Raw genomic sequence first — 121,896 nt, forward strand, 5'->3', positions numbered from 1 at the left:
TGGGGATGGGGATGGGGATGGGGATGGGGATGGGGATGGTGATGGGGATGGTGATGGGGATGGGGATGGTGATGGGGATGGGGATGGTGATGGGGATGGGGATGGTGATGGGGATGGGGATGGTGATGGGGATGGGGATGGGGATGGGGATGGTGATGGGGATGGGGATGGGGATGGGGATGGGGATGGTGATGGGGATGGTGATGGGGATGGGGATGGGGATGGGGATGGGGATGGGGATGGGGATGGTGATGGGGATGGTGATGGGGATGGTGATGGGGATGGGGATGGGGATGGGGATGGGGATGGGGATGGGGATGGGGATGGTGATGGGGATGGGGATGGGGATGGGGATGGTGATGGGGATGGGGATGGGGATGGGGATGGTGATGGGGATGGGGATGGGGATGGGGATGGTGATGGGGATGGGGATGGGGATGGGGATGGTGATGGGGATGGTGATGGGGATGGGGATGGGGATGGGGATGGGAATGGTGATGGGGATGGTGATGGGGATGGGGATGGGGATGGTGATGGGGATGGGGATGGGGATGGGGATGGTGATGGGGATGGGGATGGGGATGGGGATGGTGATGGGGATGGGGATGGGGATGGGGATGGGGATGGGGATGGGGATGGGGATGGTGATGGGGATGGGGATGGTGATGGGGATGGGGATGGGGATGGGGATGGTGATGGGGATGGGGATGGGGATGGGGATGGGGATGGGGATGGTGATGGGGATGGTGATGGGGATGGGGATGGGGATGGGGATGGGGATGGGGATGGTGATGGGGATGGTGATGGGGATGGTGATGGGGATGGGGATGGGGATGGGGATGGGGATGGGGATGGGGATCGGGATGGGGATGGGTATTGGGATGATGTCACCATTTTGCTTTCATGACATGGCAGACAACCTTGAAAATCATTTGTCTCTTTCTTAAAATTGGCGGGAGAACTCATTAGACAGACATTCGATGGAGAACAATTGCGCCCATCTCTTTAACACAATATGGTAATCCTATCCCGGCATGCATCATTGTGTAGCCTACGGACGCTTAGCGTTTCGCAAAATGACTGCCTAACTGCATGTCTATATTAATATCTAATATTTGATAAAGTGGTGTCTAGTCCTACGTATGGTACAATGTGCATAAACATAGGCGTAGGAGGCGGGAGGGGGGGCTGGGGGTTGCAGCCCCCGCCCCCAACCAAATATTTTTGTGAACATTCGGGCAAATATGCTGAGAATTTTTCGGGCACCTACTGAAAGGAAAAATAAATTGCAATGATGGAGCTAAAGGAAGTCAATAGTTTAAAAAAAAATCTCCTTGGTAATAAAATAAAGTTCTAAGCCCTGCCCGACTAATTCGCCATTACTAATGCTATTACTAAATGTAAAACGACTCCCCACAAAAATTATAACCAATATGGAACGGTAATAACACGGCAAATGATTGTATGTAATTGGCATGCGATGTAATAACCGATGCATGCCTATATGATATGTACATTAAAATGTTGAACGCGAAAAATTTTGCTGGTATTTTTGGGGCAAGTCGTTACAGCCCCCCCCCCCCCCCATATCAAATTGGGCTCCTACTCCAATGTGCATATATGTAGATAAACAATACCTATATATATATATATATATATAGGCCTATATATATATATATATATATTGTATACAGCAAACTTTAAGTTCATCAAAATAAAAACTATTAAACTAAAATATTACGTTTTTCAAACAACTCTTAGGCCTATATATCGTGGTCTGAAAATGACCTTTAACTAATGAACGGTAACACTGGAAAAAATATGAAAATTGATTTGAAATTTCAAACGACAAAGCAAAAAGCCCAAGAAAGAAACCAAATGGCAATAATTTGCTACCGTGAATTCATAAAACAGCAATGACTGGTTTGACATACTTCCAACTTCATAATATTCCAAAGTTAAAGCCCCTGAGAGAGATTGATCGTAAATTTCGAATTTCTTCAAGAGGTCATGCTGACTCGTCCTATTAACTAATCCAGAGTAAAAGAAGACCGTCCTTAATTCCACGCTGCTTGCACACACACAAAAAAACCAGGGTCCGAAAGAAATGTGGGTTTCGAGAGTATAAATTTACCAAAAATTACATATTTTTAAAGTTTTCTTGGCATATTGATGTGTCAGTATTGGTTTGTGAAAATACTCACGTTTGAACTCCTGGCAGTGAATTTAAAGTGATTTGAATGTCCCTAGTGGTTTCGACAACTTGGAAGAATAAACAAAGAGAAGGGGTTCAGTTTCTGTCGGGTAACGAAAATACATTTTAACTTCGAGTGCTTGTCAGATGGAATTGTCGAGGAGAAGTCAAAACCGATGGACATTTTGACTGTAATGAAGACATAAATTGATTATTGTAACAAATGAGGACAGTATGCATATCGTCTTACAGTCTATTATAGCAAAAATATGTCTTACCCAGCTGGTCACTTTAATTTGACAACATGAATCTTCAGCGAACCTGCAATTTTACCAGGTCTTTTAGTAATATATGTCTTCTCCTTCATATATTATTATAGATTATAGCTATATTTGCTGCGCAGGCTTTTATTTTACATTTCATTGTCAAAAGATTTAACTGTAAGAAGGGGAGGAGGGGCATGGAGAGGGAGCACGGGTATACGTTCCCCCTCCCCCACCCCCTCCCCCAACAGTTTTGCGAAATAGCTCAAAAGTGCCAATTTTCATAATAAGTATCGCCCCCCCTTTAATTATTTTTTTTTCGTAAAAACTAACTTGTTTTCATTTTTATAATTAACGAAATGCCATTTTGTGAAAAAGTATCCTTAATGTCGAATAATAAGCAATTAGAAGGAAAAAATAATAAACAGTGCCCATTTTTTTTTAAAACATCAAATATTAGAATTTGTGGTACTGCATTATGCACAGAGGATGCATTTTGTCTGAAACTTTTAAGGTAACTTTGTGACTTTTCTCCTCGAATCAGTAATTCCCATATCTCACAGCTCCTGGAGGTTTGGGCCACGAAATTCTTCCGCTTATAGGGCTGCCGTATTTATTCAGGGTGTTGTTCCACAAAACCTACTTTAATTCATTTATTAACTTTCGATTTATTATTTGTACAGATAGCCTAGAACATGCTATTTCAAGCTTTATAACTCTCAAATGTTTTTCATATCCTATTTATAAATATGTACTTTCAAGCATTTATACTGGATTTTAATAAACTTGAATAAACTTGATTGAATACTCCCCCCCCCCCCCCACCCCGGACCTTCGCATTATACTACAGTGTGCGTAAGTCACTGGAATTGAGGGTCACTTTTATTAGCCTATCTGAAAATTCAAATAATGGTAATTTTTGTTCAAACGTCAAGTTCCAATCGAAAACTAAACAACTTATCTCTTATTTAAAGGCATTCTCTCAGCTAGGAAATTTTTAGAGGGCGGGCCAATATCATAGGTTTCGCTGGTACACCGTTACTCACGTGACACTTAACTTTAAAAGTGAACCTCGACGAATGTTTGGGTTGGGAGCGGAAACGGTTGGGGTGGGAGACTATTAATCAAACATGTTCCGTGGTGTTGAAAACGTTTAAATGAACATTTTATGGGTGTCGGGCATCTCTACCCGTGCCCACCCACCCCCTCCCCACTTTCATGCCCCACCCAATCCCCTCGCGCGTTTCGGGTACTGTTTAACACTCTTTAATATATGAGAATAACTTGGAAGATTGGAGGTACAATCCTTTTCAAAAGTTTTGAAAATGTTTTTGCATGCCTTTAATTTGGAAATGAAATGAAGTAATTGATCCGTGATTTGGCACATGATACGTCACGGCACGTGCCAATTTCTGCCCCACTAACGCCTTCCTGTTTCTGGCCGTTGTTAATTCATGACGAATAGTTTCATTTTCGGATTGATAGTGAAAGAAAGAACTCTTTAGTTCATGATTTACTCTATATATAGACAGGATAGAGCATTTCCTTTTTGAAAATATAGTTGTCATTTACCGTAGACAGCTCTTTCAATTCTGACGAAGTTGACACAAATGTTGGTTATTTTTCCTAAGGATTTTAGGCTTGGAATTGCCCTGCACTTTCCCATGAACAATATCGTAAACGTTGTAAGAGTTACGTGACTGTAACAGCAAACAAGTTAACGTCTCGTTCAAGTTAGTTTCCCTCCATTTTCTGTGTTTTGATCTGACGGAGTTGTTAAGTTAATAATGTTAATGACACAATATCATGTGCTTCTAGGTATCCCCGAAGTATCCCTAACATAGCCTATACTACAGCGGTACTACAGTAGCCTAGGAAGATATCAAAAATTGACGGTAGATTCTTTGGTTTCCATCCAAAGAATTGCAGTTTCGTAGAAGCTACGATGGCCCAAATTGGACATAGAAAAATTTCGAATAATTTTTGTGCAAATTCTTACTTTTCTAAACCGTACGAATACCAGTGTAATCATCCGAAGTTTGAATATTAAGGAAAGAATTTCTTTCTCTATTTTGTCGAAATTTCGAGAACAAAATCGAAAATAAGATATTTAATGAGGTATAATGAAAGTAAAACTTGCTCATTTGATTGCCTGGTACTCCTTTAACTATCAATACAAAGTGACCAAGAAGTATGATTTAGCATTATAACTTTGAGGGCATCTCTGTAGTCGAAAAGGTGTGGACCGCCCCCCCCCCAATAGAAAGTGGGGAGCGGGAATCTTCCCCCTGTATCTGCGCCAATGCACTAGACATTGCGGTCGGACGGTTATGTCGAGGGCGCAGTACATCACGAAGATGGGGAACAAATATGGGCAATTAGCCACCTCTACTCAATGTGAGAAAAGCTTAGTTGGCCTCAGGTATGAATTGCTTACCCGGAAGGGATATATTTACCCCTACCCCTCCCATCGGACTAATGCCGTAATTTTTCAAGTTCACCCGTTCCATATTCGTAAGAGTATCTCATCTAGGCCTACGGTAGAACTATACCCCTCGTTTCTAACTAACTGATCAGCATGAATTTATTGAAAACTCGGAATGTTCTAAAACAGGAGTCCAGTCGTAATCTAGAATTGATCTATATGGGTGACGAGTACAGTCACATTTGGATGCTTCGTCGTGATCAGTCTTCCAACCACCACCCTCCCCCAACCCCCCCCCCCCCCTCGGCCCTCTCTCTCTCTCTCTTTACGAAAAGCAAAGTCTTGCTGTTAAAATAACCCCAACCGCCAGCAGAATAACGGAAAACAATTTTTACGCTGTGACCTTGCAGTTCCTTGTTTTCTACAATGTAAGTTAGGCACAGTAATGGTACTTAAATATTTTGAGTTACCACTTGTTCCGTTCAGATGCAAGTTCCTTGTTTTCTACAATGTAATTTAGGCACAGACTGCACAGTAATGGTACTTAAATATTATGAATTACTCCTTGTTCCGTGAAGATGCAGTTCCCTGTTTTCTACAATGTAGTTTCGACACAGTTATGGTAATTCAATATTATGAGTTATCCCTTGTTCCGTGTATAGAACAAAAGTTTATTGAGTCATCATTGTTTTCCACATTTGTTAGCAAGATCAAAACAAAATTGTCAACACCCTTTTAATTGAACATTATAACTTTTCATAAATAATTAAAATATTCACTTTTGTTGAGAAACATTTAAACACACGGGAAGATGTGTTACAAAGAAACATTCATTTGATCTGGAAATGTTGAGGTGGTTTCCCTTCAAATCAGAGTCACATGTCCCACTGCCTCGTGATGAGTGGGATCCCCAATCATTTTCCGCCTTCGCAGTACTACAATGAGAAGAATCAGTCAAAGTCACATGTTCAACTGCCCCTTGATGTGTGGGATCCCCAATCATTTTCCGCCTTCACAGTACTACAATGAGAAGAATAACTCAAAGTCACATGTTCCACTGCCTCGTGATGAGTGGGATCCCCAATCATTTTCCGCCTTCGCAGTACTACAATGAGAAGAATCAGTCAAAGTCACATGTTCAACTGCCCCTTGATGTGTGGGATCCCCAATCATTTTCCGCCTTCACAGTACTACAATGAGAAGAATCAGTCAAAGTCACATGTTCAACTGCCCCTTGATGTGTGGGATCCCCAATCATTTTCCGCCTTCACAGTACTACAATGAGAAGAATCAGTCAAAGTCACATGTTCAACTGCCCCTTGATGTGTGGGATCCCCAATCATTTTCCGCCCTCACAGTACTACAATGAGAAGAATCAGTCAAAGTCACATGTTCAACTGCCCCTTGATGTGTGGGATCCCCAATCATTTTCCGCCCTCACAGTACTACAATGAGAAGAATCAGTCAAAGTCACATGTTCAACTGCCCCTTGATGTGTGGGATCCCCAATCATTTTCCGCCCTCACAGTACTACAATGAAAAGAATCAGTCAAAGTCACATGTTCAACTGCCCCTTGATGTGTGGGATCCCCAATCATTTTCCGCCTTCGCAGTACTACAATGAGAAGAATCAGTCAAAGTCACATGTTCAACTGCCATAGGCGTACGGGTGGGGGGGCAGGGGGCAGACTGCCCCCCAATTTCCAGAGGACAAGAAATTCGGGCAAAAGTGCTGAAAAATTCGGGCAGCCTAAGAGGAGAAAAAAAAAGAAATATATATATATATTTTTTTCTCCTCTTAGGCTGCCCGAATTTTTCAGGACTTTTGCCCGAATTTCTTGTCCTCTGGATATATATATATATATATAAATATGCAGTAGCTTGCCCGAATCTTTTTCAAATTTTTGCCCGGCAATTCCATGATTTTCTTTATTTAGCATCATGATGCCCGAATATTTCCGTGTAACACCACCGTAAGCGCAGTTCATCTGGGCTACCACGCTTTTTGCACGATCAATTTTTTTTCTAACTAGTCAATTGTATATCTGGACCAAGGGCGGCGGAACCGGGGGGCACAGGGGGCACGTTCCCCCCACGTTTCCTCAGGTTAAAAAATGTGCCTTTTTTCTACATAAAAATTGAGGTGCCTCAAGTTAGCAAGAGGCCAGGGAACCAGAATGAACACTCGGGAAGGGCCGTTTCCGGCCATCTGAGGGGTTTGTAAAACCAAAAATTTTCTAGTACGCTCCGCGCCAACCGATGGTGGCGCTCCGCTCAGATAGTCGTGCATACAACTTTGCAAATCCTGGCTACGCCCGTGACTTTTAATGAATTTCGGTGGGTCAAACTCAAAGCTATTTCGAATGGAAAAAAAATGTGAAGATATTAACAAGAAAAAAACTCTAATTCGAGAGATTCCTACATTAGCAACTAACATGATTTCACCTCATTTTGTCTCAAAAGAAAACTTGTTGCTTGTTTCCCAATTTGCACATTGGATATTGCAGTGCTAGTATGCATATTTTCCTTTGGGGGGGGGGGGGGGTGATGAAGTGATGTGTATTACACAAATAAGATAATACAATAAGAGTTATAAAGGGTGCTAAATGTAAGGCTGCATCAGTCCAATCGAATTTCTGCAAAGTGCCCTTTGATGTCGGTGCCCCCCCCCCTCCCCAGATTAAAAGTGCTCCCGCCGCCCTTGACCTGGACATCCCCAACATGAGTGTATATTTTCTTTTTCATGGATGGTGGGGGGGGGGGGAGTGCCTACAAGCCTAGAAGTACAGGTTTGTCATATTCTTTGTTATATTCTAAACTTTTTTTGTGAGACAAATTGCAGTCTCACCCGACACAGCGACATTATCCCGCCTACGTGTCGTTGAACAATGTATGTTTTTTTCTGGAGGTAGCTGAATACTGTGTTAAAATAATAAATTAGGTAACTAAATAGGAGCTTAAAAAATATACTGTCCCATTTTTTCCCCCTCCAAAGTGATGTTACCATTTTTTCTTCTTCTAATTTACCAAATTTTTGGGGAAGTGAAAATTTCTAAAACGTGAGATTATAAAATACTGAATGTTTAGATGCAACTTGCAAGGCCTCAGAAGTGCCGTTTCCGGCAATCTGAGAGGCATTGTGTGCCCAAAAATTTTCTTGTACGCTACGCGCCAACTGATGGTGGCGCTCCGCTTAGATAGTGTCACGGGAACTTTCGGGCACAAAAAGGTTCTGCCGCCCCCAAACTGAAATGGTCCCATACGCCTATGTCAACTGCCCCTTAATGTGTGGGATCCCCAATCATTTTCCGCCTTCGCAGTACTACAATGAGAAGAATCAGTCAAAGTCACATGTTCAACTGCCCCTTGGTGTGTGGGATCCCCAATCATTTTCCGCCTTCACAGTACTACAATGAGAAGAATCAGTCAAAGTCACATGTTCAACTGCCCCTTGATGTGTGGGATCCCCAATCATTTTCCGCCTTCGCAGTACTACAATGAGAAGAATAAGTCAAAGTCACATGTTTCACTGCCTCGTGATGTGTGGGATCCCCAATCATTTCCCGCCTTCGCAGTACTACAATGAGAAGAATAAGTCAAAGTCACATGTTTCACTGCCCCTTGATGTGTGGGATCCCCAATCATTTTCCGCCTTCACAGTATTACAATGAGAAGGATCAGTCAAAGTCACATGTCCAACTGCCCCTTGATGTGTGGGATCCCCAATCATACGACAATGAAAAGAATAAGTAAGAAGCCAAATAGTGCAATTATTTCGAAATATATTTATTAATGTACACATTTACAATCAAACCAAATAAACAGTGAAAAATTCCAGTGCCTCCATATTTATTCCTCAACTTAAAAACTGGTATTTTCTTATTTTCTTTCCTTGTTTGAGAGGTGCAACTAGTTTGGGGGTGGGGTGGGAAGGGGGGGAGAGGGGGAAAGCATAAAACACTATTGTGTGTGTTCTATTTTTATAAAAACTAAAACCATTTAGCAATGTAAACTGCAATTATTATCTTCCTTAATAGCTATAAATATGCTAAAAGTCAAATTCTGGTCAGAGGGCTCTCATTTTCGAAATTCAATACTTCTTTTAGTGCAGTAGCATTTTCCCTCTCCAAAACATCTTGCTGTCTGATAAAACACTTTTCAATCTTTGGAAGCAGGGACAGTGATTTGGCCCCCTGGCAATAAACGGTCACTGCAACACCAGCCCCCACCCCCCCCCATCCTTCACAAGTGGTGTAGACAACAATAAAAACCTGAATGAATCCTTGACCCATCTTTGAACTTTAGCCTAATTATGAAGACAACCTATCTTGCTTCAATATTTATTTTTGTATCTTTCAAGTTACTCTCATAGGTTAACATCAAAATTCAAAAACAGAATTTAAAAAAAATGCTTATTACACATTAGTTCTACATTTGAGCAAATTATGTTTGCATGTTAGCATATGATCTACCAAGGTTTGGTTGTCACTGCATTATCCCATTAATATTATATTAATTTGCATAAAACACCTAGGATAACTAATGTCGATATATTACTTTAAATTCACACCCACTGATTCCACAGCAATTCCTGTGAATGGAAAATTTAAATTAATCCCAAGGCAGAACACAACCTCAATAATATGATAACTCACACATGATGTGGATGTTTACTTTCTCGTCAGATTTCAGGGCAAGAGTTAGGATGAAACATTTTGTCATTTACCTGTACCATCTAACTGTCACCAAGAGCTTATCATCATATAATTAATATATTAAAAGTAAAATTAAAATAGGTTACTATTTTGGGTAACTTAAGCTAGCTTCATCCACTACATTGTAAAGTGTGACAACCTGGACGGAATAGAAAAAAGAACAAAAAACGTTTTGATGTGTCACACAAGATGCTGGTGAAGCAATTTAATTGTATCTGGTGAGAAGAGGATTGAAGGTTTCTAAGGAAATCGGCCACTTTAGCCGATCAGGGGAGGACTAAAGTGTAAATTGTGACCGGCTCAGTAAACCAACCGGAGGTTTTGGCCCCTTCAAACAAGCCAGGCATTTTTCACATTGAAACACAGTAGAACCATTTGCAACCGCCTGAAAATCAATGCCTACGGCACCTCAACCTCCGTCTTTGGGGCCTTGGGTTTTGAGCAGGTACAACAGCTGGCTGGCCAATCTGTCTCTGAGATGTTGATCCAAGACAAACTTAAAGGTCCTCTTTATAGGCCGAATTATGCTAGGGAGTCAATATAATGGTCACTTATATTTATCCTCTAAGAAGGTTTTTCTGGTTATATAAATTAATACTCATCAAAGGTAATAATAAAGGGTGCATGAGAAACTCAAGGGAATTTATTTTGATGAAACTTTCGGATATATATTTTTTTGACCATGCTGAAAATTGGAGACGCTATAATTGACGGGTACATACAGATAAATGTGTATTGGAGCCATGTTGGATTCATCGGCCTTAAGAACGACATATTCTTAACGACTTTACATTACTTTAGTTACATCTCAGAAAGAGCTTTATTCTCGGCTAAGAGCAGACAATTTAATTTTAGGGCTACCTATCACACCACACAGTTCAACCTGTAGACCCATTCCCATTCTATTCTTCCTTCTTCACAGTACAGTTTAACCGGAATTTTTTTACGAGAGGTCCCCTTGTTCTTTGGTGATGACTAGAGCATGTAGAAGGATGTCATATCTTTCCAGCACATCACCTTTCACGTTGAGCATAACATTCGTCTCCATCGGCATATTTGGCTGCAAAATAAGAAACGATCATTTTCTTGGTTTAACAAAAAAAAAATTAAAAAATAGCCAAAATGGCAACCAGAGTAATTAGTGTAGGCTAGTCATGCGTGAAAATTGTGGAATGATGGCTACTTCCAAGAGTTATGTGTGACAATTATACATGATGTTTATATATGTACATAATCGTTTCTAAACTGAGAAGGTAAAATATTGTTTCGGGATTTTCCAGAAAGAATAAAAGAAAGAAAGAAAACTCGATTCTAGCTAAGACATCAGCAAGTTTTCTATAGGCAAAGGTTTGTGGTTTTGATCATGTCCGATCTACTTTACAAATTTGCTGTGAATATAAAGCGTTGAGGAACCAAAATGCAAATACAGTCTATATTATATAAGTGCAGAGAATAGGATAGGTTGCTTTATAGAATGGCAACATGGAATAGTATGTAGATGACACGGCAAAGTCTTGTAAAGAAAATCCATTGTCAAGATTTGAAGGAACTAAATTTCCTGTTAGGGTTTCACCTATTATTAAATATTTGTACAGTTTTGTAGGTCACCAACAAGCAGTCAACAATATAATAGAAACCAATTCAAACCACAGTAAACAGAGACCTTGCATGAGTGCACTTGATTGATTCATTGGTCTATATCGGTTTTATAGATGCAAGGTCTAGTTATATGAAAACAAAAACAACAAAGGCAAAGTGAAAGAGATTGTAAATATATATCGAACCACTGACAAGCCAAATTAAGTAGGGTTCAAAAATTTTGTTTTCACGCTTTCGAAAGCTCCGAATGTCAGCTCTTATAAAATACTTCTAAACGTTACTGTGTACAAAAACTTTGATACAGCTTTGCAGTTGTATCTAGCAATTTCATCATTTTGACTAGCATTTTTGCGGTGCGATATCCGATAAAGTATTCCCAGACTCATCGATGAGTTTGGGTTACTAGTTTCCTGGGGTTGGTCGGGGGGGGAGGGGGAGCAGAGGTGGTTGACCACCATTAAGAGAATGGAGAGGATGTGGGGGAGAACTGAATTTACAAAAATGTAAAATCATGCTGGGGGGGGGGGGTGGGAGGTTGTAGGTCCACATGGAGAGAATGGAGTGGGTGTGGGAGAACTGAAATTTACAATAATATATAATCATGCAAGTCCATTTCCATGAAACATTTACATTCGAAATTTGTATCAATCTTTTATGCAAGTTTAAGCTAATCACATAACCCTATGTTAAATGCACATAATCTATGTGTTCCTGTTATTTTTTTTATTTTTTTTTTATTTTGAGTGAAAGTGAATAGGAAGTCTTTACAAGTGAGATTAGGTTAATATCCAACCTATATATCCACAGAAAACATATGTTCGATCTCGACTTAAAATTCCCAAAACCAAATAGGACTTTCCTTCCGATTCAATCGAGTTCATGTCCCTTTACAAAAATAGTAATATTTTAGAGTTCTTCAGGTGCTTTCCCTCTTGTCCAGAAATTGTAGCCTTATCAAAGTGATTATCTGTAAGTCAAATCTAAAGGAAATTATAAACTGATATTCATCAGGGCTTTATCTGATTTCTGCTTCCAATTTTTTTTTCTTCCCTTATAGCTTGGTTACTTAACTTGTCCTGTCTAATGTAAATGCATACCAATAAAAACTTATGAACACACAATAAAGAGTGGGAGGGGGGGGGAGGAGATGCTAATAAAAAAATGAAAAAAGCAAATCAAAGAATAGCTGGGATTTTTTGGCATCTCGAAATAAGTATACATCCAATTGTTTATGAAAATAGCGTCTTACATTATGTCCCTTTGGGGGTGACCATGTGATGTTTATTTTCTTTGTATTTCCCGCATCGACCATTCCCTTCACCGGCTCGACTTGAAAACCTAACACAGCGGCTGTGTTTAGGTTATCAAAGAAAAATTCACCGTTCTGAAAAGAAATTGAAAGGAAAAGAACGACGAAAGAGTTTCATATAAATTTTCTGTCACGGTTTTATTTTTTAATGAAGTTATCAAATCATCCGTAATGAATGGCAAATATTTTTGGGAACTAACTTCCTGGAAGTTATGACAAGAGGTAGATTATAAAAGTAAACTACAGCCTGTTTTGGTTTCACCACTGCAAACAAGCGAGATACCGAGCGAGCTTAATTTACCTTTTTCTGACTAACGGCCATGGTTCTCACGCATCCAACGTTAAGCTGTCTGCTCGCTGGCTGGGTCTTCTCGTCAGTACTGAGAGCTCTGAAAGTCAGTAATACAGGAGTCGCAGCAGACTGGGGTACTTCCGCTAATATACAAAAAATTGAAAAATAAAGGTATTATTCCGTTGCAAACGATCAAAGAAGAAAAAACAAATACCCTCAGAAGATCTAACTACTTGAAGATTAAACTTCAACTCTGCGATGCTTCATCGTAAATTAGGCAAAAAAGTCGAGTGTAGCGGAAAAAATACCGACAGAAAAAATGTCCGTCGGAGATAACAGGAGTATTAAAAGGAGGTTTACCATAATCCGGATCTTGTATTAACCATAGACTATATTCAAGAAACAGATACTACAGATAGGTATTATCAGCCCTATCATGCACCTCGTGAACCTCTGGTCTCGGAATAACATCTCTACTTACAGGTCCTGGAGAAACCAATGTTTTGCTGCTCCCCCACATCTTTGGAACAAATTACCTGAATTCATCAAACTCCATCCTTCTCCTGTGTCCTTCAGATCTACTCTGAAAACTCATCTATTTCTAGAACTCAAACCACTTCTAATTGACCTTTGAACTTTTCTTATTTCTTATTCTCTATCTGTTACTTGCTTGGCCCTTTTTCCCTGTTGTTTCACTTTGCCATTGGCATCTCTCTGACGGATACCGACGCATTACAGATGTTCATTATTATTGTTATTATTATTATTATTTATATTCAAAGACCAAATGCAGGTGACAATAAAACAAATTAAAAGTGAAATAAAAAAAAATTAAAACAATTGTTGCGCATGGAAATATATCACTTGCATATACCAGATGAGATGTTGACAAAGATTGAAGATGATTTACCTAATTCCTCGATAATCGGTGTCACGGTTAAGGACTCAACTCTCGGTGATATCTCATCACCCCCTGTGACATACATGATCTTGGTTTTCGCAGCACCCTTCAGTTGAAGGACGTAACCCTCTTGTTTTCCAAACAGCTCGATACGTGCGACATCTGCGAAGAGCTCGCTGGGATGGTCTGGTCGGAATGTGACAGATACGTCAGCTTTCTTGCCTGGGAATAGAAAAGACAAATGCATCCGTACATATGTAGTAATGTAATAAATAATATTATTCCAATACATGGGTGAAATATTTTTTAAGAAATTTGATAAGGGGCTACCAAATACAAACTTGATGTTCCCTTGCTTCACTGTTGTCAGCAATTTTAGCTGTTTATATTAAAGAATGTATATGTTTTCAAGCTCGGACTCAAGAAGGTGGTTACAAATTTGATACTTAAGTTCTTAAGATATTTAGGTCAGTGTCTATTGGTGGAATTACATGCAAAATAACCATACAGTACTAACAGACTAGTGGTGAGTCTGTTCTTGTACTCACATGCTGGAATAGTTTCCTGTACTCATATACCCCGATGGATTTGTACTTGTACTTGAGGTAATTTGAGGAATCTAGTATGTACACTGTAGTGCAAATTTAGGTACCCGTAATACAGGTCCCAATGGAGTTGTACTCTTACTTGAGGTATTTTGAGGAATCTAGTTTGTACACTCCAGTGCAAACTTCATTACTCGTACTACAAGTGCTGATGGATTTGTACTCCTACTTGAGAGGTATTTGGAGGAATCTAGTTTGTACACTCAAGTACAAACTGAAGTACTCATACAACAAGTCCCAACGACTTTGTACTCTTACTTTGAGGTATTTTGAGGTATCTAGTATTGTACACTTTGTTATTTACCTGGTTCAAGAGTCCCCTGACATGGAATACAGTCAAACACGCTTCTACCATTGTAGTTAGCTGGACCGATGTCATAGTGTCGTTGGGTCTGGTCCCTGGTGATGAATACTGGCAGTTCGGAATGATTTGATGTCTTGTGGCTGGTCAGGCTATCCAGGTTGATCTTGTAATCGATGGCAAATGTGGAAGAATTCTCAAGCTGTGAGGAAAGAGGAGAAAGAAAAACATCATATGGCATGGTGGTGTTGGGGGTGGGGGAGAAAGGAGGGGGTGGGGGAGGAAGGAGGGGGTGGGGGAGGAAGGAGGGGGTGGGGGAGGAAGGAGGGGGTGGGGGAGGAAGGAGGGGGTGGGGGAGGGAGGAGGGGAGGGGGATTGATTGACAATACATTCTTACGTTCAGTTGCTGGTACATCACAAGGAGGCCATTACAAATAGTTTGAGTTGAGAAAAGTGGAACAACAATTACAAACAACAAATGATACGTAAAATAAGACTATTCAGTGTCTGCTAAAACTAATGTAGTCTCATTTTTAAAAAAAGTGGTGAAGGGGGAGGGTTAGAGGTGGGCATGGGGTGAGAGATGGGAAGTTAGGAGCAGGAAAGGTGAGAGGTTTGGTCTGTAATGAGAAGACAAGACCAAAGGAAACATGTTGTCTTTTAAACTTAGTTTATAGTTATTTCAGTAAATGATGACTGCATATGCAGGTTGCTGTTGGCAACTTAAAATATGCAAGGCCCTTGATCATGTGATCAGTCCCTAGTCTCCCAGAAAGCCAGAGTATTCAGGCCAGCCAAATATCCACATCCATGCGAGGAGACAGCCATTGAAATGTGCTTCATTGTGAGTGCTATTTCCATAGGAAGTGTATTCTTTTATTCATATAGGATATATTGCCTTACAATGAAGCCTAACTGTGCTAATGAGGTGTTCATGCTGGAATATACAAGAGGAATCAATGAATATGAAATAACTCATGAATATGCAAGAAATCTAACCTTGAATGTTTCAGTGTGTTCCTCTCCAGCGAGAACATAGCCCAGATCCAAAACTCCATCATTAACTGAGACCTTCACTGCAGGCTGTAAACCTTGACCTTTCAGGACAAGACCGAGGGTGGAGGTTGCACACTTGATGTCCAAGACTTCGTAGAACTAATGGCGAGAACATAAAAGAAACAAGTTTTTCATGACATGTGGAAAGAAGTGGCTTCAGTATTAATTTTCAAAGTATTGTAACATATATGTGTAGTTTCTTTTAAGATACTAATAATGCATGTTTGACTGAAAACAACTTAATACATGGATCAAACTCCTCCCATTCAAAACTGTAAACTTATGAATGATTTATTGAGTTCCATGTGTACCCAGCCAGACACTCCCTGATGGAACCAGACTGAACAAGATACAGAGAAACTTGACTAACATGGGTGAGGTTTTCTATAGTCGTAAAGATCCATACACCGTTTTCACTAAAAGGTCAAAATAAAGTTTAAATAAATAAAAAATAAAAATAAAACAAAACAAAAACAAAAACAAAAATAAAAATAAAAGTAAAAATAAAAATAAAAACAAAAATAAAAATAAAAATATTTAGCAGACTGCTTATCCATTAAAGAGCCTGTGTAAGAGAATGTGTAAAAGTATGTGGGCCTGACGATTCGATCCTAGCAGGAGGCTGAATGATCTTTATTCAGCCTTTGAAGAAGATCCTGCTAGGATCGAAATGTATAATTATTACAACAATATTTGAAGAGGGTTAAAAGACTAGGTTGGCAAAGTGCTAATCTCCCTCGAGGCCCCTCTGAAGAGAAAATTACCGATACAAGGATAATAAAAGATATTAAATAAAGACAATTAAGAGAAATAGGAATAACAAACAAATTTAACAATAAGATAAACATTTAAATTAAATTAAGAAAGATAAGTTTACACTGCTTGGCCAACAGTCAACCTCAAGGACAGCTTTTGTTCTTAGGGACAGCTTTGGTTGTTGGAGCAACATTTACCACAGTAGGTACCCACTGGTACTCATGTGTACCCCACTGGTACCCTGTGTACGTACACTTGGAACACATCTATCTATCTGACCACTGATAACTCTGACTGAGTCATCAACACTCACATTTAACAAAGAATTAATTTACTTCCTCTTTCGGGGGAATTGTGAAACAGTATGGAAATCAGTTTGACTTACAGGTGTTAAGAAAAGACTTCATTTATATCAATGTGAATAAGATGACACCAGGAACTGGAAGAAATTGTCAGGGTTAACAATGTGACCACAGATACTGGCAAAGGGAAACGGACATAAACTGTGTTGAATGAAGGCTTTATAAATCTGTCTGAAAGGCTTGCATTGTGGCAGGGCCTTCCCTCTTTGTACAGTCTAATTAGCAGACATATAGCGAGATGGTGCATGTCATCTATCATAGTTGCCTGTACTAATATTGTGTACTTGTGTTCTCATGTACTTGTGTACTCATAATTTCATAGTTGCCTGTACTCGTGTACTCATACACTTGTGTACTCCTATACTTCTGTACTCATCTACTCGTACTATCATTGTAGCCTATACTCGTTTCCGTATACTTGTGTACTTCATATTGCCTGTACCAGTGTACTCATACTACCATAGTTGCCTGAACTCATGTACTTTTATACTTGTGTACTCCTATACTTGTGCACTCATGTACTTGTGCACTCATACTATCATAGTTGCCTGTACTCTTCTACTTTTATACTTGTATACTCATAAACATACTCCTATATTTCTGTACACATCTACTTCTACTATCATAGTTGCCTGTACTCTTGTACTCATGTACTTGTAGTATCATAATTGCCTGTACCAGTGTACTCATACCAACATAGTTGCCTGAACTCATGTACTTTAATACTCGTGTACTCATGTACTTGTACTATTATTGTTGCCTGTACTTGTATACTTCTGTACTTGCATACTTGTGTACCCATGTACTTGTGTACTCGTACTATCATAGTGGCCTGTACTATTGTACTTGTGTACTCATGTACTTGTTATATCGTATTGCCTGTACCAGTGTACTCCTACCATCATAGTTGCCTGTTCTCGTGTAATCCTATACTTGTGTACTCCTATACTTGTGTACTCATACTATCATCATTGCTTGTACTTTCCCTGATGGATTTGTAACAGTACTTAGAACCCTAGTACAAAACTAAGCACTCATGCATGGAGCCTTGTACCCATCCTCCTACCAAGGGAAATTCTAGCTTGTATGGGGACGTATGACACACTAAACACCTATGTGGCTAAGAAGCTTTGGACACCAACTCTTGGACTTTGGACACCAAAACTTGGACATCACCTCTTGTTGTCTGTATTCAAGTATGACTGTTTTTACATGTTTTTATGTAACTCAGCGACTTGTAGCAATAGAAACTATTAAACTGGTGATATATACTTCTTAAAGAGAAACAACCGCATGGCTAGATTCAAACCTTTTAGGTTTTCTATTGATGAGAAGTAGCGAAAAAAGTAACTCCAGCCATGACACAAAACATGAAATTCCGAGTTACAAGATTTGTTTTTTCGTTTTCTTTTTAATAGTCAAATGCTTCAATGCAATTTCTAGAGGGCTTTTATATTGTATGGTTCCATCACGATACTCTCCACAGGTAAACTCTGTTTGCCTTCGAGCTTTCTGCTAAGATGGAAATGTTCGGCTCCTCAAAATTTTTATTCATTTTAGCTGCGCAGGACTTTTTTGCAGTAGACATGCAGTTCCCTTACATTATTCTATTTTTTTTATTTTTTGAGGGGTCTCCCTTTAAGAAAATGCAAATATAGAATTACTTAACAAGGAAAAGACAGGGAGAATAATTCAAGGAAATGAAACCGCTATTAACCAAACAATAGGTTGTAATAAATATATAACGGTGACTAAAACGAATAAAAATATCACATGAACCCAAATAAACCACATGCACTTTGGTAAATACACAGTCACACTTCCTTGTGGTCTGTTCTGTCAAAGTAATATAAACTTTGAGCAAAAGTTAAAGTAAGCATCCATAAACTCACAGACTTTGCTTGGGTGGGTTCAAATGCTACCACGATTGTGTGTGTTGCATCAGGAAGTAGATTGCGAATGGCGTTGAGAACTTGGAACGGACCGTGACAGTCCAACACAGACTGTTTAAGCTGGTTATTGTCTTGGTCAAGTAAACTCGTCGTAAGTTGGTAGAAAAGTTATAGTAATTCAAAACACCTTCACAATCAAATTATTTACATAAATGAATAATGGAAATTTGACTGGGATATTTAGACAATGGAAAGGAACAAAGAACTTTATGGCTAGAACGACGCTAGTTGGTGGCGATCCCTTTATAGCCATTCTTTGCTAGGGGCGCGGGTCAGATGCCACAGTGCCTAGCATACCGTGTAACTGTGGATCATGCCGCATTTCGTAGAGAGCTGGGCTTGTAACCGCAAAGGTCAATGGTGTGATTTCCCTTTTAGACATAAATTACTCTGCTCTTTTCCACAATCAAATTCCAAAGAAACTTGTATGTATTTCCTCCTTGAATTTCATTTTTCTACACCAATGGGGTTAAGCTGGGGCACAAACTTTAATCCTTAGTTTGTTGTAATGATATCACAGTATAGCAGCCTTTAACCTTCAAAGGATATTGCTTCTAAGATACTTTGTCTAAAAGTAAAAACCAACAAAATCGTTTAAATAACATCTAATTGGTAAAGTTCTAAGCAATTCCTACAGCAACAGCTACACCAATAGGGAGCCAGCTAATTTACATACAAGATTCTAGAACAGTGGACACCACAGAGTGAGTAGTATTATGTGATAAGTATGTACCAACCACAAGATTCACAGGACAAGGCCATTTTATCATACGTATCTAGTTTTGCTTTATATATTGTACAATATCTTAGACAATCAACTGCTTTGTATAAATTTTTCCAACAAATTTCTCCAACAAAAAACAGGAATATGAATATTTAATATATGACCTAAATCAAGATTTGCATAAAAGGATACGTCCAATGGTGTGTCGGCTATGTTCTGTATGGTAATGGTCTTGATTAATCTCTGGCCTATGGAGACCTCGTCAAAGTTGGTGAGTGGCCTTCCGTGGTTAGATATAGCGACCAGAGATGGCTTGACTTCTGGACAGTGTACGTGGAGGTACAATGTGTTGTTGATACTGAAATTAAATAGAAAAATAAAAAAATGCTAAAAGATTTTAAAAGTTTATATGTATATCAAAAAATGTTTGAATACTGAAACTGGTAAATAAAGCTTGCGGCTAAAACAAAGATCAAATTAGCCTAGACTGTCAAATTATACCGAAACGCTCAGTGAGAGGTATCAATGAGCTACTTAAATAACTCAGTACGAGATAAGCTTTTTCTTCTCTTTTTCATATTTCTTTGGAGGGGGGATGGGGAGGGGTGAGGGGAGGGGGATGGGGGAGAGAGATGGGGTGAGAAAGTAAAACAAGATGGAGAACTTGACTATTTCTTCTTCTCTTTTCAAAATAAGGTATTGTTTTCTTTAAAAAATTATAATGTGTTAGAATAGAAATGACACCATTTTAATATATTCTACTTTGAATCAAGGCATTTACTACTATAACCTGTTTTGATAGCTAACCATTCGTTTTTGTTTGTTGTTGTTGGGTTTTTTTTTTTTCCAAAAAATTTCAAATGGATGAAGTATTTTTCTATAATAAAGGATTCAAATTCCTTAGCTTAAAAACAGTTTTAGAGATAAAATTTCAAACATATTTATGGATCACTTACTCATAAGGTAAAGTGCCTGGATCCCCAGGGATACCTGAAGCAATGAAACATGGAATGGAGTAACTACGGAAACAACCTGAAAACTGACGAAGGAGAGATGACCTTCCTGCTGCATAATCATCAGATCTAAAATGAAAAGCAAAACTTAAAAGTTAAGACACTAACCAATCATCAAAGAGAAGGGCTGTTCAAGCTCTGAGATGAATATTGTAATATTACCGCATGTCTGGTATACAGGCCTTACTCCTATATTAGTTATCTTATGCAGTACTTACTCGGGGAGGATATCCTCTGGTTTGGGTGGATTCACTGGCTTAGGGCCTGATGCCGATGCTGGACTGTGTTTCCCTTTCAAGCCAGGCGATTTAGGTTTCTTGACTCCTTTCTTGTTTTTCTGACAAAAATAGAACAGAAATAAAAGTTTGAAACAAATTGTTAGAATGCAAGCCTTCAGAAGTGACATTTATCTGTCATGTATGATACCAAATAACCCTTGCCCCTCCCACACCCCCCTCCCCACCTCCCTCCCCCACACCCTTCCCCATATCACCACCCCAGAAAATATAAACAAATGAGATAAATTTTATGAAACACACCAAAAAAACAATCAATTGAATTCTTACTTTTAGATGATTATTTGTGAATATGAAAGTCATAAAAGTACCTTTTCTGCTATAAAATGTAACAATTGATCAAGGGGGCTCTCTGCAATATATATAACTGTGTTATGATAAGGTGTTTGAAAATTCAATGATATGAGCAACTTGAATAAAACAAGGAAACCAAATTAACTTTGAAATTCAAATTTACTTTGAAATTCTAATTTACTTTGAAATTCAAATTTACTTTAAAATTCAAATTTACTTTGAAATTCAGGTTTGAATGTGCAGTAGCAGAGACTATAATAAATATACATTATCAAGCTCAATTTCCAAACATTGTCCTCAAATTGATAAATTATTAAATCAAATATCGAGTTATAAATATTTTCATCATCAAAGACATTCTCAATTCAAAATTGGCTGCTTTAAATGGGTATACAAACTTCCCAACTCATGCCAAAAGCAAAATTTTAAAACAAAACAAAACAACACATTTTGATAACATCGTAACTAATCTTTGTTAGAAATGTGAAAAGATGGCTTTAGATGTAAACTATATAAATGCTTATATTCTGTAGGCTCTTAAAACACACATTCCTCAGTCTATGTTTTATTTCTGTACCATCTTTAACTTTTGAGAGATTACCATTTAACCATCTGAGGTTCATCAATTAAAGTGGCTGGTCTACTTAGTCTAACACACAGACCATTAGGTCAATTCCTGAGATGCAACATAAAACTCGCTTGGAAAACATATGATATTTGTGGCCTCAAATAACATGCTCACAATGCGAGCATCACAAATGTGTCACGTTCAAAAAAGACCATGAAATTCAAATGTTATCCGAGGTTGCTAAGTATAAATATGAAAGTTAAATGAAATGTTGTTGAGATATTAGAACCAGATGACTTGCCTCTGTGAATTATGTTAAACAAAGATGCCACATAATTTAACTAAGATGCATCATTACCTGCTTCACATGCATAATTTTGAAAACAACTAATGATGACCTTTGACCTCAATGATGAAAGATAAACTTCTTACAAAGAGAGTCTATAGTCATCATTATTGCAACTAAATATGCTAGATAAGTTAACCAACTTATGGTCACTTATGCTCACATTTTCTATGACTTGGGTCCTTCTACAGACACCCTCGAACAATTCTTCCTCAATGAGTTTAACATCCTATTATTCTATCATTTTAATATTTCTAAATATGGTTGGGGGAAGATTTTGAAGGTTCAAATCCTCCAGGGAAGCTAACTTTGCAAACTTTTAGCAATATCAGCATGTAGGCTAAAACTGATGACCTTTTAAGGCAATAGGCAGTTCCAATATTATATTACTAGTTAAAGAAACGTCACTGCCAACGCCCTTATATTATGTAATGTAGTATTATTAACAACATTGGGAATTAAGTTAAAACTTCAGTACTGCAAAGTTGATATTATGTTAACATTCTAAAAGCAACACAGCCTTGTGCTAATTTTAGCTGCTATTTGCAAACAGTCATAACTCTACGACACAGACAGAGGCCTTTTGGGTGAAACTAGACTAACGTTAAAGGTGTAATAACATGCATGGCTGCTGCCCTAATTCACAATACCATTTACCTTGCCCTTTGTGTCAATTTCGTCACACCCAGGCGTGAGAAGGGCACAAGACCTTAACAGTGCTATGAAGAATTTCTTTTGTCCTCATACAACCGTCAAAAGTAAAACACTATTCTCAAATTTGCTATACATTTTAATTGGTTCCGTGATGTGTGACCAAAATATTAAACACGGGGTAGTTACGTATACTATTAACCTAATAACCATAGCAGTACCTATTAACATCTCTTTCACAGAATATTTTCTTTATTCAGTAATGAAAAAAAAGCTTGAAATGGTAGATATAAATGAAATGAAGATATATATATAAATGAAATGGAGTGGGGAGGAGGGGGGGGGGTAAAACATAGCTTCTATGTTTATTTCCTTATTAATCGACTAACTTTTCAAGAAAAATTCATGGCATTGCCAATCAATGATGAAAATGCTCGAACAAGGAAAGATCTTCATTTGTAATAAACCAAGAATGATAACAATAAATATTTTAATGTGAACAATGAATTATGTAGCTACACCAATTTTTGTTAGTATCTGAATTTTGAAGATATAAAAATTAAAAAACAAAACAAAACAAACAAGCAAGCGAATGAGATTCCTGTCAAATGGAGACATACCTTGTCGTCTGGTTCCTAAAAGATACAAAATTGTTCATATAGTGTCACAGGAAATTACTAAATATGTATTTGCGATAAAGTCGATGATACCAAAATTACAGACGCTTACACATGGCCTATACATATATACTTTCCAGATTGATACATCCAGAAGCTAATGACTTGCCAACAGAATTAAATTACTACTTTTTAAGAAAAAGTTGCCCAGGAAAGAACTTGGGCAAGAAAACCGAATGACTGATCCGCTCTCAACCCCAGTCCCCTTGCATCGGGACTGTGACTGTGTGATCATCGTCGGGTGTGCAACACCATTCCCCTCGAAAGGGAACAGAATTAAATTACTGAATGGTTATCTATAAACATGGATAAATGTTCTTTATTTCTTCATTGACGAACGCAAAGTGACTATTATCTAATCTTTGTCACATAAGTTAATTCTCATTGAAACTATTGCAGTTGGACTTAAAGCGTGTACATCTGTTATAAACTTGTAGAGACCCTCAGTGATGGTGCAGTGACTTGTATGCATACTTTCCACATGTCACATGCTATAAATATACGGTGTAAAAACACAAGGAGACAACCATGTGTTGAATGCCACAAAGTGGATTTAGGTGTGGGTGTGGCCCAAGTAATTCAAGCAAACAATGTGTTGAATGTCACAAAGTAGATTTAGGTGTGGGTGTGGCCTAAGTATTCAAGAAGACAATGTGTTGAATGTCACAAAGTGGATTTAGGTGTGGGTGTGGCCCAAGTAATTCAAGCAAACAATGTGTTGAATGTCACAAAGTAGATTTAGGTGTGGGTGTGGCCTAAGTATTCAAGAAGACAATGTGTTGAATGCCATAAAGTGGATTTAGGTGTGGGTGTGGCCCAAGTAATTCAAGAAGACAATCTGTTGAATGCCATAAAATGGATTTAGGTGTGGGTGTGGCCCAAGTAATTCAAGAGGACAATGTGTTGAATGCCGCAAAGTGATAAGAAATGAAATGATAACTTTCCATACCTCATTTGGATCGGGAGCGTTCTTCCGAGCAGCCTGTTCGTCCTCGTATTCCCGTCTGGCTTTGGCTTCCAAGTTCCGAGTGGCTAGCCTAACAGCTTCTTCTCTGATATCTTTATCGCTAAGACTTGGACTGAATTTCACAGAGATGCAGGTTTTCTGGAATTAAAAAAAAAAATGGAGGTCGACATGCCACAAAATAGGAACAACATTTTGTCCCCTCCCCCCCCTTTTCTTACCAAAAAATAGTGTAAAGTATATATTCTCTCTTAGAATTAATGTATCATGTGAACTTCAATGATAAATGCAAACCTCAAACCACACAAATTTAATGCAGACCTCAAAGATAATGGGATACCTCACAAACCAATGGGAACCTCAAGAATATATGGCAACCTCAAGCATAGATGGATACCTCAGGAATACATGGCAAACTAGAAACATAAATCATAAACTCCTCTGTATTCAAATGATATGTATAAAATTAATAACACACTAATTTGAAAATAATTATACTTGATGGCAAAACATTTCTTGGCAAATGACCTTTACCTACATCCGATCAAACTCTATTTAAATAATTTCAAAATCATCCAAAAGCCTTTCTTTCTCTCTGTGTTATTTTTTTTTTTTTAATGATCACATCTCAAGATGTATTCGTATTATTAGACGAAAAACAAGAGAAAATTACCCATTATTTTACAACAAATGAGGAAATTTACCTTTCCAGGTTTGACAGTACCCACCGCTGGGTAGAGAGATAATGGTGACTCAGCTGGCACCATGAATTCAAAAGATGTCGGCCCGACAGGGGCAACCGGCCCCTGTCCTACCCTGGGTACGGGATGGGTGAATTCATTCCCGTCTGTGTGACTGTTGGTGATGTAGAAGGACACGACAGAAGAATCTTCCAAAGCTGTGGCGGCAAAATGGACCACGGAATGGGATAGCTCCAGAGGAGTGTGGACTCCTACTGCTTTACAGGACAGCTTGAAATCCCTGCAAGAGATATAATTAAAATGCAGTCATGACTTATAAATATGGATTGGTGGAAAGGAATCACTAAGTGGAAAGCAGATTGTTACATTGCTACATTATTCAGTCAGCAATTGATTTCAACATGGATTTAAATTTTGCAATTAGTTACAGATTTAGCGTAATTTGTGATTGTTTTCAAAGAGTCGAGAGATTTTCAGATAGTTTCTCATTTAACCGTCAGATTTTACAAGTAGATGAAAATACCTGTCAATTCCTGATTTGCAAGTCAATTGGAATGAATATTCTTTGGCTTTCTGTGGGCTGAATATGATATCCACTGCGACAGTCTCACTCGGTAGAAGGGTGCCGAACCCATCGTCAGGCTGGACGGCCACGTACTGGAGAGGAAATGACAATCAATTCTAGCCTGGATTATCATAAAGACCTGTAAGCCAGTACTGTCAGAGACGGAGAGTCCATACAGTAAGGGAGGGGGGGGGGGGGCGGATGCCCCCCTGACGGACTCATATGGACTGCTGGCGCCCTTTTCAGCTTTTTACCACTTTTTACTTATTCGCGATTATTGACTTTTTATTGCCCTCTGAAATACCTATTGACATTTGTCACATTTTGTTGGTGTCATTTTCTGACAAAATGGCGATGACACCTATTTATTCTTCGTGTATCTGCAAATTAGCAAGGCCCGGAAAGGTCATTTCCGGTGATCTAGGGAGTATCTTTTCACAAAAAATTTCTGTACGCTCCGCGCCAACCTGTGGTGGCGCTCCGCCTAGAAAGTGTTGAAAGAGCCCCTACAGACCATTTTCGCCCCCCTGACCAATACCCCTAGCTCCGCCACTGAGTACTGTCACTGGTTCCAGACACTTTCACTTGATGCAATATTAGGAGTGTTAGCTCAGTGGTTAACGCTGGTGCCTTTCAATCATAAGGTCCCGAGTTCGAGTCACTCCAAGATTAATGTATGTCGTCCAGTTACAGAGTTGTTGACAATTGACAATTCATAATCACGGACATTATATATGAATCTAAGAGACTGACTTTGGTCAGCTTGTGGTTTTGATAAGCCTATGAGGCTTCTTCACAAATTCTTGCTTGCAGGAGGATCTAAAATACATAAATAACTGTCCAGTTACTCTAGTGTTTCATTATTCTCAATTTTCTTTTACATTTTATAGAATCATAAAGTTTTTCAGGAAAAGATGAGAATCCCATTCACAAACCAACATAACATCCGAAATATCATTTGAAATTTAAAATTGTTATCAAAGATTCGACGAAGCAACTTTAATCAATCAAATCAATCAATGAAATCAAACCCAACGACTAATCACTTGCTTCAACTTGATTTTATTTTTGTAGGCTCGACAGGAGTAAATTGAAGACAAAAAAAAAAATCGAAACATACAGTACCTCCGGTAAATTCACAAAGCCATATTTCTGTGACAGGATGGATCTGTTGGTCAGATGGACGGTATAAATGACCGATTCGTGAATGGTACAGAATCCAAAATCGAGATTGGTCTGATCAAACTCCAGGTCAGAGGAAGTTACTACGGCATGGACTGTAAACGGAACTGGAGCAGTCTAAGGGCCAAAATGATGGATGAAAAATATGGATGATGTTAGACTGCATTGATTGTAAAGTTTTTCGTTGTTGGTGCTAGATATTTACCATCACGGGGATAGAGGGAGGGAGCAGGAGATTAATGATTGGTTTCAGGGATTGAGAAAAGAAAATAAGCTGATAAATTTAGTCGCAAAAATTATAACTTTATGTTATGAGAGAAAGTATAGAGACCATAGAAATAAAAAACGGTACTCTGGCAAACTTCTTCTTCGACCATATCCAAGAGGCATGTGTGAAACCTCATTTTGGATTATGCTAACAGAACACAATGGACATTATGAAACCAAGCTGTTTCTTTGTAACCCTTGAAAGCTGTTTAAGCTCCAGCAGGCACACAAAATGAGGACGCAAAGAACGTTGTTGAAATCACCAAGCATTTTACCAAATTAAAACATGAGTTTTTACCTGATCTGCAACCCTTATAGTCATGGGAGCTTCAAGGACGCCAGTATCTTTGTCGAAGCATTCACCACCTTCTTCTACTAAGTTTTGTCTGTGAAAAAGAAGAATTGAGTCAAAATAATGCAATGATAAAGACAAAGTAATTTGATGTAGTTCATATTTATTAATTTATCACCGGTAAAAATATAAATGCTTATAAAAAGCAGTATCAAAGATTAAGATGTAAACATTTGTTGACTTTTGTTGACAATATTGGTCAACCTTCCATCTAGTTCCACTTTTAACATAGCTCAACTACTCCACACATGAATACTTTGCTTGTATATAATAGCTAGTACTGTGATTATCATTTACTTCACCCAAGTAGATATCATAAAATGTTGATCGGAACAAAACAATTTCAGAGATCTGGAGCAAATTAGCCACAAATCAAAGAATGTTCTATTATAATTCCTCATGATAGATGAATATTCCAGCAGACAACCGTGACCGCTCTTAATGAATTGTCCAGTTTTTCCATCTTTAATTTGTATACAGAAATAATAATGCATCACTCTCACTTTGACAGAAGTTCATAATTCTTGCATTTAATAGAAGCAGTTTATCAACATCAAGGTTACACGATACAAGATTACTTTAAGATTTAACAGAATTATTTTGTGATCTCTGCACCAGGAACAACTTAGAAACCAAAATTCTACAATGCTTAGAGACCTATAAAGATAACAAATTTACCAATTTAAAAATGGCTTACACTTTTTGACTTAAAACATTACACCATCAGTTATTATACTAGTCATTTGGAACTTTGTTAACTCACCCAGCATCCCTTTTCCCCACCCCCCCTCACCCCCCCTTTCTCCCCAACCACCAAACCTATGATATAAAACTCTAGAATCACACATAGATTTTTAATGTTTTCAATAGAGGACATGAAACTGACCTTGGGAGGAACTTCATTTGTACAGAGAATTGTGACTGGGCCTGAATATAAGCTGTCTTTGGTAAAAGTTCCAAGTGGTTCCTCAGTTCCTTGCAGACCTCCATGGTTAATCGCAGAGCTGTCGTTGCTCGATTATTGATGACGATCGCGTCCTGATAGAGCCGATCGAACATGCAGATCTTTAGGTCTACATTCTGACGTTCCACCCAGACTGGGACGTCGATGGCCCTAGCGTATGACTTGACCGGAATCTGGGAATGGGGTTAGAGAGAGTCAATGAAATAATAATATAAGAAAGCTTTTCTTTGCAAAATATCTATATAAATAACTTGAAATTGCATAAAGATAACTTAACTACTTCAAATATGTGTAGGTATGTTATACTGTTGTCAAGTTTGCATAGTAAGGAAACCCACCTGGAGACCCACATCGGGTGGGTAGTTCACCTGATGTAAACATAGCAAGGTAACCCACCCCAAATATCTAAAGCTTGATATCCCAAATGAACAATATTTATCTATGTAATCAACTATACAGCTGATGTAGCCCACCTCAAATATCTATAGCTAGGTCACCCACCTCAAATATATTTACCTAGTTAATCAACTATATAGCTGATGTAACCCACCTCGAATATCTAAAGCTGGGTAACGCACCTCAAATATATTTACCTAGTTAATCAACTATATAGCTGATATAACCCACCTCAAATATGTTTATTAAGGTAATCAACTATACAGGTAAGGAAACCCACCTCAAATATCTATAGCTAGGTAACCCACCTCAAATATATTTATCTAGTTAATCAACTATACAGCTGATGTAACCCACATCAAATATCTATAGCTATCTATAACAGTATCTCCCACTAGGTAATCCACTTCAGCTATAGATGTACTTAGTCATACCACGTGTAAATCATCACACATCACACTATATTATTCTACTTACACTACTGGAATCTTCATCCGAGAATCTCAGTTCAAAATCCACGTCAACTTTCCCTGGTACCGTCGGTTGGTAAATAATCTCTAGTTTAACAGATCCAAATGGACCAATCTCTCCTCCAGAGACCTCTCCGATTCTCATACCGTCTAGACCGAAAGTATCTTCTTCATCCATCCATTCTACATCTTCATCTGCATTGAGAGGATAAAAGCAAATTAGTTAAGTAAAATAGTAATTAAATAAATACAATTGTCTTTAACAGACATAGGGTTATATTTACATAGTATATTATTATAAAAGATAAGTAAATAAAAAGTTAAAAAATTGTGAAAAAATAAAGTAGGTATAAAATAGTTTCTGGGCAATAAATTTTGGAGAAAAAGAATCTAGCATTTGAATGAACTCACCAAGTAGCTGCCTACGAGTTTGAACAGCTAGTATATGGTTTGATTTAAATAAAATAAAATTACAAACAACCCGAATACCTTGATTTGAATGATATCAAATTACAAACAACCCAAGTACCTTGATTTGAATGGAATCAAATTACAAACAACCGGAGTACCTTAATTTGAATGAAAAGCAAACTATGGGACATCCCGAGTACCTTAATTAGAATGAAATTAAATTACAAAACAACCCCGGGTACCTTGATTTGAATAAAATTAAATTACAAACAACCCCGAGTACCTTGATTTGAATGGAATCAAATACCAAACAACCCCGAGTACCTTGATTTGAATAAAAGCAAATTACAAACAACCCCGATTGACCTATCTTGATTTGAATGAAATCAAATAACAAACCCTGAGTACCTTGATTTGAATGATATCAACTTACAAACAACCCCGAGTACCTTGATTTGATTGAAATCAAACTACAAACAACACAGAGTACCTTGATTTGATTGAAATCAAACTACAAACAACCCGGAGTACCTTTATTTGAATGAAATCAAATTACAAAAACCTGAGTCCCTTGATTTGAATGAAATCAAATTACCAACAACCTTGAGTACCTTGATTTGAATGAAATCAATTACAAACCCAAGTACCTTGATTTGATTGGAATCAAATTACAAACAATCCCGAGTACATTGATTTGAATGAAATCAAATTACAAAAAACCCCGAGTACATTGATTTGAATGGAATCATATTACAAACAACCCCGAGTACATTGATTTTAATGAAATCAAATTACAAACCCCGAGTACCGTGATTTGAATGAAATCAAATTACAAACAACCCCGAGTACATTGTTAACATTGCTGGAAAGCAGTCATCAAATCCAAACTCACTGCCTGAGATATTAGCTGGTACATACCTTCCTTCTCGGCAGGCACTTGCTCTTCTGAGTCCTGATTCTGCTCTGCGGATTCTGTTTCAATGGCTGCTTGCTGCTCAGGCTCTGCTCCAGGTGTTTGGACTAGCTCTATTTCTTCTGACGGTTTGACCGCAGCTATATCAATGAAAAGGAGGATCATTTATGACAATTGTCAGTAGTATGAAATCATTTAATATGAAAGTATGAAATTATGAAAGTATTAAATAATATGAAAATGACAGTATGAAATTAGTATGAAAGTATATTAATATGAAAGTATGAAAGTATGAAATCATTTAATATATTTACACCACTGTGACAGAAACCGACTTTTACTCATGCAATGAAAAGCAGGATGTGTCCTTTAACAAAAGAAAGCATTGAACTTTAAAGTAAAAGAAATAAATAAATCAAGCAAAGTAATACAAGCATCTGACTTGAAATTAAAAGGGTGGAAAAATAAAAAAATAGCAAATCGTAAACAGCAAAACTTGAAATAACAGCACCTAAAAGGGATGACAAATAAAAAGAAATTAGCATGTGACATTAAGCAAACAGATACCCAGACAAGTTTCAGGACAAAACTGGATTGTAAACAGTAGAACTTATGAATTTTCTTGCATTGTTCAGCAATAACATAGATTAGAAAGAAAACAACCACATTATTTTCAATGCATTGCCATGATGATGTCATCCACTGTACCGTTGCCAGATGCAAAATTTCATTAAGCTTCTCTAATCCTATATTTTCATAGAGCCTGCATTTAAATAAGCTATTGGGATATGAATTTCACCTTTAACTACATGCAGATCTTAGGTTTCATTATTTTTCTTTAAATTGTCAATTTTCATCACTGGAATACTCCTTTAAATATTTCTAACATTGTATAACTGGTTTAATTCAAAGTATTTAGTATTGTGGGAGAACTACCAATGTTAATGGTCTGACAAAAGGCGATGGCGTTTAATAGAAGGAAACCCACCATGTGGGTGGAAGTGGATTTGAGCCCTGTGCAAATAAAGTAAGATGGCCTTTTTATCCAGGATTTATTCTATCGTTTTCCCATCTGAAATAGTCTTCCAAAACTGTTCAAATAATTCCAAAATGATGTAATACTGTCATGCGGATAGCAACCTGACGTGAAGTGCAAGTAATATCACCACTCATGAAGTATGGTTTCATTTTGCATTTCTCCTTCCCACCAACATGATACTAGATCACTTTCCTCCTCAAACCACTATGAATTTTAATTCATTCCTCCTCCCATCCAAACTGGTGCAGTCAGCAACATAATTAGTTCATACTGTAGCAATAACAAACTCAGCCCTGATTCTAATATGCAAAGTAGTATCATCATCATTATCACCATCACCATCATCACAATCACCATCACCACCATCATCATCACCATCATCACCACCATCATCACCATCACCACCACCATCACCATCATCACCACAATCATTATCATCATCACCATCACCACCACAACCACCATCATCATCATCACCACCACCATCACCACCATCACCATCACAACCATCATCATTATCATTATCATCATCACCATCACCACCATCACCATACTCATCACCATCATTACCCTCATCATCATCATCATCATCATCATAAACAACATCATCATCATCATCATCATCATCATCATCATCATAAACATCATCATCATCATAATCATCATCATCATCATCATCATCATAAACAACATCATCATCATCACCATCACCACCACCACCACCACCATCACCACCATCATCATCATCATCATCATCATCATCATCATCATCATCATCATCATAAACATCATCATCATCATAATCATCATCATCATCATCATAAACAACATCATCATCATCACCATCACCACCACCACCACCACCATCACCACCATCATCATCATCATCATTGATTCTTACCAGATTTTTCCTTTGATTTCCCTCTCTTCTTCTTCCCCTTAGCTTTCACATCCTCTTCTGGTGCGGTCTCTGGTTTGAGACTTTCATCTGCAGTGGTCTGCCAGAATATTGCAACAGATTATAATGAGAAGCTATAAAACATATTAGTACTTAAAATTGCTTAATTATCTAAAACTGCTGTGTCCATAGATTGCAAGACTTCACTTTAAGAGGTTATGCCAATAGAAACTATGTTTCTGGTTAAAGATCTTGTTTACCAGCAAAATGTTATTAAACTTGAGAGAAAGAGGTCACAACTCTTAAAAAAATTAATCCCCTAAATAAACTAATTACTCACTCAATACTCAGTGAATACTTCCAGGCAAGTCATACAAACTTCCTATCTTTGGGTTGCATCTTCATTACTTTAGAAGAAGGGGATGGGGTGAGGATGGGGGTAAGCACATGGTGCCTTAGGCCCACAAAGGGTGTTAACCTGGCTCAGAGTCCTGGTTTTCCGTTTTCATCGGAATAAATACATGCCATTTAATAGCTCATAACTAAGTTTTATGCAGTTTTAAGTAAACAAAATTTCCATCTGAAAACCGATTGATTTCAAATTCTTTTCACCTGATAAATTTAACCTAAAATTTTATCAACTTTTCTTTTGTGATTATAGTTAATTCTACTACCTGAATATTTCCATAAAGCTGCTTGTCGCAGTTCTCATATTGTTCTCTCATCCCCATAGATGTAATATACATGGCAAACTGTTTGGGAATCTATGAGTGCTCTTTCAGTCACCATAGCAACGATTGCCATGGATATGTTGGTGCAGAAAACGTACATGTCTTTAAGCTCATTGAAGTGATATAGGAATAAGCTATGGTGAGGGGTCCATTCTTTGGGTCAGGTGATCAAACATGTCTGTTTGCACATATGTTTGTACAAGAGTGCTTAAAAGAGTGTGTCCTGAACTCCTCCTGAACTATTAGGCCGATGGACTTCAAAATTGGTGGGTATGTACCTGGGTATGGGTTGTAGTCCCTCTGTGACTTATGGAGTCATGGGGCCAAATGTCAGAGGTCAAATAACCCCACAAATTTTGTTTAGCCCTTATGCACACTCCAAAGCGATAAAATGGCTGGAACATTCAAATCCATGTGGAATATCAGACTGCAAGTTAACAGTGCATTACTTAATGTAAAATGACAGAGGTCATGTGATCAAATGTGGTCAAAGGTCCAAGCTGGCAAAATTTGTGCAAAAAAAGTGTGTGGCAAATTCCCTCTTAAACCATAAGGCTGATGAAATTCAAACTTGGTGAGTATGTGCCCCGACACGGGATGTAGTACCTCTAAGAGTTATGACATCATAGGGTCAAAGTTCAGAGTAAAAAGGTTTCTTACTACTTCCTCTAGTTCTTACACTTGTCTAATCTCCATGTCCTTACGGCCCACAGTACATCTTTACACTTTGAACAGTTAGTTCTCAGCCTCGACAATGTCTCACACCCTGTAGCTCAAAGCATGCCTACTGGTGGCAGCATTTCACAATACCTTTTATAAAGTCATGAAAACACTGTTAGCATTGGCAACAGCTCTTACGGGTTCTCCCAGGCCTTATATAATCATCTCATGGCCAAAGGGTTGACTGGTCATCAGGAGCGAGTCCTTACAGGCTTATAAATCAAGAAAACTTACATAATATCTTACCATTCTACCCAAGGAGGTTCCAACTGACAAGATTGTGGGCTGCTTCATGCCTTTGGGTAAAAAGATGTAAAAGGAAGCAAGTTGAATAATATTTTTTAATCAATAATATTGATCGATAATGATAGCGTTAGCTGATTTAAAACCTGGAAACTTGGTGGTTGGAATTATTACACCGTTTTGCATACTCAATAATGTATGTGTACATTGCTCAATAAATCAAAAGCCAAATAAGAACAAAATGGTTAAATCTGAACCAGATCACAAGGAACATAAGAAATACAGAACATCAAGGCACCATTATGTTTAGGGTTCCAAACACTCAACTTCATAACTACCAAAATGACTGCTTTTGCAGAGTATGTTTTGTTTTGTTTAAATTGTCAATTTTCAGGGATGATAAACTAAACTTCTTGCGATCTACTCTGTTTTAAATCTGTTTTGGTCTTTCTAACTGAATTATCTCCAAATCTCAGAAGAACATACTTAGACAGTTACACTGTCAAGTGCAGTGGAGAATGCAGAATGTAGCCAGGCTCTCAACGGGAGATAGCTGAGATACCAAAAATACACCTTTTACTCAAGATGAAACTAGAGTAGGGTGGCCAGACATCCATATTATATTATGCCAGTCAGTCGGGCATATTCTATGCACAGTCCTCCATCCAACATAGCTCCAACCCGAAAACTAGTATGTCTGGCATTTTTATGAAAGCAGTTTAAGCAACAACAACCAAAAAAGCCAAGTTCAATACTTATGGAATCCTACAGCTACATGTTCTAAAACTTCTGAATTTTATCTGTTCTGTATTGGCTTCAATGCATGTAGGCTTTACATGTATGAATATGCGTCTCCTACTGTGCAAACCAAGTACAGTTTCATTACAGTTAATGTGACCATACGTTTAACTGGGTTCAAACTGTTCTCATAAACATGTTGACATATATTTATGTAACATGCAGCAGTTACCCACAAGCTTTGAAAACATGATTCATAACTGTGTAACAGTTAGTTGGCCTGACGTTTCGAGCCTAGCAGGATCTTCTTCAGAGGCTCTGAAGAAGAAGCTCTGAAGAAGATCCTGCTAGGATCGAAACGTCAGGCCCACTTACTTTTACACATTCTCTTACACAGGCACTTTAGTGGATAAGCAGTTTGTTAACAGTTTTATTTTATTTTTATTATGATTCATAACTAGCAGACCACATCATCAACTTGTCTCTTCGATTCCTTGATGTGTCCTCCATTTTTTATATGAATGTCATATCATAATTTCATATCTTCATTTCATATCATAACACCTAACCTTGAGGGAAATAACAATTCATCACTGCAGACTCAAGATTAGAACTCACCTGTTATTTTGATGAATTCAAAGTTTGTTCTTTTGGCCCCTTTGTTTCTCAAAGTGATGTTCTTTTTTAGAGTTTCACCGATGACCTGCACTCCAAAGTCCACAATGTCAGTATCCACAGAAACCTGTTGTCAAATTATTAGAGAATGTTATAGATATACCAAGAAAAGTTACATAAACTAGTTACATAAAAGTTACATCATAAAAAAAATAATAGCAGGGAAAAAATCACTTTTGCCACCTTCTCGAACCAACCCCTTATCTGTACATTTGCAAATTCTTTAACGGTAGTCCCACCATCCCAGATGAAAAATTTCTGATTGGGAAACCAAAATGGTGGTCATCAGATGGACAACTAGTTCTAAACATCAAATTCAGAATGCATTGTAACAAAATACCTCCAAATAGGTAACAAGATAAATTGCTGTTACCCTCCCTCCTTACCCCCCCCCCCCCCACACCATCACTTAGTAGATACGGAAAATAAACCAAATGGGTCCATGATCCTCATGGCATTTTCTTAATGGCCCAAAGCTGGTGTTCTCTTCACCAAACCTACACATCTCTCCTACAGTGTACATATTGGTGTTCTATTCACTTAACCAACATCTCTCCTACAGTGTACATATTGGTGTTTTATTCAACCGAAACCTACACATCTCTCCTACAGTGTACATATTTTGTCATTCTTTGTTATTCTTTTCTACATTTCTTCAGACAACCAAATTTGCAGTTTGGACATAGAAAAAGTAAGACCCGGTTGTCTGAGAAACAACCAAAAGCAAAAGCTGTGTCCAGCTGTATGATTTGTTCTTTTAAGTATTGTCTCTCTATGGTGCTCTGCTTTACAGCAGTTCCACTCATGGACTCATGGGCAAAAATTATAGCATCATCATTAATATTATGACTCTTTATAAGAAATTTCTCCATAGCAGTACACTATCATGACTAAAAGATCCTTTTTGGGTGGCTCAGTATCTGAAAACTTACAAATGAGTTCAGAACAAAGAATTAAGAAATATATGCAAGGTTACTGTAATAAAATTTTATTCAGGCTTGTAGGATATATGTCTCACGTCATAACATCCAGTCTTAGTCGCAACAAAAAGACAAGGATTAGGGAAACCCTAGCAGGGATCTAGTCTGTGGCATTAACATCACAACAGATGTGTAAACACCTTGAGAAACCAACATGAACACCTTACCCAGGACTAGTTAACTTTACAACGGATGTACCTAAAGTTATTTACAAAATTACTGACTGAATCTAGCAAATGGTTGTATATGTTATAAGTTATAAAAGAAGCACTACCCAATATTTTATTCGAAAAAGTAAGTTTATCTGAGTATGGGAGCTTCTCTCTTTCAATTTGAGGCTACCCATGCTACTGCTCTTTGCCACTATATGATTCCTCTTGGTCGATCAGAGGAGACACCCAGGAGTATGAACTTCACGCAAGACCATCACTTAATGTTTACTTACGTCACACTTCTTGGTCGTGCAGTGAACAGGTACACTGAAAGGACCTGTCTGGGCCAAAAACTGGATCTCGCCAAACAGATCTTCGTTAATCTGGAAAGGAACGAAAGTTCAAGTCAAATCCATGTAATAAAACATTTCATGACAAACTGAAAGTAGCTTCTTTTTGAAATATTAAAGTTTTAGTTTTCAATAGAACGTTTTGAAAAAATATAGAAAATATTAGCTGTTTGTCTTATAAGCATGAGAAATTCAAATTAAATTTAATTTAACAAGTTAAGAATCTATCCAACCTGTCTTGTTGTCCCTTTTTTAACAAGTTAAGTTTGTTTTGCTAAATTGCAAAAATGGAATAGGCTTCCGCTTCCTTAAATCTTTACATCTATATTTCCTTTTAATCAACTGGACTTGCAGTGCTAGCAGAATCGAAAAAGATACTATACCATACAGAAACTACCAATTGACAATTTAATTATAAAAATTCTTGTTTTTCCTGAAAATAAAATGTAAAAGTTTAAAACAATATAATCATTGTGGTGTTGAGTTGACTTTCAAGTATCGATGATTGGAGTGAGAATCAACAGAAAGCTTACCAATGGCTTAAAACTGACAAGCATATCACAACTCATGCCTGCAGACATTTGACCTGGAGGATCAAATCTGTAGAAATAAATAAAACTATAACTTGCAAAAGTTGAAAAAGAGTATTTGAAAATAAAAAATACAGAATTTGACATGGACCATTCAAAAGGTACATATTCCAGATGAGTTTATTTCTCCTGTCAGTCTCAAAATATCTTGATGCAGAAATCATAAACCTATGGCAATTAAAGTTAGAAGATATATTCAGAACAGATTGAGAATTTCAAAACTGTCGATAGTGATTATAGGGTAATGTTATAGGTGGTACGGCTCTCACAGTTCACTCCCAGAACAAAGATCAAATTAAAGATCAACAGAATTAAAAAGAAATTCAAGATCAAATTTTAACAACTAACACACACCAGTAGCAGAGGGTTTTATGCGTACAAAACCTTCCAATTTATCAACGATGAACATAATTTCCATCAGAGAACAGATGTGCCCCTAAACTGATCATTTCGAGGGTAGGATAAAAATTTGCAATGAAATAATTCAGAATATTTGGTTTCCGATCTTAACAAGAAAAACTAAGAGGAAAAGAAATTTCGGGCAAAACTATCAACCAGAATGAAAAGAGATTAGATTAACTTACTGCAGATCAACAAAGTCTTTTAAGTGCTCTGAGAGATCAAGTAACTTGAGAAAGTTGACGCTGTAGGATACATTTGTGAGGATTATCTTCTTCCTGTATGGCTTTCCCACATCAAAATCCTAAATAAACAATATTAATATCGACAATTTATGATAGGATATGTTGAGAGATGACATTAGCTGTTGACACAAAGACGACCCTATCAGAAAAGGCTTGAATCATCAGATCAATGACACAAATTCTTCTAGAAATATTTTTAGCAATTTATGATTGTAAAATGCAGACATTGAAATCTAACAAACACTGGTGTACAAAATTTACAAGCAACTTTCTCACCAAATAGATGAAAGGAGATTCATATTTTCCTCTCGGTTATACCTCTGTGTACAACAAAATCAAGAGTTGTTGAAAACACAACAAACTCTTAAGCTTGTTAAAATCTCAAACAGATCAAGAACCAAAAATTCCAATAATTTTTGTTCTGGAAAACTTTATGCAGGCATGCACATTTTGCTCACACAATAATATCACTTTCTTCCAGATAAAACAGTCAAATTTTCAGTGAGAAGGGACATAATTTCTACAAGTTAACAAGCGTATCGTTTAGACTCACCTTAAAATGCACGACATTAGGTTTGCTAACGAACGCGCAGCCCTTGAATTCTCTGCCAGCAGCTATCTGCTTTCTGACGATCCCGGCTCTGTGCTTGTCTAAAGCATGGGCCATGATTTCCTTCTCCATCTTGCTCGGATAATTTAAGGTATAAGTAGACTCTTCATCTTTAGGTACCTTTCCAAAAAATAAATAAATAAATAGATAAAGACATTAGAGATGGAAGGGCTGAAAGAACGAAGGAAACATTGCTAGGTACAAAAGTTGTTGACTTTCATATATATATTACAATTATTCTACTACATAAAGTACTTACTGCGTATGGTTTGTGCGTTTTATTCCACAGCCCTTCAAATTCCGGCTGTGCTAACTCTTCGGGAAGTTTCCCTTCGTTTCCCAACCCATCTATACCGTCCCTGTTGGCGGTCCCGTAAGGGTCCAAGCCATCCTCTTCATCAGAGGATTCCTCATCTGCGAGTCCCACAAATACCACCTGGAAAGACAACAGCACCATGGTATTGAACAACTACAGTGCAAGTAGATAAATAAATGTACAACAGCATGACAAAAGGTAGTGTACCACAGTCCACTGCATTCCTTCCAAACAGCAAAAAATGGACAAGTTTCAACCACAGGCCTGACAAGTGAGAAGAGAGCCATGGGGATCAAGGGGCTACAGTCTTAGGGTCAGGGGTCAAATTATACAGAACCTGGGAAACAATTGTGATGAAGGCTAATATCGTCTCATTTTCTTATCAAGTAAAATGACAACATCATAAACAGGACTTGGCGAAACAAATGTCCGCTGGGACCTAGCTCCAGACCCCTGGTCATCAACATACTGCTTGAGAATATGCACACTACAAGCCAATATGCATAGGCTCACCACACAGATTGGCATTGGCCCTTGCATTGGCCCTTGGGCATTGGCCCTTGCAAGGCCCTTGTATTCCTTGTTTCCTACAGCTAACTAGAACTACCATAGTTGTTATGACTGGTATAACTAGGTACTATCAGAAGGGGGGGGCAGACAAGGGGTGGCAGATCTGCAGAGATAAACTCCACTGTTTGATACTGACTCAGCCCTGTTGCAGGGGATTTTGCATCTGCTAAGATTTTTCCTTTTCGGCCAAGTGCCAAACTTCCTCATACCCACCAAATGGAAATAGATTGATGTTTAGCCTCCCGCACCCCACCCCCTTATGTAGACAATAACTACCTCCTTGCCAGAGGTAGGTGGCCTCTCATCCACAGCCTCCTCCTCCTGTTCACTTGCCCCCTCCGCATCATGTTCATTGTTTGCATAGGCAGTGTCATCGTCATAAACAACATCCTTTAACATCTTCAATGGCTTCTTCTTTAGAGGAGCCACGATGAGAGATTTCTCTCTCTTGGGATCTGAGAATAACTGCGGGTACATCTTCTGCCGTTTCTTCATTTGCTTTTCTTCCTCCAGGATGCTCGATAGGAGAGCAGCTTGTTTCTGTCTCTGTTCCTGATGAAACTTCCTAGATCAAAGGACGAAAAAACAGGAGAGATATATAAGCAGAGCAATATCAAAAAGGCAAAACAGCAGTTTACCTAAACGGTCTGCTCGAGTATGCAACTTACGGTACAAACTACATAGAGGTCATACCATGGGTGCAAGAAGGTTGTATCAATGGAACATAATGGTACTTATCAATGGTACTTACCATGAGAGGAAATAACATAAGGAAACAGATAAAGGAAGAACATTAAAAGCTACACCAGGTTTTAAACAACAAAAACTGTTTAAAAAACATTCAAACAGTTGAACCAGATTCCTTGTGTGTAACCATGATTCATACTGTCACTGCAAAGACTGGCAGCATAACATGTACTTGTTGTGGCAAAGTCAGAAGTACAGTTTGTTTTATAACGTAACAGAAATATGTTTTCAAAGTGCATGCTAAGAATCTGCAGCATTGTTACAAGCTTTCTGGTATTAAATAGATCAACTAATTTGAAAAATACCAACATCACTGAAAACAGATGTTTTTTAAGTCTAGGACGGCAACAATTTCATAGCATATAGGTTTGTCTAGTCCCCTCCCCCACATCCCCTCCCCACCCCTCACAAAAAAAAACAAGATGCATGACAAATTGAATCAAGTGACCAGTCAATTGCCAATAAGGCATACCAAAAAAAGAGTACTTACTTTCATGAAAAGAAAAATCGGTTGGAATCGTGGGCTAGTTTAAAGTTTTTAATGAAATTATTCAAGCAATTGTTAAAGTGTTTGTCATCTGCTATTTTAGCTTATTTCACATTTGCCTACCGCTTCTCCGCTTCCATCTGTTGCAGTTTCTTCTTCTGTAACATCACTTCTTCCACATTTCTCCCGGCTTCTTTCAAATCACCCCGTGCTTTTACATCGGCTTCCTTCGACTTTTTATCTAAATATTGGTTCCTGGCCTGGAGAGCTTTCAGATTTTCCTGAAGAGGGATTCAGAAATGGAGTGACGAAGACTGGTTACTTACACACGTGACAGAGGTAAGCTGATGTAGGACGACTTCTTCACATGACCATGCAGAGACTTAATTTACATAAATGGGCACGCTGTCCAATCTTGAATGACCTTCCATTGTATGTTAAGGTTTAGGGTTGCTGGTTCGCTACAACCGTTGAGAAATGTTACTGCAGGCTAATGCCAAGTTTTTGTTCAACAAACCCACACCGAACTGAGTTTTATGGTTAAAACTTCCATGAGCTGAAATCTCTATGTAAGGGGATGGACATCAGCTCCTGTGGGGGGGGGGTTTCAATAACTTCATACCAGAGCTAGAGCAGAGTGCAGAGGGGGCTCACTATTCAGCAGTTGGTTTGGGACGGAGGTGGGTGGGGTGGGGTGGAAGTAGGGTGGGATGGGGGTGGAGTGGGTGGGATGGAATTGTCCTCTGAATTAATAGGTCTCACCCTGTTAGCTTTAATGTCTGTTTTTAATGTGAGTAGTGTCTTGACCCTCTTCTCCATGTGTTCCTTGGCTCGTTCTTCTTCCACTTCTCTCTGTTGTCGTACTCTACAGAACAAACATGAAAATACAAATTAAAAGACTAGATGTGTGTATATATACTGTATGTATGAACTATAAATGTACACAGAAAAGACTAGGTATATGATCGACCATGAAAATAAAAAACACCAAAGACAAGGTTTATTTATGGACTATGAAAATACACAGCAAAGATCTGGTATATGTATGAGCCATGAAAATACACAGCAAAGATCTGGTATATGTATGAGCCATTAAAATACACAGCAAAGATCTGGTATATGTATGAGCCATGAAAATACACAGCAAAGATCTGGTATATGTATGAGCCATGAAAATACACAGCAAAGATCTGGTATATGTATGAGCCATGAAAATACACAGCAAAGATCTGGTATGTATGAGCCATGAAAATACAACACAAAGATCTGGTATATGTATGAGCCATGAAAATACACAGCAAAGATCTGGTATATGTATGAACTATGTACTACACAGCCAAGACTAGATATATGTATGAACTATGTTAATACAAACCTTAAATGTGATTAGATTGTTCTAAAGTTTGATGTGTCTTTCTTAAGAGTGCAACTCCTATTGACAACATCCCATACACACTTGATCAATCACAATTTGGGGTTTTCAATATAACTTTTGACCTCCTGGCTGGATAAATATTTATATACTTGATAAGTGTTGTAAACTAATCATGATATCTAACTAAATGACTTTACCTTTTACACTGCATATTATATGAAATGGCCTAACATACTTCAACTTTACCTTCAACTTTACTAAAATAATATATTTATATATTATTATATAAAATAAAATAATAAAACACATAATATATTAATATAATATAAAATATTTAATACATTATTCTATAAAATATGTCAAAAAAGTGTCAAACAAAAAATATTATATACTGGAATGAAAGCATGAACTAGAATGCAAAAAATGCATTGTGGTTTCGATGATGTAACATTAGCAGTTTTCTTCATGAATCTGACGTAATGTATAGTGAGTGTGTACATGTTTACAAGGGTTTCATGATTTAACCTCTGATGACCCCAAATGACCTCTGACCTCCACCACACATACATATGCCATCATGAATGCATAGGTTACGATTATCATCGAAACCAAAAAAATAAATGTTTAACAAATGCTAACAACCTTTAAGATTTTAATGTTTATCATATTTTATACTCACTTGCCGACAGTCTCATTTATATATTTAGCAACATTCTCTCTGCTTCTCCTAGCAGCACTTAAAGCCTGCCTCTGTTTTCTGTCTCTCTCCTTCAATGCTTCAAAGTGATCTCTACACAGGAGGGGAAAAGCAATGCATGTGACGGGTAATAAATATCAACCGTTACGTTCCCTTCGCAGAAATTTCCAACAAACTCTGTAAACTCTAAAAAGGAATAGTACTAAAAACAACAATTCTTATCAAAAATACTGACATCATTTCATCCAACATCTTGCAGATATTTGAGGAAATGACCATTAAAAAATGAGATATTTAAAGCCAACAGTATAGCTGCCCCCCACCCCTCCCCCCCCCAAAAAAAGAGCAATTTAAGTTTAGTGTATTAGCAAATGGGCGAGGCCTGTATAGCACTATATAAAGGTATTAGGTAATCAGGAATGTTTTTGTAAGAAAGGTGATCATTGTTGTTTATTAGGACAATCTGGAGCTTTCTTGACATGTTGTTCAAATCTTCTTGGAAAAAAAAACTTTGGCTTAGACAATGGTGATTATGATATTATCAGAACGGGCAGATGACATGATAGTGTAATAGCTGGGAGTAGACAGGTAATTCAGTAATCATACAAAATTCAAATTTAACATAGGGAGGGAGGGTGGGAGGGGGAGGGGGGGATAAGCCACCTGACACCCCTTTTCGCCCATGTAGTTCTAGAAATGTCCTAAACCACAGCCGGTGGGTTAAGTAAGTGTGGCATGCAGGGCCTCACATGGTTCCTTTCAAAACCACCAATTAATGTGGCCCAAAGTTCAGCCTTCATTGTGGCAAGATTAGACACAAACTATGTATGCTTTGGGAAGTTCTAGAGGCTTTATTTGTGATATGATCAATATTGCAACATAACGAGTTGAAAATGTGCATCCCCATGTTGAACATTGTGTCATCATTGCCGTTGTGTGTTTTTTCCTTAGCGTGACCAAAGGGAAATTTCCGCTTAGTCGAGGTCGGGCAAAGGTCAAATGCTGCCCTCGCCCAATGGTGTTTAGGGTGTGACCTTTTATACCTGCCTCCTTGCTTTACATACTAATGTAATCGATGCATACTTACGTAATCTATGCATACTTACGTATTATGTGAGTTACATATGCTTGATTCCTCTCCTGGTTCAGAGTGGCGTCGCATGTGCTCTTATAGCAGAGATCCTTAGTATGTAAGTATCATATATGTTTTATATAGGTATTAAGGGGCTAGATATCCTAAGTGTATACCTCTTTTAATATCACATTCTTGAGATTTGCTTTTAATATGATTTTGCCTGTTATTATTGTTGCCTTTTGTGTATTTGTTGTTTCACATTGAAACTGTTCATTTTTGAACAGTGTAAATATTTGCTGGATTTCTCTGGATTAAAGATCATCCTTAAATGCTGTGGCACATAGGAATGGGGTACAAATTTACACTGTGGCCCACAAGATCCATTTTTGTGCCCACCACTGCCTCTTAAAACTCACCTTTGGCTCCCCTTGAGTCTCTTCAAGGCATATTGTGCATTAAGTTTCTCCTTCTCTGCTCTAGCCACAGCATTCTGACCTCTCTCCTCTTCTAACTTTTGTTCTTTCTCTCGCAGGTCCTCTTCTGCCAGTAAGAATCTCCCCTTTTCTAAGTCAGCTTTAGATAACTCCAATCTTTAAGACCAAATAACAAGGCGTTTTTTTACAATCAATGTACACTGTATATAGATTAAAATTCACAAGTACAACATGTTCAGACGATAAGATATTTTCTAACAATTGCAATACTTTAGTTGAAATGAATATATGCTCAGTATATCAGTATATGATGCCCCCTTACTACCAATCAGTATATGATGCCCCCTAACTACAAATTATCAGTATTTGATGCCCCCTAACTACCAATTATCAGTATATGATGCCCCTAACTACTAATCAGTATATGATGCCCCCTAACTACCAATTATCAGTATATGATGTCCCCTAAATACCAATCGGTATATGATGCCCCCTAACTACAAATCAGTAAATGATGCCCCTTAACTACCAATCAGTAAATTATGCCCCCTAACTACCGATCAATATATGATGCCCCCTAACTACCAATCAGTATATGATGCCCCCTAACTACCAATCAGTTTATGATAACCCCTAACTACCAATTATCAGTATATGATGCCCCCTAACTACCAATCAGTAAATTATGCCCCCTCACTACCAATCAGTATATGATGCCCCCTAACTACCAATTATCAGTATCTGATGCCCCCTAACTACCAATTATCAGTATATGATGCCCCCTAACTACTAATCAGTATATGATGCCCCCTAACTACTAATCAGTATATGATGCCCCCTAACTACCAATCAGTATATGATGCCCCCTAACTACCAATCAGTATATGATGTCCCCTAACTACCAATCAGTAAATTATGCCCCCCAAACTACCAATCAGTAAATGATGCCCCATAACTACCAATCAGTATATAATGCCCCCTAACTACCAATCAATCAAATTATGCCCCCTAACTACTAATCAGTAAATGTTGCCCCAACTACCAATCAATATATGATGCCCCTAGCTACCAATTGTCAGTATATGATGCCCCTAACTACCAATCAGTATTTGATGCCCCCTAACTACCAATCAGTATATGAGATCCAAAGTTTAAACCAACAAATGACATAATCCAATTCATCCACAATCATTGATTGATCAAAATATGCTCTTCTAGGGAATTTTTTAGTCAACAAACAACTTGTTTTAAAGTTGACTTCCTTCCTTTAAGTGTGAGGACTTTGAGAATCTGAGCACTCTTCTTAATTCCACAACATATTCTATCACTGTGAATGTCATTTAAGATTGAACAACCAGGGAAAACAGTAACTTTCCAAGAGAGAATAAAAAATAACAGTGAGACAAGCTAGCAAAATTGTGTATGCCCACAATATGAATTTTGCACTGTGAAAATAGGTTGCTTTTTCTCCCTCCCCCTTTATTGCATTATGAGTCAATTTTCACATGAATTGACCAAGAATTTGGCCAGAAGAAACAACAAGTATGTTTAACGAAGTATGTTTAACTGAGACGACAGAGTTTATTGTGAAATGCTTAGCACTCACTCAACATTAGCCAATCCCTCCATAAGCTGCATTTCCAGTTCTCTTTCAGCTTCCAGCTCAATGCACACTTTCCTGTGCTTGCTCTCAAGGCGGTAAACGTTTGCAGTGTTTCCAGACTCCCCAGATTCTTCGATATCTTTGTAGATCTCGTCTTGTTCTGATTCAAGAGCCTCAATTGTGCTTCTACATTTCTTCAGCTCCTCTCTTGAAAAACAAAATTTAAAAAAAGAAAACCACAAACATGGCATAAAGAAAGTAAAAACATTTCACTGCTGAAAGTGACAAACATAATATCCAGCACTGATATTTTCCTATCAATGTGCTATAACACAGGCTATCAATAGCAACACACTTAGCTCAATGGCAATGGCATTGAGCAAAGTTAGGGTGATTCACTTATTCTCCTCAAAGTTCCTTTGTTAAATGTGATACTTGAAATACAAGTTAACAAGTTTGCAATAGTGTGTTTATACTAAATTCTTCAAAATACCTCCAGTAAGAGTACAAATCCATCAGGACTTGTAGTACGAGTACTAAAGTTTGCACTTGAGTGTACATACTAGATTCCTCAAAATACCTAAAAGTAAGAGTACAAAGTCGTCGGACTTGTGGTACGAGTACTTAAGTTTGCACTGGAGTGTACAAACTAGATTCCTCAAAATACCTCAAGTAAGAGTACAAATCCATCAGGACTTGTAGTACGAGTACTTAAGTTTGCAATAGTGTGTACATACTAAATTCTAAAATACCTCTCAAGTAGGAGTACAAATCTATCCAAGCTAGTGCGAGCACAGGAAACTTTGCCAGAATGCGAGTACGAAGACGGACTCATGCTGTTCCTATAAATTCCATTTTTTTGCCCCTCAAGTATCTTGAGTCTTCATGCCCAAAAGATGTTTGCTACCATAAATTCCATTTTTTTTTGCCCCCTGAGTTTCTTCAGTATAGTCTTCATGCCCACCTCCTCTCTGCCCCCAAAAACAAAGTTGTACTCCTAGACTCAACACAGCCATGAGTTCCTTTGCATATTCATGTTTATGATTGACATTAGTTGGCTAAATGTTATACCTTGTTGTCTGAACTTGGCTTTCTTTGTTTGACACTTCATTACTCAGACTGTCAATGTGTTTCCTCAAGGCTAACATTCTCAACCTCTCTTGTCTTGAAAACTGTTCTGAATCAGCTGAGACTGGCGTATTATCCTGATCATGTTCCGAAATTGTTTCCTCGCTGAAAGATAAGAAAAAGAATTCTCCGTTTCTAATGTCTTGCATGTCTTTTGTGACGTCTCATCAAATGGGATAAATGTAGATATGAAACCTAGGCTGAAAAAAACGTTCATTATTTTGTTTTAACATCTAGAAACTTTATTACCTGACTAGCACACATATTATTTTAAATTCTTGAACAGTACACAAAATAGAAACTTCAGAGCTTAGCCCAATATACTGCTTGGTTCATGTTTCTTAAAGTTGGATTAAGATGACTTATAGAAGGAACAGAATAGAATAAACGCATTTATTGGTACTTTGTATCCACACAATGATAATACCCAAAGGACATAAATATGATGCAAAATTAACAGTGGCTGTATCACATTCTTTCAATACAAATTACACGTTTTGGATTATTTTTATAGCAAAATATCTTCTCCTTTTTGGCAATCAATGCTTTCCCAGAGTGCCTGGCTAATAACGTTTATATTTCTCCCACCTTTTTCTCGTAGCCTGATCGAGCTAGAAATGATCAAATTGACAGATGTATAGAGTACAGGCAGTCTTAAATCCACATTTTACACAAAAAATAAAAATAAAAAAAGATGTGGAGGAAACTGTACAAAGTAAACAATAAACAGATGCAATGGGTAATGGTTTCCATCAACAGGTTAACCTTCTTACTCTGTAAGTGAGGTGTCATCACTCTGCGACCACAAGTCAGCTTCATGTTCATACTGGAATTGACCGTCCCTCGTTCCAATCCTCGAGTCCATCCAGGCACTGGCTTGAATTGTTGACCCTTGTTCAGCCGACGGAATGCCATTGAAGTCTTCCCCTGTCGTATTATAAAATCCTGGATCTGGACTGGCCATGAGATCTCCTGTAGTAGCTGTGGGTGGGGGAAGCTGGTCCTCCATTCTCACTGAAAATTGAGACATGATCTTGCTGAGAACACAAGAAAAGAGAGAAGAAGATTTTTAACTCAATGTAAGTGCCTGATGCGAAGTATTATTATGAAAGTTACTGGTGTGTTATATAGTTGAGCTCAGAGACAAGTATCACTTCTCTTTCTTCAAGACAGTCAGGGTTGACAGCAGGTTCAGAAAAAACATTGTCATTTTCGAGGACTTCTTTTGAGAAAAACAAAATAGCAAAAGTTGGAGTCATCTAACTTTTCAGCAAATTGAAACCTGGATATTTCGAGTTTCAGCTACATAAAGCCTAGAGCATCCCACTACAGTAGTACAGGATTGTATACAGTAGTCACTGCACATTATCAGTAGGTAAAACATCGAAGGAAGTGGATTTTCAACTCATTCGTAAAGCCCAAGTACATCCCTATATAGTATAGTAAAGGCTTCATAATTGACGCACCTCCAATTATTACTAGCAACGATACAGCAGGACACCTAAATTTTTTGCAGTCAAGCAGAATTACATATTTCATGGGTTTGAATCCATTTCAGCTATTTGCTGACCAATTTGTGGTATTTTTTATGCTTTTAACACCCTCCCCCCAGTTTTGCACATTTTTTGGGCATTTGGAAATCTTACACCCTAAAAATAACCAACATTACCTCAATATTCATAACACTGCTCTCTGGGACCTGACCTGTCTGAGCTTAGTGGCTCATAGCATACCAAACAGCATCTAAAGTCAATGGGTGTATACTAAGACCTACACTACAGTTAGCTTATTAATGAATGTGTCAATTTAGGGGTATGAAAGAACTTGACACAGCAGACATTTTGTGGTCAAATTCTGCTCAATTGTATGGTGCATAAGCACAGAAACTTAAATATTTCGAGATCATTACATTTCTGAGGAACTACACGTATGAAAAACACATACAGTTGAGTGATTTGGATTTTTCCTTGATAGACATCGTTGATCAAATCCTTAAGTGTGTCAATTATGAGCCCACCATGCTACATCCTTAGATATGCTGGAAGCCTGGAACAGCAGCTGCTCATACTCATACTGCTACAGTTTGGGAAAGATTTAGATGCAGTGTAAGCTACATCACTTATAAGTCTAAATTAAAAATTTCGCACACCACACCATCTTATTTTCTCTAACTTTAGTCTACAATAGTATAACATGGGATTAACAATAACTTTAACAAGTCTTATATTAATAACATTGGCCTAGCCTAAGCCTAAATTCGCATAACTAGGCCATGTAGCATCGCAAGCTTGTAATGTGTATCATATCGGCGTCGGCAAGAATCGAACCACATTAAAAGTGAAGGGTTTAAAGCATTTAACTCATATCTAGACTATTTATGTCTTAATAGCGTTTCATACCAGTTTTATCTGTCATGTAGGTCTATGTAGCTTACATCGAGCCTTACGTCGCCGAAAATATCATTGATGAAGAGTCTACGGTTTGCTTCTATTACTAGTTCTTGCTAGGTTTCTTTGGTTGCTAAGGCAATACTAAATATGGTATACTGTGGCGCCTAAATTTGAATATTCAACTTCTTGGCCAACGTTACGAAATGTACTAAATATGTTAATCAGCTGGTGTGCGTGGAAGAAAGAAACAGTTTGACCACTACAACTTGATTTGAAAGATCTCTTTGCAAATGTTTTTGCAGTAAGGGTACGTTCAATTGCTCAGATCATGGAGCTATAAACGTTTATAGCTCCATGCTCAGATGGAATGAAGTGAACAATTGAACATTGTGCTGAAAATGTTGAATTGTCGAGATATGATAAGTTGTCAATTAAACATTTTGCAGAAAATTGTTCAATTGCTCAGTTAAAGCAACTGAGCAATCCAACATTTTTCTAATTTTTGATAAGATATTATCTTATTATCTAAACAATTTACTGAAAAATATCAACTTATGGGGCAAAGTTTTTCTTATGTTGATGGCACTTTTTAAGCTTCCGTAGATTGGGGATGGTTTGCCTAATGTAAGTAGAACAGGTAATTAAGCCTATGTGTTGTCGAAAACTGTTAATGGGGGGGGGGTGCGGGGGGAGGTGGGGTGCGGGGTTAGACAGTATTTGAAGAATTGTTATCAAATGGGTTTCAGCTTTTACTCAAGTCATAGTCGTTGATAAGAACCTCTTCTAATGAACCCTATTTTCGACTTTTCACACTAAGTCAGTTATCTTTGCTCTGGTCATGGAATTGTATAGCGTATAGGAAGGTCAAAAGTGCGGGGCAGAAAACTGCCATGACTTTTTCCCTGACGACAGTCAAGTTTTCAGACAATAACCAAGATGAGACATTTCCCTGACGTTTATAGTCGTCAACCGGAATGTCGAAATTCTGCTAATTATCTCGTCATTCTAACAGAGGCTCAAGGAGTTATCAAATAAAACCAACTTTTTTCTACTGCATTCTTTGTTATTTTGATTTGTAAACAATTCGTTCAATTATTCCGTTCTCAGTACTAGACTGTTATTTAGCTTTTTTTAAATATTACTTTGCAATAACGTTTTAACCACTAATATAGGCCTATCTAATTTGTATGTTGTTTACTTACTTATCGATTATCTTTTTGCTTCTGAAGCAAACTGTTGGACCTTTGAACAAGGTCTTATCAGACAACGTATATTTTAGTTTTGAGTACGGCAATTAGGCCTAACTGCAAATTGTAGTAGCGGTGCCCTGTATACTTGTACATATACACCTAATACAGAATATGTATTGGATTGTTAATCATTTCGGTGAGTATATTCTTAACAACAAACATGTTCTATTCCTCAATCTGTTTCTTTTTCTTTCTCCAAATCCCCCACCCCCTCCCCTGCAGCATCCCACGATGTCTCTGTGTATGTGTCTGTATGTCTGTCAATCTGTCGATGTCTTTTAAAGCATATATATTCTGGACTAAAATTTGTTTCTTTCACTCAATGGAATTGGTTTTCACTCTCCGGCTGCAGTGGTTAGAAGATCAGTCGAATTCTGCGCAGTGTCATTTTACCAAATTTCATTTCCATTATTTTATGTTATTTTTGTATCAAGTTCATTTGGCCTGCATTTAAATTCATGAAAATGAATAATAAAAAAATGACCAAATAATAGATGCTGAATATCGATGCTGAATTGTGTACCTTCCTTGGTGTAATTATTTGATTATTTGCGGGGTTTTTTTCTAAAAATTTATATTTATATGCAATATAGACAATATGTTTACCACTTTACTAGTACGACTGTACCACCTTGTAAATATGTCATGAAGGAAATTCATTGAGAACCACACAGTAATACTTTTTGTCTATTATCTTGTATTATTATAATAACGTTATTCCCACATAACTGTTCTAAGTTGCTGTTTAAGTTTCAAAATTTCTTATTTTTGAAAGGTTGTAAAGAAAAGGAATAGTCGATACTTTTGTAAATCAAACTGGAAGGACAGACAACCACATATATGCGAGTTTATGACGGTATAAACTCATAGCTGCAGAAACCACACAAAATGAGCAAACATATACCTTTTCGACTTGGTTTGTATTTTTTTTATTTTATTTAATTCTCTCATAGTACAACAATAAATCTTCACTACGTTATAAATGAAAAACTCTTGAAATGACATCAACGATCTTGAAAATATCAAGTTCGAGATACCTCGTCTAAAGAGAGACTCTTTAAACGTTTAGGAACATTTTAACTGGTACTCTTAAAGAAGATTTGTCTTTACATGAGGACTAATTTAATTTGATACTTTTTAAGAAAAAGTCGTCCAGGAAAGAACCTGGGCACGAAAACCAAACTACCGAACGACTGATCCGCTCTCAACCCCAGTCCCCTTGCATCGGGACTGTGACTGTGTGATCATCGTCGTGTGTGTATCACCATTCCCCTCGAAAAGGAACAGATACTACACATGATCTTAGCCAAAATTTGATTTGTTTCAAAATCATTTCCATAATGAAGAATTTTCAAACTTGACTTTCTATTGCATTATTTTTGTTGTAATAAAGATGCCTATATGATACATTGAAGATGTCTCTTCATTTATGAAAATGAACTGGTTACACTTAGCTTAGGCCTACGCACCTTTATCTTGGAATTTAGATATATCAATCAGTGTCGTGCACAATGGAGGTGGGGGCAATTAAAATGCGAATTTCTTCCGACTGTGGCTCCATTCGTATACTAAGGGGAAAAACAGAATCTTCAGAGGTCAATTGTAAAGTGCATCCTAAGGCATATGTAAATTAGAACCTAATTAGGTATAAACGCAATTTTGTGTTAAAAAATGCTTTTTTTCATCCTGACCAAAATCCCCCGACAGAAAGTATTCCCCGATGGAGGAGGGGGAGGGGATTAGGGAGGGAGAGGGGATTAGGGAGGAGGAGGGGATTAGGACGGGGATTATGAAGGGGATTAGGGAGGGGAAGAGGGAGTAGGGAGGAGTAGAGGGGAGGGGGAAGGCATTGGTTTTGCCCACGCCACTGATTTCAATCTGGACTAAAGTTATCATAGAGTGTTAAAAGGCTTTAAATGTACCGCACCCATATGTATATAAGACATCATTGCTCAGCTCGCGTATAGAAACGAATCTATCGGAAGTTTACATTCAATTCTGATTGAGGATTGATACAGTTGTGTTAAACTATCAAGTGTCCTACTCGGCCCTCCATACTTTTTTGTCAGCTCCAGAGATAAGAAAACGTGTGACCATAACTGCCGATGGCGATCTGCTATCGAAGGGAACGCCAAATAAATTCTTAGATGATATAAAGAATTTTGAAGTTAGACCTACCGACGTATTTGTGATAACATGGCCTAGATCTGGTAAGTTTGACCAACCTATAAACTATTTGAAACTGAAGGTACGCAAATGATGGAGCGCGATCGTTTCGCGAATTTTTTTTTCGTGTGTCGCCAGGGGAGTTTTCATTAAACGAAAGTTAATATTTGATCTTAAGTGACCATTATTTGACTCTCTAGCATATTTGGATATTTTAAGCCATTTAAGCTGAGTTTTAAGTTCCATGTATCTCATACTTATGATATACTTGTTTTGGGGTGGGGGAGGTGTGTGTGTGGAGAGCGGGGGGGGGGGCGTGATACACCTTTTGTACAATTTCAGTCCTAATTTGATTACGTATTGATTCTTGGATACAATTTGCAATATCAGAACCTTGTTTGGTTTGTTAAGACTTTACATCATGATCTTTTCTTGTTGATAGGAACAACATGGACTCAATACATAGTTTCTCAAATCGTACACGGACAGGAATTCACGGATAAACATAACATTAATCGTATCAACTACTTTATCGAAATGCAGATTAGTACTGTGGATAGCCCGGAGGTAAGTTTATTTCATAATCATCATTTCGTATTCGCTTTCAAGCATATCATGTGTATTAGCCCCCCCCCCCCCACCTCACCTCACACCCTTTTAAATGTTAGACCTGTAGTTTGCATGAAATGTAATAAATATTTGTGATTTGATCCCCCTCCAACCTTCCCATCACCACACATACACAAACGCAGACAAACACATCCAGCCTATCCTCAGTTTGCCAGGCATTTCCCCATTCCCCTTTCTCAATAAACATTCAAACATATTTTAGTCAGCTTCAAGAATGACTTGTTTGTTCCCAAACACTTTTTGTTTGTTAAGGCTTGCAATCCCCCCCCCCCCCTCCCACCCACTCCCTCGCTCTCTTTATCTGTAACCTATGGATTATTATTCACGTTACACTTCTCTCATTTGTAGGCAGACGACAAGGAAGGAATATACAAAATGGCAGAGAATGGAGCTGACCCACGGTTACTGAAATCTCATCTACAAATGAAATACCTGCCAACTCAACTATTCACAAAGAGGCCAAAAGTGATTTACGTGGCCAGAAATCCTAAAGATGCCGCAGTTTCTTATTATAATTTTACCCACTTAAATACGATGTTGCCAAACTATGGAGACTGGTCGGAATTTTATGAATATTTTCACAGAGGTCTCAGTGAGTAGACACTGCAAATTACAATAAATCATTTCATACAATGATGATTATTTCAAACTATATGTGAATAATCATGTCAATATCATGTTACGTGGCTTTTTGTTTATAAACTGTTTGCTTAAAAAGGGATTGCTTGTGTTTTACTGCTAAATTTCGTTTTGCGATCGGAAGCCTTGTTTTGTTATAGTTCTTGTAGTATTACTCAGTGGCGTAACCAACGGGGGTGGGGGTGTTGGGGGCGTTATGCCCAATTAAATGTCTTGCCCCCCCCCACAAAATCAACTTGCCCCGCCCCGCCCCCTCAATGACATTGGTGGGCAAAACAAATATTGGACGAAAATTACACAGTGCCTTTATTGGCTCAATTAAACCAGTTCGCGGTTGCCATCAATCCGTAATTGACGGGAAGTCTCAAATTAATACCAGCCAATTTATTGTGTCTTACATTAAATTTCATCCTATCATTTTGCTTTCAGCCATCGCTATGAGGCGCCACCCCCCCCCCCCATCCCCTCCCTTGCAACACACACAATACCCAATGAGATAACCTACTATCATGCTTGTTATATCACTTAAATATATCTTATATACTTTTGAAAAGCTATCTACATAGAGCCACCTTGTCGAGAAATGAATGCAAACTACCAAATTGTAGGTTACAGATACAGGGGCAGAAATCGCCTTTATATTCACTCGATTTGGTCGGTAAATTCTATAAATTTGACCGGTTATGTTACAGAAAAACTGGCAACCCTGCTGTAGGCTGTAAACTTCAAACAAGTATCACACCGTGACACCATCGTATTGCTTGTTTTGAATTACTGGCTACTGCCACAGTGTCACGGATTTGACTATGTCACCATAAAATTAGCTTCTATTTTGAGGGAGTTGTAACCTACTTAAATAATGCAGAATTTTGAACATTTTGATATTATTTTACATGGCTAAATTCTCTGCCGATTGGATCAAACTTGAAAGCTCTGAAGCCACCATATCGTAAAGCTTCGCCCATGGACCCCACCAGGGTCCCTATGCCGGGCCCCCGGACCCCACGCAGATAACGCAAAGTGTTTTCGTTCATAGGTTAAATAAATGCATCCGCCCTACCCGCGTATTATGAAATTCTGGCTACACGCTTGACTTTTTCTACAATATATCCAGTTCACATTTTTAGTTGCAAGGACTATCCCTTCAACAATTTAGCGGATGGAACTTAGGCATAAACTCTTCAATTTGGGTTGGGAAAAATTCATAACAGTCAGGGGCGTAGCGAAGGGGTTTTTGTTGGGGGGGGTGTGGAGAATTTGATTTGCCGACGGATCTGGAAGTGGTGACTGAAATGGGGGAGGGGTCTAAGGGGAGGGGGTGTCCCCCTCCCATTTGGAAAATTTATAGTTTTGAAACGTCCTTAGATGCAATCTGGTGCATATTTTAAGTCAAATTTGATTTGCCGACGGATCTGGAAGTGGTGACTGAAATGGGGGAGGGGTCTAAGGGGAGGGGGTGTCCCCCTCCCATTTGGAAAATTTATAGTTTTGAAACGTCCTTAGATGCAATCTGGTGCATATTTTAAGTCAAATTTGATTTGCCGACGGATCTGGAAGTGGTGACTGAAATGGGGGAGGGGTCTAAGGGGAGGGGGTGTCCCCCTCCCATTTGGAAAATTTATAGTTTTGAAACGTCCTTAGATGCAATCTGGTGCATATTTTAAGTCAAATTTGATTTGCCGACGGATCTGGAAGTGGTGACTGAAATGGGGGAGGGGTCTAAGGGGAGGGGGTGTCCCCCTCCCATTTGGAAAATTTATAGTTTTGAAACGTCCTTAGATGCAATCTGGTGCATATTTTAAGTCAAATTTGATTTGCCGACGGATCTGGAAGTGGTGACTGAAATGGGGGAGTGGTCTAAGGGTAGGGGGTCTACCCCTCCCCTTTTGAAAATTTTTAGTTTTGAAACGTCCTTAGATGCAATCTGGTGCATATTTTAAGTCAAATTTGGCACAGAAGAAGCTCCCGTTCTCCTTTCTCTATTCAGCTTTCCTTCTTTCTTCCCCTTCCGCTCTCTTCACCTTTTCTCCTTTTGCCGACAGACCCAAAATTTGCCGACAGCGACCAAATTATTGGGGGGGTGTGACACCCCCCACACCCCCCGCTCGCTACGCCCCATTAACAGTATACCGTTACAATTGTTTTAAGTGTTTGGGAATGGGGCATATTGTGCCCAAACAAAATACCTAAAACGACTGAACTGGTCTCGCGCGAAACTTGCCCTCCCCCCCTCCACTCGAACTCTTCCCCCAGTCCCCCCCCCCCCGATGAAAAAGTTTGGTCACTCTACTGGTATTACTGATACATGGGAGATTGAAAAGTGTGGGGAAATCTTGTGCTTTTGGAACGAAACATTCAAACTGAGCTGATACCAGGGAGTCTTGGTGAGACCGTGAGAGAGAGAGCTAATATTACTATGATTCTACTGTGCCTGGTTGACCGATAGCGTGTTCAACCCTAAGGCCTTATATATTGGGCCAGCATACCGGATAAGTGCAATATTGTGGGCGTTTTTTTTTCGCGGGTGGGATTTGTACCGCAGACCGCCTATATGGAGAACCCCTTACCTCCACCCTACCACACTATCGCAGCATACGTTGTTAGCCTAATCTGTTATTCTATGCAGTATTGCAAGTAGCACTATATCTGAGCTCTAATTGTACCTTTTCTTGGAGAAGAAAACAACAAATCGTGTATATAGATCAAATCTAGAGAGCATCTCTGAATTTAAAACACGTGGCTTAAATTTGGTGAGAAGTGGACTTCTGTATATAAAAAACCATTCTGCTTTTAGTTTTAGAGCATTTTAATGAGCAAAGGTAATTTTAATCGTATACACTGTCTCTATATAATTAGATGTGTGCCTTAAAGAAGACACAAAACTAAGCGTCATCTTAGCTAAAAATGCAGAGATCTTTATGATTAAGTTTACAAATTCCCCTCCCCCTCCCCCTCCCACCAAACTGCTAATTAAAAAGGGCTTGCTGAGTCTTTTTTTTGGGGGGGGGTGGGGGGATATCCTAGCTTGACAGTCGCGTCTGGAAGCTGTCGTTTTGTAAATCTGTGTTTTCATAGAGTCACTAGGGTTTGAAACCTTTTTTCTTTCTGTTTACAAATTTTCAAAGTAGAATTTTGATTGGAATCAACACCACACCACCCATAGATATATGCTAAAAGCTTCAATATGCATCAATTGAAGGAAAAAAAGCTCCATTATAAAATCGAAAATTTAAAAATTATAGATAAAGTAATTAATGCATATTCAACGTTCATGATTTTACACAGTTCCTTACGGAGATTGGTTTGAGCACGTGCTTTCGTGGTGGGGTATGCGACATGAACCAAACGTAATGTTCCTGCGATATGAAGATATGATAAAGGTAAAGGGATTTTGGGGCTTTAAAAATGCCCCTTTTCTATGGTTGTCCAGGAGAGACATTCTAGAAATCAAAATAAATCAGAACGGTTGACTGTTTATCCCATAAAATGACCAATTTGATATCAAAAAGTAACAGTTATTCAGATAAGAGTAGAAATGATGAGTTTTCATCTCAACTTACTTTCAATTTGTTTTTTTTTAACCTTGAAATGTCATATAAGTTATAACAAAGCTGCAATTTTGAGATCAACAGCCGAACCTTGAAGACACATAGTCAAAAATTTGAAGTAAAATGTAAAGATGTCAAATTAAAATGAAACAAAGTATAAATTTCGAAAGTTTCTGTATAACTGGTGCCTTAAATAAACTTTAGTTTATCAATCCGGCCAAGTGTACGTACCAACTGTATGTACCAACTGTACGTACCAACTGTACGTACCAACTGTACGTACCAACTGTACGTACCAACTGTACGTACCAAACTGTACGTACCAACTGTACGTACCAACTGTACGTACCAGCTGTACGTACCCTATGTCGTTCTGTCCGTCTCTATGTTTGACATGATGGTTTTGATCGTCACATATTTAACTATATTACATAATTCATTTTGAAATGCTGAATTGTATTCTCTTACAGGATACTAAGCAGACTGTTCTCAAACTAAGCAACTTTTTGGAGAGACCCCTCTCAAAAACCGATCTAGATGACATAAGCAGAAGATCAGAATTTGGTGAAATGAGCAAAAATAGGAAAGCAAACAATGATCTCATGAACAACCCTATATTCAAGAAAAGGGACAACGCAAATTTAAAATTCATGAGGAAAGGTATTTGAGTTTAATCTCATTTTAATTGAATATATATATATTTATATATATGAATTCCCTGTGTTTTCAATATTGGCGTTCCATAGAGAACACATTGCAATAAATATGGATGCTAGTCTATTTAAAATTCTATTTAACAGGGACTGCATTCCAACATATACTGAAAGAAATATTGGTTCCAATTAATAGTGAAACAACCCTCCTATTATTATGAAAAGCTCCATAAGGTATCCATATCACCACAACTGCTGATCTAGTGTATAATTATAAACATGTAATATCATATGGGAGCAGATATGTCACCTTTAAGCCTTTACATCTCTCGTTTCTTGCAGGTATCATTGGAGATTGGCAGAACTACTTTACTATGGCGCAGAATAACCATTTCAATACGTTATTTTCCGACAAAATGTGCGACACCGGTCTTACATTTGACTTTGTACATGCTCAAAGTTCTTTGTAATGAAACGGTTCCTTTTATGAACGTCTGGAGTTTTCTTTTGCCTATCTGCAGTGGGCGCATTGCACAGAAATAATAATAAAACAAAACATAGAAATAATAACAAATAATAATAAAGAAAAGAAATAATAATAAAACAGAGGCATAAGGGGAACCAATTTTTAAGCATTCATGAATAATTCGTTCTTAGATTCGTGAATAAATCTAACTACGAAGCTTTCAACGCGTATATTGCTTCGAATCATGTTCTATGGAGCGCCAAATGGGACGAGGAGGGTCGGTCCCAGGTACCTTAAAGGGCCCACAAACTGAGCCATTGTGGGACCCTGGTGTGGCCCTCTACCACCTTGTGAACTCTTGTTATATAGGGATGTGATAGACATATCTCTTTTAAAAGTAGACTATAGGTCTAGGCTGACATATGCAATGTCGATGCAGAGAAACAATGTCAACCGAGAGAGGGGTAGGGGAGGGGGAGGGGGAGGGGTAGGGGTAGGTGTAGGGGTAGGTGTAGGTGGAGGGAGATGTCGTGCCCAAACTCCATTCACATGCGGTTGTGCTTATTTTATGTCACATGGAAGACCAATATCACGGATATTTCCAGATAGAAACAACAGGGATTCAAGTAATATTTGTTTGTGTTTTATTTGACATCCGTTCCTGTAAAAAGTACGTAGTTCTTGGTTATGTACAAAAGAAAACCAAATAGTTGGTACTTCTAGTACCTAAAAACTCAAATATTTAAAACGTGAATCCAAGCTTCTTCTTTTTTGGGGGGGTGGGGGTGGGGGAGGGGAGATGTGTTTGGATCATATGTTTACATAAATTAAAGAATAAAACACAAAAAGATTTTTTTATATCCTCAAGTTCCATTATTTTCTCACTTGATTGTGTCAATAGCCAGAGTGTCGCTTAGCGGCGAACTCACAAATTTCACATTTTGAAACGGAGTTTGACCTTGGACGAAAATTACCAGTTACAAGGATTGGTTAGATTGAGAGTGAATCCTAATCCGTACATGTATAGTATATTAGGTTAAACTACAGCAACTTGTACTTCAGAAAACTTACAACCTTATTATCGCTAAATCTCCCGTCATTGCTAAAGGTGTAGAATAGTTCGTGTGTGTGAGGGTGGGGGGAGGGTGGAGTGTGGAGTAAGGTGAGATGAGGAGGGTTTATTATCCCAAACGGTTTTACTGCAGTTCCAGAGTAATTTCTGCTGCTGATGTCTTTTTATGTCTCAGCGGGTTTTCGGCAGTTGGACCTCCCCCCCCCCCTTAGGGCTTCCCCTTTACATTGGTGGCTCTTGCATATCCATCTAATAACATTTTATCCCCTTCCTCCAATTCAAATACCCCTCCATCCCCCTCCCCTTCCCCGTCCTTTCTACACTTTATTGAACCAAAAAATACTTCTCTCTTTCTATTCAAAACAAACATCACTATAACGTCCTCTGTTGCAGAACCCAGACCAGCCAACGTTTCTTACAAGAATCGTGGCACCCATTGTTATCATCATGAACTATACGTAGGGTAAGGGGTTGGCAGGGGGAAGGGGAAGGGGAATGGATTTTCGGAGTTTAGCTTAAAGTGAATCTGATACATGGGAGGCGGTAGAATACAAATCTGTAATATAACTAGCAAAAACAAACACAGCTAAATCAAATCTGATTTAAAACAGTTGTCTGTATACGTTTCGTGGTCAATTTCAGGTAATTTTGCCAAAAATGCAGCTACCGATCAGCAAGTACGCGATATAGGTTTGGAACTGATCAAAATATGATATTTATCACAAAATATCTGCATAGGTTGATGAGCTAGATCCTTTATGATCCAATATCGAATTAACAACCTTGGCTCCGCCTCCAGTGGGTAAAGAATGAGTGAGTGGGTAAAAAAAACGAAGCAAAATGAGCGATACATTTTTCCACCATTTTTATGTATAAAGAATGTGCAATGTTTGAAAAATAAAACAAAGTTACATGTTAGAATATGCAAGTTTTGTTTTTATACCATTATTCATAGAAGAATTTTTATATTTTTAAAGATGATTATAATTGGTTATGTTCATCTCCAAAACAACGTATACATATCCTTTATTGCTCACTTGCTAATTCAGACACATATCACCATGGAAACGATATAGCTATTTTGTCCATGAAGTATAATTCTGTATTACGTCAAAGTAGTGCTGGTTTTTCTATAAGATTGTCGCTAAGCGGAATGCGTACGTGAGTTTGTGTCTGGGCAGACGTTGAGTGTATTACACGTGTCCATCTTAGAAACAAACCAATAATACATTCTGGATGAATATTGATGATTCTGTTTCAATAAAAAATGGGTTTTTTTGAGTTTGAAAACATGTACTTTTATCATATGCAAAATGCTCTTTACATAATATAAAGTCGATGATGACGTCAGCCTTTGTTTCAGATCTTACTGTTATATGATGATTAAGTTAATTTTAATTGTTAGCTTGCATCTAAGATGTACAAGGTCTTTGATTGACGGTCTATGTACTTCTGAAGTAGTTCAGCGAAAGTGATTTAATCTTTACTACTGAATAGTCAAGCATATCGCAAACTTAACACATGCCGTTAATTAGAATTTCTAAAAAACTGCATAGCAATTCTTCCCCCACCCACCCACCCACCCACCCACCCACCCATCCCACCCTACCCCACCACCAATTATAACACAATATTTGTAACAGATTTCTAGCCATTACCAAGCAAAAACATCATATAAATATCTGATGTACCGTTTAGACCGAAAAAAATAATTATGGATAGTTACGTCCATCTCTACGGAATAGAAAAATGTTTAAATCAAACTTAATCTTATCAAAACTGTAGCGTTGATTTCTCATATGCATAGGACTGTACACTGTATCTGCAAGCATCATTCTAGATATTAACAATAATAATAATATTAACAATAATAATTATAAGAAGAAGAAGAAGAACACACATTTGAAAGACATTTTCGGTTGATATAATTACATGAATCCACGCCATTGGTGTGTTTCAGTGACGGGGACGTAGTTTTAATTCAAAGTATATAATGGTCAGTTTGATATGAGCAGTAAAATACTAATACGTTTTAGAAAGTTGTAGTAGTTTATAACTTAAATAAACCACCCCCACAGATATTTCTTTAGAACTCATATTATTTGTAACCAGTGGCGTAGGAAGTTACTTTTGAGTGGGGGGGCTGAAGACTGATGGCCGGCCTGGGGGAGGGGTCTAAGGGGAGGGGGTGTCCCCCTCCCCTTTAGTTTTTTTTGCATTTCCAGGTGGCCTCAGATGCAATTTGGTGCAATATAGCACACTTCAACACCCACTCCATTTTGTAAACTTAATTTTGTATTTTCACCTGGCCTTAGATGCAATTTGGTGCTCCAAATGAGATTTTTTTCCTCATTTGGAAATGAAAAGGGGTTTTTTGATTTGCGAAGTGGGGGGGGGGCGGAATGATACTTCCGCCCCTCCACATTTTTCACTGGGGGGGGGCTGGCGCCCCCCCCCAGCCCCCCCGGTTCCTACGCCCTTGTTTGTAACATAATATACGGCATTTTGGCTATATACAGAGATGATTTTTGGTTTGGCAAAATGATACATAACGGTGTATTCATACAGATTAAGTTTTAACGATTTTTAAAACACTTTTTGACATTTAGAGGACACTTTCCTCATTCTAAAAATGCGAAGCTTGTAGTGTCTACAAACGAAAACTTTGGCAGCCGTGACGCAGATACTTTCGGCATGCAGAAAGGAGCCATAAAGTTGGGATCATTATTCTGCTAATTATAATACAACTCTATACTTTACTCTCATATCGTGCTCATTCGCTCCCAGAAACTGAAACTGAAAAAGAAAGGAATTTGCTGGATGTTTGTTGCGTTCAAAATGAAATATTGGAAGCGTTTTGATTGCGGATATTTCTTTCAAAACAGCACAATGCTTACTACGTACAGTACCTGCTTCACAAGTGTGCCATATGAATTTATTTTAGACTACTAACTCGGAATCCAGTCAATCAGATACTTAGTCTCGCCGGATGGGTAATGAATCGTACATGTTTCATCACCCAGTGCCACCCCACCCCACCTCGTTCTTTTTGCCCCTCCCCCCTCGCCATATCTCTCTCTCTCTTCCTCGCTTATCTGATACCCCATGACCCTGTCTATTGATAAACCCGCATACTAAAGCATGACCTATACATGCCCTAATGGGATATATATATATACTAATGATAAATACCATTAGCTGTTGAATATATACAGCCACTAGACATATATCATCGGAAAAAAGGATTTGATCGAAATCGGCTATTCCAATATAAATGCTGCCCCTCCCCATCCCCTCCCTTCCTTCCCTCCCTCCCTCCCCACCCCAGAATTACATACCCATCGAAAGTATCCTCCTGTTTGCAAAATGATTGATGTGTTATGTTGCTGGAAGTATACAAGTTCTTCATAGAAGTGCCCAATTTTGATTTTATTACGATGAGGCAAATATTAATCTCATGTGTTTCTCTGACGTCTCGCTTTTTAAAGTTTTCCTACAAATTATATAGAACATGAAAACCAATTGCAAACCACTTCTCCGGAAAGAAAATTGTGCTGAACTAATTAAAATTCATGAAAAGAAATTCCCCATAGGAAGAAAAAAAAAACAAATCAATGAAAAAGAAAGCCCTTTATAATAAAACGAACCGAAAAAAAAATTAATAAAGTTACTCTCTACTGGTTAAGTGTATATTAACCTCACCACCCCCGCGCCTCCCCATTCCCCTCTATGTAAAGAACAGAGATATAGGTTGATAGTTGTAATCATAAAAAAAATATGTTTTTAAAGACCATTGCACAATCTACAACGTAAAATATAACAAAATATACATAGACTCGACAACAGCGTCTAATCTAGTCGAAAGAATCTCATGGAAAACAGAATTAAGTTTAAAATATGTACTACAAATTCCACAGACGTATGTAGAGGCAGGGGTGGGGAAGCTAGAATAGTTTTTGTACAAGCTATAAGAAAATAGTACAAGCTAAGAAAAGATTGCCTGAGAATTGAATGGCTACTCATTACCTTCCAGTGGGAATGAAATAATTGCGCCTGCTTGCACATATTGCCAGCAAAACTCAAACAGAACATGAAGAGGGGGAGGGGGGGGGTGGAGGGAAAGGGGCCCTTCCATAGATAACCCACCGTCGCTTCGATCCGGACAAATATAAATCTTAAAAACAATATACTCATTGAAACCATTGACAAGCAAGACAGGAAATTGTCAACAAATTCTGAATCGAAGGTGTTTGTGTTGTTACTGTGCAGGCCCTAGTTACTGTTGTAAGAAAAAGAGGTGTTGGTTAGGTGAAACACAAAAGTTATAGGCTATGTACTGTTAATTTCTCATGACGGTGGAAACCTATCGCTTCAGAAAGAAACCAGAGCGAGACATTCCAATATGTCGTCACGGTTACCATACTAACCCCATTCCCGCTCATGTATATAATCTTACATTATATTTTCACGGTAGTATATTACGCCTAACCAATCTCTTACATTAGATTTGCACGGTAGTATATTACGCCTAACTAAACTCTTACATTAGATTTGCACGGTAGTATATAACGTCTAACCAATCTCTGACAAATTTGCATCTAAGAGTAATAAACTTATGATATTCTCAGGAAGGTCACATTCCTCATCTTCTGTTCCTTTCTTTATTAGATTTATAGATTATGTTTCTCACTTGGAAATGCTGACTCCGCGGCCGGTAAACAAAAGATCTCTTCATAGAAGTCTGATAATTTCGCTCATGGTTTCATGACGTCATCGGAGGCAGAAATAAAACCATATCAAATAGACTTAGAGTCATGGTAAGAAGTATGTGTATACCATGTGATCAAAGTTGGTCTCATGGCAGGAATGCATGAATTATGACGTCATCGTGACGAAATTCAGTTATAGTTCCATTCCGGTTCCAGTGTTTTTCATCGTATAGATACACGGTTGACAAACTAGAGGACGTATGACGGTGATATCAATCCTCCTCTTCGACTAATTCGAGCGAATCGCTTTTTATTGTCTTCTATGCCTAATACCTAACAACACCAAGTTTATCTAAATGCATTCTCTGAATGATGTCTTTTGTCGAGTCAAACACGTGACGAACGTTCTCTGTGTCTATTGCGCATGTGTAGTGAGGATAACAACGACGAACGAAACTGCTTTCATTTTTCTTGGTCACACTTTTGGACTACGTACAAAAAAGAAACGAAAATCATATTAAATTAAGAGAAAATTATAATATTATATAAAATTAAAAATATAAAAATAAAAATTTAGTGAGTGTAGTCATAACAAACAAATAATTAATTGTGTAATGTATGGAACTTTTACAGACATCAAGCCAAGAAAAGTTTAACGATTTTAGCGACTTGTTAATAATGTCAGTACTTATCTATCTTCTGTCTACTGTCTACTATACTATCTATCTAAATATCTACTGGCTAAAAATCCAGCTCTCACTGACCATTTTTCTGAATTACAACACACACTGGCACTGTATACAGGCTTATGAGAGCAGCGCAATGATATATGCTGATTATACGTAGTAATACAGGGCTTATGTAAGGCATGGAGATCGATCATGCGAAAGCTTTTACTGACGATTGTAATCCGACTTATCGTATGCTTAAGTTCATAAAATCTACTAGCAATGTTTAAGTTCCTAATATCTACTGGCAGAGAATTGCCAGTGGCTTTTGTTCTACTGGCAAAGGGCAAAACCCCCTGCCATTTAACCAGTAAATATTACGACTTTCGAAGCCTGGGAGACACGCTTAACCACTTGTCTTAAAATCATGATAATGATGACTCGTAGGAACAAATGCACGATGGGTGTAAATGTTTTTTAACTACGTAGTTTATTTTCTGTCGTTTTCATTTCCAAAAGTGCCAGGTAACTTGTTTGATTAACATACTGCTGACCCGTTCTTTAGAACTGTAAGTCAAGCAAAATCGACAACAGAATTTCAATCTATGCAGCCAGGGTTCAATTCTGAAAGAGTTGTGCAGAAAAAAAAACCCAACCCGTTTCTAAATACCCATCAGTGTATAATCACGGAAATTTTAGTTATATTCTCGTGCATGGTTACTGTGGAGAGGTTTATTAAGTTTGAATTTCGGCCACGTTGGCCTTTTTTCTTTTTAAAAATTATCTAGGGCTAACCCAAGGGCAAATGTTACTTGCTAAGCGACAGAGGAACACAGCCTACCACCCCACCTCACACCCGCCCCCCCCCTCCTCTCCACCCCGTCCAGCTGTTCTTCCGTCATGTGACAATCCTAATGAACCCATTTTGGTGACGTAGATTAATTCTATATCACCGGGTATACTCATTTGTCTGAAAAATACTCACCTGGAAGCGATCTCGGATGTAACATTTGGCCTTGAAGAGCTCCCTGCTCTCAAAGATGTCTAGCGCCGGGAACGCTATCAAACGAATGATGTAAAAATAACAAAAATGTTCGTCAAAACCATTATAACTTTTTATTGGCAGCAATAAAAATGATTTAAACAAGTGAAGAGGTATTTGGAATATGGAACCGTAACAGTTTAAATATATTTATTCATAACAGTCATAACAAACAATATTCAAAACTGTATTTGTTATAATATAGAACATACTTTTGTGTTATGAGATGAGTTGTGTAAACTCAGCTGCTTCATCATCTGAACTATTTTAAACATACAGAGCGTGTCAGTCATTTTGATCACCATGCTGTGGACTTGCGATCTAAGGATTGCAGGTTCGAATCCTGACTAGATCATTATGTTGTGTCCTTGTTGGGCACGGACTTGCGATCTAAGGATTGCAGGTTCGAATCCTGGCTAGATGATAATGCTGTGTCCTTGTTGGGCATGGGCTTGCGATCTAAGGATTGCAGGTTCGAATCCTGATTAAATCATTATGTTGTTTTATTGTTGGGTATGGACTTGCGATCTAAGAATTGCATGTTCGAATCCTGGCTAGATCATAATGTTGTGTCCTTGTTGGGTATGGACCTGCGATCTCAGGATTGCAGGTTCGAATCTTGACTAGATCATTACGTTGTTTCCTTGTTGGGCATGGACCTGCGATCTAAGGATTGTAGGTTCGAATCCTGACTAGATCATTACGTTGTTTGAACTGTGCACACATGAGTGTGTGATTGTGACCAGTTACCAACCACCATCGGATAACTGTTGTAAAGTCGTGTGAGCCTTTCATACAAGTCTGAAAACCTATCTTCAACTTTGAACTGTTAATTTTCTGTCGTAAGACTTACCCGATTCCTTTCTCCTTTGTTTTTTCTTCTGAGATTCAGAAATACAACAACAAAAGGCAGGTTCAACATGCTCCACGGTAGCTATCAATGAAACAATGGAAAAAGGCAATGGATCAATGCAAAAACAAAAGGCAGGTTCAACATACTCCACGTTAGATATCAATGAAACAATAGAAAAAGACAGTACGGTAGCTATCAATGAAACAATAGAAAAAGACAGTACTATAGCTATCAATGAAACAATAGAAAAAGACAGTATGGTAGCTATCAATGAAACAATAGAAAAAGGCAGTACGGTAGCTATCAATTAAACAATAGTAAGAAACAGTACGGTAGCTATCAATGAAACAATAGAAAAAGACAGTACGGTAGCTATCAATGAAACAATAGAAAAAGGCAGTACGGTAGCTATCAATTAAACTATAGTAAGAAACAGTACGGTAGCTATCAATGAAACAATAGAAAAAGACAGAACGGTAGCTATCAATGAAACAATAGAAAATGACAGTACGGTAGCTATCAATGAAACTATAGAAAAAAACAGTACGGTAGCTATCAATGAAACAATAAAAAAAGACAGTACGGTAGCTATCAATGAAACAATAGAAAAAGCCAATGGATCAATGCAAAAACAAAAGGTAGGTACTACATGCTCCATTGCACCTATCATTAAAACTATGGTAATATCCTTCACAAAAAATGAATATTTCCTATGGATATATCCTAGCGGATTTGTTGGATGATTGGGTCACGAGAGATGTTAGATCATGAATATGCATAGTTGGACAATAACATAGAAGAAATTCAACTGTGATTAGCTCAAACATGTCAAACTTACACGTGGCTTTGTAATCTATGTAATCAGGAAAGTATGTGTCAAGTTTCGTCCTACCAGAAGAGACTTTTAAAGCTAGAATGTCTTGTTTATTCAGGAACATAATTACAGATGTATCTTGAAGAAATCTGGAAAAAGAGATAGAGAGAGATAGAAATGTAAATGAAATTCTGGCTCTTTTGCTTAGTGTGGCCAGAGTGGAACTTAACTTATGATTGATCGTCAATTGAATTTGTCACAAAATGTTTTTGAATAAATCAAACCGTGAGGATGAGACCTAAAACGGTTCCACCTAATTTTAAATTTGTCCAGGCTAAGATTTTTGGGGGATTTGAAGGATTATCCCGGTGGCTTACTAAAATTGCTGGAAAGTTTCTTCACAATTGAGGTCAAAACTAGTTTCTTATAGAGTGTTTTGTATCGTGCCGATATAATTTGTGTTTATATTCGTAAAGTGAGTTAATAATGCATAGATCCCGCCGTCGAAGGGCACTTTGCAGAAATTCGATTTGACTGATGCAGCCTGATATTTAGTACCTTTTATAACTCTTATTGTATTATCGTAGTTGCGTATACACATCACTCCATTAACGCCCCCCCCCCCCAGTGGCGGAGCTAGGGGTATTGGTCGGGCGCGAGAATGGTCTGTAGGGGCGCTTTCGACACTATCTAAGCGGAGCGCCACCATAGGTTGGCGCGAAGCGTACAGACATTTTTTGAGTAAAGATACTCCCTAGATCGCCGGAAAATGACCCTTTCCGGGCCTTTCTAATTTGCAGATAACGAAGAATAAATAGGTGTCATCGCCATTTTGTCAGAAAATTACACCAACAAAATGTGAAAAATGTCAATAGGCATTTGAGAGCGCAATAGAAAAGTCAATAATCGCGAATAAGTAAAAAGTGGTAAAAAGCTGAAAAGGGCCCCAGCAGTCCATTTGAGTCCGTCATGGGGGGGGGGGAATCCGCCCCCTCTGACTGTATGGACGCTTCGCCACTGCCCCCCCCCCCCCTCAAGGAAATAATGCAACACTGCAATATCCAATGTGCAAATTGGGAAACAAGGAACAAGTTTTCTTTCGAGACAAAATGAGGTGAAATCATTATAAAGTCAAAGTCCCTGCACACGCGATCGATACATGCATGGAAGCAAATGAAATATGTCAAAATACGAAAGGATGGGGTAGGTTATGGGATATTAAAACTATACTCATTATTCATAGTAGGCTATAAATGGCTTCTGCTTATTACAAAGTCACAATGTAATATAACAATGCATTTTTGGAAATGTATTAGGATTTTTTTGACAATTTGAATATGCATAATGGCACTCACCGAGTTTGATCCACAGAAATACATTAATACTTCTAAATTAGGTTTAGATCTCTTACTGAAAAATCGCTGACCTAATAAGGTGATCAAGAGTACATTTTTTTTTATGTAGAAAGGGGCACATTTTTAACCTGAGGAAAAGTGGGGGGGCACGTGCCCCCTGTGCCCCCCGGTTCCGCCGCCCTTTGATCCCGCGATAGCAGAGTGAGTAGTGGCATGATGACTCTTCAACTTCAAATGTCTCCTCTTTTGTTTCTTTTTTCATTAATAACATACAATTCATACGAAAACTACCGATCACATCGTGTAAAGAAAGACTTTTGTTTGATTGAAGCAAAGAAGAAGTGAGTTCGCAAAACTAACTTCATACCGTTGTTTCATGTTTGATCTTTTCTGTGTCATTAACACTCCAAAATATGAGAAAGCAGGCAACAAGTTCTGAGTTGGTTTTGATCATTTTTCTGTTTTGCCCATAAGAATTTACGTTGTTAACGTGATCATAAAGTCCATTTCTTAAAATGATTTCAAATTAAAATACAGCACTGGAAAATATTGGAAATTTTCAAATTGACGCGTGGCTTTACACTCTTATATAAGAGACAGATTGTTTGTACGGTGACGGTATGTTGAGGATTGATTAGAGTTTTACCAATTAACCGTTAATTAACTTTCCTTTTGATCAGGCGCGGAGCCAAGGGGCGAAAGGGGCGACCGCCCCCCCCCCCCCCTCTTGAGCATTTTTTCTGTATCGTTTTAATGATATCGCTAGTAATTTCAAATAGAAAATGCTTAGATGCAACTTGCAAGGCCTGGGAAGTGCCATTTCCAGCGATCTGGGAGGCATTTTCGGCCAAAATTTTCTTGTACGCTTCGCGCCAACCTATGGTGACGCTTCGCGCCAACCTATGGTGGCGCTACGCTTAGATAGTTTCCAATGCCGATTCTACGGCTCTGATAATTTGCCTACAGGTTCGCCCCTCTCGTGGCAAATTCCTCGCTACGCGCCTGCTTTTGATCGAAGAGTTATTCGCGTCTTCGTTTGCTGGACCGGAATTTTGAGTTATATTCAGTCGGTGAGGTAGATTTTGAAAACTAACTTTAATATGTACTTTGATAATGGAATCAATGAAGACACCAGTCCATCGAATGATATTAATAGATAATATACCTATTGTTCCAAAGACTGTCGTAAAGATCCAGGGACTCCTGTAATCGGTTTTGTGAGCTGTCTTCTCTGAGAACGCTGTCAAAGCCACTACATGCAACAACAAATATGAGTGCCGTCACATCTGGAATTAACAAACAAATATAGAATCGAAAATTACATTAAATCGACTTGTGATTTATACAACAATGAATTTATATTAACATAACAATGTGTTCATGGCGTAGTTGGTACGGTTTATTCGTATATAAAGAGGGACGCCCGGGTTCGAATACACACACACGCAGACACCCCCCCCCTCACACATGTTTGTATGTATATATAATATATATATATATATGTATATGTATATATATATATATATATATAATATATATATATATATATGTAAGGTATAGCAAAGTACAAATTCTTCTGCAAGCTAAATGCATTCTTTCTCTTTCAATTTGTTAAGCTCCCAATAGTATTTGATAGCTTTTCATTTACGCTTTCCATACGTTACAATCACGCGACCTTTTGTGGTATAACGTTGAGCAGTATATCCAGAAACGAAACTGACAGGGAAACTATCAAACATCAGAAATACTTAGAAAATTATGTAGCGCGTGACAATTAAGTGTCGTAACTTTGTGAAATATTGGACACGAGATGTTGGAAAGGCTATTCATAGATCAAAGCCGACAGTTTAAATAAAGTTTTCTACACTGTTTATATTAGTATGTTTGATAGAGTCAATTTTTATTTAAACAAATTAAATTTAAAAATAAAATAAAAATATAAACAATTTTATTAACATTTCTGGTATCTGCATGAGTGGCATCAATCTTTGAAAATAAGTCGACCAATTTCTTTGTTTCTCTGTGTAATTTACAAACTCATATTTCCACACCCAGAAGCAACTTCATACTATAATTAAATTAAACATAATCAGAGTGTCTGCATGAACAGCTATAAGGGAATATTCCAATTGTGTTACCTTTCAAAGACATTGTTATAATCAGATTAAAAAAAAAAACACTATAAGAGGGATGGCTAGATGTCTGTAAGTCATTGATCGACCTATGTACCACAATTGTACCCTCCATAACAGAGCCCCCGCCCCCACAAAAGCGCCCCCCACGCCCTCTCCCCCGTAAACCTATTGTTTCCATGAAGCAACTTTATAGTTTTCTTGTGTTAATTATTCAATAAATGCGATCAAGTAATTATTTCTAGATAATAATGTAACAATAATGTTACTTGACACAGGTACTTTTTGTCGGCCCAAATTCTATTTTGAGACAGATTTATTCACATTAACGTATCTATTATTTTGTTTTATGCAGCCAACAAGAATTGTTGAAATGGCAAGAACATGTTTGACTCAGGCTTTAACCGTTTTAGGGACTCTGTGAATGTACAAACTACTCATTAATCTCAGGGCTCCACCGTAGCTAGCTTGTTCCCTTGTTGAGATATAGTAGTGAGCTTAAAGTTTACTCATTTTGGAAAAAAAAGTGATGTTGCACAACAACTTATTTGAAATCATTTGGAACCATGCACGTGTTAAAATTAAACTATAAAGCTACATCTGATTAAAAAATTCAATATTTATAATTTCAGAGTTCACTATAGTCCTTTCGAATCTATTATTTATATTAGTCACTATACATAAGTTCGGCTGTACTATTCTATATGGGGAAGAAGAACATGCTGGAGTTTCGTTTTACGAGATAATATAATAAAAAGGTCGTTGGATAGTTATTAACATACCCTATAAGAGAAGTACGAGTTGTGCATCATTTTGTGTATACAATTAACCAGTGTTGTGACCTATTTACATTTGTCAAGTAAATTTACAAGTCATTTCAGGCTTCTGAAATCAAATCATCTGATTTGATCGCAAGTCAACTCAACTCAACTCAAGTCAAGTCACAAGTTATCTATTTTTATCGCAAGTCAAGTCAAGAGTCAAAAGAATGTGACTCGAGTCCAAGTCATTGGGCTTCGTAGTTACTTTAGCTGTGATCGAACCCGATTATTTAAAGTTAGAGCGCCACCACTTCTTAGGGCCACTGGAAAACAAAATGGAGGGTCCTCAAAAACTTTGGATGATAAATGAAATGGCCGATATTTGTGAGAAAAACAAAAATAGGTTTCAAAATATCACCATTTTCAAACTACGCACCAATAACCTTATCAACATTTTTAAAAGGGAGGACGATCCCTTCTCCCACATAGAGCCCTTAACCCAGGTCACAACATCCACTGGGTGGGGGGAGGGGGATCGCCAGGACCGCAAAGGTATACATTGGAGTCACCATACTGTACTAGAGGTATAAAACATTTCACAGTAACTTTTGTGAAACGGTTCATGGATAGTGGAATTTGATTACGTAACACGGTTAACCTTTTATTGTTTTAGGTTTATTTCGTGGCATAGCACACCGAGACGTCTCAGGTAATCGGTTGCACTAATATAAACGTTACACTATGTACCAAGGCATTCGCCATTTCCTATAGCACACCTGGAGGTAACAGCTTCATGATCACGTGATCGTATCCACAAGAGAAAGGGGGTCGGGAGTTAAGAGTGAATCAACACAGTGAAATTGCTTGGTTTTCCGTGCCCGGGCTCTCTTCAAATGTATCTCAGTGTAAGATATTACCCCCCCCCCCCAAAAAAAAAAAAATAAAAAAATACACATACATACCTGAGAAACACTGCAGCCATTTTTTCCGTTCGTCCCTTTGTCCACCTACGTCAAGCATACTGTAATATGAAAATAACAGAAATAACATTAGAAAAATATGTGTATATACATAATTATGCTTCTTTCAATAGTAACTTGTATTAGAGAGATCAAGCCAAATGTAACCAAAAAAAAAATTCAAATTATGATCTACTTTTGCCAGTATTGTGCAATTGACATTGTTTTAACAGGAAAGATCCTTATGCATGAACAGGCCGCATTGGAATCACTGTATGACATCATCATATATGTTCGTGTACGCAAACAATGTAACTGAAAGTTCACGTAACCCCTCACAATAGTACCATTGGTTGAAGGGAGGTACAAAACGCAACTAATATTATTGAACTATATGATACAAATATGATAAGAAAAATCTTATTCCAAGTCGGATTTAATGGGTTTTTTTAGGGGGGGAGGGGGTGGGGGTGGGTGTTCACATACAAGGCTGGACACTTGATATAGTCTTCATATTATATTATGTTTGTCACATTATCGTCATTATTAGGCGTCCTCCCCAAGAAAAGCAAAGTGTTAGGCGTCAAACGATACATTCTGAGGCACATTAAAGTGTAAAATCAGTATCTATAAGTAGGTCTAAGGTATAAAATCCCCCCCCCCCCTCCCACCCACACACACCGTGGATCTACACCTGCGATGTTGAACACGTCACTTGTGACGTAAGTCCACAATAACTGTACGAGGGAAGATGAAATTATAGGCACATAAAAAATATCTAACGGTTTGCATATGACTATAGCAAAAGCATATATACATACAATTACAATTTATATCAGGAATAAACAAGTTCTCTTTATGACTAAACGACTAGCTTAGAATGACCCACTAACTGATGGTAATAAGTGACGTGCGGATAATCAACGATGGTAGGCGGGGTGGGCGCGGTGGAGGGGGATTAAAATAATCCCCCATTGATGCGTGAACCGGTATGGAAGGACGTCCTGGGCCCGGGAAGATAGCTAATCGTTTCCCGACTGAATGTAAAATATCTCACGATGTCTTTCCCAAACTCACGATGGTGGTGGGGGAAGGGGTAGGGGGAGGGACGGGACATTTAAACCCTCCCTTGCGCACGCCACTGGTTATAACAATTAACGTTAATCCACAAGACCAGAAAGGGGGACGGTAGGAGGTCTTTAAGTAGCCTAATTGTCAAATGCGTGACTTGATCTGAGGTTTAGAAACCGATACAAAGTTCAGATTTGATCGTACAGTAATCGCTTAGTTACATTTTTAAAACAACTTTGTTTTCTTCTGAATTTGACCAGTTGCGTAAGGTGAAAGAGGCTAGAAGGACCCTAGAAGTGGCACCATGCAAAATCGCTAATAAAAGCAAAAACATGCACTTGGGATAGAAATTTATTCAAAGCTTGATTTATCTCGTAAATACCACATAAAGGTATGTACCTTTATATAGAGTGAAAGAAATGAGAGCGAAAACCGAACAAAAGTAACCAATGGCAACCGACTTGAAAACGAGACATATTATAATTTTAAAAATCTATTTGTGAAATATCTATAGATTGACAAGTCTGTAGTCAGTTGGGTTGCTCCCATTTATTGATTTTAAGCATCCAGCGTTAAAATAAAAAAATCGCAACAATAAAATTACTTCGCAATATTTCCATGAATGTTTCATGTTCATTGGTTTATTTTCTATGTTTACTAACCAACCAATTGTCAAATTTATGGATTTTGACATTTTAAGTTTGAACTTTCCCTGCGTTGAAACAAAAGCGTCGATAAACTTTACAGATGGTTCTAGTTTTGAAAATGTATACATTTTAGAAAATGCAATCTAACAGGAAATTGAATGCATGGCAAATAGATTTAGAATCACGTAGTACGCATGCGTAGAACGTGTCTACGTGTCAGTACACGATTACACGAAGTTCTTTCACTTCCATATGAGTGAACGTGTGAAAAAAATTTTTTTTTATTTGAGTTGGTATATATGTTGATTACGTCTTCCTTCATGAAATGACTTATGGCGACACTGTGGGAGGGGCAGGTTGATGGAAAACCTGAAAATTCTCCTGGATGAAAAAAAAAAACTTGCTTTAAAGGGTGTGAAGATTCGCGCAAAAAGAAACGTCTAATGCCGGTAATCTGACCTAGATTCGAATGAGGTGTAACAGAAGTGTTAGACACCACCATCGATCCCAGAAAATACACACACAGCTTGCTACCGTCGGTAATTAGACACTAGTGTACACTCAGTACATACAGCTGCGGTCAATACCCACAGCACAGTGTATAAACGATACAGCGATGGACATCTCAGGTCCAGCTAAAGATAACAATGTATCACGTTTCATTACTGTCTGCATTTTGTAGCGACACGAACAAAACGTCACTTGCAAGCAACAGAAAATTAACTGTTTCAGATGGCCGCACGCGGTTTGGGCGAGTTTTCAATGCCTTTAACCGGCTAGGACTCGAACCCGCGACCTCCTCCAATATGTTATGATTCATTGTATCTAATGCCTCCATCTTGATATACTCAACCAGATCAATCATTGTTAACTTTCCAAACAACACTTTTCATTGAGGAACCTCGAGAGACATATATCCATGATAATGAAAAACAATTTTCCATTTATACTCCCTCAATCCCCTCCATGTATTCTATACAAACTTCTCGGCCTAAAATCATGTGTGGTATCTGTTCCCTTTCGAGGGGAATGGTGATACACACCCGACGATGATCGCATGCAGTCACAGTCCCGATGCAAGGGGACTGGGGTTGAGGGCGGATCAGTCGTTTTAGTAGTTTGGGTTTTCGTGCCCAGGTTCCTTCCTGGGTGACTTTTCTTAAAAAGTAACTTAGATATGATGTCGGCATAATGACGTAATCAAATTGAATCTATTCCACACAGCAACAAAATGTTTTTATCGGATATCAAATCTGTATATTAAATAAAGACCAATATAGAAATTAGAGTAACCCATAAAAAATTTATTTTGTTACAACCAAAACAACGTATAGACTAAAAAAAGGTAACTGACTTGTGAATGCAAATATATCTATTCTTTGTTATATTTCTTTTATTCATTTAATTACGTAATATATTAATACTCACTGAAAATGAATATTCCTAACTACAAAATGTGTCTGTAAAACTCCCGTCGTCTTCTGCCTAGTTCTTACAATATCCTGCAATGAAAAAAAAAGATATAAAATTGTGAAATCGTAATATATATATATATATATATATATATATATATATATATATATATATATATATATATATGTTTATTCTTTCTTTTCCTTTCATTGTGTTCATAAGAGTATTGCTTCCTTTGTACCGTGGCTCTTATATATCTCCTCAGAGGATTAAAAGTGTAAAACAAAAGAATGAAATTGAAAGTACAGAACAATTTAAAAGGCCGCCCCGTCTAGCACAACACACCCCACCCACCCACCCCCAACTCAAATGTACTCCTGTTTGCTGCAAAGTAGTCACTTACCTGATCACTAGGTAAAAAATCGGGTTCAATAATATCATCTATCTTGTCTAGAAAACTGTCGAAAATAATGGGGAAAAAAGCATAAATATTTTAAAAAGATATTTGATATCTCTATGAGAATACTGTTTCTTTTGTCTATAAACAAGACATTTTTGAGGGTTGGAAGGTTTCAATTATATAGGATATTTCATGTATATTATAAATATATATTATACATTCTTCATATATTATACATATATTATATTTATATATATTATATATATATATATATATATATAATCAGGAAAGAAACCACTGACAAACAAAAACGTGTTTGTTTTTTTATATTGTAGCCGTTAATTATTCTATATATAGTAACTCTAGATAATAATATATTTATAGAAAAAAACTGAACTACACATATTAATCTAAACAAAATCATGCGTAAATGATTCTGTTTCGTCTGGCTGGCTATTTTTAAACTTAAGCAAATATAGCTCGTCATCTTTGTTAAACATTTTGTCGCCCATTGTTCGTTGATCCAAAGACATCTATGAATTTCATGGTTAGGATTATTTCCCTCTATAAATACTATCATTGTTGCAAGAATTACAATTTTTGAGAGAGAAATGTTTGCCTATGTCTATGGACAATACATTTCTTGCATCGAGTTTCATCGTGAAATGAATAAAATATTTACATAAATATCACGTTAGGGCACATCAATTCCTAAACAGCGGTTCACATTTTCATAACCGCATTCCACGCGTGGTGCTAAACAGTTGATTTTCGTCAACACATTCAGAGCGTTGAACGGTGTAGTATATGCCTATATGGATACTGCATTCTGTCACGCACATAAATTTACTGTGTGTAATTTTGTATGTATGTTTTACATGATAACAGAGCACAATCTTATACCAACCAGCAATATGGCATAGCCAGTGACAAGTGCTTGCATTAAGTGTGTAAAGACCTATTTATAGTCTATTTGAGTGTGTACAAGCCATGTTTGTACCATCTGGAGTTTGTTATAGACCTAGATATCTCGACACATAAAAGAGCAAAGTCCCATGAGTTTGTATACATATGCTGCAAAATGCTATTTCTGGTCTTTTAAGAATCACTGTAGCCTCACTTCAAGTATCTCAAGTTTAATTTATATTTAACTGAGTCAATTTAAACGTTGGCTGAAAGGAACCATATTTGTATTGATCAAGGTTTATATATATATATATATATATATATATATATATATATGTATATATATATATATATATATATATATATATATATATATATATATTTATATATATATATATATATATATATATAGATATATATATATATATGTATATATATATATAATATATATGTATATATATAAACATATATATATGTACAATATATATATATATATAAACACATATATAAACATATATATGTATAATAGGTATTATCGGTATCAATGAACTCATAATTTCATTCCCACAATAGACGTATAACTCTTAACCACACAGTTACACTCACACTATACAACGCTCACATTAACTTTTAATAATGTTCAATGAATTACTGATCAGCAGTGTTATACTTACTACTTTGCGCTGTCAATCAACTGGAATTCATTTGCTCTAAGAAAACATCTTTGCACGCCTTCATCGTCCCATAACTTCTTGACGATGTCAAAAAACTCCTAAATAAAGCAACAAATAATAAGAAGAAACATTTAGAAACTTGCCAAAACAAAGTATCAGTGATCTTGCATTGATTTCATATTTAATTATTTCAGCCATTGATCAGTGACTTGATACCCGGATGTCTTTCCAACACATTGACTCTAAATGATATACGGTGGTGTTGTATTTCAAACCCACTCCCCCAAAAAACATAATACTTTCCATCTTAAGTTCTATTTTCAGCGAGTTGTAATTTATTATTTAAACAACTTGTCAAAATGTTGTTCATATATGTACATATATATAAAGCATAATGGTATTTCCGATGAATTGTCGAGTTACATATATATTTTATCCATGTAGAGGAAGATCCTGTCTGTTTCCCAGTATATACGATAAATCATTTCCTACATATTGGTAAAGTATATATATGTATACATTGAAGCGGTATTGATATAGGCTATCTTGAGATTTCGATGCATATATCGATGATGAAACAAACCTCCAGTTTTACAATAGATAGGCCTATCAACTGTTAGTCAACCTTAGGTACCCGCGCCATTTTGCTTTTCGTTCGGCTGTGCAAATGTGACAAAGTTGCGACCGATATAGGCCTTACTATTGATGTCTTACTTTTTTGTTAATTTTTTTTTTTATAGTTGATCTCCTTTTCCCCCTTTGGTTTCTTTCTTCTCTCAATCCCTTGTCTACTAATCCCCTTACATCTATCTCTTCTGTGTTCATCCTACTCATTAACCTGTCTGTATTCTGTGACTGTTTTTGTCCCTTCTGTTACTGTAACTTGTCATTCAGCCTCTGAAGAAGATCCTGCTAGGATCGAATCGTCAGGCCCACTTACTTTTACACATTCTCTTACACAGGCTCCTTAGTGGATAAGCAGTTTGCTAACAGTTTTGTTTTACTTTAAAAAAAAAATCCTACAATGTGTTAGGGCATATATACGCATTCTATTATCGGAGAACATGTAGGCAGACACCAATGTGTAACCTCAAGATGAACAAGGCATAAATTAAAAGTCGGAAATGGTCACATATAGGCAACTAACTTACCACGTATACTCGACATACGGTATTTGAAATTTTGTAAAAAAAAATTCATTCCACATTTAAACATTATGATGATATACTCTTCCATCTCAAAATATTAAAGTGATATCACATAATTTGAGTCACCAAACAGCCCGCTATACGGTAATGTACCGGTGATAAACGAGACGTCGCAGTACCACATAGATATTTGTAATAACAAGAAACTTACTTCTTTGAATTCGAATACTGTTCCCGTAGCCTTCGTTCTAATGTATTCCACACAACTTATCAACGATGGATCCGCTAAGCTTTCCGGCGGTTTCAAGGTAGACAAAGCATATATTAAAGTCTGAAAATTGTCACATGAGAAAAGAAAAATTAATAAACATCTGATTTTGTTTCGAAGACACTTAAACACGTGTCTATAGTCATAGAACAGTCACATATTGCATAAGGATAAAGCGCGTTATTACGTCATCTTCATCTGAACTTTAGTATATATAAAAAAAAAGTACTCTTACATGTAAAAAAAAAAAAACAATGACATCGTTATCATTAACGTACATTTTCCAATTTTGTCTTCTTAACAGAATTTTAGGGACATATATAGTTAAAATTGGCAAAACGAATGATCCATTGTGCACTTTTTGTGGTGTGGCAGATGGGAGTTTAATTCATTTATTTTGGGAATGCGGCTTCACCCAGAAAGTATGGAGGGATTTTCAAAACTTGGTTCAAATCAAACTGAATATCAATATTGCAGTTAGTAAAGAGCTTGTTCTGTTTGGAAATAATTTGTACAAGACTATATGTGTTTAATAACATCCTTCTGGTTCTGAAATTTTGTGTTTACCAAAGTAAGGTTAAAAATGAGAAACCTTCCTTTAGCTATGGTGAAATTGATTTAAAGAATTTTTTATCTAAAAGAAACGTTAATGTATCAAACTAATTGTAAGCAAAATGCTTTTGATATCAGATGGCATAACTGGAAATCTTTATTTGAAGTTTAATGATTTATTGGTTGTTGTTGATAATATTGACTAATGGTCATAAAGTATATGTTATTATGAATTGTTCATTGTTTGGACTCTTGATGGAATGATAATAAAATATATATATAAAAAAATAAAATAAAATTAAAGTACATTTTTGAACAATAGAGATCGCCTTTAATTCAAATTTAATATAGTAATATCATGACTTTTTATACAAATTAAATATAGTAATATACTTACAACAATGGATTCCCTGATATTGTTATAGATTACTCGTATGAACGACCGTCTCTCCCTGGAATAGAAAACAAGCAGAAGATGAAAGTCAGTAAATTAGGAATAAAAAGTCAAAACGAAAGCCAGTCTTATATTAACAAATATGTGTACAAGTCAGGGCTACTGCGATATGTATTGGATTATATAGCTTTAGGCACGTGACATAATCAATGGACATGAATCCTTGCTCGGATTTAACGGCATTGAAGACTCGCCCCAAACCGCCCTCTGCAAAAAGTTAACTTTCTGTTGCTTGCAAGTGAAGTTTGCTTCTTGTTGCAGACAGTAATGAAACGTGATACCTTGTTATCTTTTATCTGGACCTGAGATGTCCATCGCTGCTATGTACACTGTGTTGTGGGTATTGACGGTAGTTGTATGTATTGACTGTACACTAGTGCAATGTCTCATTACCGACGGTAGAAAGCTGTGTGTGTATTTTCTGGGATCGATGGTGGTGTCTAACACTTCTGTTACACCTCATTCGAAACTAGGTCAGATTACCGGCATCAGAGGTTTCTTTGTGCGCGAGTCTTCACTCCCTTTAAGTGACTCCAATATTCTTTCTCTTTTCAATCTTACAAGAGAAACATTATGTCGCAACCCACTTCTACCCATCTCTACCCCTTCTATACCCATTTCTTGATCAAATCTTCTTTCATTCTTCTCTCGGCCCCGACGAACATAAAGAAAACTACACTTTCCTGACACTATACTTTCGTGATGCGACAAGAACACGGGTCCGAGTTATTATTTTCACTTGAAACTCGATACCTGGGTATAATGCAAGCCTTTGCTATTTATGAAGTTTGTCCTTTATAGGAAAAATGGAACGAAATTTATTGGACGATGCACAGATGCATTGTCCACAAGATATGATAATTAAATTCATAAAAGTGGAAAGGGGTTAAAATGATGTTATTTGACTTCGAGTGTAATGCCTTAACAAGTGTATGACCTATTTTAATCAACAGTGTAATATAATAACGTGGAGTATATTGAAATGAGAAGCAGTCACGTGGCTGGTTTCCCCGTCGCTGATTGGACCATGTTAGTTAAATGCACGTCAAAGAAGAATTGAAATGAGACACATTGTCCTTCACGTACCGGCAGGGTGATTATTAAACACGTATTGCCTGTTATGTGAAAAATACTTCTGTGAACCCAGAGTACTTTTCTTTTGGGAAACAGTGAACTTTGATTTGGAATAATATCTGATTTGTTTCTATAGTCAAACCATCTGAGTACTTTCACTTGAGGTTATACCAAAATGTAAGGATGCCAAATATTTCCACGAGAAACTGGAAGAAAAAAAAATGGGCAATTTTTAACAGTGAGAGCCTTCGAGTCGAACTCATTGCGGGGTATAAATAAAGAGGTGTTTCGGACTTGAATTTTCAGGAAGTAAAACATTATGATGTGTAGCGTGAAAATGGCCGATACAGGTTGATGTAACTCAACCATGAAGTGACTACAATTTTCAGAGGATAATTATCCGATGGGATGATCTCTCCTCACACCCCCCCCCCCCATCCGCCTTCCTTTCTCCCATTGGGTAATTGATGTGTATTTAGTCTTAAGATGACGCGACAGAATTCCAAATATTCCTTCAAATTAACAATGATTAGCAAATTATTAATAATATACGTGGAGGAAACGAACACATATATCCTATACATAGAATATGTATACATATCTATACCCCAAAAAACAAAATGTTAATGTGGTGGTCTTGGCGCCAAATCGGTGGATCAGTTCCTGATTATAGTTGTCTTGAAATCGGATTTTATTCCTTTCAGACATGCAAAGAACTTTGCTGTCATCATTCACCTACGAATAATAATAATTTCAATTTGGCTATATATGCTGTGATAAAGGTGCTAATAGCTACCATAATGTTATATTAGTTTCCGCTTATGCATAACCACGAGACAGCCTCGAGTATACGTCTTGACGGATAATTAAACTTCAGTTTAAAGATCATGGATAAAGTTTGGCTACAGCTAACGTTTCATAAATCTTATACCCACGCTAAATCTGAAACGAATATGTTCAACAACATGAAAGTGCAGCCTGGTTCGTAGAGATGTGGGTACATGGGTCGGTGGGTGGGGTGGGTGGGGTGGGTTGGTGGAATTTGTAGGGTGGGTTCTTAGTATATGTCAGCTTTCTTTGTCCTTGATTCTTTTCCTTGCTCTCCAAGTCTTCTAGTCTACAGCATTTCTTCTTAAATTTTCCTCCTCAATTATTCAATTATCTTCCATCTGACTGTTCTACTCTTTGTGATTTAATACCTATTCAAAAATTATTTATTTATTTTCCTTTGTCTTTGTAATGTATGATTATTGATTGATTGATTGATTGAAATAAAATTGACCTAATTAATGCGTACAAGGAAGTCATTGGCTTTAAGACATAGCCTTGATTAAATTACTTGCCAGTTTATATTTTTCAGAAGAAATAACTAGCTAAATAATTTCTTTTTTATTTATTTATTTTGGCTTATTTATACTTACTCGTCCGTGAAGCCTCCTTTGTGTAGTATCTTCATCTGTTTCACTATGGTACTCTTTCCTGATTCGCCTGCACCTGTGTAGAGAAAAGTAAATTATACAGATATATATATATGATTTATATATATATATATATATATATATATATATATATATATATATATATATATATATATATATATATATAAATGAAAACGTAATGAGAAGGAAAATCCAGAACAGTGAAAAAACTTCCAGCCTCCACCGGGATTCGAACCCGGGCCTCCCGCTTTGTACGCGGACACCCTAACCAACCAGGCCATGGACGCTGATTGTATGTCCAGAGGTTCGAAACGGGTAAGGAAGGTCGTAATTTCACTGTAGGCGTTTGACACCTGTATCGAACAATACTAGTTCTGTTTTTGGTGACATATTTTGCCTTACTCTAGAGATCAAACATGATGCTAACCAACTCGAAAATCATTTGTGATTCCTAAAGCCGGATCTCGAAAGAGATACTTTGAACAGACTTTATGTTAATGGAATGGAGGTAAACGATAATATATATATATATATAATTATATATATATGACTTTCAAGTCCCCCCCCCTCCCCTCACCCCATCGTCCTTACAATCATCTGTTAATATCATGTTTTGCTATTTCAGGAAATTGTTTAAAAGAATCGTATTTCTCTCAAGTTCTTTTGGATAACATTTCGTTGCTGAGGACTTAATAACTTAAATATTTCAAATATGTATTATATGTCATGAACCATAATGAAGGTGACATTCATAACAGTCATCATAATATATCGGCCTTCCTAAACATGGTAGAACGAGATACGGAAAGAACCTGCCCTTGATAACAATATTCGATCAAATTACTGTCAAGATTCTCAATTGCCGGATGTTTCGTCTGCCAAATTTAGGTTTGAAGATGAAACCTATCATTATCAAAGGACTGACGTTGACGGGCTACACCGACCCTGGATGTAAGGGTGAACGGTATGGAAAACAGGGTACCTATAACAGAGGTATATTTTAAAGGTGTATGCACCTTGATTTCAAGATCTCAGTCAAGGGGAAGAATATCAGGTGATCATGGTGATGAGTCTCCGAGGGAGGGATAAAGCCCCCGCCACTCCCTCTCCCACACCCTTCCCCAGCCCCGACCTGAAGTAAACGTGGTAACGCACCTTTTTGCGGGGTATCACGTCTGAAAGGAATACAATTCTTTTTCAAGACCACAATCATAGCGTTATATATACATGCTGCTTTAAATGACGTCATAAAGAGGCAAAGAATTTGCCAACAAAAAACATTTTTTTTACCTTTGGTTTTTTCTCTTTTTGTTATTATTAATTAATGTTACATTCCGTAATATATCAAACCTTCTGATCTTCCTCTTCATGGAATATTTATTCATCTTGCCATGATTTATATTCTACATTTTTGTCAGATTATATTCGCTTTCGGTATACCAGGGTTTCCCTCATTTTATATCCCCCACGAACCCCCTGTGGATGTCAGAGTTGTCCACGAACCCCAGCGTTTCGAGACACGATCTGAATCATTATTATACTATAATACTATGACAGTGCTTCGTAAAAGATCAAGTTCATAGTGTAATATTGTAATGAAAAAAACACAAGAGATGAACAAATATTTATTTGGAAACTTCAAGATCAGATCACCTCTTTATCTTCATGACGTACTGTCATGAGTACACTGACTTCACCAAAGTCAAGTGGCCTGTGTCTGTTTCATAGTATTGTTATTTCTCACATGCACGGTACGGTACTACTATGGCAACATATGCGCATGGAACGCGAAAAGAGTTTGTCGATAGGTACGACTTTTGTACATTACTAAATTATATGATATATCAGTAAAGTACTCTAGTTTTGACTTTCAGAAACGTCTCACGAACCCCCTGGGATGGACTCACGCACTCCTTGGGGGTTCATGCACCCCAGTTAGGGAACCCCTGCGGTATACTGTTATACCATTGTGTGCGTTGTTTTGCATGGTTCTTGAAGCTGAGTAAACTCCCTTATTCTTGATTTAATTTTTAACAAATATGAACGTGCGTATATAATTGATGACAACAAGCTTCGATTCGAATATTTTCTAATTAAAAAAGAAATCTGTGTCACTCGATATATAATTTTATTTGAAAACGATAAAGGTTGCACAAGCAAAAAAAGTGTAACAATTAATATAGACGACGCCTCTATATATCAGTTATCGGTATTTTTTCTTGATCGATAATTCGCAATCTAAATGGCATGTTTTGTTGTTGTTCCTCAGTGAGTTCGTATATCAATCAGTATAATAAATAACAAAACAGTCCTTGCCCCAGTTTGACTTCTATCTTTTCATGTCGTCTTCGCTTTCTTCGATTAGAAAAACGAATAACAACACATAGAGGAAATAACAAATAAGAACAACACTCAACTTATTTTTATTTTTCTATTTTGTTAAATTGAAAAGTTTTGCAGATAGCCCTATATTTATGATAACCATGGTGCTTATTACGTAAATTCAGAACTTTCGAACAGTCAACAGTCAAGGGTGGATTCAAGATTTTACAAAGGGGGGGGGGAGTGTGGCCCCGGGGTCGTAGAAGCCGGAGCTTATGTAGAGGGTTCGGTGGTCCTCACTCAGACAAAAAAAAACCTTAGACGTCCAATGGTACATTCAGAGGCATACCTAGACCACAATAGCGTCTATAATTAAGTCTAAACGCAAACATTTTGTATATGGGTTTTACCTCTCCCTATATATTCTCATAGATTCTCAACTCTAGTTACCCTAGTTGTCTGTCCATCTGTCTAGTTTATATTTATCCTTAATCTGTTCTTGTTTCAGTTAGCCTCTGAAGAAGACCCCCCCCCCCCCTCTAGGGGGCGTCAGGTCCTCTAGATTTCAACATATTTACCTACACGGGCTTTTTGTAGAAGATAAGCAGTTTGTTTAGTTTCTCTCTCCACCCACCTCCACCCCCCCCCCCCCTCTCCACGTCTCACTCTCTCTCAACCTCTTTCTGTCTTCGAATTCTTACCTGTCAGTTGAAGGTAAGCTTTCAGAGACTAGAAAAAATCTCTTAAATTGGTAATTATATCAGCGAAAATCTTACTTTGCAAAAGGGATCAATAATCGATCCATGGATAAAATTTACTTCTACCAGCTTTCAAATAAATGAAAACAAATATGTTTAGTTTTATCCCCCCCCCCCCCCGGTAAACGTGTGATAAATTACCGTATTAAAAAGTAAAACTTAACGCCTTTATTTGCCAAATCTGTTGTGTAAATTGTGTTAGCAAATCATAAATTCATGATTTGTGCTGATTGCTATATATTGAAAAAATAGCAAAAATAAAACGGTGCCAGTTGAGAGCAGACATATCATGTGCAACTCGCACAGATGTTACATTTCCAAGTCAGTTTTACCACCAAGAAATATCAAATCCAATCGATCTTTTAACAAAATGTTAATAAAAAGCCCAAGCCATTTACATAATAACGGCGATGGTTTATCAGGGCAGGTATCCAAGCACATATTTTGTCATATGTTTGGATGATGTGTAATCCGCTAGAGATGTTCACTTCCGAATATGAATATGATTATATCACTTTTTTTTCTTTTTTGGAAAGCCATTTAGCCAAATAAACTTCACTTTTATAGACATCCAGGTGTCACAACCACTTCACCGGGGTTATTAACATGCCTTTTTTACACGAGAAGGTAAATCAATGTTGCGGGTCCATTTAACCATATGGACAAAATAACATATTGGTATCCTGTATGTAGCCTAAATGTTCAAACAGGCTGACAGGCTATGACTCGCTGGCTAGACGCCTTAAAAGTGTCTCAAAGTATCAATCCAGCTATCAATAAATGGTAACGTCCATTATATACATCATTCCCAGAATTCGTAACTAACATTTATTTATCGCAAACTCGATTCCTCCTTGACCATTGGGACAAGTTTGCAATGCTAATACCACTCTACACTGTCTTCGCGTAATCATGCTTCAAAGCATTCGTACTGACAGTATGAATAGTTCCTAATATTTATCTGATTCTAATGCTCATACCACTATATACTGTCAGCACATATCATGCTTCAAAGCACTAGTACTGACAGTATGAACAGTTCCTAACCTTTATCTGATTCTAATGCTAAAACCACTCTACACTGTCTTCACATATCATGCTTCAAAGCACTCGTACTGACAGTATAAACAGTTCCTAACCTTTATCTGATTCTAATGCTACTACCACTACTTACTGTCCTCACATATCATGTTTCAAAGCCGTCATACTAACAGTATCCTTACCTTTATCTGATAGTCACGTGATATTCATACTGTTCACACTGTCAAAAACAAGTGCTTTGAAGCTTTGAAGTATCACATCAAAGTACTTCAAAGAAGGGAGAAAATGTCTCAACTGGTTAATTTCTTTGCAGATATACTTGCATGATCAAAGGAGCCTAGTTTCTATACGCACACTGTTCAACGATAGGATACCAACTAATGAAACGTTTGGTTTCTTACCTAAATCCACGAAGTTATTTATTTATTTATTTTATTCTGTTTCATTCTTTTACAATCTACAATCCATCGAGACTGCCTACTGTTTAATAGACTATAATAAAACGAAAAGGCGTATTCTATTCTAAGTCTGTAAAGATATCTGACCACTGAAAAAAAAAACTAAACGGTAGATCCGTGATCTCTCGAATTTATAATTCTTAATTTTATTACCAAAGTAATAAAACGATGTGGTGAACAGATAGATACATACAGGCAGCATGATATGTATATAGGCATGCACATTAAACAGCATGAAGCGTAGAAGTACCGGGTAAAACTTGAGTCCTATAACCGTTCAGGCGAAACGACTGGAAACAAAACTAACATTTGCATAATACCGTCTAATCATACTGGCTTGATCCATAGCCCGCAGGCCTTTCAAAGTGATAAACACAAAAATGACTTCATAATTATGAATCGACGCACGTTTCTATTTTTTCAAATGCTTATCTTCGCCCGAGTTCATTTGGGTTTTGCTAAGATAAGCATGTCTGTCTCGGGGTTTTTTTTTCTGATTATTACAGGTATTTTATATAGATATATAGATAGACATAGAATAAATTATTGTTACGCCCACCTTTTATCTATATGCCGAAATGGCATAGACATGTACACGTGGCCTGGCGAATAACAAGCAACAAGGGGGGGGGGGGGGGGGGAATGGGCAAAAGCATGTAAATAGAGTTTACTATACAAATCGACACTATTAGAACACAATATGTGCTTTACGTGACTTATATATATATATGTATATATATATATATATACCTTCCTCAGCAAAGCAGTACGTGTCATTTTGATTATTATTTTTGATTATTATTATTTATATATATATTTTTTTACACTTGGGGTTTTGCAGAGCAAGATTCCGGAGGAAACGAACATTTCAAATTATTGTTATGATTTCATATTCGTCGGTCAACGTACTATTTCCTTGTTTATTATTTAGTTGGTTTTGTAGTTTATATATATAAAGGTTATATATATCAGTTACATCGCTATCAAAAGATGTCATATTGCATTCAACATTATCGCAACCCTGCTCACACATTTCACTATACACACTGAAGTATTCATTCCTTTAAAACCCATCATCTTTATACAGCATTTTTGCAAAACTCTCCGCTTTTCCAATCGATCAGGTCTACATCTTTTTTTGAATTTTAAACAAGATACCGCAGTACATCAAAATGTGATGACTTGCACCAACACCAACATCCATCCTAGTTTCTAACTTGGTATTTAATGCGAAGGATGCCAACACTTGGACCGTTGTGCAGTTCCTTAATTTATGCAAGGCTGCTTTTAGCCTCAGCAAATTTCCCTTGAGGAAAGGTATTACTTTATTCCACACAATGAAGAAAATTCATTTCAGCCTGAGCTAAAAGTCTTTGTTATTTGAGCTGGCTTCCACTATATCAATTAAGGAATGCAGTGATATGTTATAACACTGACTCTTGTAAGTGTAATATATATATATATATATATATATGGCGTCCATAACCTAGCGGTTAGGGTTTTCGCATAATGCGGGAGGCCCGGATTCGAATCCCGGTGGGGAATGCTTCAGCATATTTCCCTTGAGAAGGGGTTTTACACAAGAAAAAAAAAATCAGCCTGTGCTAAAAGTCTTTGTTATTTGAGTTATTTCAGCCCATTAGCTGTAATTCCTCTACTGTGCATATCGGATCAAAAGTCATAAGGCTGGTGCCTTGCAATTGAACCTTCTTTGAAGTCTTTCGTTTTTGCTGAGAAATTATAATGAAATTGTTGTTTACTGATTGTGTTGTAGTTTAGCGTTTGTACGGAGAAGCGCTACTACTCGATTGAGTTGTTCCCCTCTGACGTCATCAATATGGAATTTCAAGCGTATTACGTAATCATTGGCGGCTTACTGTGTATTACGGTGGGGAGACCTTATAGGAGCCAATAGTCAAAGCGGGCGTATTCAGTCAATCAGGAAGCGGGTTAACTTAAAAATCGAATATTAGAGAGTTTTGAGGTTACTTAAAAAATATAAATTATCTTTGATCCATGCCTTCGTTAATCGTTTCATGATTACTTTCAATTGTTATGTTATATCCCTCTAAATTGCTATATGTGTTTATAAAAGTATTTCATAATTCTGCTTTTCTTTTGCGTTTGCAATTCTATACGTAATTTATACTTTATTGCTTGCAAAAGGTAATGGTTAATAGGCCCTATATATTCTCCGTTAGAGAAAGATTCTTCTCAGCTAAAACAGAAATCACTATTTTCTCTCGTTAAACATTCATGGTTCACTTAAACTAATATCGGTATTGCCACATCGTCATAGGAACTGTTCGTTTTACGACATGAACACGTATATATAATGCTCCGTGTTGTGTATGTGTGTTTGTGTGTTTCTTTTTCCCCTAACTTAGACATGGCTCTTTGTCAGTATTCGCTGTCTGGAACTTGGGAAAGGGTATAAAAACACATAAAGGCAGTACTAGCTTTTCACCCAAAACAAAGCAGACTATTAAATAGCAGGCTACCCATTGTACATTACGTTGTCCTTTTTTTGCAACTACGTACAATATATAGAAAAGAGGTTACCATGGCAACAAAGAGTTTACAGGAAAAAGATAATGCAATCCATTTTTAGTCTTACCTGCTGCCCAAATATAAAACGTTTTCATAGGCTAACCATTTACAAATTAAATGTCACTGTTTTCGACAAAAGCAAGAAACAGAAATGAAGTTACCATGGCAACAAATACTTTGCGAGAACTAATGGATGTCCAAGTTTCGTACTTACACGGCTATGCCAGTATCACACATTAGTTTGTTTGAGATTCCAAAAACATAAAGGCAGAAGAAATTTAATTTATCTCAAAATTTGTTTTCCGTTGATTAAATAAACACTATTTTTTGTTTCATAGGTTGAATTGACAGTATCAATTCGCGAAAACTATGATCATTTTCAAATTCCGAATGATCTTTGTGCCCGGAGTGGAGGGGGCGAGCTGGGTGGAGCGACTTTCCTACCCCGTCCCATTTTCCAACCTGTAAGAACAGCGATATTCAAACATATGTAACCATGGTAACAAGCTGTTCATTCCGATAGCAAAATCACAGCACATATTTCTATAAAGTTACAACAACAAAAAACGCTTTGAAATTCAGATCAAAATTGGCATTTGATTTGCCGCCTATAGTATTTAATTGTATAAAACGGTTAAAGTTGTACGTATGAAAGCAAAAAAAGGTTATAAATGGATAAATTATTTAAGTGTGGTTTGTATTATCTGGTTCGTCAGCCTATTCACACAGAGATTACAGTAACTACTGTAAATCTTACAGTTTTATGCCACAGTAAATACTGGATTGTGCTGACAAATCTCGATTTCTTGGAATAACACATATCCTCAGTTCTTACTGTAATCCTATAATAGCACATGCTACCGACTTATAGCACGATCCAGTTTTTACTTTGGACTTTAAGATTTACAGTAGTAAAGTATAACTGTGTTCTCTGAGTGTATCGGGTGGGGTTTGTTCAGTATAAATCGTTTTCCACGAGGTATGATTAGCATGATTAACCCCCAGTTCCATGATAGATAAGGCCGTACGACATTATAAAAACAAACATAAAATGAAAATTCCATGATGCGCGTATTGACATGCAAGAAGAATACAACCATGTCCACTTAGTATGCATGTATAAGCCAGCTATTATTATTATTACTTTTTCAATTTCAATTTCAAATTTAGTTCTCATATGTTTGTACAAGTTAAATACAATATAACAAAGCGGTTGGAAAGTAATCAAATGAAGGTCACTAGAAAAACAGAAAAAAAGACTGTTATCTAAGCTAGTGACCATGTAGAAATAAAAACAAACTACACAAAATTCAATACAATCAGGACAAGACAGAGGGACACAAGAAGAAACTAGATAGAAAAGAGAGCAATTAAGAGAGAAGAGAGAATGAAACAGTTACGGAAGGATAGTAAAAACTTAAAGGGAGTAAAGACTCGCGCACAAAGTAACGTGTTATGCCGGTTATCTGACCTAGTTTCGTATGAGGTGTAACAGAAGTGTTAGACACCACCACCATCGATCCCAGAAAATACACACACAGCTTGCTACCGTCGGTAATTAGACACTAGTGTACAGTCAGTACATACAGCTACGGTCATTACCCACAGCACAGTGTATAGCAGTGACGGGCATCTCTGGTCTAGTTAAAAGATAACAAGGTATCACGTTTCATTACTGTCTGCATTTTATAGCGACAAGAAAAAAACTTCACTTGTGAGCAACGGAAAGTTAACTTTTTCAGAAGGCGGCACGCGGTTTGGGGCGAGTCTTCAATGCCTTTAAAGTTGGGAAGAGGTATAGCAAAGCGTATACAATGGGAATTTTAATAATAACTTGCATGGACCCATTTCCACGAACTTCGGTTTTCTCAAAAATATATCAATATAACCTACTTGCCAAAAATAAATGTAATCTTTCAAACAAACACAAACTTGATCGAGGTTAGTATCAATTCATGCTAAGGCTTTCAAAGACGTGATCAGGGTGTTTGCATTGGTTTGGTATGTACAGTTCTGAAAGTACTATTGTGTTGGAGTGTTTACAATGCCTTACGCACGAAATGTGTCATCTTAAATAAGTCGATCGCTGAATGTTCAAGAAAATGGGGCTTACAATACCAAAAAGGTTAAAGTTAAAAATGGGAACATTTCGTTGAGGTTCCTTCCCATTAATTTAGTCCGAAACATCGATTAAAAACTGTTTTAAATTAAATACAATTAGAAGTATCGATGAGAAAAGTGTGATCGGGGGAGGCTTTCTGTAATAGAAAATGTTAGCATACAGGGGCGTAGCAGCGAGAATAACTGGAGTGTACCCCTTCAACCCACCCACCCCCCCCCCATCCCGGCCTCCTTCCTTCAATAATTAAACTTTACAAAAAATCTGAAAAATCCATTCTTCTTTCTAACATGTATAATTGCGCTTGAAAATTGCTAGAAAACTGCAAGAAATATATGAACATGCCATAGTTTTCCAACACGTCCTCTTGCGGCTTGGCAGTTCCATTGACTAACAGCCTTAACACTTCCCCCTGTCTAGATTCATTTGATTGACGTCATTTAATTTTATTGTTTTGATTGATTCGATTTGATTGATTCCAATTGATTGATCCCATTTTGATGGAATACATTTGATTAATTCAATTGATATATATCACTGAATTCCTTTGATTGAGTTTATGGCATTTAAATTCACTTGATTTTGACTTCATTTGATATACATCATTTGATTGAATTCATTTGATTGATTTCATTAATTGAATTCATATGATTGAATTCATTTGATTAAGTTAATTGGATTGATTTAACATGACTGGATTCGTTTGCTTGAATGAATTCGGTTGAATCCATTTGATTGATTCATTTGGTTGAATCAATATCATCGGATTGACTAATATGATTGACTTCATTTGATAAATATCATTGGATTGATTTATATAATTGAATTCATTTGGTTGAGTTTATGGCATTGACTTCATATGATTAACTTCATTTGATAGAGTTCATTTGATTGAATTCGTATGATTGATTCCATTTAATTGAATTCATTTGATTGTATTCATTTGATTAATATCATCGGATTGATTTATATGATTGAATTAATTTGATTGAATTATGGCATTGACTTCACTTGATTGTATTCATTTGATTAATATCAGCGGATTGATTATATGATTGAATGCCCTTGATTGATTCCACTTAATTGAATTCATTTGATTGAATTCATTTATTAATATCATGAGCTTGATTTATATGATTGAATTCATTTGATTGAGTTTATTGCATTGACTTCACATGATTGACATCATTTGATATAGTTCATTTAATTGAATTCATTTGATGACAAAAACAACAAACAAAATGACTTACCAACCAGTAAGAGCCGTATTGTTTTCCTGATGTATTGTTTATATATTTGACCTTCCTCTTTCAAATATTGGTCAATCTGGTCACTCCTCTGCTGAGGAGTCACAAACTTGGAAGATTTATCCTTCAACTCTTCGTTCTTTATCGACCCATTGATCGCCATCATAAGTCGACAGCCGATTTAGAATTTGAAATAATTTTCAGATAAGATTGTCTCAAAGAGAAAATCAGTCAAAAAGGTTCAAGTAATAGAAAGTACGATGACCTTGAACTTCCGAAAACATCCATGTTTGATATCGCGTCTTCCTCTTCTTATTCTTCAATTTTCTTTCTTTCTTTCGCCCCTTGTTATTCTTTCTCTTTATTGAGTTGTTTATGTATTTTGGTTATAACAGGACTCTGTTTCCTGTAGCCGCAGGTTTGAATATCCTACAACAACATCTCGACACGACAACATCTGATGGAATACCTTCCGTAATGTGGACTCGCAAGTATCACAGTGGGACATTAATATCACCAAAAATACGGAACATCTTCGTTTAAGTTGACACTGTATATTTTATCAAGTTTGATCGAAACCGAATGAACAGCTGTCCTGGAAGGAAGAGAAAGACCAGAAAATAAGTTATTAGTTACAATTAAAAACGATATATATATATATATGTATATATATATATTATTGAAAATCGTAATGAGCTGGAAAATCAAGAACAGTGAAAAACTTCCAGCCTCCACCTGGATTCGAACCCGGACCTCCCGCTCTGTACGCGGACACCTTATCCACTATAGGCTATGGACGCTGATTGTATGTCCAGAGGTTCGAAACCGGTAAGGAAAGTCGTAATTCCAATGTAGGCGTTTGTCACCTGTATCGAACAATACTAGTTCTGTTTTTGGTGACATATTTTGTCTTACTCTAGAGATCAAACATGATGCTAACCAACTCGAAATTATTTGTGATACCTAAAGCCGGATCTCGAGAGAAATACTTTGAACAGACTTTATGTTACTGAAATGGAGGTAAACGACAAAGGCAAATGATATATAATTAAAAATCGTAATGAGTTGGAAAATCCAGAACAGTGAAAAACCTTCCAGCCTCCACCGGGATTCGAACCCGTGCCTCCCGCTCCGTACGCGGACACCCTAACCAACTAGGCTATGGACGCTGATTGTGTGTCCAGAGGTTCGTAACCGGTAAGGAAGGTCGTAATTCCACTGTAGGTATTTGTCACCTGTATCGAACAATATATACATATATAATACAAATTCTTTAGACAAATGCAAACCATGCAAATATCGCTATCTTTAAATATACACATCGCGGTGGTGGTGGTGGTGACGGCGTGTCATGGGACGGAAAGGGGAGGTGTGACAGGTGGAGACAGCTTGTCGATTGAATACCGACGTTCCTACCAAAATAGCGGTGCATAAGGAACATTGATATAAAGGTCACGAGAAACTGGTTTGTAAGTGCGTGAAGCGTGCTAAAGTTTTCTTCCTACTGTGTACAGGTTTACCTTGTTTTGATCAAAATTACGTTTGTTATATTTTAAGATAGCAATTGATGTATATGCTACGTTTCCAAACAAAATGTCATAACATTTGTTTAGCCTATTTTTCGAGGAGTGTGAGAGAGAATGAGAGGCTCGCTAATGTTTACATCTGTCAACATGTCATTTTTATCTTTCGATGAATGGATCGGATATCAAGAGGGTTAAAGGTTCTATGATATATTAAACCAAAAATTTCATCAGAATATCAACTTTTTTGGTGAGTTTCATTTCATCGAAAGACAGGCAAGAGGAAAAGGTTTTGTCATCTGTCTTAACAGTGCAAATGAGTGCTGGGAGAGGCTGATCCGGGCGTATCTTTGACCTGTGAAATGAATTTGATCGTTTGGGGGAAGGGGAGTGGGAAGGGGTGAAAACAAACATTACCACAACCAAATTATATGAATATTTCAAGCAATACATATATGTATTATAAAAAGCATACGTTGTTGTAAATGAGAGTTAAAGAACTATATGGATAATTAGTTTTCTCACTTTTTGATACATAAAACTACTCTGTTTATAATGCATAACACATAAAGATGTTGTCTTTAGGCAATTGGTAAGAGAATAGAAAAAAATGGTTACACGAGAATATAATAGTTTACTATCCATACGAATGTTCATTAGTTTTGAGCCTAGATCTACCCCCTCCCATTTCCTCACCCCCCCCCCAAAAAAAAAAAAACTTCAGATTTTTGGAGTAGAAAATAGGTTCTGCCTGTCCCCTAGAAAAGCATTGCGTTCACCCAGCTACTTAAAAAGGAGGTCAGGCTACCCTCCTGGTTGAGCTAAGCCTTGTTATATAGGTCAAAATCTAAATCAATTTTTTCCCATTAAGTTATCCTCTATACAGCTGAGTTAATTCAATGAAGTGACTGGACTATGCAACCTTATGCACATATTCAGGTGGTCCTCACATGATACACTCCATGGAATAAACCCAATACTTTTATGTCCTCAAATGACGATTATTATTATTATTATTATGTATTATAAATTCTTAAGGACTTAATAGTGTTCAAATGTCATCGAAGGAGGCTCTGTTAATTATTATTTATGTAAAAGTAAGTTGGCCTGTCTGTATTCTGTGTGTGTTTTTGTCCCTTCTGTTACTGTTACTTGTCATTCAGCCTTTGAAGAAGATCCTGCTAGGATCGAAACGTCAAGCCAACTTACTTTTACACATTCTCTTACACAGGCTCTCTAGTGGATAAGCAGTTTGCTAACAGTTTTATTTTAATTATTATTTCTGTCAAAATTACAAGAATATGTTTTGGTTGAGTTATTTTAATTTATAAAAAGATGAGTTAACCTTAAACTGTTAATCCTACACACTGAGAAACCGACGTGATCTTTAATAAGGGGTTAATCAACGGTCTAACGTGCGTTACTCACAGGATTAATGCACGATCGGGGGATAATGCAAGCGATGCACGAGGGCGGAGCCCGAGTGCATCCAGCGATAGCATTAACACCCGGAGTGCATTAATCATGTGAGTAACGCACGCTAGACCGTTGATTAACCCCGTTCATTCATACACTACCATTTGTGTGGGGGAAAAATCATAAAAAAAAACGTTTTGGTTACATATAACCAAAGATTTATTAAAGTGATGCCCCGTAATTTTACCGTGCGTTACTCACAGGATTAACCACGGTCAGCTGACCTGAATGGACCAATAGGATTTAGTAATCTTTACTAAGTATGAATGGATAAGCTTTAAAGGATTATTCCAGAGATTTAGCATATAAAGGTTAATACTTTGAGTAATAGCTATATAGAAACAATACTATAGCACTCCAAACAATTTTCACCGGCATTTTTTTTTTGTCCGACTTGTATACTGTTACATATCAAGACTACAAATTCTGTCTGAAGTTGTCCTTGTATGTTAAATGCTGAATTAAACCATTGACTGGGAGCGGATGTTAATTACATATCTTTATTGTCTCCTCGGACTCCACAAATCGATATATCCCTTTAAAGCCAGATGACATATCCTACTAGCTCTCTCTCTTTTTCTTTCTTTTTTACTACTATGTTGTGACTTGATCACTCTTCTTGTGAGCATGCCACCATGGAATTTAGACTAATCCATTTGCTTGGCTTCCACGGTGCCTTGACAGATGTTGTAAATCTTTGTATCATGTTACACTATATTTAGAATAAAATATGTAAAAACCCCACGGGCGTGTACGAGTTCTGAATATATACTCATTTTACGTGTTCACTCCACCATACAGTGTGATGAATAGACTAGCTACCTACAGGCGGTGAATCATTCATACACGGTTCGTGTTTATATATATATAGGCTATTTATATATATATATATATATATATATATATATATATATATATATATATATATATATATATATACATGTTTGATCTCTAGAGTAAGGCAAAATATGTCACCAAAAACAGAACTAGCATTGTTCGATACAGGTGACAAACGCCTACAGTGGAATTACGATCTTCCTTACCGGTTTCGAACCTCTGGACATACAATCAGCGTCCATAGCCTAGTGGTTAGGGTGTCCGCGTACAGAGCGGGAGGCCCGTGGTTCGAATCCCGGTGGAGGCTGAAAGTGTTTTCACTGTTCTTGATTTTCCAGCTCATTACGATTTTCATTTATATATATATATATATATATATATATATATAGCCTATCTGTAGCCTTTATATAGGCTATATATAGATATATAAAGATAGATCTATAGCCTATATATAGCCTATATATATAGTCTATATATATAGCCTATATATATATATCTATATATATCAATTCGCAGTTGGAATTGAGTACATACATGCTGTTATATAGTTATTTTCTCAAATTATCTTTCATTTCTGACAAATTTTCCTTTCTTAATTGACATGAATCCTCCTCCATCTTAACTGAATTGTGCAAACACCGCTTTTCGTCGGTATAACAACGCTTCCATGCACATATCCTATATATTGTTTTCTCAACAATGTTGTAATATACCTTCATTATCAAAAGTCACAATATTGCTATGCATTTATTACACGCGTACCAGTTGTGCGAAAAACATTTCTTTCTAAAAGATAATATTGCAAATATTGCTTGGCAATAGTCAGAGGTGACATGCGCACTGAAAGAATAGTTGAACGGAAGTACCATACTCAAATGTTGGTCCGACTTGTCTTTCCTAATAAAAGTAATGATTACTAACATGATGATGCCATGGTCACTTGGGTCCATTCAAGTACAGAATCCCTAATTTATCTACAAAATATAGAACCAGCAGAAACAAAAAAACAAACAAAAACAAAAGAGAGAGAAGAAAATGACAAGTTGTTGACATTTTGTCACACAGATGTTTACAGATACCTCACGAAATATCCAGTGGCCATTTACAACTTGAGATATCCTACCAAAGTGTCAAGTACCAATGTTGGAGAAGCCTATACACCTCCTCTATGTAATATATCATTCTATATAGATAGAAATTAGACGCATTGAGCGTGATAACTAAACAAGTGACCTTAGGCTAAAGATGGACGGTACATCACAGCAGCTTGTAAATATTTGCTTTGGCTAAAAAAAAAAATTGAAGAGGCTACAGGTCTGCATATGCTGTTCACTGAAACAGTCAGTGGTGTATCTAGGACTACAAGTGAAGTATATAATAGAATAAAAAATATATAGTATACCGTATAAATAGGCTTATTGTAGTACCAGATGCCGTACCGGGGTTTCAGATGAGACATTTAGCTGATAGCATTATCCATACCGTTGCATTGACTAAAGTATTGAACGGGTTTTATGTAGAATATTATATATTTGTACTCCGTCGGCAAGTGAGATGTTGTTGTACGGGTTGATTAGAATGGTATATGTGTATGTATAGTATTATAGCTTGACGACCGTACACGTATATACGTTATGTGGAATTTTAAAACAACAACAACTACAGGATATAGCCTGCTCATTTCGCTACTATTTATAGAACTATATGAGTTGTGTATATACTGGCAAGTTGCCCTCTATATATATAGGCCTACGTATTTTATACTCTTATAATCGAGAACAGGAAATATCCCCAGGATATATCATCGATATATTGACCGTAAAGGTGTGCTAGAATTATCATTAAATGTGATATCACAATATCAATCACACGTATTTAATATACAATTCACTTTTGGTACAAAAAAGCGTCCTATTTGTAATAAACTGATCTTAAAAAACAATGTAAATTGGATAGCCACCCGACGTGGATTGCTTTGAGTTAACAGGCCATTCGGTTTCTTCTGTATGTTTTTGTCTTTCGCGGTCTGGGTTTATACAGGCTTACATGACCAGCCGCTCTGTGTAACCTTTTAAGTTAGGGTTGCACAACATGTTATTAATGCATGTGATCGTGTTATAAACACAGGGTTATATTAAAGCTTGTAAAACTATACACACATAGTAACATTAACACGCTGTTCGAGCCAGTGGGTGCATGTTAACACATGTGATAAGTTATTATTATTATTATTATTATATATATATATATACACACACACATACACATATATAGGTTATATATATCCCAGAGTGAAGGGTCATTTATGCTGCGAGGAAGGGATTGTGTGTTGGCGAGGGAAAAAGAAGGAAGTGATGAAATCGACAACAAAAACAATAACATTTCCTTGCAGACAAAAACAAAGAAGAAGAAACCACACCCTAAGAAATCATTTAAACAAATTTAAAAAAAAAAAAAAATTAAACAATGGACGGAACTGATATTCAACCAATGAGAAATGTTGCATCACCTGTTTCCCCACCATAGTAAAACTTAAAATAATATATTAGTAACTATATATATATATATATATATATATATATATATATATAATAACTTATCACATGTGACCTTTTTGACCTTTTTCCACAGTAGTATTCTCTGTAGCATGTATTGTTTTATATTCTGATCCAGACCTAAGCTATATCTGTAATTCCAATCAGGCGGGTTTTTGCGGGTTACTATCACTGTGATCACAATTAAATGACTGCTTCGTCCTGTAAAGAGTGTGCGAAGTGTACACACTAGTGTCAATTAAATGGCTTTTACTATGAAATACTGCTGTCCTACTGTTTAACTGAATTTGCGTGGAGATTACATATGGTGTTGGATATAGTAAACCAAATATGCACTTGGCATTATTGCTTGGCTATATATGAAGAAAGGGTCAATTAAATCGTAACTGCAGAAATTGTATTGTCAATTATAGATGGAATTCTGCCGGTATATTCAACGTTGTAGCGGTATATGACTGAATGTAGGGCATTATGACGACAATCTTATACATGACTGATATTGTCTGGTTTTTATTGTCTTGTATGTATACATAAATAAGATGGAATATTTATAATTCTCCTGCACAGGCCTATAATTTTGACAGGCGGTTGATCATCACTGTAGCGGTTTACAAAGCAACGCTATGTTACTGATATAAGAGTGCGTATATGTGTACACGGTTACTGCATAGGTTGTTAACCAGTTTACAACAACTAAACCTGTATACTATATGGTTGAGAAGTGCCCGTGATTGCTATAGTATAGGACATCCTCATCAAATGTTTGCTGTTCGGTAAAAAAAAAAAAACCTTTATATAGAAAGAAGGACAGGTTAGTCGGTTTCCGCCAAAGTGGGTGTTTTGTGTGGTTTGAACTGAGTAATTTATGGTACCTAAGTTAGATCACGAACCTACTTCTGTGTTTTGTATTGTGCGTTTGGGTGTGTGCATGTATGACTCTACGACGTAACGTCGCTTGGAAGATATGACGCATACTGGTGTAGCCTACGTTGTGTACCACTCGTGTGTCTTTCCAGGGCGCATAATTATGAAGAATAAAAAATAGTTTTGAAGCTAATATTGTATATTTTGGACACGGTATTTAATACATACATCATTGAGTAGAAGTAGGTCTTTCATGTTGCTTAACATGAAACGATGGGGTGACGGTTAAAACATCTCAGATAAAGAAAGAGGTGTTAATATGTACGGAATATTCAACGCCATTGTGTGAGCATTACGTTCTCTTGCAGTGCACGAAAACAGACCAGACAAACCAGTTTTTTTTTTCTGTTTGGTAACATTACAACAGCACTCGTGGATTTATTTTGCCATGTGATATAATTTCTCTACATGTAAAGCATTCAGATATTTTACTGTCATGTTAGCCCTATCACATCTAATACCATCCACTTAGAAAACCATCCCATTTGGCAACATCACATCTATATAGAAAACCATCCAAATGATCCCATTATATACCATCGCATCTAGGGCCATCCCATCTAATACCATTCCATACAATACCATCCCATTTTAGCACCATAACATCTAGCACCATCCCATCTGATACCACCATATCTTGCACCAATACATCTAGCACCATACCATCTAATACCATCACATCTATAGCATCATCAAATCTAGCATCATCCCATCCGACACCATCTAACACCATCCCATATGGCACCATTCCATCAAGCATCATCACATATAACATCATCCCATCTAGCCCCTTCCCATGTAGCACCATCCCATCTAACACCATTTAATCTAGTCCCATCCTATGTGGCGCCATTACATCGAACACCATCGCATATAGCCTCATCTCATTAACAGTAGAATCATCACATCAAACAAAATCTAACATCATTCAATTTAGCACCATCACATCCAGCATAATAGCATCTAACATCATACCATGTAACACCATCCCATCAAAAACCATCCCGTCCAGCACCATCAAATACAGCATCATACCATCAAGCACCATCACGTATAACACCATTAAAGCTATCCCCATCCATGGGACGCCATCACATCTAACACCATCGCATTTAGCCTCATATCATGTCGATTACAACCATTGTTGTTGTTTTTTAGAAATACCAAAAATAGCTTAAATATATTGATCTCGATTTAAGCCGATTTTAACTATATTCAGAAGACCAATCAGCAGATGCCATTTCAATCGTCGTGTATAGCATAGGCACTATGGGACAAACATACCATATCCTATACGCGTATTAATTAGAATATATACAACGTATATAAAACAGCCAATCATATTAGCAGGAACTTGTATACACGTATTAAATCGAATATAAAACGCGTATTATTTCGAATATATGCATGTATTAAATCAGCTAATTAAATACGCGCATATATTTCAATTTTGTACGCGTATATATTAATAATAATAATAATAATCAGCAGTTATTTATACGACGCTTAAGCGACCACAAATGTGGGAGAAACCCGAAAGGGCTTATTACAACTTACACGTCGGGTAGCTTCCAATTCCACATTTTAACTCAAATTTGGAATCTTTTCAATTTAGAAAGTCATTTCAGATGGGAAAGCCGTAGATTGCTATTGGATGAAAACCCCACCTTACAACGACCCGGCCGGGAATCGAACCCCGAACCTCCCGGCCACAGCACCGGTTAAATATATTCCTGCCATCCCCTATACCCCCTCCCACCCCGAACCCTATACCCATCCCAACCCATCTTTCCTCCTAACTTGAGTCTGAAGCACGGTTGTATTGTTACTGCATACTACAGTATAGTCAGCTCCCCCCCCCCCCCCCCTCTTAGTCTATATGTCGTAACCGCTTACATTCTGAAAATAATTTACTTCTGTACCCTTGTACTGCATTTATTTAAAATACTAGTCTGTTACTCCCCCCCAAAAAACTGTTTTGCTAACCTATAACGATCCAGTATCCCCCCCCCCCCTTAAAGGAAAACATTGTAATTTTAGACGTAAAAGATGCATTCCGCAGCATTTTATTTTTACTACAAAGGAAGCCTTAACAGAGTGCAAAAACCGAACCTTTCTGTTCACAAAGATTGCAACACTATAGGTTTGATGTATACATGTGTTAGGCTTATTTCAAGCTTATTTCCTGCAGACCCCTTCATAAAGACCGTTGAACTGTTTAAGAACTTAAGCTAAACAAATCCATACCTTTGGATTAATGCCAGTTCATATATACTTGCTGTCGTCACCAGCATTTTTTTTATAGTGTTTTTTTTTGTCTTTCTTTGTTTGTGTTTTGATTGCTAAGTTTAAAAATAGATTTTGATTGATGAAAACTTTGGACCCTCTGATATCTTTCAATAGGTGTAGGTGTATAATCGTCCCCTCGAACCTCGTTCATTTAGTATAGCAATCCTTCTTGCAATTCGCTTTGATAGGATAAGATTAGTAGTTTTACAGTAATACAAAGTGAAGGGAAAAAAAGAACTAAAACCCAATTGAAGGACAATTTTGTTGACGTAAACACACACACACACAGCTATAGACTGGTTTCGTTATATATACAACTTTATCATACACTAATATGGTATATGTGGGCCATGAATGTGTATGTCTTATATATTAGGCTTGAGCACAGTGTTGGCCTATGTTATACATTGCTCAGTGATGAGAGTTTGATTCTGCACTGCCCCTTTGCTCTTTTCTTTTCAATGACCCTTTCAGAAACTTAATTTCAGAACCCTTGGCCTAGTTGTACAGTAGGTTTATAGCGAGAGTTCATTTGTTCAAAAACAACTGAAAATGTTTTTCCTGTAGCAGTGGTACGGTAGTGTCAAGTATTTTTCCGTAAATGAAATTTTATCATTTTTAGGGGGCATTTGTTTTATCATGAAGTTGTGTATTTATTCATTGATTCATTTATTGAAATAATGTATCTGGCAACAAATTCTGAGTGACGTATAATCACGGCAAATTATAGCTGAACATGGCCAGTCACTGATCTAATGAGGAAGGTAGTATTCTAGCAAACAAAAAGTTGACAAACAATTCCATGAAACGTTGCATGATGGGTAAATTTACAGCTAAGTAAACATTTCAATATTCATTGATTCATTTACTGAAATAATGTATCTGACAACAAATTCTGAGTGACGTATAATCACGGTAAATTATAGCTGAACATTGCCAGTCACTGATCTAATGAGGAAGGTAGTATTCTAGCAAACAAGAATTTGACAAACAATTCCAGGAAACGTTGCATGATGGGTAAATTTATAGCTAAGTAAACATTTCCAAATTATTCGAAGTTTAAGGAAGTTTTAGATACCTCATATTTGACTTCATTATAAAACACATACATATATTAATGTCGAATACAGACAGCATTAATGGATAAATAAATAAATAAATAAAAAATATTACAAATATGAACGGGTTATATTTCTCCTATTGAATACATAACAAATAATGTTATCGCTAACTTTTCTTTTTTAACCTTAAGAAAGTTCACTTACATAAATTTAACAAAAAATGAAACTGAGAAAATGATTATCAACAAATTTTTAAGTTTTAAAAAATGTCGATGAATTCCTCATATTTATGAGTGACATATTCATAATTTATAAAAGAAAATGTCAAGGTGATATTCATCACATTTAAACTAATTAATACTTTGTATCAAAATGACGAGGAGTCGCTGTTAAAAATAAGCTAACCATGAAAATAATTGAAATCAAATGTTGGAAATGATCACGTTAGCTATTTTTACATGTTTCGAATAAGCATTAAAACTCTTCCATTGTGAACAATTAATAATTTAGCTACTAGGTCTCAATATAAAATCGATTTAATAGGAAATTTATTGGTTAATCAAAATGTGAAAATAGATACGGTAACTTCAAAACAGTAAACACTGCACATAACATAACCATTTTATGAATAATGTTCGAAAATGTGATTTTTTTTTTGGGGTGGGGGTGTGTGGTATGTTTTGCTTGTCTTTCTTTATTTATTTGTTTGAACAACCGATTTTATTGAACGTTCGCTGCTGTTGTTGTTTATTTGTTTGGTAATTAACTTTACTCGGTACTTTTTTAGAAGTAAATTTGATTAAAACCAAACTTTCAAATGGTTCAAATAATCTTCACAACTGGGCATATAACGATACATTTTAACACGCTTAAGTCAAAGTGGAATAATCAAACATTCTTGATTCTGCATGGTGCACGCCCCCCCCCCCCCACACACATACCCCTAGTATGTAAGGAATTAAATAAACAATGTGTTCTTATATTTTTTTCCATGTGACTTTCAACAGAAAATCAAGTTCCCAAGTAGTCAGAACCAGTATTCAGAATCTTTTGAAGAAAAGTTTAGCCTACGTATAGCATTTAGACCGAGGCTTACAACACTTCCAAAGCATCTATATATATATATATATATATATATATATATATATATATATATATATATATATATATATATATATATATATATATATATATATATATATATATATATTATATATATATATATATATATATATATATATATTTATATATATATATATATATATATATATATATATATATATATATATATATATATTATTATATAGGCTACCTTCAAAGGCCCAGTAGCTTGTCAATTTTTAAAATTAACACGTTACAATTGCAAATACTCTTATTGTCCCTTTTTTTTACTGATATTATTCAATTAAATTGAGAAAACAGATTGTAAAACCTTCTTCAAACTTCAAAAATTAAGTGGAGCATGCATGAAGAGTGAAAATAAAACGAGCAAATTGTCAAATTCGAGGTCTGAAGGTGATATATATATATATCGTTCTTATAAATTATTAATGTAGAAGTAATAGATATATCTAGCTTCCTATATTTAATGAATAACCAACCCCTCGATACACATGATATAGGCTACAACTAGGTTAGGCTCGAAGCCTTGTCAATACTCTTAATCCCAATTTCAACCGTGAATTAGAAATTCTCAACTAAGTATTTTCTTAATTCCATTGTACACAATACGTCAAAGGGCCGTTAGGTCCAACGAACCAAAAAAATCCGTCAAGTTCATTTAATGTTTTTTTGTTTCTTTTAATTAAACATGTTGTTTTATTTTGGTATCAAAGTTACTCACATTGTAACCTACAAATCGATCCACATTGTCAAAGTAACAAGCGGGCGTATACTTTAATATAAAGTGCTACCATTATATATCATTTAAAAAAATGTTATGTGTAGAAGAGGTGAAATATACCCATATAAACATTAAATGAAAATGCATTTATTGAGTTAGTTTTATTTATATGATTTAATATTCATTACTTCCCAAAGACAATAATTATTGAACAATTCTAAAATCTGAATATAAAATTGTGTACAGCCTTTCTAGTCCATAATGAATATATGCATAACATTGATTACCCTACAGTTTATGTATCATATTAATCTAACATTTATGATTAACAAAGACCAACTATACATATCTCTTCTCGGACCTTGTACCTTTCCTATTTCGCATGATTTTTTCTTCGATCACTCTAGATTGAAATCTCAGTCTTGAATTATTATACTGTATTCCAATTCAATCCGGTAACCATTCTTACTAGATTGGAAGTTTCCGAGATCAGGTCAAAAGTAGGAAGCGGAATGGTGGTGGTGGTGGGGGAGGGGGGGGTGGGGCTGGAGGGGAAGTTAAAACAATCGCAAAAAAACACGTCTCTAGTATGTTGTATATGTGGTACATGCGAAACATTAACGATAGGCTACAATTGAGATATATGACATACAGTAATAACTATTTGCTGTGTTGACACATCGTTTCTTTTCCATTCCCCTTTCGATCCCCTCCCTCCCCCTCCCCCTCCCCCACCCTCACTTTCCGCGCTCTATAGCAACTGCCCACAGTCATAATCCCAACCCGGCCAACGCATAAGCATCCTGCATGTCGTGTGCAATGAAAGTGTTCTAAACTGAGCTGCGTCAAGAATTGATTACACGAACTGTAAAAAAAAATATATATATATACAACCGGCGTTGTGCATCGTACAGTTAAGTTTTAGAGTAATAACCATCGACTCGGTAAAACAGTTCCAATATGAATATTTATAGCATTATATATCCCCTGGAGATTCTAGAATACATATTTCAGTTTATAGCGTTAAATTTCATAAGGGTTCTCAAGATGACTTTGTGGGGGACCATCCACCAGTCATAGCCATGAGTGCTCTTAAGGAGAAAAGTTATTAATCAGAAGATTTTATTATATCGAAGACTTCGTATATTTGTGTAATGAACGTGTTTTATTGTGTGTTTTTTGTTGTTGTCAAGAGCAAAAGTGTGATAACATCAATTGCAAACTAATTGTTTTGGTTTGTTATAGAGGCGTACATACTTAACCTCGTTAGTTAGGCTACCGTACGTGATTTGTAGCCTAACGTATATTACTAGGGTTGGTTGCCTTAATTGGTATACGGTAATTAAAAAAAATTAAAAAAAAAGATAGGCATATATGTCAGATTTAATATTGACAAGTTATCCGATAGCTAAATACACTGTCACACGCATTCGACCAGTTTTAATAAATATAGGGAAATGAGTAGTGAAAAATTAAACATTGTCAGGGAATAAATTAGTATTCAAGATTAGTGTAGCTAAGTTTTAAGGTTCTGAATTATGTCCCTTATAAAATACTATGGCTCCCGTCGACAAAAATATTGTGTATCTTTGGATATGTTTACAGGATTTTGATAGGTTTGAATAGCATTTTGAGATGCGATACCGCTGTATATATTATTCTCTGCATAGGCATTATAGTACATGCATATAGCCTATCCGTAGAATGGAATCTGACTAACGTTGTTATTCTCTGCATAGGCATTATACTGTAGTTCATGCATATAGCCTATACCATAGGCTGGAATCTGACTAATGTTGTTATTCTCTGCATAGGCATTATAGTACATGCATATATAGCCTATACCATAGACTGGAATCTGACTAATGCTGTTGTAATGCTGCTATGCTAAATTTCATTTTTAGTCATAATCGGACTCTGCTGTGTAACTGGCCTATAATAATACATTCCTGTTAGGCCTAAACTAACATCGTATTTGTGTGCTATAATATGCAGTAATAGTGTAGACTGCCATAGGCTATATATAAATAACTTACCTCTCTTGTTGTTTATAATAAGCCCACAATATGTTGGTTATTCTCTACAGGTCAACGTAAATCAACTGGTTATAATTCCACGAAAACAAGTTAGGAAAATGTTAAAGGCAATCCGCTGGCAATGTACTCCGCAAACGATCTTTGGCCACTGTAATTAAACTGTTCTTTGTTTGATTAACCATGGTATCAGCATGTACTGAGTAACTTTGCCAACAAATCTACAGTCCGAATTAAAGTTACTTGTTTTAAGTATAGTTGCACGCTTACCGTTGCTCAAACTCGCATCCGTCCAACTTCGACAGTGTGTATAAAATTCAAACACGAGATTTCTTTCTAAACTGATCAAGATTTCCACATACGAGGCTCATGAACTATTCTACACAACTAAATTATATCAAACAAAGTTACCTGACACATGTGTAGGCTACACAGTGCAACCCGGATTCCAATATAATAATAATAGTAATAAAAACAAAAAAAGTTATATTGCTTTTATCGCTACACTGTATGTATAATAAACAAGAGTTTCTCAAACATTGTTGCAGACTGTTTCTCTCTGCTCAGTGCAATAACTTCTTGTTCTATTTTGGTCCGCAGCTAGCCTTAATGGTTTCCTTTTCACAACGACATGCCATGTGATATTTTTGGCAATGAAATTCAATGGTTGCGAACTACCGGAAAAGTTCATTTCCTCAGTCGGCTCAAACCCTCTGTCTTGTATTTTCCATGTGTAGGTATTTCCAAAAGCGAATTGCATTAGCGGCTGTACTTAAATCGTCGGCAAATATTATATCACACCCCTGGAAGAGCCAGGCCTGCATTGTCCAGGACTATAGTATATACGCAATCAAACGGAGTCCTTCGTTGAGAACGCTGCGACTGACTGGCTGTCGTCTGCCAACAAAATATATTAAAAAATGTATAAAAAGAAGAAAAAGAAACACAACTATTATTAAACGCTTTGTTGACATACAATGTAGTTCTCGCTTATATATGGTGCGTTATCATGTATATGGAATAATTACACACACCGCGTACTATGGTAAATGCGGTTTCGTGCTACTGAGTTATACAATACCAGTACAATGGTCGACAACTTACACTGAAGTGTGCTATTTATAGCTTTATTTGTTAAGTAAAGGGCGACCTTGTACCTATGGCGTTGAAAAGGCATTGAAATAGCGTAAAGAAACGAGAACAAGGTTCTTTAATCCAACCATAATAAAATATTAAAAAAAAAAAAGCACACAGCTATAGTTGGCATTGGTTGTACTTCTTAAGTACAAAGAATGAAGAATTACTATTGAAGCGGGGGAAAATATTAAACAACAGTGTTGGTATATAATTGATTCAATGCCTTGTTTTAGATTCGTATTGTAGTCAGAGTTGGACTGAAATTTTTTTGTGGGGGGGGGGGTGGTGGAGGTGGAGGGGTCTAGTGTATTGTCCATTGATCAGTGTAAAATTCGTAATCCTATAGAAATATCAGCGAGGTAGTCTCGCATATTTGGTTTTCATTATTTTATATTATATATTATATATATATATATATATATATATATATATATATATATATATATATATATATTTATTTATATATATATATATTTATACATTTACATATATGTGTGTGCATGTGCGTGTGGCCGGTGTGGGTATGGGTGGGTATGTACGGGTGTTTGTGCGTAGCTGGTGAGTGACGTCGGTTGGCATACACCAATTTGAAGTTCATATCTCTGCAACCGTTCACTCATTGCGGATTGTCACAACCAATATTTTCAAAAACACTTTTCAGTGAATATAATATAAGGGACCCAAGTTAGCAAGGGCATTGGAAAACGGCTACTATCAATACTTATCCCCCCCCCCACCCCCTGCTTGAACAATCGAATGTTTCATTCTATTGATTTTTGACATTTTTGCCATTTACGACATTTCTGTCGGATCTGTTTTGAGTGTGTGTCGAGAATCATAATACTACTACAGTTGGCATAAAACAATTGTGATGATCCTTGACCTTGATCTTGATGGATGTCCTGATAACGTTTGGCACTTCTTTGCCCGGATTAGATGTAGTTACCCAGAAGCTGCTTGAAGGAGAGCACATTAGCGGCATAATTTGAGGTATGGTGGTAGTTTATTCCATACGAATACATGGTATTGTCCTGGTGCAATGGAAGGGCGGATGCATATGAACAATCAGTTCGGTTGGCAGTGTTTTCGTACAATAGTTGAGCTCTTTCCTGCGTTAAGGTTCTTTCCTATAGCTGAGTAAGGTTATGTTTTCCCACAACTTCAAAAAAAGGTTGACTTGTTTGTCATGACCAAGTTTCCAAAAATGTTAAACGTGAAAAGTTGGTTCACAATGAAACCAAAAAATATTGAAAATCAAACATGCGAGGCTATCATGCATTTCTATAGGATTAAGAATCATACACTGGCCAATGGACAATACACTATTACCCCCTTCACATCAACCTCCACCTCAACCTCCACTTCCCTCCCCTCCCCACTCCCACCACACCCCACCCCTCAAAATAAAAACAAATTACCTACAAACCAACACCGGAAATCACTCGAAGATTGTTACCTTATGCAAGAAAAGTTTGGACAAGAATTTGCTGTACATACTTATGGGCATAGAGAGTTGATGACAGTCTTGCTCCCCCTCCCCCACCCCTCCCCCACCCCCTCTCCCCTTCATGAATTATATATTTTCACCAGAGGGTTTGAAATGCTTGCACTTTACCATAGAAGAGGTTGATAACTTTGCGAACAGCATTGTGAGAAATGCTCTTTCTCCCTTCGACTAGACTTTGGATATGGGTACGAGGGGGTGGGGTTGGGGGGGGCTTGTGTGGTGGTCGTATGCATAAGGATGAAGAGTTCTGTGAAATAATTTTGTAAACGGCACCGCCTGTTTTACAACCTTCCACTGTAAACTGTAGTTAAATGCAATCCGTATAGGATCAACTTTCGGATATATTTAATTGAGAAAGTCATTTTGCTTTGATGGTCATTGTTGTAATTTTCCTTAATGCACAACAAACTTGGGAACATAATCACCATTTAGGAAAGAGAAGAACTAACATTACACAACATTTAGCATGTTTTCCTCATTAGTGAATGACATCATGATGACACAAATTCCAAGTATTAGAAATAATCATTAGGCCATATTTTTTTTCTTTCTTCCAATTTATAGTATGGAACCGGATATGACGTGTGCAACCGTACTGCCTTCATTCATGCATCAGTTTCCGTGGTAATATTTAGAAAGAAATTGATGAATCGATTACCTCGAATGGATGATGCACACAGGACATGCGTTAACGTTGCAAAGCCTCATAATTCATGCCCGTGGATTTTGCCATTTGGCAGTAGTAAAGAAAGGGAGAGTTGAAATTTTCGCCGGAAGACATTAAGAATACAGGACAAGTCGGTTAACAATCTTTCTGTCATAGAATGAGAATGATTTCTATACGTAACAAAAGACCCATTCTACTGCTTATTATCAGCAACTATTTTGGGGCTGCTCTCGAAAGCTTGTATATCCAACTGATGTGTGCTGAACATAATTCAAGAATAGAAGGCCCATGATACTTGATTTTAGCCAGTGAATGTTTTAAGGACTCGCTGTTTTGGTAACAAGTGGCTAAACTATTGAAATTCTATGCCTGGCAAAAGGTCGGGTCTATTTCTGATAGGTGTTTTCTGAGCAGCCAAAGATGAGTGAGCTTGCACTTGGACAAGGGGTTTTAGAGACTTACGTATACCTATGCCCTATACCCATAGGCGTAGGAGCCCAGTTGATTGGGGGTGGGGGGGGGACTGTAAAGACTTGCCCGATTAGTATGACCAACATTTTTCGCGCGCTCCGCGCGCGTTCAACATGTCAATGTGCATATTATATAGGGTTTTTTACATCGCATGCCAATTACATACAATCATTTGCCGTGTTTTTACCCTTCCACATTGGTTATAACTTTTGGGAAAGTCGTTACAATAATAATGATAATAAAAATATCAGTTTAACCATTGAAAAACACATTGCAATTTATTTTTCTTTCAGTGGGTGCCCGAAAAATTCTCACCATATTGCCCGAATTTTCACAAAAATATTTGGTTGGGGGCTGCAAACCCACCCCTTGCTCCCCCCCCCGTCTCCTACGCCTATACCTATGCCCATACCCCGTCTTCAATTAACTGGCATTAATCAATGTGACCGAGTGATTTATATAGGACGGTAAGAGAGAGAGAGAGAGGGAGCTCTGTACGTAACAAGATAAAAAAGTAGAATCTTCGTCGATCCACTTTGTAATACTATGTAACAAACATAAATTTGTTTGCGACCCAGAAACTTCCATTAGGTCTGGATCACGATCCACTAGATCCCAACTCCTCAGAATCGATACAAGGAATGCGTATAAAAGCTAGCTTGGACAATGGACTTGATGTTAGACAAAATATGTAGCTAAGCTTCGATACCTGTACAAACAATAGCCGACATCTGTATGGAAAACCCCTCAGCTTCACCAAACGAGAAATGCTTCACGACATACTGTTGGTCGCGCCTAATATAGGTACTGCCTTATGTCGTATAGGACAATGACTGATATGCCTGGAAACCACGCATATTCGTATCATTCTACATATTTGTAGGTTATCATCATTTTCTTAATTTACCCATCTTTTTAACTGACGGGGTGGGGTGAGGTGGGGTGGGGTAGGGGTGTTGGTGGGGGGAAATAACTAATATGCCTGGAAACCACACATACACGTATCACTCTATATATCTGTAGGTTATCATCATTTTCTTAATTTACCCACCACCTTAAATGACGGGATGGGGTGGGTGGGGTGGGGAGTTAGACGTGTGGGTTGGGGCTCTTTCCCACATAATGGGCTATATATGTATAAAGTGACCTATGCATGCCTCTCCTATGTTCCTTCACCCAGTGACGTCGAGAGCTAGGTGGGGCCCTGTGGGAAAAATATGTCCCCTGGTCACTTTGAATAAGGTCTTCGTTTTTTCCTGAAGTACCTTACATAGACATAAACTATCAATTATCACATGTTATCCCGGGGTCAACTCATTTACCCAGGAGCCGGGGGCTGTATATCTTGATCCCGTTGATCCCGCTGATGTCAGAGGATCAGCCTGATCGAGCCCCTGATCCCCGTCTCGTCAGGTAGTTATACTGACGGATATTTTGAAGAATGTATTAAACATTAAAAATGTAATCACATTGCGGTTTACGTTCACTTTGAAAAAAAAATAGATTAATCAATACCCGAACACAATGGCTATACGTGTGACGTCACTACAATGGTTTGTCACCTTTCACCTAGCAGATCCAATTCTACCCCAATTTTTTTTTTAATCGAATCAACGGAGAGCTTTATCACAGCTCCAGAAACTAGGGTATGAATCACAGATATTCCACAACCAGAATGACAAAAGGTATAAACAAAAGCGTTTGGCGTGAAATATTTCAAGGTTCATGCACCACAATTTCATTAAAAGTTGTGCAGATTACCTATTTTATACTTTATATGTCAAAGGTTACGTTATGAAATGTGTTTATATGTAGGGCGTTCAATTTACTACTTATAGTTAATTGGAAACAATGAAGTAACAGTATGTTAGTTTGTATCATTTCGAGCTTTAATCATTCATTAAAGTAAACAACAATAACAATAACAACAAGGACAAACTACAACAACATAGTCATCAACTTTATCGTCCTCTTCCTCTCCCCCCCCCATCCTCCCACAACCCCCTCCCCCAAAAAACCTTGGGCGTCATTGGAATATTTGAATAATGTTTATACAGGGCATATCCTTTGCATGTAAGAGACAATTAACACCGTGACTAATATAAAAAGCGCTCATCGAGGAGATGAGAGACCATTGATGATTCGTTATCACAATTATGACTATTTTTAATTAAATTTCATCGAGTTGATTTTGGTCAATTTGTACGAGTCTTTTCGATACTGAAATAACAACACAATGTAGTTTATTATGCATGCCTATATGCATACATGTGTCCTTTTAAATAGTTATAAGTTACGTCAAACATTATTATAAACGAATGTTGTAATGTTGGCAAATTATCTAAGTTGAAATATTATCTATCGGAAAACACTATACCAGACCCTGATTGTCCCGCATCTGAACTATTGTTCCATTATTTGGTCTGGTATATACAACACCAACCTTAACAATCTTATAATACTCCAAAAGGCAGCCATTCGCCACATAACACACTCAGCCCCACGTGAGCACACCAGTCCCCTATTTAAGAAACTCAATTTACCAAAATTGCACAATCTCATTAAAGTTAAGCTTGCATTATCTGCCTACAAGATCTGGAATGGATTACTACCAGCTGCCTTTGACTATTTTTTTTAACCAGTAACAGAGATGTACATAATCATAACACGAGGCATGCTAATCATGCCCACCATAATCTCTACAATACCACCATTGAAACTTTAAGCCTACAAAACCGTGCAACAAAAACATGGAATCTTCTAACGAACGATTTAAAGAGTAAAAAGTCAGTCACATCCTTTAAGAAGTGGTTATGTAAGGAAATAATAGCTAGTTACTGACTACTACCAAATTATACCAGTATGTAATTACTTTATATATATATTGAACATTTAATTTGTATTTATATTTATGTATATCTGTTTATATTTTTGCTTTCCTTTTCTTTCTTCAGGGAGTCTTCCACACTGTTAAGCTTTTAAGCTTTATGGAAGACTTCCCTCCACTCTATACTTTTGTGGAAAAACAAATAAATAAATACAATTTTCGTCTATACTGTTATTAACCTTTGATTAAAACTATAATAAATGAATACCTTGGTCCCTAGGCCTAGTTAATCCCTCAAAAATCCTCGCCAACAATAGCAACAGCGCTCGCAAACAAGCAAACCACTTTGTGGGGTATAAGATGATTGGTAAATTTGGTAGAGACTATAAAGAATAAATTCATTCTTTTGAGCCCTGGTGGTTTTACGAACCTAATTTAAATTTAGCTTAAGTTTAATTTTTTGTTTATGTTTCTGAATTGATAAAACGATGGCATAGAATTAATGTGTAAATTAAGCCGAGCGTACACGAATAAGGTGACCACGTCATTATCATATTTAGGAAAATTCCAGATATTTTCACATATAATTTAAGGATCATTAATCATTAATTAATCATTAATTTATACCTACAATGTACTGTTTAACGGTGATAACTCACAGTTCCAAATACTGCATATAAAGTCATCGTTTACAACAGCGGTATAGCCTACTTATACGACAATTTCAAAGTACTATTTATATGTGGTTCTCGTCGCCGGGTTCGTTGTCTGTTTCCAAATGAAATTCCCATCAGTAGGTGTAAAAAAATCGATTAGCATAAAATTCATGGATAAGTCTGACTTACGGAATTGCTAAATTGGAAAAACGGCAACTATACAGTAACATTCATGACTTTTGCCGAGGATTTTTGTTAACATTAGTAACAGAAATGTAGGTTATGCGGGGACAAACTGTGAAGTGTGAATGATGATGATGATGACGATGATGGAACGGTGGAAAAGACAGCCTCCACCGGGATTCGAACCCGGGCCTCACGCTGCATATGCGGACACCCTAACCACTAGGTTATGGACGCTGATGGTATGCCCAGAGGTTCGAAAGATCGTAATACCACTGTAGGCGTTTGCCACCTGTATCGAACAATAATAGTTCTGTTTTGGTGACATATTTTGCCTTACTCTAGAGATCACATGTATATACTCTAGATATATGTATATACATATATATATATATATATATACTCTAGATATATATATATATATATATATAAATATATATATATATATATATATATATATATATACTCTAGATATAGATATATATATATATATATATATATACTCTACCCGCCCCCCCCCCCTCATTTCTCCTAGCCTTCTTTACACTACCCTACCCACCCCACTGCTCGGCTCTGCTATTGCATAGCATAATATTTTCTCACGAACTTTCCCGTAGAGTAGACAGTTGTACTTGTGCTTCGATGCTCTGTTATTTGCTACAACCTGCCCTATTAACAGACAAAATGAATTCATGTATACATGTATATGCCTATAATAGTGGTGTCAGCGCTATGAAAATACACGCTGTTTCGCTCATCTATATTAAATTCCCATGCACTGTGTAGCATCAACGACAATGGCAATCAATGATGAACTTGTCACAGACCATTTTCGGGTCGATTTTAACCTTAAAATAGATTTACGTGACCATATTTATGAGTGCATATAGTATAGTGTAGTATATATATATATATAGATATATATACATATATATGTATATATATACATATGTATATATATATATATATACATATATATATATATATATACATATGTATATATACATATGTATATATATATATATATATATACATATGTATATATATATATATATATATATATATATATACATATTGATAGATATACGCAGATATGTATATATATATATATATATATATATATATATATATATATATATATATATTCTACAATCATTTGTTCAATAGGTTATAGATACAGGTCACTACTAAATGCTGATCTTCACAAAGATTGTTTAATATCTGCTGGAAGCTGGAATAAAAAGGTTAACCTCAACATAATCATTGCTCATTATAGCGTGTGATTTAAAACCACTGAAAGGTCTACGCACTTTTTGTACACCTACTTACCTGTCAGTTCAGTCACTGAGTATTGTTTTCCTTTGATATATATATTTATAGATAGATGGTAACCGATTCCTTGGTTCGTGCGATACCATATGACGAAGCCTTCTCGTGATATGGTGGGTGGTTCGTTTAAAGGTGGGGTGGTGTTGCAAGGTGTTGTCATCCTCTACAATCGCCAAGCCAAGTGTAAACTTTAAAATATTTTATTCTATATATTTTATGAAAATATGCGCGCCTGTGGCCATGGTGTGTGCATGTGTTGTTGTTTTTTTTCTTCTTTTCCTTCGTCTTCTAAAATATTGCTCTAAAAATAAAATCTTTTCTGTTGGTGTTTGACACGGAAGTGGTGATAAAACTCACCGTTTCTTGAAGTATTTTATAATCTTTGCTTACTTTATCATATTTAAACGATTCTTTTTTTCAGCATTTTCTTTTCAAATGATCTTTCTGGAGGAGATTCATGTGTAAAATTGTTAGATCTTAAACTTCGTCCCTGACTCTCTATTTAATTTTGTTTCTATCTTATTTAATATTTCGTACTATATTGATAAGCTGTTTCTCATATCTCCATGATAAGTTGTAACCGTTGTTAACTATAGTCACAAGAGTTGACATAATTTACTACCGTGAAAGTAATTATTCATTCTTATTCATTCCCCTCTCTCGTTGATATCACGCATGGTTAATCAGTGACATTTATTAATTAGTTATAATCTAAAAGCCTGTTTCAAAATGTGACATTATCAAGGTTAAAACATCATTCAAACATTCAAAGCCCGTGTAACTTCAAAGCACCCATCCTCCCCCCCCCACCCCCTCCTTCCCCCCGCGCTCCCAGACAAGATGTATTGGATATTTGATAATTAACCAAGTATGGTTTATATTCATGTCCACCTGTCTGCAGAGAAAGTAATTGTTCATTTTAAAACTTTACCCAGGCCCGAATCCGTTCGAAGGGTAGCAATAATTTAAGGAGGGCCAGCAACCATTTAAGGGGGCGGGTACAATACTCGTGCCCTGTACCCTGTGAAGTTATGGTGTTGTCCCAGATGTGGTGATGAGGGTGGCACAATAGTCTGCATGGGACCATGGCGTGGCTTCGGGTTCGACAGTATACCATCTTTTCATTAGGTCAGCTAATATGGAATACGATGGACATATAACGAGGACACGTGAAGATATTTTTGCAAAAATTTCATCTGTAGAATATAATTTTGAATAATTCCAATCTTGTTCATTATCATTATTGAGGACGACTTCATAAGTATATAGTAACATTCGGTAAATGTCATGTTTCCTGTCTGTGGTGATAAATGTCATAGTGCATGGGTGGGTATCCCTTGTGTTGCAACTGTGCCAAAATACTCTTTCACATATACGGCGAGTTTCTCATATGAGGGCGCAATGCTCCAATGCTTCGTAAATACTGATACTCTTATCCACGAGGTCACACGATATTTCGAAAACACTTTTCTGAACTATCGATTTTTAACCCGGACGAAGAGTAGATATAATCAAAATTAAAACTGTTAAACGTGTCATCTATATAGAAATAAATTCTGTGCCAATGTCTTCATTAAGTCCACAAAAGAAAAACACAAACACCATCAAGCCTCGACAAGTATGAAAAGGATTATTCTGAGAATTTCTGCCGGATGCAGCTTTTGTTTACCGTTATACATAAGCTATGACATATTTAACTATTGATACATTCACGGTAAGTTAGATGCGGAAATACATATCTCTTGGTTTAATTTTTTAAAAATGAAAATTTAATTCAAAACAAAATTGTGAACAGTAATGAGATCATTTTACAGGTGAACGTAATAATTGTTCCTTCTCTTAGAGACGACCCCCATTCCCAATTCCCCACCCTCCCTATCCCCAGTCCCCATCCCCACATCAACAATTAATATACTAGTGGTAATACAATATAACAAGCACGTACATGAAACTTGCAGAATGGAGACGTCCTTTTCCCACTTGCGTGTAGCCTGCTAAGCAAGCACATGGTTCATCATGGAACCTATGCATGTGCACGTACTAGAATGTGGGTAAGAAAGTGCATTTTTCTGTACTAGCAGTGGTGGAGCGTCCATACAGTCAGGGGGGGGGGGCGGATGCCCCCCTGACAGACTCAAATGGACTGCTGGCGCCCATTTCACCTCTTTACCACTTTTTACTTATTCGCGATTATTGCCTTTTTTATTGCGCTCTCATCTACCTATTGACATTTGTCACATTTTGTTGGTGTACTTTGGCGATTACACCTATTTATTCTTCGTTTATCTGCAAATTAGCCAGGCCCGGAAAGGGTCATTTCCAGCGATCTAGGGAGTATCTTTATTCAAAAAATTTCTGTACGCTACGCGCCAACCTGTGGTGGCGCTCCGCTTAGATAGTGTCGAAAGCGCCCCTACAGACCATTCTCGCCCCTCCTGACCAATACCCCTAGATCCGCCACTGTGAACTAGTATACTCGTACTCATAGTGTTGTAGTCAACATGGAACCGTGCGTGCATGTACTGTGCATATGGGTATGAAAATGAAATTGAGTACATTTTTCATATACTCGTTCGCCTCCTCAGTTAGGCTTGGGTTTGTACTCAATATATGGAAATCATGTAAAGTTGATCTCGTATTAGTGAGCTTGTACTAGTCTCTACAAGTCTAAACTATACTATTGTACATTCTTTCCTTACAGTTTATATACCATAAGAAGCCAAGGAATGTACTCCGGACATTGTACTCTATAGTCTAAATTGTTCTCTTGTACAATCTTTTCGTATAGTGTATATACCTAGGCGCCACGGAATGTACGTGATTGGCTGGTCAGACTTATTCTCTTGAATAGTTCGGTTTCCATGGCATGTCGAACATCTGCGCACAAAAAACAAAGTACATAATTGGCCTGTTCACCCGGTGTTCGGGCCACCGAACAGACAGTTCCAAGGTCAACAACAATGGAAATCCCTAGCGCAATCGTGTATATTTTAACTAATATTTTGCAATCCATTTAATCTTTTAGTAGTCGTTGCTTTGCAGTCATGTCAAGTTAAGCTACAGAAAGAAAGAACATAGAGTTGATCTCTAATTTTACGTTAATTTTACGATATTGCAAACCTATTAGGAGAGACTTCAAGTTCTTATCAACGTTATCTTTGCGTGAATTATTGCCTCCATCCCCCGCCCCTTCCGCCACCCCCCCCACCCCAAATTCTCCAGTGGTCCTGAAATACAATATAATATACAACATTTTCCAAGCATTTGCCGAGATTTTGTTGCCTTTCTGACCATGGTCGGGAGATTTCATTCACCAAAGTTCGCGCCACAGAACAATACCCATGCTGAACAATTTGGAGGGAAAAATCACATCCGGGCTCTTGTCTAACTTTATTCTCTTGTACATGTATTTATGTATAGAGGGATATATTTCTTTACGATCTGTCGAACAAATTTTCCTTTTCAACGCTTTCAATTTGTTCTGAACTATTTATTTTTCAAGGATGAATAAACGGCGGTGTGTACAATTAACGTGAGCAGACGACAACATAAAGAGCACGACAAATGAAACGACTGAACATAAACGTCTGCTAGATGAAACTAGACGATGTGTGGACATAGAAATGCATGTAACCAACTGACTATAAACTTATTAAAATCATCAGATTTGATTGTCACAAATATAGGTCTTTCTTCGATCGCATAAAGAGGAATATTAACGATGTTTTTTATGCTAAATATGCTAATTAGAAGGAAATGGTGAGGTCATATCCTAAATCTATATATGAATCTGTTTTTGTCGGTATGTTTGAACACACTTTCTGTTGTGATTCTTGTTTTCGTTTTGTGTCTCGGAGTCCCAGTTCTTTCCTTGCAAGTCTTCATTATTCCTTGAATATAGCATGACAAGGAGAATAAATTATCCCTTATTCCACCCCCCCCCCCTCAAGTCGCATGGGAGGGGAGAGGGCTGTAAACCCACTGAAGCTCGCTTCCAACATGCAGATGTGGGTTACATTCCCGTAAGGCATATAAGCCTATATCTACATCAGTGTATAAAATCATCGCCTTAATTATGTACCTATTTAACAGCCAAAGAAAGCTTTGCTGTCTGCATGATCGTCACTTGGTGGTATTTTTACCCAACCTACTTGGTGTAACTCGAGGTAGTTAATTGAAGCTTAATCAACCCTTTTAAAATTGGCTCCGTATGAAGATTAATGAATTATTTATTCTATTCTATTCGATTCGATTCGATCTGGGAGGGGGGCGACTCCCGGACACTTCTCATATTACTATAAAACATGGAAAATATATATATATACACTTTGTCTTAACAAGCCTAAATGAAATGAAAGTCTTTTTATTTACAAGATGACCAGATAATGTCTTATTTAAAAGAATGGTCCATATGCTCATGCGCAAAACTGAGAATATTCCGTTTGGTAACAACATGGCTGAAAATCGGTGTTTTTTTTTGTTAGTATGTTCGTTTTTTGCACAACCTTACTTGTTATCAACTGTAAAAGGAATACATATGTATCAAGTCCTCGTGAATGTTGTTGTATTGGTTGCAAATTGACATCACATGTTGCTGAAGATAGCGTCTTGCAATGGGGTTAGGACAGGTATAGCTTTGCCATC

General features: G+C 37.0%; 3 protein-coding genes and 2 non-coding genes across 8 annotated transcripts; 1 reads left to right on the forward strand and 4 right to left on the reverse strand.

The window, feature by feature from the left end:
* Positions 1–8,647: 8,647 nt before the first annotated feature.
* LOC139975626 (cilia- and flagella-associated protein 74-like) lies at positions 8,648–49,811 on the reverse strand. 4 transcript variants are annotated; one of them, XM_071983681.1, is made up of 36 exons: positions 49,686–49,811; positions 48,060–48,323; positions 47,230–47,391; positions 46,162–46,365; positions 44,538–44,711; positions 43,029–43,139; positions 41,737–41,839; positions 41,098–41,255; positions 40,017–40,305; positions 39,114–39,290; positions 38,798–38,974; positions 38,185–38,303; positions 37,544–37,610; positions 36,954–37,043; positions 35,472–35,595; positions 34,119–34,168; positions 32,425–32,521; positions 30,490–30,624; positions 29,168–29,355; positions 28,217–28,467; positions 27,277–27,364; positions 26,655–26,828; positions 25,488–25,621; positions 24,968–25,244; positions 24,249–24,404; positions 23,243–23,257; positions 20,686–20,804; positions 20,411–20,536; positions 19,647–19,812; positions 18,671–18,790; positions 15,604–15,759; positions 14,608–14,806; positions 13,708–13,920; positions 12,807–12,940; positions 12,446–12,580; positions 8,648–10,657 (listed from the first exon to the last, which is right to left on the reverse strand). In XM_071983681.1, exons 2-36 carry the CDS (start codon positions 48,314–48,316, stop codon positions 10,541–10,543), a joined length of 5,262 nt encoding a protein of 1,753 aa, XP_071839782.1. In that variant the 5' UTR covers positions 48,317–48,323; positions 49,686–49,811; the 3' UTR covers positions 8,648–10,540. The 4 variants fall into 4 exon arrangements, with proteins under 4 accessions (XP_071839782.1, XP_071839783.1, XP_071839784.1 ...); XM_071983682.1 differs by having other exon boundaries at positions 48,060–48,319; positions 49,686–49,807; XM_071983683.1 differs by having other exon boundaries at positions 48,060–48,300; positions 49,686–49,802.
* Positions 49,812–50,918: 1,107 nt separating this feature from the next.
* Positions 50,919–59,516, forward strand: LOC139975627 (sulfotransferase 1C2-like). The gene is made up of 8 exons (XM_071983686.1): positions 50,919–51,062; positions 51,702–51,842; positions 52,996–53,136; positions 53,535–53,659; positions 54,071–54,314; positions 57,647–57,741; positions 58,380–58,569; positions 58,905–59,516. The coding sequence occupies exons 2-8, from the start codon at positions 51,815–51,817 to the stop codon at positions 59,030–59,032; spliced, it is 951 nt and encodes a 316-aa protein (XP_071839787.1). The 5' UTR covers positions 50,919–51,062; positions 51,702–51,814; the 3' UTR covers positions 59,033–59,516.
* Positions 59,517–61,712: 2,196 nt separating this feature from the next.
* LOC139975628 (guanine nucleotide-binding protein G(olf) subunit alpha-like) lies at positions 61,713–109,569 on the reverse strand. Its single transcript, XM_071983687.1, has 14 exons — positions 108,479–109,569; positions 93,938–94,529; positions 83,422–83,494; positions 80,870–80,924; positions 79,864–79,983; positions 78,505–78,602; positions 76,928–76,982; positions 76,540–76,613; positions 73,397–73,455; positions 70,707–70,827; positions 68,211–68,335; positions 67,373–67,453; positions 66,463–66,536; positions 61,713–65,297 (listed from the first exon to the last, which is right to left on the reverse strand). Exons 2-14 carry the CDS (start codon positions 94,098–94,100, stop codon positions 65,136–65,138), a joined length of 1,260 nt encoding a protein of 419 aa, XP_071839788.1. The 5' UTR covers positions 94,101–94,529; positions 108,479–109,569; the 3' UTR covers positions 61,713–65,135.
* On the reverse strand, positions 95,031–95,103 carry Trnar-acg (transfer RNA arginine (anticodon ACG)). Its single transcript has one exon. It is a non-coding gene; the product is annotated as a tRNA-Arg (tRNA).
* Positions 109,570–116,088: 6,519 nt separating the features above from the next.
* On the reverse strand, positions 116,089–116,160 carry Trnah-aug (transfer RNA histidin (anticodon AUG)). Its single transcript has one exon. It is a non-coding gene; the product is annotated as a tRNA-His (tRNA).
* Between the last annotated feature and the right edge of the window lie 5,736 nt (positions 116,161–121,896).

This window comes from Apostichopus japonicus, chromosome 11, assembly GCF_037975245.1.
Source record: "Apostichopus japonicus isolate 1M-3 chromosome 11, ASM3797524v1, whole genome shotgun sequence".
In the NCBI taxonomy this organism is placed as follows: Eukaryota; Metazoa; Echinodermata; class Holothuroidea; order Aspidochirotida; family Stichopodidae; genus Apostichopus; species Apostichopus japonicus.

Coding starts and splice junctions, on each gene's coding strand:
- LOC139975626 (XM_071983681.1), bottom strand. CDS start 48,316: ATGTCTCAATTTTCAGTGAGAATGGAGGACCAGCTTCCCCCACCCACA. Junction 26,829..27,276: donor CTATAAGGGTTGCAGATCAG/GTAAAAACTCAT, acceptor TTTGGCCCTTAG/ACTGCTCCAGTTCCGTTTAC. Junction 24,405..24,967: donor GTACTGTCAAACCTGGAAAG/GTAAATTTCCTC, acceptor TTTTAATTCCAG/AAAACCTGCATCTCTGTGAA.
- LOC139975627 (XM_071983686.1), top strand. CDS start 51,815: ATGAGCAAACATATACCTTTTCGACTTG. Junction 53,137..53,534: donor GATAACATGGCCTAGATCTG/GTAAGTTTGACC, acceptor TCTTGTTGATAG/GAACAACATGGACTCAATAC. Junction 53,660..54,070: donor GTACTGTGGATAGCCCGGAG/GTAAGTTTATTT, acceptor TCTCATTTGTAG/GCAGACGACAAGGAAGGAAT.
- LOC139975628 (XM_071983687.1), bottom strand. CDS start 94,100: ATGATGGCGATCAATGGGTCGATAAAGAACGAAGAGTTGAAGGATAAA. Junction 83,495..93,937: donor AATACGGCTCTTACTGGTTG/GTAAGTCATTTT, acceptor TTCTCTACACAG/GTGCAGGCGAATCAGGAAAG. Junction 76,614..76,927: donor ATTTTTTACCTAGTGATCAG/GTAAGTGACTAC, acceptor TTTTCATTGCAG/GATATTGTAAGAACTAGGCA.